General features: G+C 40.9%; 4 protein-coding genes and 1 long non-coding RNA gene across 21 annotated transcripts; 3 read left to right on the top strand and 2 right to left on the bottom strand.

Moving 5' to 3' along the window:
- Positions 1-18,599: 18,599 nt before the first annotated feature.
- Positions 18,600-61,101, top strand: HYCC1 (hyccin PI4KA lipid kinase complex subunit 1). 8 transcript variants are annotated; one of them, XM_084508409.1, is made up of 12 exons: positions 18,600-18,672; positions 37,173-37,252; positions 39,688-39,789; positions 43,563-43,742; positions 45,342-45,422; positions 45,836-45,951; positions 46,280-46,375; positions 48,369-48,485; positions 49,279-49,366; positions 49,831-49,990; positions 55,407-55,621; positions 56,564-56,733. In XM_084508409.1, exons 2-12 carry the CDS (start codon positions 37,202-37,204, stop codon positions 56,576-56,578), a joined length of 1,221 nt encoding a protein of 406 aa, XP_084364535.1. In that variant the 5' UTR covers positions 18,600-18,672; positions 37,173-37,201; the 3' UTR covers positions 56,579-56,733. The 8 variants fall into 8 exon arrangements, with proteins under 8 accessions (XP_084364535.1, XP_084364534.1, XP_084364528.1 ...); XM_084508408.1 differs by having other exon boundaries at positions 55,407-55,701; XM_084508402.1 differs by lacking the exon at positions 55,407-55,621 and having other exon boundaries at positions 56,564-61,101.
- Positions 61,102-68,371: 7,270 nt separating this feature from the next.
- Positions 68,372-70,484, top strand: LOC311432018 (uncharacterized protein). Its single transcript, XM_084510030.1, has 2 exons — positions 68,372-69,702; positions 69,791-70,484. The coding sequence occupies exons 1-2, from the start codon at positions 69,566-69,568 to the stop codon at positions 70,137-70,139; spliced, it is 486 nt and encodes a 161-aa protein (XP_084366156.1). The 5' UTR covers positions 68,372-69,565; the 3' UTR covers positions 70,140-70,484.
- A 3,992-nt stretch (positions 70,485-74,476) lies between these two features.
- LOC311431533 lies at positions 74,477-86,064 on the bottom strand. 10 transcript variants are annotated; one of them, XR_014689515.1, is made up of 6 exons: positions 85,958-86,064; positions 85,052-85,122; positions 82,147-82,182; positions 80,915-81,011; positions 79,395-79,550; positions 74,477-75,319 (listed from the first exon to the last, which is right to left on the bottom strand). It is a non-coding gene; the product is annotated as an uncharacterized lncRNA (long non-coding RNA). The 10 variants fall into 10 exon arrangements; XR_014689523.1 differs by lacking the exon at positions 85,958-86,064 and adding an exon at positions 85,792-85,947; XR_014689514.1 differs by having other exon boundaries at positions 74,477-79,550.
- On the top strand, positions 86,056-90,732 carry TOMM7 (translocase of outer mitochondrial membrane 7). Its single transcript, XM_084509068.1, has 3 exons — positions 86,056-86,211; positions 89,292-89,340; positions 90,511-90,732. The coding sequence occupies exons 1-3, from the start codon at positions 86,109-86,111 to the stop codon at positions 90,524-90,526; spliced, it is 168 nt and encodes a 55-aa protein (XP_084365194.1). The 5' UTR covers positions 86,056-86,108; the 3' UTR covers positions 90,527-90,732.
- A 9,705-nt stretch (positions 90,733-100,437) lies between these two features.
- IL6 (interleukin 6) lies at positions 100,438-105,967 on the bottom strand. Its single transcript, XM_084510546.1, has 4 exons — positions 103,815-105,967; positions 103,601-103,714; positions 103,291-103,437; positions 100,438-100,997 (listed from the first exon to the last, which is right to left on the bottom strand). Exons 1-4 carry the CDS (start codon positions 104,064-104,066, stop codon positions 100,806-100,808), a joined length of 705 nt encoding a protein of 234 aa, XP_084366672.1. The 5' UTR covers positions 104,067-105,967; the 3' UTR covers positions 100,438-100,805.
- Positions 105,968-126,974: the final 21,007 nt, after the last annotated feature.

The following is a 126,974-nucleotide window of genomic DNA, read 5'->3' as shown; positions in this document are numbered from 1 at the left end:
AAAAGACCTCTAAGATCATCTGGTCCAACCATCTCCCTACCACCAATGTCACCCACTCAACCATGTCCCTAAGCACCACGTCCAGCCTTTCCTTGAACACCTCCAGGGACAGTGACGACACCACCTCCCTGGGCAACTCGTCCCAATGTCTTACTACTCTTTCTCAGAAGAAATGTCTCCTAATTTCTAACATAAACCTCCTCTATTTCATTGAAATAAGTGCACTGACACACTTGGCTTTACAAATTTTACTATATGAGGGAAATTCACAGATGAAGGGTGCGTGTGGGAGTGGTGAGGTCCGGCTGCTCCAGCAGTGGTGGTGAGCGGGGAGCAGAGCGTGATATCAAGGCAGCTGCATCACCACGAGCAGCCTGGATGCAGTATTAGAGAGAAAATTCTACATTTAGCTTAAATTTAAATGGTCTTCTGAATAAGTGTCCTAGCTGAGGTAAAATCCTATATTGTTTTTTGATGAAAACCAGCTAGCGTTTATGTGTGGGTATACTTGTGTTTATATACGCACCGCTGTGTGTAAATATGCAAAGTCACAAACGAAGAACATGTCAAGATGAGAAAAAAAAAACATATTAATGTCCTAGATTTCTAAGACACCAGAATCTTGGAGTGATGGCATAAAATCATGTAATCTCAGGGACAGCATCTCTTACTCAGAATTTTGAGATGGGAATTGGAAAAATTAGAAGTCAGCTCCTCATGAAATCTGAGAAATTAAATTCAAATCATTTAAATGAAATGGGCAGTTTGTAACACAAATTGGGAATTTAATACAAGTGAAAGCATCATAATACGTTGTGTCTCATCTAAACACATTGTTATTCTCAAAGCACTCTACAAACATTAACAGTTTAATGATGTCTTATCTTCTGATTCACAAACTGAGGTTAAAATTAAAAATGGAAAGGGATTATACTCTTCTCTAAAGTGCATTTTATTTATGAGTTTGACAGCAAAATAACTGTTCTGGCACAAAGTATCATGTCTATTGCGGTTTTGAAAGTATATCAAATTGTATTTTGAGGGATGAACTAATGCTGCTAACGGGGTTAGTGCGGCACAGCTGAATACTCTGAAATGTTTTTGTGAGCATTGTTTGCTTAATCCAATAATTTCTAATCCACAGCATGGTAGAAGTGTTTCCATTGAGAAGCTGAAGTAATATCTGTGCTATGCTGAAATTTAGAAGATTAGGAGGGCCTGGTTCTGTGGTACGGACTCAAAAGGACACTGAGTATTGGTTGTGTTCAACTCCTTGCTAGACTGAGACACAAACTCAGGATATTTGCAGCAGGATGCTCTTCTGCTGCTTTGACATTGGGGTCAGATTAATTTCCCTTTTGTCATGCTAGCATTAATAATTTCTTATATACTGTTTATAAATGGTGATTGTTCACTTTTTCCTTGTTTTCTTTCCAATTCACAAAGCAAGACTAGAAGTAAAGAAGGCAAAGAAGACTGGAGTAAAAGACTAGAAGTTCTGAATCTGAATGTATGTGATAACACCTTATTTCACCATGATTTGGACTGATGATGGCAGCTACTGCCATGATATAGATAGAGCTGTCATTCTAGCTTTATGTCATGTTATCTTGAGCCTGGGCCTACTCACCCTTCCCCCCATGCTACTCCTCTGTTCAGATGAAGAAATGCTACTTTCACCCTCCCCTTCCTCTACCAGCAGAGCCTCTGCCTCTTGTGGGAAAAGTGGGTATGTTGGGGAAGGTGGGGAAAATTAGGAGAGTTGAGGGTCTTAGGAGGAAAGCGAGGGGGAAGAAGGGAGTTGTGCTGGATATGGAGAATGTCTCATGCCAACTTGCAGTGCAGATTTCACCATGAAATGGTGGATCCCAAGGGAGCTCTCATCCCTCTGAGATCAGGATGCTGGGAGAGAAGCCCCTCCTTCCTGTGCCAGGCCACCTCCCTTCAAAAGCATGGCAATCCTCTCCCAAAGCTTTGATGTTACAGTGATGCCTAGCGGTATTGTGGTTCTATTTTTGGCAGCACTGTAGTGAAAGATTCAAATGCCTTTGGTTGGCTTTTGTGGCAGGTCAAGTGTCTTCTGCTTATGTGACATGAATGACGGATGGACCTGAGGGGTGCTGCTGTGCAAAGAGCCGACAGTCCTAATGAAGCAGTGGAGACAAATAGAAAGCTGTGGCTCTAGGGAATGGCAACAGGCTTTGTTAAGTGTATGTGGGCTGAAGCAGGGCTGGCACTTATGGCAAGAGAGAAAGATCGCCCAGATGATCCTCTAATTATATATTTAACACACACTGCTTTAAAAGCCAGCTCTCTTGAGTTTGTGATCAATTGATATTCTGTTGGTTAGAGAAATACAAGCCAACACATCACATCAGAGAACAAAAAAATAAATGACAAGCACTCCAATCAGATGCTACTGGATGAATGGGAATATGACATCAAAGATGAAAACAGACACTTAACTGGGGATGGTTTTAAACCAGGGATTATCAGCAGGTTTGCCTCTGCAACATACCACGTGTGGGTCTCAGGTATATTTTCTAGCAAAGTGACAAAAAGCTTTCTAATTTTGTAATGTTTCTGATTCTTTTTATGTCAACCCATCCAGATATTTCAAAACAAAGCAAAACAAAACAAAGAGCCAGGTTGTTCTTCATTTACCCCAGACCAGTTCTTTTTTGCAGTACAGCTGCACATGAAAACCTTAACTGTGTTGTGGCAGGGGACCAGGACAAGTCACAGCACTGACACTCACAGGGAGCATAAACTTCAAGGATGAGGTGGGTTTATCACCCCATTAGCTGGGACACCTTACTACACGCATTAAGGAGATCAAATAACATTTACTTCCTTGCTCTCTCCGGAGCAGTGGGACGGCTTACTCTGCTGAAATCAGCATTCTGGTTTTGACTGGTACATTTTTAACTCTCACTGATCTTCCTCAGAGCATGCTCTTACTGGCTGCCAGCAGCCTCTTCTGTGCAAGGACATCTTGTGCCACCTTTTGTGAGTCCTTCTGAGCTGTGCCAGAGCACGGGGGGAATTCTGTCTGAAGGATTTTCTCAGGTCTGAACTATTTCCAGGGTACTCCTTCCTAATCAGTTTATTAGAGGTCCTTCTGCTTTCTTGTCTCAGGGAGTTGTTTTACTGTCTTGAATTAAGGCTTTCTCAGCGCTGGTTTCAATTTTTCCTTTCCCTCCCCCCGTCATGGTTTAGACTCATGCCTTCAGTTTAATGGAGGGCAGACTTGCACTTCTGTGAACTGTGGCTTACAACAGCCCCTGCTATTGCAAATTTTCTCTTCTGGTAGGTGCCTGATGCATCAGAGCTTTAAAGGCAGAGGAAAGAGAGGCTAAAAGGTGTTTGTTCTTTATTTGCTTGTACATGATGTAAGAAAGTTAGTTTATTTGCCTTTTTGCATTAAAGATTACGGTCCTGCTTGGTTATCCTGAGAACGCCAGACCACAAAATAACTCATAAGCAAAGCCTCAGCTGACGAAGTGACTCTTTGCAGACCACGTACCTGCTGAAGTTTTGCTGCGTGTTACCCCAAGCAGGAAATGAAAGTGGCACTCCCACCTCAGGGAGCAGGCAGAGTGGGGCTGCCCTGGGAGACAGGGGGAGCCGAGGTGACCCCAGTGTGGCTGGTCACTGTGCTGGGATGGGATCTGCTCCGTTTCAAACATCTGTGCCTCCAATTTTAGGGTCCCCACTGTAGAGAGCAGTTTGGGTACCCAAAACTCGATGCAGGCAGATGCCCCCTGCCCTCTCTGGGTGAATTTCATGCAATTTAATCGCACTGTCGTTGTAACACAACACATCCAAATCTCAGTGGTGAGGTTTGGGACAGGATGGGAGAATGACCGAGGGCAGTGTTGTCCTGGCAGCCCAGGTTGGTGCATGCCTTGTGGCAGGCGGCAATCCTTCCTCGCTGTCAGCACTTCCATCTTGGCTCGTTGGGGAATGATTTATCACCAGGGCCAGCCAAAGGAGGCCTTTGTGACACAGGCTTGTAAATACTCTGAAAATAATCTCCTTTTGGGAACAGATAAAATAAGCAATACGAGAAGGAACGCAGAGGACTCCAGATCCCTGTCTGGCTGACCCCAGCCGGTGGGTGAGATGAGGTTAATTCTGCCACAGGATGCATTGCACAAAGCCCTTTAGTCGTTAACATCTGCCCTACTCTGAATGCATCTCTTCTTTTTTGTTAATGTTCGGCACTAATTCCAGACCTTCAGTTTAGCTTTTCCACTCTGGAGAACGATAAATATTTAGGCTGCCTACAATACTTTTATCCCAATTCACTTCTCTGCCCTTTCCTCAAGGAAAAAATAATATTTGTATGTGTCTCCAAGCCAGATCAGTAACTTTTCTAGTGTGGGTTGTAAAAACGTGTCAGTAGAGCAGCAGAACATGGCAAGTGTGTGTCAGCACACCAGCATTTGGGTTGGTTTTGCTGTCCTGGTGCCCTGTGAGGCTGTCCCGTGGGAGCTGGCCAGGGGCTGGGACAGCAGATCCTGCACGTCCTGCTGTGCTCTTGGATCCTGCACGTCCTGCTGTGCTCCTGGATCCTGCAGATGCCCAGGACTTCCTTGTCCATGGGTCAGAAGAGCAAGCAGCCCTGCTGAGGGAGATTTTGCAGCAAGGTCATAGTAACTGTAGGATAAAAAAAATGAAGTTCACAGGGGAATGAGGTGTGAAAAAAGAAGTAGCTTTTTTGATTTCCATACTTAAAGTTAGTGGGCACGAACCTGATGAGGACTAAAACCCGCATTCTGTTCAGGGAGTTTTAAATCCTGCAACCTTAAAGTGACAGCATGCTATAGTTAGCACCTGTCTCCCTCCAGCACCTTCTGCCTTTCAGCATGTTCTAGCAACCAGAGCCCCCAGATGCTGTCTTCTCCTCCTCAGATCTAGTCTTCTTCTGGGAGAAACCCAGAAGGAAAAGGATTAGCTGCAGCTCGATATCTCCTGTTGAGATGGCTCTCAGTGTTAGAAGATCCACTCCACAAGTTGGCAGTGTGTGTTCCAGTGGCTGAACTTGTTAAAGCTCACAGTACATTAGCCTCAGAGCTGGAAACAAGATCATGGAGTAGTGGAGCCATTTGTGCAAAGTCCAACTCAATGAGTAACGCCGCCTTCTTGTGTTACAGAGGGTGTCAGTCTCTCCATAACTAAGGTTTCAGCAGCTCAGAGATGTGTTTTCAGCCAAATAATAAATATTATCTACCCTTCCAGTAAAAATCTGTATTCAAACTTCTTGAATGTGAATATTTTCAACATGAATTTGAAAGGTTTAAATTTCTCTTTTTGAAATAGGAACATTCAGGACAATGCAGGGACAATGAAGCCAGGGAGAGATTCCATCTGAATTACTGTCGTCTCTGTGAGCTTTGCCCTCAGCTGAACTGAGGTACAGAAAAGGAGCACAGCTCTAACAGCTGAGCATAGCTGCCATCACACCTACCCAGGAAGGCTCCCAAATATTGGATCTCATCAACAGAAAAAGTTGCTATGAGTAGTTCCAATTCACAGCTTTTTACTGATTTCCCTACAATGAACAAGGGATTTTCCTGAATCTCTTCTACCTGAATAAGCCAATAAATAAATTGCTTCTTCTTTGAATACACACACACACACAAAAGACAGGCTTGCCAACACATGGGAAAAACCCTTACGGAGGCACACTTTTAACATGGTTTTTGTTTTGTTTTGTTTTTGTAGCAGCAACTAGGAAATAGCAGAACTGCCTTCCTGGTCATGCTGGATTCCCTCATCATTCAGAGGAACTCGCAGCCTCTACACCCCACCGGTCCACATGATTGCAGTTCTATATATACATTTTTAAACAAATCACATTTTTCCATTCCAAATGCTGCCTGTAATGGGATGCCTTCAAGAAAACAATGCATGAGTCATCCTCAAGAGACGTGCGGTGGAGGCACCTCCTTTGGAACAAAGTCATGTACATTCATCTGAAATACCCAGTTATAAACATGATGGTGATACTTACATAATTGCACGATGGCCTTAGAAGCAATCTGTTTTTTATTGTTGTTGTTGTTGTTTGATTTTTTATGACAGTAAGCATTACTGTTGGCTTGTTGATGTTAAAAGTTAGAATAACAGCACACGAAGATTAAAATGCCAGCTCAGTTATAGCTTGTTCTGGGTTATGTTAAGAAAAGAAGCATGAGCCAGTGATCATTTAAAACTCGTAAAACTTTTATTCCTTGTTAAACACTTCTTGTTTGAATGCCTGGATGTAAAAGATACTTTCTGAGGGTTGATTCTAGTGGAACTTCAAGGTGGATGGAGAGCTCACTGGGGATTTTGGTGAGCAAGATAGTAGCACGCACAGACTTCTGTGGATTGTTTTTTTTTTTTTTTTTTTTTTTTTTCCTGTGTCCATTTCTGTATTAGGAAAATATTAGTATAGAATAAATTTTCACAAATTTCCATTCATACATGGACTTTGTGCTGGCTGTGGTTCTCAACCCCTTGGCACTGGTTTCTAGTTTTCCCACTCCGAGAGGTAATGCAAGGAGAGAAAGCTTTGAGAAGGGCTAAATATATGTCGGAGCTTGCTTGTTGCAGGTGTGATGGAAGTCCTCAACAAATTATAAATGAGTGGTATGGTTTATTTTGGGAGGAGCAACATCATTTTGCATGGCCTGATGCATGAAATTCAGGGAGTATGGAACCTATACGCCCAGCCAGCAGGCCCGTGGTGTGGCTGCAATGCTCTCCTGTTGCTGCTGTTCCACCCTACCTAGGAGAATTGGTCCTATTGCTCTCTTTGTCACTGGGATAGCATGCATGTGCCATGCATAAACACTAAGCCCAACTTCACCCACTCCCAAGAGAATTCACATGAGCTCTGGTGAGTAATAAAGGCTCAGGAAATCTGGTTAGTTGGCAAGTGAAGAGACTGTACAAAAAAATGAGTCATTCCAGCATCGAGCTGAAGAAAATAAAATAAAATACTTTGCCCCTCTAGCTCCTCTCTCCCCGGTCACACACTGGGCTGATGCTTTGGACGTGTTTTATGGCACAGAGGAGGGAGATCTGTAGGGCCTGGGAGCAGCCTGGACTCCGAATGACTGCTGAAGGAGCAGCAAGACTTGGTGCTAATGAGGCTGTTTGCAGTAATGAGCTTTGAGGAACCATCTTGGAATGATGCTGATGTATTTGTCATGTTCATTTGACTAAATATTTGTTCTGTGGGTAGGAAGAAGCTGGTTTTGAAAGAAACAATGATTAATGATGATTAAGGGAAGCTGCTCTGCAGTTGACTGTAACTGATCCTCTTAGGTTCCAGCACAGTTAGCCATATGTAAAGAGTCTCTGCAGTCAGGACAAACACAGCTTAAAAGTATAAAGCAACAATTTATTGGCTCACACACATGCAAGATAGCTGAGATTTAACAAGCTACCAGAGCTCACATGCTCATGTCCCCTCAAAAGGGGGTCCTTGCAGCAAAGAGTCCTTGCAGCACCAGTCAGGATGGGGTGGGCTGGCCTCTGCTGCTTTCTGGAGCAGATCAGAGTTGTGGGGTTGCTGTCTTTCACCCAGTCTTTCACCGAGTTTTCACCCACCTCTATAATTTTACCTTCCTTATTTTGCCTGGACCTTCTCACGGCACTTGGCCGTGGCCTTGCAATCCTCCCAGAAGTGTGAGCCAAGGTTATGCAGCTGGGCTGCATCAGAGCTAGACCTTGGATCCCTGGCACGCAGACAGTGAAACCCATGGTGGGGTGGCAGGGGAGGTGACAGAGAGAGATAGGGGCACGAGGTAGGGCTTGGGAGAAGCGCTGGGTCTGTCTGGATGCCAGCCCAGGCAGTGTTAACTGAGTGCCTGTTGCTGGGGTGCTGGGAACAGAGCTGCTGCCTTCAGCAGTGTGTGTTGTTGCTGCTTTAGAAAATAATCCAGAATCCAAACAAATTAATAAAAGCCTTTATGAATATGTAAAGGTCAGACAGTGCCTGTTACGCCGTGGTGTCTCACTCTGTTGGCCATGGCAATGCATCGGTGTCTCCCCCAAAACACACACACCACTGCATGGATGTAACAGGGCAGTTTCCACCAGGCACTGAGGGGGCTGTGACACAGCCCCCAACACACTTTTACCCCAAATAAACAACGCTTCTCACTGCCCCCCTCCTGCCTGCAAGCCACAGGATTGTCAGCTCCAAGGCCAGATTCATGCTGTTGTGAACAGCTGCAGATCACTGATGTCAGCGGAGATGTAAGCACTTAGGAAAACCACGAGTCCAGCTCGGGGTGGTATGCTGGATGAATGTCAGTGGAACAACTCACTTAACCTATCTGAAATCCTCCCGAGGCTTTCTTTAGATGGATGGGTTCTTCCCTGCCCTGTGCAGCCCTGGCGTGTCCTGTCAAGCAGCAGTGTTACTGCATTGCCACGCAAGTGATGCTTGCAGCAGGTGAGAGGCTGGCTGCACTAACTCCATCACAGAAATGAGACTGTACAGGGCTTTGTGTCTCAAGGGACCGAGAAACACGATGTCCTGCAATGCAGGAACTGCGAAACCTACTGAGGAGGTGCAGGCCCTACATGGCTAGCGAGACGCACGGTTATGGTGTTCAAAGGGCTGCTCCAAAGAGTCTTAGTCTTGCAAGATGCATCCCCTCTGGCTTGGTCTTGCCAAGTGTCTAAAAACATTAATCCTGCTGGCATAGATCCTGAGCTACAGAGATCTAAGCAAAGCAGAGAGCCAGCCCTGCAGAAGGTCAGGCTCAAAACAGCGACCGATGATTGCAAAGGCTTATTTTTGTTTCTGTTCTCACAAGAAGAAAGGAAACTGAACATGGAAATGGAGAAAGGGGGGGCAAATTTATCTCCTGCAGCTTCTGCACCAGCCTCCAGAACAATGCTGCTGTGCCCGAAGCACAGTGGGGCAGGTGGGGTGAGCTTTGGTGCAGGTGGTTACCTCTGATAGACCGTGTCTGCCCCAGATGAGGATGTCCTGGTCCCATTCACTGCTCAGGGCAGCTGCACGGGGGTTGCACAACAGTTCTCCCTTAAACTGTGTCCGCCCCAGGAGGTTGTGTTGTCAGTGCTGAAATGGTAGGTAAGTAAACAGGATATTTCGTGGTATGCGTGTGTGGGAAAAAAAAAAAAAAAAAGGTGTATTGCTTCTTATAGTTCAGTCAAAACAAATTTTTGTACTGACATTTGTATGAGAAATTCTCATACCATAAGAATATTCAGTCCTAATCTTCATTGAAGTTACACAATGAGGTATTTCCAGATTACCAAGGCAGACTTCTGAGGCTGACACGAGCATAGTAAAGATGAGCAATCAGTGCCTCTGGTGGTCTTTGTGCAGCCACAGTCAGATACAGGCTGATCAGTGATCTGACTGGTGTGAATGACGGTGGTTTGGGATGTTTACAGCAGGTAAATGACAAAAATGAGGAGAAATAATAAAACTCAGCACTGGAATGCAACAAGTCAATGAAGGATATGTGCCTGGGCCAGGGAGAGAAAACAGGATCTGTACAGGCTGAGTTCTGGGTGTCCCATCTTCTCCAGCCTAGCCTGAGGCTGTGGGAAGAGCAGACAAGGCGCAGGCTGTGCAGTTGGTGCCCGCACAAGACCAGCCAGGCTCACAGCAAAAAGATAACAGGCGAAGCCAGCAGACTCAGGGACACGACACACAATCTCCAAGTAGAAACAAACTTCAGTCTGAGACCTTGAATATGAAACGGAGCTGAAACACTCGTAAACCCTTTGAGAAGACACAGGAGGGGGAGATCACCTCTCAGCAGCTCCCTGTGGAGACAAACTGGCAGAGGCAAGGGGAGAGGGGTCATAAAGGAAATTCAAACAAATCCAGTCCTGCTGGATAGGAGGATGGCAAGCCTGACAATTGTACATGCAGACAGTTTCACTGTTTTAGAGATACGCTTTATCTAATGGCTTTCATATGCAAGTGTAAGATAATTGAGTTTAAGCTGGCCATTCATTACTGCTGTCATTGGTTCTGGAGAAAACAGAAATAGTTATGTGTGAAGGACGAGGGCACTCATAACTCATGGTCTGAGAAGTGCAGACAGGGCCCTGGCTGAAGGCAGAAGCATCATATTTCAGCACACACACACACACACACACACAAAGAAAAGGTGATAGCCAGAGGCTTGGGCTGTGGGAAGAAACCTGCTCAGACTGAGGTGAGAGGCATTCTTCAAGCACAGCAGTGCTAAGAAGCTGCTTTCCCACATTTCACAAACACTTTCTGAGTATTTTCTTTCCTTTTGTGTCTTCTTCCTATGCCATATCCATGATTTCCCTAACATTGTGATTTAACTTAATTGTTGGTTAAGTGGAGTTTTTTTAAGAAGTCTTTTGTAAAAACCTTTTGAAGCATTTTTTTTTTTTTTTAATTTTAATTTAATTTTTCCCTTTCTAACAGGGGTACATCACTACCGGGGGAGCAGTTCTCTCCTTTCAGCTGTGTGACCCCCACCTTTCAGCTTGCTCCCGAGCAGCCAAGCACTGACAGCATGTTTCTGGCCTGCCAACCCTAATACCTTGGGCAGTAGACATCTTCTTTTAGCAGCAGCCATCTGCTGCCAAATTGCTTTGCCAATGCTCTTCTGATTTCTAGGCAGCCTGAAATCCAGGACAAGCGTGCTCAGGAAGCTGGGCAGAGGGCATGTCAGGCTTCCTACCTGTTCCTACATGGAGCAGCTGCTCAGCACACGAGTCCCTGAGTGTACCTTTGCCTGTTGCCAAGCTCAAACCCTAGGGCCCTGCCTTCCAAGCCCCACGTTTGGCTTCCCTGGAGGTCTTGTCTTGTCTTGTCTTGTCTTGTCTTGTCTTGTCTTGTCTTGTCTTGTCTTGGAAGGGAAAGGAAGGGAAGGGAAGGGAAGGGAAGGGAAGGGAAGGGAAGGGAAGGGAAGGGAAGGGAAGGGAAGGGAAGGGAAGGGAAGGGAAGGGAAGGGAAGGGAAGGGAAGGGAAGGGAAGGGAAGGGAAGGGAAGGGAAGGGAAGGGAAGGGAAGGGAAGGGAAGGGAAGGGAAGGGAAGGGAAGGGAAGGGAAGGGAAGGGAAGGGAAGGGAAGGGAAGGGAAGGGAAGGGAAGGGGGCAGTAGATGGACTTGATGCCTGCCTTGCCCTGTGCAGGCAGTGGGAACTCCTCAAGTGAAATTGTAGCAAGAATATATACTAGTTTTTTCGTGTAAACATTCAGTATTTTTATTGTGAATAAAATTAAACACCTCAAATGTAAAAGCCTTCAATATATTTTCTTTTCAAGTTATACTGGTTTACATAACCAATTTCTAATATCTCATTTATTTTAACAAACCTTTGTTTTGGACTTACGTATCTTTGGAGTGCAACAGCGAAGTATTCTTCTAAAGTTAGTGATCGTTATATCTTTCAAGAGATGTTTAACAAGTTCATTTCCTTTTCATCTAATCATTTAAAAATATCTGGCCGGGTCATTTTTATTTACACATAGTAGATGAGGTTTGAATCATTTCCTCTCATTCTTTTTTATCGCGCGTCTCTTGAGGGAGTGTAAAATAGAGCAATAACACTGACATGTTGCTTTCTGCCCATTTCACTCCTCCACCAATTTTCAGGACGAGGATTTGCACCGGCCGTGCTGGCGCTGGAAGTGTTAACACCTGGACAGCGAAATCCGTGCTCAACCCCATCCCCTCCAGCAGATGTCATTGCGACAATGGGAAATACCGCTGGGGATGCTTGTGATGAGAGGTCCTGTGCCAAGGGAGGCAAAAAGCTTTCTTGTAGTAGGCTTCCTTTCTGTCAAAATGTGATAGCTCTCTCAGCGTTAGCATTTACAGAGTGCATTTCGTTTCTATGATGCTTTGAAAAGCATGGTGACTATTAAAATGTAGTCACCAGTCGGGTCACTGGGCTGTGGTTCGTGGCAGCAGGGTTTATACGCTGTGAGGGTGGCCACAAACACAGATGTATACGTGCACACGTGCATGTGCAGTTCTGTTTGTTGGCTGCTTGCTTTTTCCCAGCTATAGAGCTTTATTCACTTGGCGTCCCCTGCTCAATGCCATCTCAGGCTTTCTGTCATACTTTATTTATTTATTTGCTTATATTTTTTCCCCCAGTTCCTCCTTGGAAGTGATTTCTCCGAAGGAAAAGCAAAATCCTCCTACTTTGTTTCTATCAACAACGAATCTCCCCCCACCTGCCAGCACCCGGTCACTTTTAAGACTTGGGGCCGTCTGAGTGAGCGATGTGTCTTACGATGGTTATTTAGTGGTGAACAAAGCCACGACCTGACAGCATAACTGACTATAATTTTAATCTGTCACACAGAGGGCAAACCCCCAGAAAAGGCAGGAGACAAGTCAGTCCCTGGCAGTGACACACACAAGGGCTGCCAGGCTGGAACACACAGATCTGCGGCAGAGTTAGAGAAATGGGTTGGAAATATGTTTAGCTATTGTCAAATGCTGATCTGATTTTATCAGGGAATAATACCTAAGATCATGGAGTTCTTGCACAAAACAGAAACCTTTTTTCCCCTTGGATGTCCCAGTGTTTTGATCAGATATGTGATATGTACCTAACGCGTGTGGTCCCTTTTTAATTTCAATCACCAATGTTCTTCACGACAGAAGGATGCTACGGTGAGGTGCTGTCAGGTAACAGAGCACAAGCTGAGCCACGTGAAGCAAGGAGGCTGCTGGGCTGAGATGTGACTTCCTAAAAATCAACAGGGTGCATCTACATCAAATAACAAGTCCATAATTTGAATGTTCTCTTTTCACCAGATAATAGCCCTATGAATAATAAGTTTCTCTTCTTTAAAATGTCAGGCTTTGAGAAAGTAGACAGCAAGAAAGCAGGGCACTAATGGCCCGATTAGCTTGAGAGGCTGCTTCTCCCCTTAGCACAGTGTCTAAGACTGAAGCCTGTCTCTGCAATCAACATTGTAAGATCTAGGGAAAACGGCCAGATGATTAGACCAAATTTGTGACCTCCCACATTAGGGGGAAAGTGAGCCATATTGGCAAGATTTTTTTATTGTTCACATTAAAAAAAAAAAGTTGGCTGGAATTTTGTCCTTGACCAAGTAGAAAGACTCTCTGCTGGCACAAAGACAAAATATTTAGTTAAAACAAAACAGTTGATGCTCTTGACGGAGCAAGAGCAGGCACCTAGTCTGATTGTTTTGACAAAGTGAAACCATATCAAATGAAATATCAAAAAAGGCCCATAAGTGTCTATTAAAATACATGAAGAGAGAGGGATGCAAAGATATAGATGCCAACTATAAAAGCAGAAGGTGAAGTAGGTTATAATCTGTCAGAAAAGGTGACAACATACAACTACTACCTCATGTCTGTTTTGGATTTTGCTTCAAATAGGTAACTTTTTGGTACGCATATGTCCTGTTTAAGAATGCTTACATTCCCGTTAACAGTGTTCTCATTCTTATTCTAAAAGCATTCTATAAAGCTGTAATTTAGTATTTCAAGTTTCACTTAAGTCTTAAAATATTCAGTCTGCAACCCATTACTTTGAGAGAAGAGAATAAGTGCAGCTGATAAAAGCCCGAAAGATCAGAAGATAACTCATGAAGAGGTATCACTCAGTTCTCTGTACCCGCCTTAAATCATGGTCAGTACACCTGAACTCTTCTTACAAACTGACCTGCTGGTAATTCCACGTTTTCTTCCCACGACCTGCTCCAGCTGCAGTGCTATCTGTGTGGTTGGAGCAGGACTTCCTAACGCCCACCTTATGCCTCCCTTGCTGCAGTTAGCCCTGTGATATGTTACCCTGTCTGCTTTAAAATAAGCGTTATGCTCCTGCAGGGCTATGAGCCTTAGTAATACAGCTGGAGCCTTAGTGTTTCTAGGGGGAATAGTTTGAATTGTGGAGTCTTTGGACCAACGCTGGTTTTTGTGTCTTGGAAGAGGTACAGCTGGGGGGCGGATGGCATCCTGGTGGGGGTCGCGTTGGGTCAGATCAAACTGATGTTGCTGTGTGGACCTACTGCTGCTGCTTTTTAGGGCTGCTTCCACTGGTGCTGCGTGGAGCCCACTGCAGTATACGTACTAAGGGCTTACTAACACAGGACATCAAGCCTCTTATCCAGGAAGGCAGAAGGAGCTCACCTCCTGGTTTAGGGGTTAATGGGGTTACATCAGAAGGGAGAGGTTCCATTAACAAAGTGTGTGCCTGGGCTTCCAGCCCTTGAGATTCAAAGGCAGAGCTCACCAGCACGACCCGAGGGTCAGCAATAATGCAACACCAGCCACTAGCGTTGAGCCCAACCCCACCCTCTTCATCAGCAATCGCAGTCTGGCATTGCACGGGGATATTGCATAAAGTCCTGCTGCTTGGCAGCCTTTCTTTTGGTACCTTGCTTAGCAGGGAGGGCTGTGGTGCTGAGGATGTGCAGGAGGCTTTGTGCTCTGGTGGGTGTCTGCCACCTTCTTCCAGCTCCCCAGCACAGCCTCCCCTGCTTGTGGTTCTGTCCTGTTGCTGAGTAGTTGTTTTTATGTCTTGTGAGAGCAACCTCCACGCATTTCTCCTCTTCCCCTCCCTTTTATTGAGTGCTGGTTTCTAGGACTCCAGGCTGTGTGGGCTCTGAGGCAAGGTTTATGTCTGTCCCCTCCAGCAATTAATCCTGGTAATTGCTGCACTACAAACCTACGTGCGTGCTTTTAACCTCTGCTTCATGCTGGTGTTCGTCACAGTGCAATGTGTTCTCAGGGAAGTGTGAGGAAGAAGAAGCAATGGGCTTCCCGGCTCTCCTGCTGTAAGAACAGTTTATTCATTATTTAATTTTATTAAGATTTAGTTCCTGTATTTTTGTTAAACTTTGCTTTACATTAGTGGTACAGTGAGAACATTTTTTTTTTTTCTCTTACTGGATCTGCGTAGTAGCCTCTCCTTAAAATCTAAGCAAAGTCAGGAGCTACATGTATTAAATTTTATTTTCTAGTGTTGTAAATACTGTTCCTTAGTTTTGAGATAATACAAAGAAATGGAGACTGAGTTCTTCAGTGTTTGAGTCAAGCAGACATTAGTGATTTTTCACTTTCCTGAAAGATCTTGTAAAGAGATTTCAGCAACAGCAGTTTTCTGTCAAAATGTGGTTTTGATAAAACTTAACTTTTTGTAGGAACATAGCAGTTTTGTTTGTGTTTTTAAGAAAAAGTTATCCAAATATTTTATTAGTGGTTGAAACTAGAATATTAAGAGGAAAACCATAATTGCAAACTGAACATCTGATGCTGTCAAAATATTTATTTCTGCCAGTTGTTTCCCAAAATAAAAACTGCAGAATTTGTTTTGCAGAAAGTGTTGACTTTTCATTTTCGTTTGGAAGGAAATTTCAGAATATCCGTTTTTTGTTCTTAGGCCAGCATTATTTTCCTTGAAACTGCTTTCAAGGAGGATGTCAGAGCAGTAGCCTCCGGGGACCCTTGCATTTGGTTCGAAGCCCTTACAACTCTGCTGATTAGAAGAACGACTTGGTGCTTGCTCATGGTCCAAATCAGAGGCGCTATCAAAGGCTCTGTGAAGGGCAGAGCGAGTTCTGGGTGTTGTTGGCAATGTTAGCTGAATTTCCAATCAAGACAGGACTGCTCTTAATTCTGAAGTGAGCGTTATTCCAGCCTGCCTGGCACAGAAGGGTTGCTCCATGGAGGTGCTACCAGCCTGCAGCCGCAGTCACGGCTCGCCTGGCCTAGGCTGGGGCTGGGACAGAGGAGTGACACAACGTCTGCCTCCCTGAACAGTGCCTTTCTCGGTGTCTTGCAGGCTGTGGATTTGGTATCGGATCAGATGACTGGAAATAACTGCTATTTTTTCCCGATGTCCAGATGCACTGTTTTTTTAAAAATGGACTGTGCATTGAATTGAGCTTTAAGAATGCGGTCATATGACCGAGATTACAGTTGTTAAGTATTTATTTATCAAGGATTTCTATTTTTGAAGAGGCTAACAACCCCATTATAGTTTGCAATCCAAATATAAGAACTTACAATGAAAAATGCAGATCAAAAATAGTCAAACGGGCAGAAGCTGTTGGTTCCAAATTATTTTCCCGACCAACAAGAATGCTTTGTGAAAACTAAGGGAAACTGCTTCCTGGAAAAACTGTTTCTGAAACAACACTGAACAGCCTTGGCTGCTGGGGAAGTGCAACACAAGTCCTGATTCTTTGTGGCTCTCCTCTTAGAGGGCAACTTGGAATGGACTTCTAATGGGAAAAAAACCTGCCACAAACATAAGATTAAAAGGGAATAAATGAGGTGTACCTCTGTGCATGGAAATATCAATCCTTAGTGAAAGGATGCACTGCAAACAGTTTTGGGCATTTAGGGTATTTAAGACTAATGTCCTAGGAGTGCCTAAAGCACTAAAATAATTTAAGCAAAATGAGAAAGTAATACCAGGTAAATTATTCTCTTTCAATAATGTGACCTGAAGTTGCAGAACTGTCAATGTATCTCATGTGAAGTATTTGTGTGCCTTTTATTTGTACATGAATCATTACTTTTACTAATTGTTAGAGTCATAATGCATCAACAACAGTAACATTAATAACTAATGACAGTATGATCTCACTGCCTCTCTTTGCAACTAGCAGGGTCACCTAACATGTCACAACCCACAACAGCTCTGGGATACAGCATTCACATCAGCACCTGCACTCCTTGCTGATGCTGTATACATGATAGGTCTGAGGATACAGGCTGAAAAATTTGTTTTTAAACTCCTCTTGCACTGCTGCATTTTTACTCCCATGGTTTGTTCTGTATTCCATGCTGCTCCCAGATCTACAGGACTGAGCACAAAACCAGGTCAGGGAACAGAATATGTTTTTTAAATGGTCTTTTTTCATTTGGTTATCTTCAGATTGAATTGGTTTGGCTACTCAGGTAATTGTGTGGTCCCAGAAACCAAAAGGATTTCAGAAGAAGGTACAACCAGCAGGTGGGAAGCGTTCTGATGGGAGCTGCTTATGCCCGCACTGTTGGCAGAAAGTGATGGAAATGCAAAGACTCTCTGTTACTTGGTAATTAGAAGGGGAAAAAAGAGCATTAAGCAATCTGGCTCTGATTCAGATGTATGTTCTTTCTAAGGTGAAAAAAAAAAAAAAAGAAAGAAAATCTTACTCATAAAGTTCTGTTTAGTTGTTCCTAAGACTGTGTCATTTAACTGTCTCTCTTCGTCTTACTGTAGTAAAATAACAGAACACCCTTACACCTTCGTTGGAACTAATACCATCTCTTTTTTCAGGAAAACAGACCCATTTTATCCAGTGTCATAGAAACTGATGCCAGAATGAAGTTAGACCATAAAACAGTGGGAGTAACATAACGAGAAATGACTTAGTAAGAAAGACATTTACATTCTAAAAGCAATTTCCATGTGTTATTTGTGTTATTGAAGATCCTTGAAAATAACCCATACGTTTCGTTGTCACCGAATGCGAATGACACACTGGACACACGTGGAAATGAGTGGTACGATGGTACAGGTCAAGACACAGCTTAAGCAGAAAGACACCGAAGAGTGGATGCAAGAAGGATGGATTTTGAGTGAAGGCATTGAACCTGCCGGCTCCTTGGGCTCCAAGCTCCGTGTAACCAACTGATGTGGGAACGGAGATCCTCTATGGAAAGGGAGCTGTGGGGCAAGGTGTGGGGGAGCTGAGCCCCGGAGCAGCGGGTGCAGGGGAACACCACTTGGCACAGTGGGACACCCCTTGATACAGTGGGACCCCCTTGGCACATTAGGATACCCCTTGGCACATTAGGATACCCCTTGGCACAATGGGACACCTTTTGATACAATGGGACCCCCTTGGCACAATGGGACACCCCTTGGCATAGTGGGACCCCCTTCATACAATAGGACATCCCTTGGCACAATGGGACCCCCTAGATACACTAGGACACCCCTTGGCACTGTGGGACACACTTGGCACAATGGGACACCCCTTGGCACAATAGGACACACAATAGGACACCCCTTGGCACAATGGGACCCCCTTGATACAATGGATGCAGGGACATCCCCAGGCACAGCGGGTGTAGGGGACGCCACTGCGGGCCCTGCCAGCCCCCGGCGCAGATTACTGATTAATTTAATCCGCATTGATCCCGCAGATTACCCTAAGCATGTGCTCCTGAGGATTAAAAGTTAATCCCCGAAGCACGCTTGCAAGGAAAGCGTCGCAAACAAAAAAAATAAATGAAATTAGAACTATCATTAAAACAAAAAGTGGCTAATTATGCTCGCTCCGTTTTATTCCAAGGCAATTCTCCGGAGCAGCCCGAGCAGGACCGAGCCCAAAAGGCAGGGACAGGGCAGTGCTTACAACGGGAGGCGCCACCTCCAGCCCTCAGCCCGCTGCGGGACCCCCTGGGCGCCGCCCGCCCCCCCCGAGGCTCCCTCAGAGCCCCGCGGCGCCGCCCGCCCTGCCCGCGGGACGGCCCCGCCCCCCGGCGGCGAGGAGAGGACCCCATTGGCTAGCGTGACCGCGCTTCGCACGCCCATTGGCCGGCGCCGCCGTCAGGCAGCGGCCGCTCGGGCGGTGCCAGCCCGCCGCCTCCCTCCCGCCGTCGCTCCCCGCGGGCGAGCGCGTCCGTGAGCAGCGGAGGCGCCGCGGGGCGGGCGGGGTGAGTGAGCGAGGGAGCGCGGCGCGAGCCGGGGCGCGCGGCCGCTGAGGGAACTCGGCGGGGCCGCGCGGGACGGCGGCGGCCGTTGGGCGGCCAACGGCTGCGGGGAGCCCCGCACGGCCCGGGGGCAGCCGCTACGTGCCGGTACCCGCCGGGGCGGGCAGGGCAGGGCAGGGCAGGGCAGGGCTGGGCTGGGCAGCGCCCCTCCGGCTCCGGTCCCCCCCGTGCCCAATCCGTCCCCCGAGGGCTGCGGGAGGCGGCGGCGGGCAGACAAAGAGCTGCCCCCCGGGCGGGCAGCGGGAGCGGTGCCGCGGCGTGCCGCCCGTCCCCTCTCCGCCTTTTTTTTTTTATTATTTATTTTTCATTTTTACCGTTTTATTTTATTTATTGGTTTATTTATTTATTTATTTATTTATTTTTTTCCGCGGTGCGGGGCGGGCAGGGGGTTCCGAGAAGTGGCAGCAACAGTTGTAAGCGGCGAGAGTTGGCGGCCGGGCGGCGTGAGGAGGAGGAAGTGCTGCGGGAGGCAGTGCCGGGGGAGCTTTCGCTATCGAGCCCAGTGCGCCCCAAATCGCCCCATCCCGCCCCAAATCGCCTCATCCCGCCCCAAATCGCGGCAGCTCGCCCCGCGCCGTCTCTCCGAGGCAATACCCGTGGCAGAAATAACGCCCGCGGGCTGGTTCCCGTGGTCCCGGGAGCTGCCCGCCTCGTTTCTCTTGCAGCCGGAGCCCAGCTCTGTCAGGACAGTTGGGTATCCTCGAGGAAGAGGTTCGGTACCCGAGGAGTGCGTGTCTAGCAACGCCGCTCGATCTCTGCTGGCTGCTGGTACCGGCTGCCGATACACGCGACGACCGTAGAGGGATCAAATATTAGCTCCTGTTGATCGCCGCTAAGTAGTTGTGTCAGCTGCACGCTCAGGCTTCATGCCTAGTGTTGTTTGATAAGCAACTTGAGCACAAGACACCGCGAAGGAGCAGTTTTAGGTGGCAAAGTGTAGAGCGACGCCGAGGATTGGTTGTCACTGCGTTTAAAAGGCTTTTCTGCAGGTTTTTTTTTTTTTGCCTCTGGATGCTACAAAGCATCTTTTCAGAAGCTTGTGCCTTTCACAGCATGCCTTCCTCTGTGACAGTGCCGTGCTTTTGTTGTCATCTCCACCTTCCAACAAGTTCTTTTTAAGTTGTGGAAAGTCAGTAGCCTTGGAAAACTTGGTGAAATTAACTTCCAGTCTATTTCACTTTCATCAGTGAAATACTTGAGCTAATAGTAACGAACTTTAAAGTTGAGCTGAATCCATCTGGCGTTGTGCTTGGATACGTTTATTTCCTCCAGAGTAAGGAGACAACGTGAAAATACTACTTTTGAAATGCAAAGCTCGGCTTCTTCTTTACTGTGCTAACCTTTGTGTGAGACAGGGTGCTTTTAACAGGCCTTTTAACAGAGGGGTGACAATTTTGAGGAAGTTCGTGTTGCTGCGGATGATTTATTAATTTTAGCATTTCACTTCCTTTCAGTGTTGAGCTGTTTTAGGAGACAAGTTAAGTTTACTCAGAATGCTTCTTACAAGGAAGAAGGCTTTTATGGGCAGAATCATCTCGAGCTTCTGAGATAGTTACAGGAATGGGAGGGTTCCCTTTCACTCGGGAAAGTTCATGGTAGACATGTTCACAGGCATAGCTGGATGGTTAAGTCACTTGGATTCTAATTTGTAAAGACTTGTATTGCAAACAAGAATGTGCGAAAGATATTGCAAGGCTAGGCCCTGTAAGTGGTATGTGTCATCTGTATTTTCCTTAGCACAATGGGGCTGGCCCTACGCTCTGAGCCCACTTACTGATGCAAATGTTATGACTGTATCAAGCCTAGCAGTAAGTCACGGAATTAATCTATTTCTTGGTACGTTATTGCACACAAGGAAACACGTTCATATCAAGAAATGCCTTTTCGTTAAATCCTACCCTAGGGTAGGTAGGTTATCTCTGATCTGTGACTTCTTTTAGCATGTGCAACGTGAAAACCACCTTGTTCGTTCTGGAGATTTATCTTACTATCATTAGTTTTCAAATGTTGCCTACTGTCTGGCTATTTTGATTAGAAAATTAATATGCATTTTATGGCTCAACTTGACACTACTTTGTTTCAGGTTCTGTGGAAGTTTGAGAAATCTGCATGATTTGTAAGAGAAAAGTCACAGTTCCCAGGTTTTCCTTTGGGACTAAGAGCCTGCAGAGTGCTTTCTATGTCTGAGGCTTACAAATGGCATTTGAATGAGTCTTAAATGTTTATAATAATGATAATATTCGAACCCAGTGGGTCTTGTACTCTTACAGAGATCACCTGGCTGCTCTGCAGACATGCAGAGCCTCCATTGGGAGCAGCTTAGACTTAACTCAGTTGGATCACCAGGTTCATTACCAAGCCCTCATTTAGGTAAATGCCCTCTTTGCATAACCTGGCACGCTTCCTGTCTAACAAATGCAAGGTTGGGTGCAAGCTTATGCTTAAGTCTGCCGTTGGATTTGTGCAGGTGCTTTTGTTAGCATAGATGGGGATTATGCACGAGTCGCTGCACTTGTGTGTTACTGAAGATCCTAACAGTTACCAAGCAGTCGATCTGCCAGAGTAATAAGTGTGAAGTTTAACCAGGAGATCTGTCACATTGTGTAGGAAACGGGAAGCCTGATGATATGACCTTCGCTGTCTGTGTATGCTCTGTCTCCTTAGGTTAGGAGAACTAAGAGCCCAAATCTCCTACGCTTAAAAACAACAACAAAAATACGCAATGAACAAACACACACACGAATCCTCCCAAACTGAAGACTGTGCAAATACTGATGCATAATAGCTTGATCACTGGAGTGGCTGTGTGTAACCTCCTAGACTTCTGTGGTGTTATGAAAATACAAAGTGCTTAAAACTTACTGCTCAGCATGCTGGTTTGGTTATGGCAGGATGGATTTGGAAGTTCTTGTACTGGAATCTGATAGTTTGCTGTCTGACAGAACTATGGCTTTTGATTTGCTGATGCTGTTCGGTTTAATCATAGAAGTATTTAAAAAAAAAAACAACAGCTCAACCACACACACACAAAAAAACAACCCCCCAAACCCACTAAGTAAAATTTTAGGCATCATATCTTTTCTTTAAATCTGTATTTTCTTTCTTTTATGACAGAGTGGCCTTTTTGGCCGCTCGCTGCCTTCAGCTGCCAGAATTGAAGTGGGGAGTATTAAATGCACATTTGAGAGTGAAGGATGTGTTGGAATTAAAACATTGTTTTATTATCATCAGTTAATTAGGAACTTAAATTGGATTAATGTATTTGTAATGCTTCTTGAGATAATCTTGGAAGGCAGCAACAAAGTGGTGTCAGGATGAAGACTGGAATCTGTGTCAGGTCAGTGTAGTTGAAGAAAAAAATGTACTCAAGTATGAAAAATGCTTTTTAATTATGCCAGGGCTGCAAAGCGCCTTCCAGGGCACTCAAGCTCTGCACGCCATTAAAATGATTTCTTAGTTCTGCGAGGCTGAGGGTCTTGCTTCTGCATCTTCTCTGACTGTAAGTGGTTAGGGTTCTGTCAAATCGGTGTTGGAACTTTGCTAGCTTGCAAACTTGAATCCTTCTGGTTTATATTAAAAGCCAGCTGAAAGAGCCAAGCGTTTAACATACTGCTCATCTAAACTGATGCAGGATATTAAGTGTTTTAGTCCTCCTGGTGAAACTGCTGTGAAGCCTTTGTCCTAATTAGGATCAGGTTCGAGACCAGCAGAATAAAAATAGAGCGCTGGCTTACTCTCGTCAGGCGCCTTACTTACGGTGACTTCTTTAGCCGCATCCCCGCGTGAACTCGCATGCTTTGGTAGCAACTGGGGAGCTAGTGAATGAACATAATGTGGCTTGCAGCCCCCGTAACGCTGCAGCGCTTGGGACGTGACCCGTCCTTGTCATCCCGCTGGCAGAAATGGGAGAATGGTGCCGCGGTTATTTCAGGCTCGGTTTATAAGGCCTGGTTGTAAATTCCCAATGGTGCACAAATTTAATGTGTGCTCCATAAACAGTTGTTATCGGGAGTGTTATTTATTAGATTTGGAATCAATAAAGCACGTGGAATTTGGACCGTGCTCAGTAATCATCACTCTCGTGTATGGAGAGTGGCATGAAAAATGAGACCGTGCGTGAAAACATTTTTACTCCTTTTTAAACAATCGGCATTGTAGGAGAGTCGGTTGCATATCATCTGATTGCGGAGAGGAAGATTGGAAACGGGCTATCTCTCCAAAACAGATGTATGTTTGCATTCTTCTGTCTCTAGCCCCCAATGATAAGAAATGCTCTGTAGCAAACAAAGCACAACAAAGAGATGTAGGTAAAAGCAGTTCTGGCTGAACGGTTGAACACGCCTACTGCTGGTGCACGAGTCACCGAGTGTTTGCTCTCCATCCTGACTGGAATAAGTGCTCTTACTCTAAATTTAGTGCCAGAAGCTTTCTGTGTTTGGGGTAGCTTAGAGAGCTGTTACAGACAGCTCTCCTAGGTAAGAGTTAAGATACCATTAGCATTTTGTTACTTTTTTTTTTTCTATTTTGAAGCTAACCTTTAATTAAAAATAGCATAGCCTGCTCCGTGCTGGATGCTAATTGCCGCACTTCAGTGCTCTAAGCCTTGCTGTCTCCTCAGGGCTCCTGCTGTTTGCACTGGATAAATATTTATGCTTCAGCAAGGTGCTAACTCCAACCTGAGGAACAGTGCATACAGCCTTAGTATTTTTGTTAATACTAAACACTACTATTACGATGTTTTATTGCAGTCCTTTTTTATTTTCTTTTAGAAATGGGGGGAGGAAGCCCGTTATGCTCTAAATATGGAGCCTTTGCAAAACGAAGTAGATTCTTGTGGGAAGATTTTTGATTGGAGGTAGAGAATTAAGTTGAATGCTCAATAATTAAGCTGTCTAGCAGTCTGAGCATTGTGCACAAGCTAATGTTGGATAATATAAGGTCTTCATGAATGCCTGGTTGATGGACAAGGCTGAACTATATCATTGTGGTTTGTTTTCAAGTACTTGAATCCGTTCTCATTTCTAAATAAAATTGTTTTGTACTTTTCTTTTTAATCCTAATGTATTTGCTGTATCGAAGGAAATGACTCAAGTATCAGTAAAAGTTGTAAGTTGGCCTAATAAATATTAAGAATCTTCATTTAATCGTTTTTATTGCCATCTACCATCTCTTAACGTTAGGATGCTTGGATGTTTTCAAGCAGCCTATCCTGTAAGCATGCTGGATATGCTGTATGGTCTCTGTTTGTCTCTATAGGATCTTCAGGCAAAAAAAAGGAAACTTTTTTCCATGGTAAGATTTTTCCTTAGTGCTTGCTGGCTGAATGAATTTGTCTGGTATTCTTCCAGAGGTGAAGCAGGTTGCAAAATCAGACTGTGGCTTCCAACACCTTGTGTTGGGCTAATGAAGGGAAGCTTGGTACTAAAGCAACAGTTTAACGTGCCTTCCAGTAACTTTACATTTTGGCAGTGAGGTTCTGAATATTCTCCCACAGTTTGCGGTTAGTAGCACATCTGGCTGAGCCAGTTGCTGTCTGCTCAGTTAAGATAATACCTTTCTTATTGCTCTTCTCGAGGTTGTGCTAAAATACTTACAGTTTTCATGTCACATGCTGGGGACATGCTACTGCTTTTACTCAGTTGCAGCTTTTAGGCTTAATAAGCTGTAGTCTTTCCACTTACATCTCTCACACTCCCAATTATATTGACTCTATATATCAGGTCTAGAAAGACTAATAGGCTCTTGCTTTTTTTTTTTTTTTTTTTTTTTCCCCCTTTTTTTTTTTCTCCCCCCTGCTTTGAACTGAATTCCCAGTGCAGCAGCCAGAGGAGCAGGTGATGGGTTTTGACAGGAATTCTGTACATCTGCTCACACAGCTTTGTGAGTGCTTGTACTGTATTTACCAATGCCTCTCTTTCTTGAGAAAATATAATTGACTTTTCATTGTAAATATGAGGAGGGGAAAAAAAAAAAAAAAGTTGTGCCCCTCCCATCCCCATTTTCTCAGCAGCATTTTGCATCATTACTGTAAGTGGCAGGTATTTTCACCACAGCATTGCTATGCTGTCATGAAGCACGGTATTTCAGACAATCAAATTTGGCATGTCACTTGGTGAAACACAACAAAGGAAACATCTGTTCTGCGAAGTACTTAATGATACTGCTTGAAGTGGCTGGATTCTCTTTTCAGTTAGAATTGTTTGAAGTTGGTCAAGATAGCTTGAAGGCTTGAGCTCAAGTTGTGTTGCTTTTTCAGTAATTTCTGCAAATGTAGCAGAACTACTCTTCTAGCACTTGCTAATCTACTCAGCCACTCTAACATGATGCAGTCTCTGCTCCTTTGAATTCCTTTGCTGCCTTAGTAACTTTTTTTTTCATATGTATTTTTAATATGACCCTTTTTGTCTTGCATCAAAGTTTAAGAGTCTCTGAAGCATGTGCATTAGCAGTGGTTCCCGGAAGGTCTTACTAGGATGTAATGGTTATTTGTGCGGTGATATTTCCTGCTAAACTTGTGGTGCTGGCAAGCCGTGGATGTAATGGGAAAACCTGGCACATATTTTTCACCTGAAACTTAGCCTAAACAGAGAAGATCTCTAAACTCTGCAGTTCCCATACATAGTGCATACATTCATTCCTTAAGGAAGTCATGGAAATCTTTGGTTCATTCCCATTTTAGTGGTACTTAAAAAATGTCCTATTCTGGTAAAGGAATGCTTGTTAGTTCATCTGTGTTCCCATGAAACAGTGGCTAACCCACTTAACTCACCCATTTATGACCACTTTTCAGTGCAGAGAAGTGAACGTCCTGTATAAATTTAGTAGCTTTGTAGGATGTGGGTGTTTTTGACATCGAGGGGAGAAACCTCTGCTTGTACAGCAACCAGAGGAGCTGACTGAACAGTGTGAATAGGAAGTTGACTAGGTGATGAAACCACCAGGAACCAAATGATGCCACATTTAACATTTAAGAGGTTCCTCAAATCGAATGTGACTTGTGATTTAGATGATAGGATTATGATCTTTTTGTATCGTGCAATTACACTCTCTCTCCCCTTGAAAAGAATGCCGTACTGTTTGAAAAGTGGCCATTCACTGAGATTTTATTTGGTGTTTCCTCATGTGATAGCTTGCTTTGCTCTTGGTTTGTTACAGCTCCTCTTTACTGTGGCCACAGCAGTTTTCATGAGCGTAACGTGCTTCCTGGAGCTAGGAAGCTGTCCTGCTCTCACTTGGCTCTGGTTCATTTGAGTCCACCGTGTCCCAAATACATGTGCAGTCAATGACCAATTTCCATGTATTGTCATAATTGCATCTGCAATTCAAATGACTTTTCAGTTGCCTCTCGTAAGCAGAATGCACTGAGTCAGGTTCCAGGTTGAACTCCACAGACTTCAGGCTACTGCAGAAAAAAATTTCAACTAGTTTGTTGTTAGGCTACAGAGATGTTGTCAGACTCAAACTCCCGAAAGCTGTGCTCCAAACTAGGGCTCAGAGCTTGTAAACAAATGCTGAAGTACTGATCAGCTGATTACTCTAGAAATATTAAGTGTGGAAGTCTTAAAGAAGAGACTTAAAAACTCAGGCCTGTCTTGAGCAGAAGACATCTCGAGTTTTAATGACCATGCAAATAAAGGAAGCAGGAAAAGAGAAATTGAACCCATGCCCTGTTGTTGTTATTTTTTTTTAAATCTTAAACATACCAAATTCTGAGTAAGACAGAAGTTTGGATCTTGCTGTTACATGAAAAAAAAATCAGGAAAGAAATAGTGTTTTTCTGATGTTTATAAAGCGTGTAAAATACACAAAGCTCTTTTTCGGTGTTGGAAAATGTTGTTCAAATTAACGTGTCCAGTCTTCTGATACAGCAGGCTTGTGTGGGAGAGCTTGGTGGGGAAGAGATGAGGAAGAAAGAGAAAACTGCCATGTGGAGATAAAGGAGCCTTTTCCTGAAGCTATTTAATGTAGCATTATGTACGTTTCTTGATGGATCATTTGAGTTCTGCAACTTAACAGAAAGTTATCTTCAACCACTCCAAGCAAACCAAGTCCTACGATCATTGTCAGTGTTGATGTGCCCCTCCTCTGGAAAATGCAGCTTGCTCTAGCTTCTTCGTGACAAAATAAGCTACTGAACCAGTTATTGGTAGATCACCACAAGTCTCTTTTTGCTATAAAATGTGTGCTGGATCCCAGATAGCAGTGCTCCTGCTTTTCTCTCATGGTCTTTGGGAAAATGGTAGAATGGTACGCTGGAGGTGATATTTGGGATGCATTAAGTTATCAGGAATGCTTATGTTGTTGCAGTGGTAGAGCAGGGTGATGGGAAGTATCATAGCAGTTGCTTGAAATAAATGCTCTGGAGTAAAAATAAGAATCAAACCCTTTCATTGCAGTCACATTTGAGCATGTGTGTTGATGTTAGTGTGCTATTACTGCAGGCCTGCCCTGGGTAAACACACCATAACTGTTCTTAGGGGCAGTAAGGTTTTGAAGGCTGTTTCTGGGTCATCTAAATCACTGACCTATCCCAGAATTCATACTGATAGTATAGGCTGATGCTTGTTTCAAATGCAGCAAGTTAGGCTTTCTCGGCTATGTATGGACCTACTTTGAAAGGATGATTCTTATTTGTGGGTGCTTGGGAACGCTTTCAGGAGTTCAGGCTGCAGGTGGACCTTTCAGCTGGGCATGTATGAGCAGCTGGCAAAGGAGGGTGTGATTTCAGAGCAGACACTTTTCTTTAAATATTTTCATGCTCGTAATATTACTTAAAAAAATAACAGAACTTACAACTTAACTATTTTTTTTTGCTAAATAAAACAATCGCTTCTGAAGCACCTGGAACTTTTGCAACCTAATTCTCAGCCTGTGGAGCTCCCTGCATGTTGCGGAGGCAGAAGGAAGATCTTGTTGAAAAGAAGTCCCAAGAGCTGCTATGAAATTTCTTCATTCATGGGGCTTGTGTACGGTCTTCTACAGTTAGGTTCTGTTGGCTTGTAAGTAGGCATCTCTGCCTTTCAAAATAGATAGGGACCGGATACCTTGAGCGGGGTTGGAAGTAGGCAGAACCTCCTAAAATCTTGCTCTCAGCCAGTGGAGCGAAGAGGCTTTGGCCAAGTGTTGCATTCTTGATGCTGTTACTGAAAAGTAGAAGGTGTAGAGTATTAAAAGTGGGAGGTGAAGAGCCTGCTCCAACTCCTGTCCATTTGTGAGCTGAGTCTTTGGCCTTCTGATAAGAGTCACTGCTAAACTATTTGTCGGATGAACTCTTTTCTGCTTGCTCTAGCCAAAACTACGCTGTTGTGGGAGAGGTGCTGGAGCTGTGCCTTTGGCAGCTGATGCTCGGAGGTGAAGCACAGCCACTGCTCGATTCTCTGCGTGCTTTTTAGGTCATCCTGAAGCTGTTGTGCAGCATCTATTTATGCATGATTTATATTGACAGCTTTTCCGACTGCTGAATTACCTGCCACCTTTCTTTTTGATCAGTTCAGAAGAACCTCTGGGGTGACTTCCTATTTTCACAGAAAGGAAAACTTGTTTTTAAAATGAGCTTGCAACAAGCAGATTTCACAGACAGACAGATTAAAGGAGTAACTACTAGTAAAGGTAAGCTACAGTAGCACTGAAGTTTGAGGATGCAAAGTAGGTAACTAGAGGTCATCGCCACCAAAATAATGCTCTGTGCTCTTGGAAAGACTGTTGGTTGTTGCTTCAAGGCTTGTGTGAGCACTGAAACAAGAGCTGCAACATAATTATTCTCTCTGCATAGTTTATTCTATTTCACCGTCTTAAATTTTGTTTTCTGGGTTTCAGGGAAACTTCCTGACTGCATCGTGATGTAGTATGTGTTGGGCTTAGGGGAATGAGGGTGTAGGAGAACAGTAACTTCACTTTGCTCAGAGCTGTGTAGAGAATGCTTCTTCTAACTTGGTAACTTCTGCAGCTCTGCGTTTCTTTACAGAAGTGGTAAGAGCACCCTGTGGTGTACTTTGGTGTTTCTTACTCCTGACACAAGATACAGGTGCAAGATAAGATAACAATTAAAATCAAATTCTAAAGCTTCCTAGTTCTTTCTTATTAGAGCATAAAGAAGATACCTTGATTTGAATAGTGTGGGGTTTTGGGGCTAATGCAAAGCCTGGAAAACATGGGTGGATTGGGTGACTGTAGTAGTATTAGGATGCTGTTCTCTTCCGTGCATTTCTGTTTGCTAATTCTGGTATGGTTGGTTAGGCTTTTGGCTGTACTACCTTTAACACTGCTTTAATTTAAATTGTCTTTCCTTGTGATATATAGCTATTACTTTGATTTTTGTGTATGTTCAGCTGTTAACTCTGTTAACCCAGAATAACTACAAACTGTTTACAACAAGATTTTTCATCTAGATCTCCTGTTTTCTCCAAGACTAAGCTGTTTGTATCTGTTCTTTCTTAAAGATTTAATAAGATGTAAACAGTAGCGTTTGCATGGACCAAAACAAAAGAGGAAGCAGGTATATTTCAGCTGCTAAGAACAGCTGTTTTGGAAGTAATAACTCTTTATTTTTCCTATAATGGATGTAACTCTCGGTATGTTGCAGATGATAGAAAAGCTAACACTTGCTGTACTGCAAATGAAATAGCTTGAAACAGAGTAGGGCTTGTGCAGGCTGGGGAATGGGATGTGACCAGGGCAAATTGGTTTCCAGTGACAGATTTTGACTGATCCTGTTGTTAGCAATACTGCAGTTGTACTTAGGCTGTGCTCTTGTGCAGAAAGCAGTGAGGAAGAAATAGTGAAGTACGATTTTAAAAAATAACTTCTAAGCTTTTTTTATTTCATTTTTACACCAGTTTGGCACCCAACTATTAGAGTTGCTTTTGTACAGCTTTAACGATATAAACGTGACTTACTACAGCTTGTATAAATTCAGGGGAATAAATCAATAGCGAATCTCACTTCTCTATCTTGGTAAACTGTTTGGCTGGCATGAGTCGTTTGGTTGTGTTTAAAGAGTTATCTTTTGCCTGGTAAAGGGCAAGTAAAAGGTGGATGGTGTACAAAGGTGGTTTATAATTGTTGTTTGCTAATCTGAAGTTGAGCAAATGTAACTGCCAGCAGCCAAAGGTCAGAATTAAAATCTCCTAAAGCATATGCTTATAGGGCCCCTACCCTTCACTCATGATTTGAGAAAGCTTTCTGCAGACATGTTCTGGGTCCTATGTGCCCATACGACTCTTTATCAGCACCGTAAATGGCATTACGAGCTCAGCTGTTGCTTTTTTCCTCTCCACATTTACAGAAGTTGAGGGTTGTGGGAGGGTGAGTTATAGCTTGATATAAAAATTAAATTTGTTGGTTTCTGGGCTGCAAATTGTCAGTATTGTATGGTGCTCTATCCCTAGCACAAGAAACAACTGCATTTAAGGCAGCTTTCTGTTGCTTCTGTGCAGTTTAGTTAATGTACACTTTCTGGCTTCAGCGTTAACTATTTTTTTCATTATCTACTATTGTCAGAACGGAAGTGTCTGTGTCTGAATATTAGCAGTGTGATTTTTAAGAACCTATTTTGAATATTTTTTAGGAGGATTTTTTCCATGTGATGCCCGAAGATATGTAACTTGGTCATATCTCAAATGTAAACCGTTCAAGGAGAGTATATGCACAAGAGGAGGAAATCTTGCTTAAGCCTCTGGCGTGGGCAAGTTCATTGACCTCTGGCTCTCATCTGAAGTGTAACCTGCTAAGGAGGTGCTTAGTGCTGATGGACGGGGGAGAAAAATAGAAGCAAAACTGAAAAACAGCCTTGGTGACGTGAAATTCAAATTGACTGCCGTTTCAGTTCCACAGGTGCAGTAACCTTTGAAAACCACTGGAAACAAGGGTGTTCAAAACTGCTGTCTTGGTATAGCTTTAGCACAGGAGTTGTGAAGGTAAGCTGGCAGAGGTTGGGACCACATGGAGTCAGACCAGAACTTCTGAGATGTTTCTGTCTAACAAGGGCTGTTCATAGATTCTTAGAGAGGAAAACAGGGCATATAGTGACAAGGAAGGCTGGAAGAGTATTCTGGGGGATCATCTTTTGACTTTGGCTTTCTGAACGCAAAGATGTGCGCTTACATGTAATGGCTGTGCACGGGTTTCTTCCATGAATGCATTCAGGCTTCTTGTTCTGTGCAGTTCTGTAGACGTAACCCACTCTGCCGTGGGACTCAATGTATGCCTTCTCTGCATTGTTTTCAGGAACTCCTCCCGCTTGTTCTGAGCCCTAGCACTTGTTAGTTCTCCTGTGAGAAGATGCTGAACAGCTCTCTTGTCATTTTAGGAACTTGTCTGAGCTTGAGTCAGTGATGCTTGGTGCAGCTATAGCTAGCTAGTTGACATTGCCTCCTTTTACACAGAAGGCAGCAATTACAAGAGAGTATTTGACACAGAGTCTTTAAGCATTGCTTGCATTGTGTATTTGAATAGAGCATGTGACTTTCAGGCTTAGCACAATGGGGTTTTTGTTTCTTTCCCTTAGAGTAAATTTGAAAAATGTCAAGAAGTCACACCTGGCCTTTGTGGTTTGTGGAACTTGCCAGAGTGGTTTTTGGAGCCCAGAGCAGCCTTGGTTTGTTTTCTTGACAGACTTTAATTTGCTATCTATTACTGCAACAACAGGTATCTGTTTGAACAGGATAGCTTGACAATATTTGAAATTCCATAATAAGTGAATAAAGCACTGTATCAGTAGAATAAGCTGTGCATTAACATCAGGAAAATACATTCACTGACAATTTAGTCAAGAACACACTTGCCCAAGTTATGTTTCTTCTTCTGAGGCCTACCAATGTTTGCCTTTGTCTCTGAAAAGAGTTGGGAGAGAAGAGGGTTCAGCAGCATGAATTTTAAGCATAGACTGTGGTCCTTAAGTGAACTTGATGTGAGATACAGAGCTGATTTAAAAAGTTCCCAATGCTAATTGTACCACTTCAAAGGGTTTACAAGGAGGGGGGAAAAATAAAGGTTGAGTCCTAATTAGCTGTTCCCTACTTTTGAAAATGGAACTGCCGTAGAATACAAAACCATAAGGACCAGGGACTTGGACTCTTACAGACCTGGTGCATCATAACAGAATGCTCACAAGTTTTCTTTGTTCCTCTTCAGGGAATTAGGAACCAAATTTGGCTGTTGGTTCTTAAAAATCTTGTTCCGCTCTTAGATCTGTTCAGCTGAAGACGAAGAAAAGGTTATTTCTTAGCAAATAGCACAAACTTCCAAACAGATGCTTTTCATATTAAGTAAGGGCACAATATATGCTTTTCCTCTTCTTCCAGCAGTTCCCAGAGGATGGGACTTGAGCAGTTTTTGGCTCCTGGTTTTGTTTTTTCCACTAGCAAATGCCTAGTGCAGTGACTCCAGAAGGTCAGTTCTGCAGAACTCAAGAGTTCATTCTTTGTCCAAGTCCAACCTCCTTGTACTTAATCCAGAGTTCATTCAGATACACACATCCTGTGGATAAATTCTACCAAGGCTGGGTAGCTTTAAAGAATAGGAAAGCCACCTATTGTGAGAATTTTCTTTAAGAACAGCCTGTGCATGTGTTGTCTGTGCCTTGACTCAAGGCCATCGTTTGATACTAGGAGATTAAAAAAGTCTTGAGTGACATGGAAAATGAAAGCCATTGAAGTAGCTGAACCCATTAGTAGGTTTGCCAGAGAATGTAGCTTCATTCGTCTTGGCTTGTTCTCCACCAACTTGGTGTGTAGCAACTTTTTCTCCCTGCCTCTATTAAAAGCTTGGTAAGTTCCTGGTGTGCTTGTGCTGTAATGAAAAAAGGATTGTCTCTGCAGCCACTTTGTAGAAGTCTCTGAAAAAACTCTCTGCTTTTGTCAGGCAAACTTGTTTGGTATTTTATTCCAGATGTACCATTCATTCTGAAGCAAAGCAAAAAATGCCATCTCCGATATATGGAGAGTTTTATTATAGTATTAGAATGGAGCACGATCAATTTACAGCTCTCAGAGTCTGCTTATTACTTGGGAACAGATCCAGAAAAGTCCTACCTCAAGCCGTATCAAAATGGATTGCGGACTGAGTGGAATGTAAGTTAGATTCTTTTCTTGTTGATATTAGGGCTCGAGTTCCTTTGGGTTCTGATGTTAGAGATTAGCAAGGGCTGTATGATTTCATGTATGCTTACTTTAAATAGATGTTCCACTAGGGAAGCTTGTTTGTTGATTATTATGTAGTATGAATCCTATTTCTTGCTGCTAATCCACGTGAGGAAAATACTCCAAAGTGCTTCTAACTTACAGGCTAAAATGCACAGATAAATTTGCTGTGTGCTAGCCGGGCTGCAGTGCCTACGCATGTTTTTGTCATGTGATAAATGTGAAAGAACGTAGTAAGACGTGCAGTGAGAGTTGCCTGAAGTTGCTTTGCCTCACGCATGGTGTAAGCTAAGAATATGTCTAACATTAGTATGACATAGACACGTTATATGTGTCTACCATTAAGTTCAGCAGATGGATGACAGCCTGACTGAAATCCATCACAAATAATTTTGTGGGATCATTTGAATCTTTGCGACTTCTCTCTCCTTCCTGCAACGATCTTCCATCAGGATGTCCAAATGGCTCTGCCTGTAAGGCTTTTGGAGTGAGGAGCATGGGGACATTGAAAGCTGCTGATCAGTTTTAGTCAAAGATTTGTTTTTGTGGGGGTTGTATGGACAAAAGCTATTTTATTGCTATTAATTTTTAAAGAAATTCTCAAAGTCTGTAGATCTGAACTCTTTACAGGGACTTAAAGGAAGAGGCCAAGGAAAAAGCCAGTCTGTTCAAAGGGAATTACAAGCTGATGTTCCTTAAAGCAAGATGTTTGGGGGGGGAAATGCTGTGTAGTGCTTGCTATATTGTTTGAATTTTCATTACAGCTTTGGTATTTGTAAAAATCGTTCTCAATATAATTTTACATTTTTTCTAAGTAGCATGTATTTACTGTATCTACTTTTGTTGCTTTAATTCGTTAGTGACTGGGGCATCTCATGCTTTACTGTGTTGCAGTTGAATCTACTCAACTAGAGCTATATTTAAGGGATACATTTTTCTAAATCTTCTTGGAATTTGATGGACAAAAGGTTAACAGATGCAAGAACTTAGCCCCTATTTTGGTCCACTTTGTGGTGTCTTTTTTTAAAAAAAAAAAACAGTTTTAGGGTTGATTTCTTTTTGTAAACTTCAGGAAAAAAGAAATGCATTGTTAACAGAAATTTTTTAATACTTCTTTTAGAACAGTCTCAGAAGGGTTTGCCAAATCTATGCATACATTGTTGCAGTGCAGCATGATCTATCCAGCAAAAAATGCAGCAATCCTGACCATTAGGTTATCTGCCTGTTATAAGAACCCCTGCCCCCCATGCCTGATGGGTGGAAATGAAGCTTCTTAAATGCAGAGAAAATTATTACAGATGATCTATGTCTTCAAAATCAGGTTTTTTACTTATGACACTTGCATGTGTATTGCTGTGGATGTGTTTAAGTTTAAACCAGGTATTCAGAAGGGCGTATGGTTTTTCTTGTAATGCATGAAGGTAAAATAAGAGCAGTCTGCGTCTCTTGTGGATCACGGCTGCCTTAAATCTCAATGGGATGTTTTCATGACTGAAAAAATCAAAGACCCCATCAGCAAAAATGTTTCCTTTTTCTTTTAATTCAGCTTTTCATTTCAATATTCATACTTTAGCACTGTCTCGTGTGCCAAAAAAAGAATTGTCATCAAATACAGTCGTTAAGTCTTGAAGTATTGTTCTTGGTCCAAAGGATAGTGCCAGCCAAGGATGTTTGTATTGTTTCAGTGGTCAAATAAATCCTGTGTTCTCTGGAAGTCTTTAATCTATTGATCTATCAAGTGTTATTTTCAGAAATAGGTAAAAAAAAAAAATAATAATGCAAGTGTTTGATGAATTTGGTGTCAGCTGTGAACTGAAGTATCCAGGGCTCCTTGATACAGGAGTCAATATGAACAAGCATTTATGCTATTAAGGGGGCTCAGTAAGGGTTGCTGTTGTCAATCCTACTGAAGCATAAGACGTTGCAGAAGCCTTTGTCCACATTCATAGGAATGAAAGTAGGGCTAGCAGATCTTGTGATTTTGTAGAGAATGATGAATTTGTTGCTTTAGTATTTGCAGAAGGATCTGCCTTTGTGTTTGTTAGCACACAGAGTTGTTTGAAAGCCTCCCTTTCACATCAGGGTTTGACACAAAAGCTAATTCATCTAGAGGCTGCTAATCTGTATCTTCATTAATTTACCTTTAGAGATCATCTAAGCTGGTCCTTCTAATGGAAGTGCTGCAACCCTTCACCTGCCAGGAGTGGCATTTTAATGGACCTGCTGCTGCTGCTGCTAGGTTTTTACAGCTACCACTGCTGTTTTCTCCAGAAATTAAATCTAATCCTGTGTGTTTTATACTTCCTTAGCCCTTGTTCCACTTTCATTACTGGAAAGCACTGTCCTTCTACTTTTTGCACAGTCTTCCATACCTTTCTGGACCTGCAAGAGGAGAATTCAGTAGCTGGTTTCCCAAGGATTTTAGTTTTCATCTGATCAGATAATTTATTTAACAGGCTAAATTCTTTCTCAATAATGCTGTGAGTTCTTATTCTTTAATTACGCTAGCCATGTCAGTAATCTAACTGCAATGGACTTTTTTTCAGTAGTCATTTAAAAACAAAACCAAATAAAACCTGACCAATTCCAAAACCAGAAACGAGCCTTTGGTATATTTTCTTCCAGAAAAGTTTTCCCTCTGAGCAAGGGGATACAAGAATTGTGTGTTCTTAGTGTTTTCATGTTTCTGTTTTGACCTTTCTAATGCATGTCCATATAGACCGTAGCTATTTTGTATTTCGCAGTAATTTAAAATGGATCTGGGTTTTCAGTGTGCCTCTTTATTGAATTTCAGATCATTACGAGCTTCTGACTTCAACTCATGATTAGGCTGATCATCTGATCCCCTCCCCTTCCCTGCCCTTTCCTTTTCCTTTGGCATAATCTGGGCTTGTTTTTCACGATTCTTTCTTGAACAAACTGCCAGCCCTCCTGAACTCCTTTGCCTTTGTAACAAGTGGACATGAGAACTTGCCTTAAGTCTTGGGAGAACTTGAAGCCTCTTTTCTCTTAAAAGGAAAATCTCTGCCTGCTTATGCCATTATTTTTTATGAACACGATGCAAGAAGTTGCCAGACAGCCTGTTCAGTTTCGTTACTTTTGCAGTGCAGATCTGTGTAGTTACTGCTGCAAACCATGTACTTACTATACCTTGAAAGATTTCAGTGGCTTTCTCTTTAAGTAAAGCCTCTCTTAAGTAATTTTTTCCCTTGCTTTGGAGGGCTTACAGTGAGCTCTCACCATTATCATGCCTGGTTCTTCTCCTTTTATTTAGGCTTTCTAAAATTCCACTGCAATCTGGATTTCAGAGCAAAAATTTGCATCTGTGTTATATGAGGCAATTCTTCACTTCCCTCTTTTCCCTGTTTGTCATTTCTCAAAGAAGCCCATACTTGGGTAGCAGAACTCTGTGACTATTTTTAAACTAGCGAAGGGAAGCTTGATAACGTGTATCATGACCAAACATTTCAAGTAAGTGTTAATTATTTCATCAGATGAGTATTTGTTGTTGTGTGAAATCCATGACCACAAAGTTGTAAGTTAATGTAGGACAGTTTTCACATGCCTGGGATATACTCCACAGCATGCTCTTAACTTTAGCAGTTTTGTATCTTAGTGGTATGTTGCTCTTAGTTTCAGAATAAGCCATTTCAAAGAACAGCTGTTTTAAAATGTTTCCTAAAAGCTTCAGGGAAATCAGAAGTGAGTTTCCAAGGCCGTTCTGCATCTTTTGTGTTTGTCTCGGTACCACCGATCTTGCTCTGTCTGAGCCTGTGTGGGAAGTTAGGGAGGGGAGTCCATCTCAGGCTACATGCTGAGGCTGCAGACTCATTGTCTTGCAGCTGTGGTGAGGGGGAGGATTGAAAGTTCTCCATCAGTCTTTCAGTGTCCTTTTCCAGGTTAGGAATAGCAGTTGTCAAGGAAAAAACTAAATAGTCGTTTCTCTTCAGTGAGTTGGTACAGTTTTCTCTTGAATTCTGTAAGCTGAAAAATAAATAGAAATGAGAAGGTAATATTTTCTGTTTTCAAAATGCCAGTTCTGCAAATCTTTGACTTACTGAGCTTCCCACGCAATACATATTTGGAATTTATTAAACTGCTGTATGCGAAGGCTCCCATGCTTAATGCTTCCAGCAGCTTGCGCAAGTGAGGTAGAATGAAAGTTCAAAATAATGTCAGCATGTGAAATGTTAATGAGTAAAAGCATGGTAAGATGCTTTAAATATTCCCAGGAACTTAATTTTCATCATCTGTTTAATGCAGCAACTGCATGGTTTTTTACAAACTGTTTGCTTGCTCTTTCAGGCTGAAGGTTTTGGAACGGATGCTGGAAGATGTTAGCTGTGGATACTGGGATTGTGGAGGAGTGGTTATCGGAGTTCAAGGTAATACACTGTAAGATATTTAGCCACTAGTATCTGAACTGCTGCTGGAGCAGTATGCACCAGTGCCTGATTGCTGCAGAAAATAAAGACACCCACTAACCTTGGATTTTGCTGAGGCAATCTGATGTATACAAACGTCTGTTGGAAAGATTTTTTTTTTCCCTTGTCCTTTTTTGGGATGACATACTTCCTGATACAGAGCAGTGAAAATAATTGTGAGCTGTGGAAAAAATTAAGAACTACAAGCTATAAAGTTGTACCCCAAACCAATTTTTTTCCTGTGTGGTTTACCTTTTTATGGACTGTATGGAGTAATTAACACCTATTGTCTCTGGAGTGCCTTCTTTAAGTTTTATCATTACAAATTCAATAGTGTGATAGTTGCTGTTCATTTGTTGAACTTGCTGCACTACTGATACATCCTGTAGTTTTGATCACTGTAATTTTTTCCATTCAAAGAACTCATTTACGATCAGATATCCAGGTCTATTCCGTGCAGGTTGCATTCCTCTGCTGTCACACTGTCAGTATGTTAGATCAGGTCTGGCTCTAAGTGGGGCAAAACCTATGGAAGAGAATATCTCAAAGCAGAGAGCAGGCATCACCTGTCATCTCTGCCTACCTTTGCCATGGGAAAAACACTTGGGTACATGAGTATTTTATTGATTGATTTATTTATTTCATTGTTGATTATTTATAGAGTTTTTGCTCTAGCAACAATAAAGACAACTTTGAAGAAAGGAACTATTGTTTTACTACTTCCTCATGCATAACTTGATTGGGCCACTATCTGGTAACTGCAAATGCAGATAGATAAGCTGGCTCCAAGGAAGCCAGAGCTGCTTTATTTTCTGTTGTTATGAAGCCACAATCTTCTGTTACTTAGGAAGAAACTTGATATCAGCATGTAAATGTTGCTTATGTGGTTTGAAGACATGTTGCAAATTAAAACGCCATCTCTCTTACACCCTTCTGAATTCACTATTTTCTGTCTTGAAATGTGGTAAATTTTTTTGGGGCACAGTCAATGGCCCCAACCTTTAAAAGAGGATGAGCCATACAGCACTGTTTTATTAAGTTGTACTCTCAGCCTTAATGTTAGGACGCTGTCCTGCAAACACCCAAAAAGTTTAACATTGATTGAATACCTTTGAAAACTTCATTGATAAAAATAAAAGCTTAAGATTGTAACCCTAGCATACCTAAACCCTTGTGATCATGGTCAAACTGTGTTCTTGAAACACCTTGACTGGAAGATTCAGTTGCTATGTGTATATCTGTAAGATACTGATACTGAAGACACTAAGTATGTTGTGTAGCTGTAGGGGAAAATGTACCTTTGTTATGGATCCATGTAGATTATAGACCAACCTTATTTCTCTCTTAGTGTTTGTCTCAGGAACTTTTTGGTTGTGTCAAGCTACTGTTGAAATGTATCGTGAGTCCTCAGCATTCTGTTCAATGGTCTTGTTACTGAATAACTGGAAGTTTTTATACACCAGAATTGAAAGTTATGCATAAAAAACCTAAACCCCAGAAATTCTGTTAGTTGTCATTTGTGAAAATTCTGGTAGCCTGCTGGATTTCTTTCCAAACTTTGATACTGGCCTTCTGTTCCATTCTTTGTTTCTCCTGATATTTGTAGTGTTTGGGATGAGACATGCGTTGTGGTCCGGTTGATGCGAGTATGGACAGGGACTTACTTTACCATAGGTTTTATTTTTTCCTGATCTGCTTACATACTCTAGGAATCACTTTTTGTTTTCCTATCTGTGTAATGGAGTACAATCTCCTCTGAAAGACTGCAGTGAAGTTAGAGCTATGAATAGTAAGTTTAAATGTACAGCTTCCAGAGAGTTGTTAAAGAGATTAGACTTTGAATCTCTGCTACCAGAAATCCTGCTTATGTTAAAGAAGAGCTATTCTTGCCAACCTGAATTTGTGTTCTTTCAGGTAGTAATGTATCCTGTAATATTAATTCACTGTCTGTGTACTGTCATTAAGTGTGGGTCTGCAAACTGCAAAGTTTCCCAGTATTTAAATTTCATAGTGGGTATGTGTTGTCACTGACACTAGCAAAAAGAGTGGGAAGTGAATTGTGATTTTTTTTTTCCTGGCTTCATCAGTATATTATGTATTTTCAATGACATTGCACTTCTGAAACTCTCATTTTTTATCTATTTCCATTCCGATGTCATTAGTTTCTCAATGAAACTGTCTGCAAAATGAAAAAACGTGGTGTCTTCTGGCAACTCTGCTGTCATGAAAAAATGATGTTTTCTATTGTTTGGATTTCCTTATGAAACAGAATCTAGTTTACTGTAAACTCTGATGAATAGTAACTTGTAATGGAAAATTGTTGAAATAGCTGTTACATTTTAATGATAAAAATTGCTTTTTTCTAGTAGTTATAATATACTTTTTTTTTTTTGCAGACCCTGCCAGAAGCATCCATATCCAGCTATGCGACAAACTTGAAAGACAAGACTGCTCTGATCTCATCTCTTTACAAAGTAATTCAGGAGCCACAGAGTGAAGTGAGTATATCAGGTCTTGCTCACACGAAGTGTTTCGTAGAATGCCAGCAAAGTAAATATTGCATGCTGGTTAACTATGTTCTAACTATGTGAAATAGTTAATTCTCACTATGTGAACTTCATGAAGAGTCTTCATCAATATGTTTTCCTTTTAATGTTATTGAGACATGTTCTTAGCAATGACATAATACCATGGAAACAATTCCTAAGTTTTGCAAACTACTGATCATAACTAAGCTTGTGGATCATACTCAGGGTGTTCAGGACCTGTGTATAGAACTGAGAAATAAATTTAGGAATTGAAAAGATGTTTGAGACTGACTGAATTATTTTTGCATTTCAAAATAATTTGAGTGTGAATCTATAGCTATCAAGCTATCAGAAGCTTGTCTTTTATAAGCCAAGAGACCAATGTTAGATAGGTTTGCATTCCTTTTATGTAATTGCTTGTGTCTTACAGCTTTTTTGCCATCACTTCGGCAAATGTACGTCCACTGTATAAATACATATATTTACAAGCATTTAAAACAACAATCTGCCAATTCCTAAAAAATTTTGGGGTGGAAAGGGGCAGGTTTGCTCTGTATCTGTGTAAGGAATGGTTCATATACTGTGCCTGCACTTATTTTGCAGTGCCTAAGTGAGATCAAAACATGCTGAGCTGGTGCTAGCTGTGTCCTGGTAATTGTATTGTCTCGCTTCCTACTATCCAACATACCTTTGTGTATTTTAAAACTGCACCGAGTCCTTAATTCCTGTTCTGGAAAGACCCAGCATAATGCACCTCTCCAAAGTTTGAGATGATGCCAATAGTGGGCAGAGGGTAAGAGACTTCCTGGTATAGGTACATTTTTAGAGAGTATGCTGATTGAGAAATCCAGGTTGTACAACAGAGAAAACATCTCACTTGACTTTTCTTTGCTGCTCAGGAGGGCATTCTGAGTCATTCCAAATACTGAGTCAAGCTCGTCTGGTCTTCAAAGTGTGTATTAACATGCAACTTAATCTGATGAGTCTCCCTATTGATACTTTTCACGTGTTCTTTGATTTATTACTACTACTGGCTATCACCAGGTTTGCCATTGTATGCATGCAGCAGGGTCGCCAAGGCTGTGAAAATTCTGCTCAAAAAGATTGTTGGGATAATTCCAGGGGCAAGGTATTGAAGATTTTCCTGGTAGTGAAACTTGAAATGGAAAGCCAGTGCTGACATGTACATGTTCTGACTTGAGAGAACACTCCTAAAATCTTTATTTGTACAATTCTCCAGCTACCCGGCACTTTCTGGAAAGTTAATAATGGCTTTATCAGTAGGGGAAATTGTAATTCAATAAAAGGAGAGTCTTCAGTAGATGTTAAAGTTTAAAGGACTCTTAATTGAGCAGATACTCAAAACTCCGATGGCAATTCTTTTTTCTCTTTCTGAAGAGGTTTATATCTTCACAAATTCTGGATTTTTTTGCCTTGTACCTAAAGCACTATTGCTGCTGATAATAGACATTCAGGTCTTTACATCAGGAAATAGAAAGTGTTTGAAGTGCCCAACGTGTCTGGTTGCAGCACTGAAGAAGGAAGGATAAAATTGCTTGAACATTCTTGTGTTCCAGCATGAAAAAAAATCATTCTAGTTTTCATACCCTTTAGAACTGGTTTAGTATAAAACATTATCTTGAAGCAGCAACAACTCATCAGTGTGTTTTGATACTAGGTTTAAGCATGTGGTGGCATTTTAAGGAGGAAAATCTGTTTTTGTACTGATTACGCATTTAAAAGTGCTGATATAAAGCTGTCTCAACTGAGATAATGATGTGAACATGGATACCTGTCATAGGTATTTTTGTGCCTTCTAAAGTTCAAGCACATCACTCTGAACTGGTATTTCATTAAAAGAAGCATGCAAATTGTGTGAAATATGTAAGCTGAAGATGTAAAACACTTCTGCTGATAAAGTTTTCTAGAAGTATCTTTGATAGTCTGCTTTGAAAACTAACTGGTAGTTTAGCTTGATATGCTTTTTTGTCTTCTCTGTAGGTTTTCAAAATTTTTTGAACGAAATTAATAAATCAAATGCAAAACATTATATGCATGTTACTAGCAATAAAGTACGTATTTATATCCCAGTTCTTAAGGATTTTCATTAAGGTATTGCATAATACTTTGCTTTCTGAACTGAAGTGCAGTGGCAATTCTATTATTACAGTATCTTTTTCTTAGTGCAGTCTCTAAAATACTCTTTGGTTTGGATTCCATCATATTCAGGTTGAAACTTCAGGGGACTTTGAGTCACATGTTTCAATTTATTACGATCTTTGACATTCCTGGCCTTGAAATAAACTTAGAGTCTATTTCTAGGAGTCATGTAGATGAACCATTAAGATGTTAAATCTTGGAGGTAAGGAACCAAGGCAGCAAAACTAATCCTTTAGGTATGTTGCATTTGAATCCTGTCTTAGAGATTTGCAATTGGAGAATGTCACATTTCTTGTAATGCTTTTTTTATATACTAGAGCTGCGGTTGATGAAATGAATTCTAAATAGCAGGAATCTCAGATTTCATTTTGTAAAGTTTTTTAATGCAAATCCACTGACTATCATGATTCTTTTTCTAAGAGTAGTACCTCAGATGACAATGTCCTCCTATTTATTGTTTGCAAATGCATGACTTAGAATATTTAACTAAACATCCTTTTTTGCCCCCTCTCTTCCTGACCCCTTTTTAGCGACGTTTTGAGGAATGTAAGGAAGAAATCCTCTAACAGTTCCAAATTTTTGTCTGCAATTTGCTGTGTTTGCAGTCAAAAAGAATTTCTGAGATCGTGCTTTTCATTTTTTTTTGCTTGTTTGAAGTTTCAGTATCCAGTTCAGCTAGCTTTTAAAAGTGCCTGCAAGTGTAGACAATGTTTACCAGTTGATTTAGGAAATCTCTTACTGTCATGACCAAAGTGTAACGTCCATACAGGGACGCATGGTTCACACTATGTTTTGTTCTCTAGCAGAGGTAGGTCATAGCAGAAGAATGAGCATTACATTTAGAAAAGCAGCATAAGTTGATCACTTAATTACTTCAAATATTTAACTGTTCTTGCTCAGTGTACTACTTCCAGTTCAATCTATTACTTCAATTTCTGGAAGCTTAACCAATTTCTTGTCAGCTTAACCAATCTTGTTTAAAAAAAAAAAAAAAAAGGGAAAAAGAGAAAATTACTCTTGAGGCTTCCTAGTTCTGTTCCAAACCTATACATTGAAGTTTCTGGAAGAGTTTAATGAGAGTGGAAAGATTGAAAGTGCAGTGTACTAGGTTGTTGCAATACTTTATGCATGAACGTCTTGCAGCTTTTCTCACTTGCAGAGTAAAATCTTTCAGCATTTTGTGTGTACACTGTGAGAGCTCTAGAACAGCAAGATGTTTTGTTCAGGTACTCTTCATGTATATCATCTGTATTGAGGTTATGGTATGAGATGCAGTGATAATGAGTACCCTCTGTTTATGCCTGTGAGGCTAGAGGAAGTGGGCTAAAAATGAAAGAAAGGAGCTGTTGGAACTACTACTTCTGAGTGGATGGAAGACTACTTCTATCATCTGAAAGCGTCAGAGACAGAAAGTGTGCAAAATGACTTGGGCACCTCCTGCTCTGGTCACTCACTGATAGCTACAGCCTAACATTTATCACCTTAGAGTTTTGACCAAAGGACTGATCAGTTTCTTTCCACATGAATTTGTGGTTTCTATGATGTTTTACTCATTAACAATTGTAACCTAATTATTACTTCAGCTTCTGGAGCCAGTCTGCCATCAGCTCTTCGAGTTCTATCGCAGCGGTGAAGAACAATTGCTGCGATTCACGCTGCAGTTTCTACCGGAACTGATGTGGTGCTACCTTGCTGTCTCAGCCAGCAGAGATCTGCAGAGCAGTGGATGCATAGAGGCCCTTCTCCTAGGAGTTTACAACTTGGTTTGTATTTGCACATATTTTTTCAGGCCTAAAAATATTAGTGTGCTTTTGAGGGAGGATACTATGGAGTATTTAACGGGGAATAAGAAACAGTTTTGTTTCAGAACTGAAAATAAGTGATTATTTCAAATTTGTCTCTTCAAATTGATGTCCCAGTCTGAAATCACCAACATGAACTTAGATTCTTTTATCTTGGTGAATATTTATTTCTGCTCTTTTTGTGGTTTTTGGAAAGTGTGATGAACTCTAATGGCTGAAGGAGCCAAAGAATTCCTTGTTATTTATTTACTTTGTTTTCATTAATTCTTGGTACAGTGATTAAACTTTATGTTCTGCTTGAGAGCTTTTAGAGGCACTGCTTTTGAAGTGGTTGCACGTATTTTCTGTGGTATTCGAACTGTCTTGAATAGAGATTACAAAAAAGTCACTTTCAACAAATTCTTAGGACTTGATTGTTGAACAGTTTGTTCAGTTCTGAGAACATAAAGGTCATCTTTCATTTCTGTAATAACCTTGACATCTTTTTTTTATATTCTCCATGAAGAGTTATTGTTTGATGTTAAAATAGTCCAATGAAAAACAAATTTATGGGGGAACCTTTAAGAGCACCGTACGTTAGTTGTTAAGGGCAAAATGCATTTGGTCTGTGTTAGAGATTTTCCTGAAGCTCCTCTCTAATTTCTACCTTTGGATATGTGAAATTTGTTTCTATGATTAAAAAAAACAAACAAACAAACAAAAAAAACATGAATTTTATTGTGTGGTTTTGGTCAGATCTGCTTCAGAAGTTATTTCTGAAGGTTTTGACTGAGAGTACTTCGGTGCTCTTCTGTAATATGTGGGCACCTTTTTTTTTGCATTACCTATTAGTCTTATGCTAATTAACAGGAGTGAGAAGTTTGCAACACACCTTCGAAGATACTGCCATAGTGGTATCTTCTCAAAGATCTTTGCATCCATATTTCTGTTTTCCTAGGTGGCATATGTTAACTATCTTTGTAAATAAGTGTCAAGGTTGAGCTTTTGCAAATATTTTGATGTCTGCTACTATGTCAAGCCATATGAGGCTGCAATCCTTTTAGAAGTATGGTGTTTCCAAAATGACTTGTAGAGTCATTATTTGATGGGTAAGTAGTTTTCCAAACATAATTGAGTGTTAACCTTCACAACTAGGAAATAGTGTGTAATTAAACATCCGTCTCCCCCCCCCAAAGCAAACAAATGAAGCAACCAAAAAAACAACCAAACAAACAAAAACAAACAAACAAACCAACAACAAACAAACAAACAAAAAAACAACACCATGCTTTAAACTTACTGAGCTTTCCAGATTAAGTTTTTAAGGTGGCCTATCATAGCACGTGCCCTTTGATAAGTCATTTGAATAGTATTCAGAAGCAAGACAAATGTTCTGTGATAGAAAGTAAATAAAGAGATGACTTCTAGCCTGTAACTTGAATTGTTATAGTATCCACTCTCTGTTCTTACAACCATTCATTTTGTTTTCTTTGTCCACTCACCCCACTTCAGCACTTAACATTTTTGAATGTCTGGTTTCTGTAGTACAGTATAACCACTGGTGTCTTCTGACTTTTTCAGGAGATAGTCGATAAAGAGGGACATAGCAAAGTGCTGAGTTTCACGATTCCGTCTTTATCCAAACCTTCAGTATATCATGAAGTAAGTAACACCTACAACACAAACTTGTCACTGATTGTGAAAAGCAGTATGATTTTTGGTGCCTGTTTAAGAATAAAAATGAAAATGATCTTTAACACTTGACCTAGCATGACGTAGTAACATATTTTTTGGTCTTCTGATTACTACTAACTGGCCTCTGAGACCTTTTCAAGTTTTAGTAGTCATAACTCCATAGTATGCATGCTCCAAATATATTTTTACCTGTTCTGAAATCTTGTACCTTATCTATTTAAAAAATGATTTCTTAAATCTAAGACAGCTAGGCAGACAGATAATCTTAAGCCTGTTGGAATTTATGTACAAATATGGTGATGCTGTCCTGTTGTCTGTTTTTTCTTGCATTGTAGCGAGGCTTCAGGTGGATGTATTTTGAATGATCTTTTTTCTTTTAGCCTTCCAGCATTGGCTCCATGGCTCTTACTGAAGGAGCTTTATCCCAGCATGGTTTATCCAGGGTTGTATACAGTGGACCTCATCCTCAGAGGGAGATGTTAACAGCACAGAACAGGTAAAATTGTATAATAGGATTTTGCTTGAGAATCAGTAATGAATCTTAAGGTTTTTTCATATATTCAGAAGGTATAGAGGTGTGTGCTGTGGTTTTTTTGTGTGTTTGTTTTTTTAAATGTAAATATAGATGCAGAAAGACTAGGAGTTCTTCCACATGAAGAGGAAAAACTTGCAGACCCAAGATAATCATTGGTCAATGATTTTATTGAATTACATTGAGTTTGTTCAAATAACTCTTGCAAATTTCTGTGCAAACCTGTTTGTTTGTTTTTTTTTTTTTTCAAAGTAAAAGTGGTAACATACTCTCTGTTTCCTGTAAACTCCAGGTTTGAAGTGTTAACTTTCCTTCTGCTCTGCTACAATGCTGCCTTAAGCTACATGCCTGCAGTTTCTCTTCAGTCATTGTGTCAAATTTGTTCAAGGTAATTTCTGTAGGCTAATTATACTTGAAATGGCATTGCCAACTTGAAATGCGACAAGTTTGAATTCTAAAAAAATAAAAAAATCTTCAGGCTACCAAAAGTTGCTTGTAAACTTGATTTTTTTTTTTTTTTGTAAGTATTTATTGCTGCATTACTTGTGTTTAAGTTACTCTTATCTAACTATGGGTTGAGATGGGAGAAGCAATGACCTGGTTTACATGCAGTGCTGTAAAATGGAGAAAGAAGTCAAATCAAGGAAATTTTTTTTAATTAAAGTAGTTGTAAGTGTTTTAACTAAGTAAAATCAGAAGGGTCTTCTAAAATCTTGGTAAACTTTGCATTACATGCTTACTAAGTATATTTAGCTGTAGTGCAAACTGAAACTTCTTTGAAGTTATAGTAGATCTTGAAACTAGAAATATGCTTATTCTTACAGATATTGGGGGTATTTCCAAAATCTGTTGTTACTTCAAAAACAAAATAAAACCTCAGCTTTTATTGGTGTCCATTTTTCCTCTTTCTTTATTCAAAGAGGAAGTGCTAGTATTGAACATTTCTCTCTCTAGAATTTCCAAAGTGGACATTGTATTAATGAAATTAGAATACTGATGTTAACCCAGAAAACCCAAGAGAAATGCAGAAATCAACTAAGTCTGTCTTCATAAGAAGATTATCTTACTGAGACATACAGTGAAGCAGTTCTGCTGATTTCATTCTAGCCTTTTTACAGGAAGTAACTCAGGACAGAGTAGGGCTTTTTGAAACTGATCAATACTGGCATTAAAGAAATGGCTGTATTAAGAGGGTCTTTTCTGTATCATTGTCATCGTTAACTGATTACGTTGCTACTGTGAGTTCACTGTTTTCCCCCCTAAGTACTTGACTTATCCCTATGCTGTAGCATCTGATAAATGCATAATTATATATATTACTGGCATAAAAACGACCTGGTTAGATGTTTTTTATGTAATGTTAGATGTTTTTGTTATTTTGTTAGATGTTTTTGTTTATGTTAGATGTTTTTTATGCTTTACTTTAAACTGGATGCTAATTTTTCCCTGCCTCCATCCTCCAGGCTTTAGACAATACTGATACGTTTATTACTTCAGTTAAATGTGATAAATTATCTCTGAGCCAAACCATTGATAGAAGTTATGGAATATCTGGAACTAAAGTGTTGCCCATCTTGTATAATAGTAACCTCTACTGGGGGATAAAGAGGAAGAGAATGGATGGGATTTTTTGGGGTGGGTTATTCAACCTAATTAATTTCAGTAACTAGCTCATGGTCTTAAGTCTGTATTGAAGCTGAAGAATTGAAGGTTTCTAAGAATAAACTTGTGCTATGTCCGTGCTATGAAGAAGAAAATACTGATGAATGTCATTAAAGGTAGTTCGAGAAGTCCAGTAGCAGTCAATAAATTGAATATTTAACCACCCCATATCTTTGTTTTTCAAAATCTTTTGTCTACAGAATCTGATGTGGAATTTGGATCTGATCTGTGACTAATTCAAATGCTGACTTCTACTGGATTTTAGATTGGTTTCATGCGCGTGATGCTTCTGGTCTCTGCTTGAAAAATCTGCGTGTAACTTTGATATTTTATAGAATTACACTTGCTTCTGTCTTTTATAGTTTCTAATAGTTTCTATGATGCTCTATTTCTTTAAATACTGTAAGTTTATTTTTTCTGTTCTGCAGTAAATGCTTTGAATTGAGAATGACTTCTAATGGCTGTTTTTTCCCATGTTCAGCTATGGTATAAATGTAACGTTGTCTGGAGTATCTCTGCTTTGAAGGATTTGAACTCTGCCAGTAGAGGGCATACCCTTCTTCCATAATAAGAAATAGTCCGCTTCAGAACACTGTTGTTGATGAGCGCTTTTCAGGGGTCTTTTGCAGTTAAAAAAATCTACTAAACACTTGACTCGGTAGTGTTCTGTACAAAGGTATTCTACATTATCTACTAATGACAATGCATGATTTCTTTAGAATTTGTGTCTGTGGATATCCTCGCCAACAAGTGAGAAAGTACAAGGGAGTAAACTGCAGGATTCCAGTTTCATCTGAATTCATGGTGCAGATGCTAACAGGGATTTATTATGCCTTGTAAGTGTTCTTGTTTGTTTGCTTTTTTTTTTTTTTAATATGTGTACAAAATAAATAACAGCTTAATTTGTACATTCACTTAGGCAAGCTACCTTTGAAATATTTTATTTTCTAATGGGTAGATGTAACAATGAAGTCTTCAGGAGCAGAACTAGTTCACCAACTAGTTAAATGATAGTACCTGTGTAATAATGGGGAAAGAGGACTGGACTAGCGCTTGGGAGTTATAACTGGTGATGTGAAAAAATGCCCAAAAACCTTTTTCCAAATTTTGTCTGATGTCCAAATTTCTACATGCTTACTTCTGACATCAATCTAGTTAAGCAAAAAAGTCTTCTACCATTCTTTCTCTGAAATGCTGAATGCTGTCCACCTTTTTGATAGTCATGTTGATGCATAAAGCTCTCGTATTAATTGAAATAATCAGAGGCTAGTAACACAGAAGTAATCAAAAAACATGGAGCAATATTAAAACCATCCTGTTTGAATTTCAAAATATTTCATGACTGGCTGATCAATAACTAGTTATGTCACTTCTAAACTGCTCAGGGTGGTTAATGGAAAAAAAAACTAGTGTCTCCATACATAATAATTCAGAACAATTTCTCTAAGTAGCAGACTTACTGGTAATAAACACAATTAATTCCACAGTTAATTAATTCCACAATTAATAAACACAGTTAATTCCTCTGAATTGAACCTTCAAGGAATACTATATTCTTGAAGGTCATGATCAAGAAGGTTCATCCATTGATACAGATGCTTATTATTCTGAATATATTTACCTTTGCAGTTATAATGGAGAATGGGATCTGGCTCGTAAAGCTATGGATGACATTTTGTATAGAGCACAGCTAGAACTGTATCCAGAACCTCTGTTGGTAGGTAACATATTTCAACATTTTTAGAGTAGAATTATTAGCCTAATAAGTCCTTCCAGTGAATGTTATGCCAGGAACCTAAATCTCATGCGGTCTATGTGGCTGCGCTTGGTTATTTTATCATCTTCCCTAGGGAATAAGCTATTTTCAGTAGAACACTTCCAAGTCTTGAAAGCTTAATGATAGTGCAGAAGTACTCTGAGGTTCATGTTAAGTAACAGCCACATCTTTAAATTGGAGACTTTGTTTTAAATAGTGACAAGTGTTAAATATAAAATAATTCTAAGAGGTAATTGCAACCAGCATTCTTTATAACCTGTGCAAAATGCTAGCATACTTATTTGACCTTAAACTGGAATTGTACACAGTGATCTACATGGAGTAATAAGAACCATGTGATAGAAGTCTTCTCTAAAATGTTGATCTTTGTGTTAAGAACTTAACTACATATTTCCTCGCTCTAGGTTGCTAATGCAATAAAAGCTTCACTGCCTCAGGGTGCCATGAAATCTAGTAAAGAAGGCACAAGGTGCATTCAGGTTGAAATTACACCTACTTCATCCAGGATATCAAGAAATGCTGTGACTAGTATGTCTATCCGAGGGCATAGATGGAAAAGGCATGGTAAGAAACACATTTTACAATGAATTCTTAACTTTTTACACCTGTTTAAAGTAGTATTGAGGATTTTGCCTTTGCGAATCTTCGTTATTAATTAAGATGTCTTCAGTGAGCTGACACTATACGTTCGTTCCTTTTAAAATGAGATTCTTCCTAGGAACAAACATAATCACATTTTTAAAGTGGGTCTGGAGCAATGCTAAGATTGGCTGTGTACTACATGAAACATGTCATGGTTGAACTTCGGTGCTGTTCTGCTGCTGCTGCTAAGGAAGTGGCAGTTAGGACATTTTTAAACTGGTAAATGGTCTTATTGTAGTTCAGAAAGTATATTCTCTCTTTCCCCAATCCTATTTTTTCCAAACAAACAACTTTTTTTTTAAGGTCTGCTGTACAAAGTTTTTGATTATTTAAAGAGGCTGTTCTCTTCTGAAGGGTAGTGTGTAACACCTGAAGAAAAGCCACAAAAACTCATCTGTCTTACATTATTCAAATAAAAATGAGATTTAAGGGTAGAGGGATAAATTACTATTTTTTTGGACAAACTAGTATGAGGGCTTCCCCAAAGTGATGCACACTTCTGTGCTGAGAAGTAGAAAAAAATGGTGCTGAGTATACTGCCAAAGGACAAACATTGTATTCCACTTCTTCTACCAGTTTCAGCTGAGAGAAGAGCTGCTGGACCAGTGATCAAACCTTCAGATTGCTTCCTGTGCTGGGCTTGTAATTATGATGAAAAGCTAAGGGAGTGAGTGTAGATAATGCCTTTTTAATAGGTTCAATAAAGATTTTGAAGCAGTATCAGAGTGAATTCTGTATAATATGTACTGTATGAACTTTTGTAGTAGTTAGGCAGTTCAGTTAGAAAAATATTGCAGAGTTCTGTATCATAAAAGAACCTAGGAGTATTTGAGGTAAGTGTTGGAAATTATTTATAAATATACTGGTAGAAGATGACTTTAAAATAGTGACAGCTTTCTGAGCTGTTGGTATTAGTGGTAACAATAGTGTAATCTTTTGGAGGGGAGGAAGGAAGTTAAAATAATTGAAGTTCTTTTCATTTAAAGGAAATAAAAGTATTTCATTTATAAACTGTTTAAAACTGTCAGGTAAAGGTAAGGAATAAAGCATTAGCATCTTTCCCTGGACTACACACATAGCACGCCATTACTGAAATCTGAAGATTGCTAAGGAACATTTTAGCCTTTACTGTTTGTTTTCTTTATTCAGGCTTACCTTTTTTAAGAAGGGAATATTGACCAGGACTCAGAAAACTGATAGCTTAGCTTTTAAACTCATATATGCCCTCTGAAGCTTGGCAGTTTCGCTAGCTATTATTTTTGAGTGGTTCTGATGTTTGTACAAAGTGGATGGGAACACAGATCAGGGATATTGAGTGTTCGCTCATTCAAAGGAATTGAAAGTGTATTAAAATAAACATTCCCTTGCTCCTGTATTTACAGAAACAATGAAATACAAAAACCACTACACAATTTGCTCTGGAACCATCCTGATGTAAATCTATTTTTTTCAGCACCTACAAGAATCTGGAAGCTTTTACAAATACTGCCTTCTTACAGGGGTGATACTTGGGTGAAGTTCAAGAACCTGTGGGTGGGACGAGTGTGCACTGCAGCAGATAACAGATGAAAGAGAAATAACAGTAGGATTCATAGAAATGTAGGGGAAATGCAGTGTTTTGTGGAGTTTTCATATAAAGCAGGACAATTTGAGATAAACAGTGATAATCTAGCTAGTATGACTGAAGCAAGTCAATATTTAGGGATAAGGATTGGAGGATCTAAGTAACAAGCACTTGTCAACATTTTATTTGGGTTATCAGAAAAACTTTAAGTTTGTCTCAGTGGTACAGGATTTGATGAAGAAGAAAATCAGTTATACTGATGGCGGGCAGGGACAAAAACGTGTGTAGCAAATTTGGCAATAGCTATAAATTTGAAAGCTGTGTAAACATTAGACTAGTTTAAAGGCAAAAGATGAATGTACAGTATTTTTGACTTACCAATTATTTTGATTTAAGTGGCATACGTTCCAAGCATGTAGTACTTCAGTTAGCCTAGTCAAAAATTTCATTACAAAATGCTGAAAAATAAATTGCGTATAACTGGAAAAGAAGTCTTTTAAAGTCAGAATAAATATTCTCTGGATTTCAAAACTCCTAATAAAATTCAGTGCTTCCCAACCCTTGATAAGAGAAAGATGTGGAACAGATCCTTAGGGTGGGCATAAAGAATGATGATGCTTATGCTTACAGATGGGTGCTTGAATTAAAATGAGTACTGGAGTTGTTAGTTATAGGATAACAAACCTTGTACCTCTTGACCACTATTCTCTCTTCCACAGTGACAAAGAAAAATATATTCGGGGATTTAATTTTTGTGCTTCAATATGTAATGAATTATACAATGGACGATACAGCTAGATGTAATATGATCTTGCACATTATGTGGACAAGACTTTATAAAGCAAAACATCCTTTGGAGGAGTGAGAGCAGTAATTTTCAATCATTGTCTTTTTGTGTAAAGTAAAATAAATATAAAAAAAAAAAAGCACCTGATCATATTTCCAGTTGAGAAGCACATAGTTTTTTAAAAACTAGAAAAAAAATCAATGTAATACCAAAAATTTAAGGCACTAGTTCTTGCTAGCCTGTGTTAGAACTCTAGATTGAAGTCTGTTTTGCAAACAGGTCAACTTAATGGTTTTTTTGAATCAAGCTGGTATTGCCAATTCGGACTTCTGACAGAGGTACTAAATGTAAAGGTAATTTGCAAAATGGATCTGCCTACTCACAAATTAATAGGATTTATAGACTTCATTGATATTAGCCATCCCTTAACAATGAATTACTTAATCCTATGGAATTGGATTGCCCCTAAATTTGTAAAGCTTGAAAAAGAGGACTTGATCTAGCATTACTTTTTCATGCATTAGTGTGTGTGTTTTAAAAAACAAATCCTGAGTGGCATTTATGTTTCCATTCAAATGTAGAGGAAAAACAGAAAAATCATAGAGTTCATAAGATACACAAACATTTGAATGAGTGGTTGTTTGTGAAAGCTAGGGCAAAAATATTAAGCAAACATCAGCAACACTTTCCTTGGTAATATAAAATATGTCAAACCATAAAAGGGCTGTTGGGGGAAAAAACTTCTGTGCAGGTAAGACAAATACCCTGATGTAACAGACTAAGTAAGAATCACTGAGCAGATGCTAGTAAGATGTATAACAAACAAAGATATTGACTAGACAATAAAGACTAGAATTGACTTTCAGGTAGTGTACAAAGAAACATTGAGTCATTGAATCTCTGCAGAGAGAATTTTCCTACTTTTTTTTTTTTTGGGGGGGGGGGAGAGATCTGGAATGTATGTTAATTTGGAGTTATACGCTTGATAATAATTCAAAATGCTGACATTGTTGTGCAGGAAATGCAGCTTGAGCTTCTGGTGGTTAAAACTGAATTACAATCCAAATGGGCAGTTTGTTTGTGCAATCTGATGGAGGCAATTGTAATAATAAGGTAGACTATGATTGAAATTTTTTAAGTTAGTCCTTAGCAGCTGGTAATCATTAAATGCATTTATCAAGGTTGGTTGTACTAGTCCTAGCATTCAGAAACAACTCCAAATGTATTTTTCTCCAAATGCTACAGCATATTTATATTGCCTTTCAAACTGGCATAATTATTTAATCTGTACAAAATTCAGCCATTTCTTTTTCTCTTTTGCTACATTGCCTTGTGCACTGGGTATTAATATCTCTTTCTCAAAGCATAGACCCACAGAATTGTCCAGCTTGAAGCAGTATTATCTTCAAAACCAAATACTATGAAGCTGAAGGTTTGTTCTAGGTGTTCTTAAAAATTTTAAGATATAAGGATGGGGTGCTACTACAAGGGACCTGGATTGTGGAGCCTTATTCCTTCCAGAGGGCTTGTAGATATTGTGGGAGATAGCGATAATAGAAGTTGATATACCTCACGTCCTCTTTTCATTGATTTCCTCCTGTAGTTTAATGTTAAGCTCAGAAAGGTATATTACCTTTCATTAAAAGTAGTTAATAGAACTTAGAATAATTAAGTTTAATTTTTTATTTGAGTAAAAGTTTTTTTTTCCTAATTTTTATTGTGGTTACACAGCTGTGGGAATCCAGCAATGATGGATAAAGTGCTAATACACAACAGGATATTGCATTTAGAAATGCATGCCGCTAAACAATAATTAAATATCACTATTACCACAAAATCCATGAAATAAATTCTTCCTTGTTCCTCCAGTCTGTGCTGAGCCCAGGACTTCATGTACTCTGAATCTCCTTTCTTTGGAGCTGGGGGCTGCTAATCAGTGCTTTTCTGCCCTTGGTGGAGAAGGGGCTGACAGTGAGCTCTGTTCTGCCCTCTCCTCTGCCTGGTTTCCCAGCTGCCAGTGAAGTCTCTGGCTCGTGTGTGTGGAGATCTGTGGATCCTGGGAAGAGGTGGTGCTGTGAAATAAGGTGTCTGTAGTGGCACTGACTGGGGGGGGGAAGGATGGGGTCTGAAAATTGCTGTAGGAGAGGCACAGCTGCCTCACCCCTGTGCAGTGAGTCCAGTAAGGCCAATGAGAATGTTGGTTTTCTCACTAACTTTCTGCTCATGTGTTTTTAGAAAAAAAGTGCTGTATTTGGTGGTAGGAGAACTGCTGCAGTTCATGGTGCCCAATTGCAGTTCTGGCCTTGTTACTGACGACAGAAGACGTTTGCAAAAAGTGCTCTTAAAGGGAGTAACACAGCATTTAACTCGTGTTTCATGCCTACTATCAGGAAAGTAGTGGCTAGTAGCAGCAATTATTAATGCCATTTCCACTGCATAGTACCACTTGTTGGATGGATACTTTTGTTAATAGTTGACTAGTTAATTAGGAAGAATCATAACAATTAGCTTTTGCTGGTAAAATCAGTGTTAGCTCTTCCACAGGGGGACAGCGATGTCTATCCCTGCCAGAATAACCTTCTGCCTCTGAGACTTATTTCCTTTCTGTGGTGAGTGCAGACAGCACAACAGCACGGATCCAAGCTCTGCAGCGCGCTGTGACTGGAAGTACACTGCCTGCACCAGGAGTCCTCAGTGTGGGGGCCGGGGGAAGATTCCCTCCAGTTAAAATAAAATTTCAGTTTTGGAATACTGCATGTGGGGTTTCCCAGTATGTGGGTGCAGGACAATAGTCAGAAGATTGAAGCCAGAATTTAGAAATAAAATTCCATACTCACTAATATTGCAGATTAACAAGACTTTGACATGTGAACATCTGCTTTAATTCATAATGCTTTAGTCATCTGTTCCTGTTGGTTTTTTGTTTCATGTTTTGTTTCAGACATCTTTTGTGTGTTTTTTTTTTTCTTATCCATCTTTAATTCTAGAACAACCAGAGAATGGTAATGATGCTACTGAATTGGGCAACTTTATCATACCTGAGATTAGTGTCACAAATGTGTCTGGAGAGAGAACCGGGAATGGGGAAAAAAGCAGAACACTAGCAGAGAATGATGTTCAGCATATACAGGGAGTACAGGAAACAGCTACAGATCCTAGAACTGACAGCAAAGGCATGCCAGAAATCAGGAGGCAAAAATCTGTAAGAAAAATGATGGATGATGGAATAAACTCAACTGGCAGAGTGCAGTTTTAGCAGACCACTTGTAGCTGCACTCTAAGGTACCGCTGTTGATTGAAAGGATCACTGCTGCATGTTTGGAGAATTAAAGTATGCAGTTAATATATTTGCATGCGTAATAACACAAATGCATGGATTGCACACAGCTTTGTCTGTGCCACAGACAATGACGACGTACTTACAAGTAGACACATTTAATCTGGAGGCTGTATGCTGTGAGACTCAACACTTCTTTGATTGTATTGAGCATATTTACTGGATTTACAGATCCAGTGATCAATGGTATGAAGAATCAATCAAAATGGATGTGAAAATTATCTCACTGTGTACCTAAGGTATTCCAAATCGGACTTTTCATGGTATACAGGAGATTTCACGTTCCGTTGTGCTTGAGTTTCCAACTTAATACCACCAGACTTACGATGCAGAATGTGACCTTTCAGTCCTAAGGCATTCTTGGGTTGCAAAATGAGCAGGTGCCATATTGGGTTTTCTGGGACATCGATCACAGATCTTTATAATTAATCAGCTTTGCAAAATCATGTATTGGAGCACTTGCTCAAAATGAGATTTATACTTTTTTTTTTTTTTTTTTAGTTTTGTGTGGTATCTTCTAATATGTTTCTAATCTCCTGCATGAATTAACAATAATGCATTTTTTTCAAAATCACTACAAACTGAGGTTGTGGGCATGCTTTTTGATCTAGTTGATGCAGTATTATTTGCTGTAGCTTTATATCCTAATGAATCTTAATTCCAAAATGTAATAGGTAAGTGTTTTGTCTTCTATTCTCTGTTCTTTTGCTTTATGGCTTCATGCTTGTAAATATCAAAGCCTAGTAATAAAAGTCAGTAAAAGTGAGAAAGCCAAATGTTAATTTTTTTTTCCTTCCTACCACGCAGGTAATACTGATCTAGGAATTGAAGAAGAACTGATAGAAGTATCTGAAACTGATGAAGGGTTTTACTCTAGGGCTGCATCTAGCACAAGTCAGTCCGCCTTATCTAACAGTGGCAACACAAGCAGTAAGAACCTTTTAGGGAAGAGCCAACGAAGATCTGGAGGAAGCAAAGCTGGAGGAAAAGAAAAAGAAGGAGAAACCTGCAGAGAACACTTGTCACGAAAACAAACTCAGAGAGCCATGAGTGAGAATCTAGAACTTGTTTCCTTGAAGAGACTGACACTGACAACCAGCCAGTCCCTGCCTAAACCTGGTAGCCATAGTTTGGCCAGAACTACCACTACTGTATTTAGTAAATCATTTGAACAGGTCAGTGGTGTCACAGTTCCAAATAATCGTGGTGGTGTATCTGGTACAGAGGCAAATAGGTTCTCAGCTTGCAGTCTTCAGGAGGAAAAACTGATCTATGGAACAGAAAGAACAGACCTTCCTCTTTTAAGCAAGCAACCTAACCAGCAGCGACCTCCTAGTATTAGTATAACTTTGTCAACTGATTGATATCATGAATTAGCAAGTATGAAAAAAGAAATATGGGGTTGTATGCCAATATTGGTACCGTACAGTAAGCTCCTTAATGTGCTCTACATTACTTTCTTAAACCTCAAGCCCATAAATTCTTATTCAGCTCACATTTGACAGTAATAGTGAATAGACTACAGTTTCAATTATTTTGCATCAGCTCCTAATAGCTTGTTACGTTCCTCTTTTGACTCACTCTATTTATACTCCTGATTGCTTATGGCTTTGTGTGAAGTTTACAGCTTTACCAGATTTACAAACATTGATTGTTCAGCCACTGGCCAAGATATCTGGCTTTTTACAAATGCACACCATGGGAACAAATAGATCCTCTTTCCCAGATTCTGCTTTTCAGTACTTCTTGGCATAGGCAAAACTGCAAGTATTTTTTTTATTTAAGAGAAGCCTTATGGCTTGAGCACAGAGTTTTGGAATGGCACTGTTAGAATATAAACACTCTTATGTGAGTCATGAGAAAGCTGTACTTATATGCAAGGTTAAAACTGGAAGGCATTGGTCAGTGTGTGATGTTATGGATGGTTTTTGTAATGTTTGTCAGTATATACTGCAGCGTTCATACTTCTGTATGCCTATATGTGTCTGAGGTATAGATGCATTTTTGATTATATATGTAGCTTTGAAACTGGGTCAAAAGTCATATGGTAGCAGTACTTGTCTATGGCAGTTCTTACCAACGGCTGTAATAGTCACTTTTCAGGCAACAAGTATGACTGACTCTGTATCCCTTTTGTACTTTTAAAAAGCAAGCACAAAACTACTCACTGAAAAGTTGCCATCATCAGTAGATACTGCTTATGAGGAAGAGATGTGCTTGTGTAAGGGCATTGTAGACAATATGGTATGAACCCTTTGCACTGAATCAAGCAAATCAGGAGTGTAAATGCGTTTCACATGAACTTGTTACTTGAGACTTAGAGAATACTACCAAAGGATGTGTACTTTCAGTAACTTGCAAGCACAAAGGGAAATTATTATGTAAATATAACTAGCAGTGTAATTCCTAGCTTTTTGTATCTATTATTTTTCTAGTTAGAAATTCTAAAAGGACAACATGTTCAAGGTTACTTAACCTTTAACCTTTAGTCAGTTTGGTGACCTTGTTTGATACCAACTTTTGTAAGATTAAGACTTCAATTAAAAAGTTAAAACTACTTATGCAGAAATGTGGAGAAGCAATAGCAGACAAAAGCACTTCAGTGGCAGTGATTATCTGAGAGGCAGCATATTATTGTGTGTGTAGAATCAAGGTGAGGATCTAATGCATAGTCATTCCCAACTGTCCAAGTGTCTGCAGCTAGTGATCCCTTTTTGTTAGGAACATAGAAAGACCTTGTGACAGACCAAACACTAAAATTCTAGGAGACTTTTCTGTCTGCCTGGAGATAAGTTTAGGTATACCTTTTTTGACTTGTACTGAAGCACAAATAACTTTTAAGCAGCTAATGTTATTCAGGTTTATAGCTGGTTAATTAATGAAAAGAGATAAGAGGACATAGTTGATAGGGTTAAGTTGTAGAATTCTACTACTTCGACAGCAGACTAGATGTGTACATTTCTTAATATTCACTAAAGCAGCAGAATAGCTACGTTGGTCTATAGATGTTTGTCTTCAACCGAGAGCCTAAGTTTAAATGAATGTGCCACACTTTCTTGTATTCTTCAGTTTGTTGTGTGACATTGTTTTGTTTTAGTACTGCAGTATTTCACCTTACAGTGAATGTTTTTGTAATTGTACATGAAAATTGACATTCCCATTGTATAAATAAGAAGCTTGTCTTGTTTAGTGTTTAATACTTTGGCCAGTAAAATAAACAACTGGTGTATTTTTTTTTTTTTTTTTGGAAGTTACATCCTTTTGTAAATACTTAGAACACCAGAAAACTTTGCCTTTTTTTTTTTTTTTTACCCCCCCCCCCCCCCAAATACACATTAGATGACAATATATTTGTTTCAGATTGACTAATATATGTGGTTGCTGGAGCATACATGAAAAGCAATGAAAAAGTTTCAGGCAGCTTATTGCAGACATTGCCTAGAAGTACATATACTTAATGTAAAGTTTTTGCTTTCCTTGAAATTTGTATTAGATGTGATGAAGAAATAACCTGCAGAACTTAGGGCTGCCTCCTGATCTGTTCTTGCAGTGTCATATTTAACAATACTGTGGAAACACCTTACAGTAACTAAAATAGAAACAAAAACTGGGATAGATGAATAAAATTGCAATTGACAAATGTTTGTTGTGACAGTATTATTTATGAGTTAGTGCTAAGAAACTAGAACTTGTAAGTACTTCTGTTGGGTTTGTTTTGTTTCATTTAGTTCATGATCTTTTCAGTTATCTCCACAGTTGATATTGTTTCAAGCTGGGTGTTGATGTCAAAGGTGTTTATTACACTTGGAAGATCTGGCTTCTTCAGCTGTAAATCACTGGAATTTTGAGACAACTAAAATGTCATAAAGTGTAGATACATAACATGTTTGCAGTGCTGTTGGCTACAAGTCAAACAGTGTTGAAGTTAGTTTATCCTTTTATTTTATACAGCTAATTATTCTAACTGTGCTCTGGCTTCAATCCAAAATAGAAATTGTCATCGGTACAAATAACATTATGTAAGGCTTTATACTTCCTTTAGAAAATGGTAAAAAGAAAGTTTCTTGGTACCAGACACTACTGCTTCCATACATGTGTAAATGTGTCTGTGTTAGTCTCCAGAGAGACTTGGAGAAGGAGCATGTTTTTGTGAACTGACATCACACTTTGATACCGATCTAGTCTACAGAATTTCTTTACTGATGTAAGTAATAAAACTTTCAGCTGTGTTTCTTTCTTTTCTTCAACAGTGTGGAAAAAATGGGGATGGGGGAGGAAGGGCAGAAATATTTGTTGGCCAAATGTGTGTTCTCCACAAGACATGTTGTGCTGTTCCCAGTGCAGAACTGGAGGGGGTTGGGGCAGGAAGCATAGTTATTTCCCAGTGTTTCTAAAATTTGGAAGGCCTTGGATTTGGAACATCATCTACTTGTTTTTTACTGATGGAAGAATAGTGTATATTAAAGAAGTAGAGGTCTTCTAACAGCACAGGGAAAAATATATGAAGACATTACATATTGTAGTCTACCCGCTAGGAGGTAGTTCTGATGAGTACACTCCAAATGTCACACACAGTTGCAACATTCTGCTGGAAAAAAATGTTATGTAGGAGTGAATCATCTCAAATTATAATGAGAGAAGTTGTTTAATGCTGACATTTATAACTGACCTTACTGTTTGAAATCAAAGGGAACTGTTTGCGACGCTGGCTTTGAAAAGCAACATTTTTGAAACTCTTGACAGCAGAATATAATTGTTTTTGTTGTGAGAATCTGTAGCATTTGTGCAAAAAATGTATGACCTCTAACCACTTGATCTAGAGCTACAATGACTTTTCTGAAAGGGGATGTTGAATTCTCATGAATACCTATCAGATTCATCAGGTACAGAAATACATAACTTTTAGCCACGCTTCTCTCTAAGTAGGTCTCTTCTGATTTCTGTGAGAATTTTAGAGATGTCTAAGTTAATTGTCTAACTTTTGTCACAGTTTGAGGCTTACAGTGCTATATATAGATGTGTAATATATTGAGATTTGTATAATTCTAAGACAGCAAACTAGATGTATACATTTAATACTCAGTAAAGGCAGCATAGTAGCTACATCAGGTGATAGATGTTTGTCTTCAGCTGAGCCTGAATTTAAATGAATTTGCCACGCTTTCTTCTATCCTTCAGTTTGTTGTGTGACACTTCTGTTTTAGTACTGCAGTATTTCACCTTACAGTGAAGTGTTTTCATAATTGTACATGAAAATTGGCATTCCCATTGTATAAACATGAAGCTTGTCTTGTTTAGTGTTTAATACTTTGGCCAGTAAAATAAACTGGTATGGCTTTTTGGAAGTTGCATGCTTTTGTAAATACTTAATACAGCAGAATTTTATTTATTTATTTATTTTTACAGGCTTTGTTGAAATACACATTAGACAATGTATTGGGTTTACGTGGCAAGGGCTTAGTAGCAGGGGGCTGTGGGGGTGGCCTCTGTGAGCAGAGCCCAGCAGCTGCCCCATGTCAGGTCAGGGCCAGCTCCAGCCCCCGCAGGAGCAGGGGGTCTGGGGGGAGCTGCCGCCCGTGGGGGACCGGTGCTGGAGCAGTTTGCTCCTGGGGGATGGACCCCGTGGTACGGAGCCATGTGGGAGCAGTTCTTGAAGAGCTGCTGCCTGTGGGCAGCCCCCACAGACTCGGTTTGGGAAGGATGGCATCCCGTGGGAGGGACACCACGGGGAGCGTGAGATGAAGTGTTAGGGACTGACCGCAGCCCCTGTTCCCCTGTGCTGCCCATGGGGAGGATGTAGAAGAGGGTGGATGGGGGAAGGTGTTCTTAGTTTAGTTTTAGTTTCTCACTGCTCTAGTCAGCTAACAATATGCAATAATCTATAGTAATCTCCCTATGCTGAGTCTGTTGTGCCCGTGATGATAATTGGTGACTGCTCTCCCTGTCCTTATCTCAACCCTCCAGCCCTTTCTCCCCTTTTCTCCCCTTTTCCTTTTGAGGAGGAGGAGGAGCGAGAGAGCGGTTGTGGTGGAGTTCAGCTGCCAGCTGGGTAAAGCCATCACAGACAGCACTATATTTGTTCAGCTTTTTCATTATACACACCTAGAAGTCACAGTAAGATTGACTGTGTTACTTTATATGTGTGGAGTACCTATTTTATATACAGCGAGGCTTCTTGTCAGTCAAGACGCCGTGCCTAACCCACTGGAAAGCACTGAATCTCAGGTGTATATAAGCAGGTAAGTTGTAGACTGGTTGATGGCAGAAGTAGATGACTCCTGTCACTAATGTACTACTACCTGGGCACCTTGAAATCCCAGACAGGAGCACAGCCTGGGAGAAGAACTCACTGAGAGCAGCCCTGCAGAGAAGGACTTGGGGGTTCTGGTGGACGAAAGGCTGGACATGAGCCAGCAGGGTGTGCCTGCAGCCCAGAAGGCCAACTGCGGCCTGGGCTGCATCACCAGAGGAACAGCCAGCAGGGCGAGGGAGGGGATTGTGTCCCTCTGGACCTGTTAGAGTGAGCCCAGAGGAGGGCCACAGAGGGCTGGAGCACCTCTCCTGTGAAGAGAGGTTGAGGGAACTGGGCTTGTTTAGCTTGGAGAAGAGAAGGCTCTGGGGAGGCCTTCCAGTACCTAAAGAGGACTAATAAAAAGGATGGAGAAGGACACTTGGGTAGATAATGACACGACAAAAGGGGAATGGCCTTAAACTAAAATAGGAGAGATCCAGACTAGGCATTAGGAGGAAATTCTTCACTCAGAGGATGGTGAGGCACTCACCAGATCTTAGATTCTTAACATTTTACATGACCAAACTAAGGATTTTAGCTTTGGAGGAGTTCAAGTTAGAGTTGATGCAGTGGCTGCATAAGATTTGCTCTTTCAGTGACAGTAGGTAAAAGGGAACGTTTAGGCTGTTATATGGTTTCAAGTAGGAATACTGATTGATCAGTGGGAGAAAATTGAATTAGAATCTTCTATTCACTAACTGTGGTAGGGAGTACAAAAGAAGGTAATGGCACCCCAAAATATAGCCCTCAGTGGAGGATGAGGATGCCTTAAAGCCTCTTTGTGGGACAGTTTGGAGTGAGAGAGATCTTTGAAACAAGTATTTAGTTACAGAATTGACATTTGTTTCTACAGACTTTGCAACTAGTTGCTTGCCTTTAGTTTGTGACAACTATTTTTCATGTTTTACGTTAACCTAGCTCTGTATTAAAGGGGACTTCAATATTTGTGTTTTCTCACAGCCAGCAGCTGCCAGGTAATAAATATGCCTGCTAATGCAGTGTGACTCTAGAAATCTTTGTGAAACAAGCCTTTACATCTCAGGGTGCTCGCTTCATTAACTTGATTTCGAAAATGAGGGCATGTTTAATTGCCTGTTACTCTAAATTTCCTGGGACAATACTGAAATTTAATGGCGTGGAAAGACTTGTGGAAGTTAGACTGAGTCATGCAGCCCTTCTGACAAGCTACCTCGTTGCTATTGTTGTTAATGCTGACTAATACTGGCAGTCCTCTATCTATGGCTTCTCGGTCTGGGTTATGGTGCTGGATTTTTCTAGTGTGAGAGAGTAGACTTCTGAGGAAGTGAGAAGGAATGCCGGTGCTTACTTCTGCAGTGCACAAGATAAATGAAGGCGCATCTGGTTTTGGCACAAGAAGACCTCGGCATGGCTGGGATTTGCTGATATTTCTGCAATACTACTAGTGAACCAAAACAAAGAACAAAGATTTTTTTTTTTTTTTTTTCCCTTAAAAGATACTTCACTCAGGCTTACAAAGTGAATATCATCTTTTATTCCTATCAAAGTAGGAACAGAACTTTGATTCTTTAAAATCATGCATACACAAACATGTTATGCATGCATGTGTACATATATACACACATGTGTATGGTTTCCTCCAGCTTCCCATCAGAGGCACCATCTAACTGATCCTGCACATTAAAGGAGGGATGTCCTCTCTGACACCTGGAGAGTTCACATCCCACCTCTCGCTTGCTTTTTATCCTAGACAACTGGATACAATACTGCCTTGTTACTGCTTCCTATTGAACAGAGTCTGTGCATCTCCCTTCTTGCTGCACAGAGCCAAAATATACTAAAATAAACTTTCAGATCAAATGTTTTAGCATAGTTCTGAATAATGTCAGCAGCTGTCCTATTTTTACTAAAGTCCTTACTAGCAGGCAGAAGCCTAGGAAGAATAGACCTGATTTAGCAATTCTGCTGGCTGGGAGGTAAAGATCTGCTTGGAATAATGAGGACAAGTACTGGGAGCTACAATTCTACTGAATCTGTTTGGATTACCTGAGTAATTGTGAAATAGCTGCATTTCTAAATGTCTAGAGCAGGGAAGGAGGAAAGAACTGGACCATAGGTCTCTTTACATCGTTCTTGCTTCTGCTGTTCTTTTTTTTTTTTTTCCTTTCAGAATCCCACTTAAAAATACACAATAGTGCTAGCTGCTTTGGGATTAATGGTAGAACAGCAGCAAGGTTGTTAAAGCATCTCTATAACTGAATGATAGCTATTCAGCTCTAGCTGAATCCTCTGACAAATCTGAGCCTTATTTCTTAGCTATTCAAGCTGGAAAGGAACTTCTCAACTGCTTTGCAAACCGCATCACATCCATACTTTTAAATTTCTTCAATTTTCCATGAAATCTTACTTTTTCCTGCTACTAGTGTAGGAAGCCTCACTGCAAAAGCATTGTCCCTGACACGAGCATGAACCTGAACATGTTTCAGGCATTCAAAACTTCCCCAGCTCAATGAATGGCTGAGGAGAGATTTTTCACCACTTCTCCAGGCCTCCCGATGGATTTCAGATGTGTTACGATGCCAGCAGCTGGGTACTGGAGTGCTTGTATGGTGGCAAGTTCCCCATATGGCTGCAGGAGTGGGAGCAGCGTTGAGCCCGAGCAGCATTTCAGCTGCCAGTCTCCTGAGACACTGCAATCTGGACTCTAAATGGACTAGTCCACTGCTTTGGCATTATTCCCCAAAGTCAAATGTGCATAGAGACAACTCGAAGAAGTTACAGGGAAATGGAATTGTCCCTAATACCACACTGTATCATCCATCTTATCCCCAAAGCCTGGCATGCGTGGTACATACAGCAGCATGATACATGCACTGTGTTCTTGGTGAGTGACAGGGTGTTTTTGTGCCTTAGGAGCAGTATTGGATAAAAAGCTCTGTGATGCCTGTGAGCACAAAGAGTTTTGACGCATTCTGGTAATGGTGAGATGAGTAACTTCTTAAATATGCCAACAAAATTAGTTACTAGGTAGATCCAAGGCAGTTGATGCCATAATTTAATTTCAGGCAGAAAAGCAGCGCCTTAGGTGGAAGAATCTATATTCTATTTTGAGGTTTTGAACAGCTTTAATATGCCTTGACATTCAGCACCACATTCATAATCCCTGTAATTACTCCTTCCTACTCTAATAAGAGCCAGCGCGGTACAGCACAAGTGCTGAGGGACGGTTTTGTTCCACGCCTGGGAGCAGGAACACGTTGTATAAAGCACGCTCTGTGCTCAGCTGTGGAAAAAGAGGTGAATGGGAGAGTGAAACGGGAGCCTTCAGAGTAGCACTGTGACAATGCCTGGTGCTCTTCCTCTGTATCTGTCTCTGCAGGCAGTTCTGACGAGTGAAGAAGCTGAGCAAAATGTGAGAGACATAAAGGTGAGAGCTTGCTGGTGAGAGCTTTTGGAGGACAACTCCTCTCCTGTGACTCCCACCCAGCTCCAAGGGCAGGTGATACCCCGCCAGGCAGGGCTCGTGGTGTGTTCGCCCTTCCCTCCACCTGCCTGCAGCCCAGGCCTCGCTGCCTCCTTCCAGGAGAGGACCCTGAGCGCGGGCACGTACCCCAGGAACAGGGGGTAGCTCTGAAACAACCTAACCTGGGAACAAAAGGGCCTTTGTGGGCTGCGCTGGGAGCTGTCTCAGCTCTGTGTATCTAAGCATTGATGGCTTTCTTGTCATACTTTCCTGTTAAGAAGAACAGGACTGGTACCTGTAGACAACATGTCAGGAAACATGTCTGTTTCTGTCAGAGGGTTAAAGAAGAAGAGGAGAGAAAGTGAGTGGGTGTGAAGGATTTTTTGCTTTCCTAAAGGAGGTGGCTACTAGATTGGCTGCTGCAATGCCCCTTAAGCTGTAAGGAATAACAGAATTAAGAGATCTTGGTGAATGTACTAGCCATCAGCTGGATGTCTGAGGGAGTTTTTGGAAGAGGCCCTGCAAAGGCCACAGCCTGGTCAGACAAGAAGCAGAGCCAGTAAAGATGGAGGGCTGGAAGCTGTGAAGACATCTCAGGATTTGCAGATGTCAAGCAAAGAGGTGAACGAGGAGCTTGTGGTTCATGAGGTATGCAGAAACAGCAGGGCTGCTGGGTTGGAAAAGCAGAGCTGTCCTGTGTGGTGGTGGTGTAAGAGACCCATCCACCCAGAGCATGAATGAGACACAGATCTGACTTTACAAAAGATCCCAATTAAAAAAAAAAAAATCCCACTGTCTCACTGGCTTGGTTTGGCCAGCATAGTGTGACTTACTTAGAATTTTTTTATTTTTTATTTTTTTCCAGTCATGCAAGACTAACTGAGAGCACCCATGCAGCAGTTTGTGGAGCTTGGTATTATAGAAATAACTCACTGCAATAGCTGTTGGGCATGGAGCATGGAGAGACCACAGTACTGAGAAAAGGCACAGGGAAGGGTGGTGCAATGGTGGCAAATTAAGAAAAAATAGGAAATGTCTGTATGGCCTTTGGGCAGAAATCTCTTGGTTGGGGTAGTGTTACAGGTCTGCCTGTGGGGACATGCTTATAATCTTGGTGGAGGAATATTACCAGAAACTGCCCTTAGGAGGGACTGAAATTTCTTGATTAGAAGACAAATTATATCAATAATGTAGGTCCTTATCGCTTGTGGAAGCTATAACCAACAGACTTATTAAACAACAAAAAAACAATAGGGCATACTGTTTCAGACTTTGAGTGTTTTTATGAATAGTGTAGGGATTAGATTCCTGAAACTGGGAGAAGTTAATTAACCTCAATTGGGAATGATGCTGGTGAGACCAAACTACTAGCATGTAAACCACTTTGTTCAGCTGGGGTTGTGGCAATGTTTCATTGTACCACTGTACAGACAAGTAGGAGATAGTTACAGATAAGAACCTGTTTTGGTTTTAGATAAAGAAGAAAAAATAGACCTGATTTGAAGGAATTTTTATTTCCAAAGGGTGAATTTCGAGAAATGAAGGTGGCTGGACAAATGAATCTTATTGGTATGAGATAAAGTAAAGCAAAGAAAGAAACAAATAAAAATATTCAAATAAACTTTGGTCAAAGGAGAGAGTATACAGCATTTGCACCTTAGAAAGGGGAGAAATCTTATATGGACAGCTGGCATTGGACATATAGCTAATTCCCTTTAAAAGTTTAGTTGTGCACCTGTAAAGGGCTGAATGGAGGGGAAGCAGAAGGAAGCATACAGGTTAGTATGATCAGAAGAAAGTCCTGGGGATTGACTGAATTACTATAAGACAAAATGGTTCAACATTTGCAAAGGAAATTACTGTACGTGTAAACTTTCCTTTACTATAAAAAGAGAAAGGGAAAACAAAGAACAGAAGGGGAGGAGCAGGGGCTGAGACCACCAAATGTAAGAAAATGTCTTGAAGAAGATTGACATTGTCACCACACGGCCACTCAGTACAGGGACATAGCGATGCATGTTCAAAGGCTAAAGCAAACCCTGCGGTAAGGTTATGTTCCTACAGCTAGTGTCACAACTGCTTCTCTTCATTAACAGCAAAAGGTCAGGCAGCCCCGGGCAGTGCGTGGCCTCAGCTGGGCACCATTCCCTGCTGCAGGGAGCAGAGCCACCTCCAAGGGTTAATCCAGGTGCCATAGTGTGCGGTCTGCTTGTGGGGGACTCCTCTGGGTGAGGAGAACAGCAGCTCGCTTGGTGAATCACGGGGTCAGTGGCTAATCTCCTTTAGGCTTTTAATTATCACAGCAGATTCAATTTCCCTGAGGCTTCAAACAAAGGTAACAGAAGCTGTCTGTTGTGCTGTGCTGTGCAGAAGTGCTTGCATTAATATATATATATATATATTTCTTTATTTCTTTCTTCAGCCTGCCTTCCCCAGGCACACAGTGTGCATCACACACAGGACTTGGGCTCACCTGAAGCTACTGCCCAGGTCTCTCTAGCAGTTGGAGGGAAGATGCTTCATAAAAACCCAATTTGACTATGTTTGTCCAAATTTTTCAATACCTACACACAGTCAGCAAGTTATGAGCTAGCATAGACTCCCATAGCCTTGCTGCTCCCCTCTTTTAACCTCTGCACCTTTCTGACATACAAATCAAACATCAGATAAAACACTGAGCATCTATGAAAGCAGGCTTTCATAAGGAAAACAGAAGAAAGTCAAAACAGAGGTACAAGGTGCTCAGCCAGACGTCTTCCTATGGACTGACATGCAGGTAATGCCCTCAGAACCAGCAGGATGGAAAATACCAACTCTCCAACAGCAAACATGGAGCACTTGTGTCACTTTTCACCTGCCACTCTTCCTCTCAGTAGGGATGTGTGAATTCCCTCAGCTGAACTCATTCCAATTTATAGCTCTTAGGGCAATTCTATTTTTTGGTAGAATGATATAGAAGGTGGTTGACTTACCTGAAAAAACCTACATGGAAGTACATGAAATGAATGTTAGAAGGGAAATGCTGGTTAGCTACTTAGTAAAACTGATAAATTGTACCTTTTTATAAGCTACTACATTGCACTAATGAGACGACAATTTTGCTGTCGTAGCTGGCCAGTGTTAATGACAGCAATTATAACATTTGTGGAGAAGGAAATCTGCAGAAACTGTATTTCGTGTGTAGTACTCAGCTGCCTGTCAAACAAAAGAAAGGCCAGCTAATGGAATGTAACACAGCCTGTCCTCTTCCTGGTGTCTGTCAGTGGTTAATTATCGCGTGCGGATGCATAGCTGTATGTCACACGCTCTTGTGTTACCGGGCTGTGTCATGCTACTGCCTGCAGCACTGCTGGGTCTGGAAGCTGCATGTCCCAGTGCTAGCTGCATCACTGATCCCCTGCTGCTTTCAGCTTTACATAAATGTAATCTTTGTTGCAAGAGCGGGATTAAAATGAGGGCAAGTATCCTACCAGAATCTGACAGGCAGCTCCATCCCTGCTGGCTCCAGGGCCTAACGATTTATACATCTGGCACGAATGTGGTACAGCACGGCAGAGAAGTAGGCCTAATGCTGCTAACAGGCTGGCTGTAATAGGCAGGCACTTCCCTGCATGGGTCAGTGTTATATATGCAGTGGTAATACGTGTCAAGAAGATGGTTGATATTAATAAAGAAGGGGGAGATGTGGGAGTGTGGCCATGGGGGTCAGAAAGCCCCGTGGTTGAAGGTAACATCAGACTCTTAACGACGAGGCCATCAGGAATGTAAAAGAGTTTAGAGGGAACAAAAAAGGGTGATTCAGGAGACTCCATGCACACTGTTGCTTGTTCTAGAGCCGTTAAGGCATGGAAGTTTCTGGGTGTTTGCCACTGCTGTTATTTGCAAAGACCAATTAAAAAGTTGTTTTGAAAACAACTGCTGTGGGGCTGAGGGTGTAAGAGGGGAGCCTGCCCGCAAGATAAAAAAAGGCAACACGATGAAGTTATGTCATCAATAAAGAAGTAGAAAGAAGGAATGAATAGGGACAGGCTAGCGGAACGGAGACCAGGATGGGAACAGGCACACTGATCGCCTCATGAAGATAGGTTTGGCCAAACTCAGCAAACTGCTCAGAGAAGCTCATACAGAAAGTCTCTGGAAATGGGTGCACTGGAGCTGGGAAGAAGCTCGAGCTGAGAGAAGCGGACCCGTGCACACAACTGCCCCTTGCTGGTAAGCAGTTGCGCATTATGGGGAATCATAAGTCGTTAGAAACAAAGACTGTACTGGTAACCTTACAGCTTATTCTCCTTATTAACAGTCAGACAGTTTATGAGCATGAAATATGGGACCAAACTGAGGTCAAGGTGTGGGGCTCTGCAACTAAAAACGACAAGGTTGCAGTGGGATTGCTCGGCACCTGGCGAGCAGTCTCTGAGGCCTTAAAAAGCCGTGTGGGACCACAGTCAGAAACGTGTGGTTTACCAGACAGTGAGGGAGCTGCGGGCTCCTTTACTGATCTGACTGCTACACCATCGGCCCCCCTAACGCTACTGACATCGAAGGCTTTTGCTGTTCCGCCCCCTGCTGACCTGGACGTGCCTTTTGACCCAGGCCCTATCGGCCTTGAAAAGGAGATGGATACGTTTTTCTTCGGTCCGGGAAGATGAGGATACGTTAAGGCCCGAAGACTGAGCTGCTTGACAACTTAAAGCAAGACAGTGTTGAAAAGGAATGAAAAAATGGAGACTGTTATTTGTAGTCAAGAAAAGGAATGGAAAATGGAGACTGTTCATGGACATTGTAAGTCATGGAACTTAAAGGATTGTTTGTTACCTTTTCTGATTGTACATATGTATAGATATATTCGGGTTTAGTATGTAAAAGCAATGTTCTGTACATTTAGAATGTTTGATGTTCGTGTGTGCGTGTTGGTGGAGCGTAGACTCCCTGCACACCCAGCGCTGTTTACTTGCCTTTTATAAATATTTCTTTTATAAATATTACCAAATTCAGATCGAGTTGAGACTTCATTTATAACAGTCAGTTTACATCTTCTGATCTGCTTCAGGTGATTCATTATTGGACATTACACCAAAATGTGACATTTTGTGGTGACAGGAACGGTTATTAGTCTAGTTTATTAGACTGTGCATGCTGTAGTCAGTGTGTTTAATCAGCTTTGTTCCCTACCAACTAGAATAAAAGCTGGCAAGTAAACCGAGGCATTTTGTTGGAAAGGGTAGTAGAGGCTTTACAGCATTTTGTTGCTGGAAGGTGAGAAAATGTCCAGCTGCCTTGAACTGGAGGAGAAAGCCCACCATTTACACATTTATCCACCCGTATCTGGGGAACAGGGAGTTAGCCGGCTGTTTCACCAGCTCACACAAAGGACTCAAAAGCATGGATGGAAAATGAAAGGATAATTAATGGTTTGCCCATCTACAGAGACCACATTCTCCTCATGTAGCCGCAGTCAGAAATGTTTGCTCCAGAAGGACAGCACAGAATTAAGCTGATTTCAAGCTCACTGAACATGCTGCAACATAATGAAATGTGGTTTTCCCCTCTTACCTTAGCTGAATCAGTGCAGCACTGTTCAGAAATAGATTTACTTTCTTCTGTCACTACTTACACTATTTAAGAGGAAGCTCTGGTATTCTTTAACAATGTTTCCACTCACCTGAAATGAAGGCGGATGTTCTGTCTTCCACCAGCAGACTTCTTGGCTTCTGCATTCAGTACGCGTGGCCTTGTGGATGCCCAGGAGAGCAGGCTGTCATCCTTCATCCTGTGTGCGTGCTCATCGCATCTACCGTTGGAAAAGTTTGCCCGTCCTGCTGTGGGTACATTTTCATAAACATGCACCTCTTGCAGGCAGGTTATCACTTAAAAATGATGGCTTACAGATTTGTTTTTCCTAGGCCAGCACTTGTGGAACCAGAGCCTCCAAAGCCTGAGCTCCGTGCCTTCTGCAGCAGCAAGGGGGGTGTGGATCCAATACTTTACTCTGCTTGGTCCTACACTTCTGGAGGTGTGGATCCACTGCTGGAGCATCTCTGGAGCTCTCCTTTCAGTCATAAGGTAGCTGCTTAAAAGGTACATTACTGAGTTACACCCTCTAAGACATAGGAGCACTCTAACTTGGCTGCTGCTGGCCTCCAGGTACATCTCCTTGCTCTGGCCCCCTTAGGAAGCCACAAGCAGAAAAGCAGGTGCCTGCTGGGAGTCATTCTGGGGTGCTCTGCTCCAAAAGGCCGAGCTGAATGTTACTTCTCAGAAGCATTTGCATTTCTGAAAGCACAGAAATCTATCCATGAACTGGTATCTACTAAAACACCAGACGGTTCGGGGCAGCGTGCCCAGAAATGTTGGTATTTGTGCTGAAAACGTACGTATTCGTACATCCCACTACCTGCTTTTGTCTGTGTTTAGTTACAGCATCCAATTGTTTTGTCAGGCTGAAGCAAAAATACCGTGTTGCCTTTTCCATTTTATTTGGGGATCAAAGTGATATTTTGCTAGGCACGTATCTGCATGGAGACGAGCTCTTCCTGGGAGCTGCTCCTGTGTTCACGGTGGCAGCCTCCCTGTAGCTGCTTCTAGACTTACTTGGAAACTGCAGTGACAGACAACAAAAAAATAACGATGATTTTTTTATTTTTTATTTTTTTTGGTGCCAATATCTGTATTTCTGGGTAGGCAGCTGTAATTGCTCTCAGAGTCTTGCTTATAAAAGTCATATTCGAAGCTCTTTGTCAAAGGCACGCTTACCATTTGCAATGCCTGTGAAGGAGGGACGCGGAATATCCCCAGTGAGCAGGGTAAGACCAAAAGCACCACATGGCAGTATTAACGCCACTGAAAGCTTACACAGGAGTCACAGCATTATGGCTTGAGGTCAAAGGAATTTATTTCTTCCTGTTGTATGATGGACTGCACATTGGCAGATAATGTGGAGCCTTTTAGCACTGTTTATCAAACTTTTTGTTTTCCCTCTGAGTTAATAGAGCCTCATTTGCCCTAAGGTGGGTGAGAACAAACTGGCTGTGGTATAAACCTTCCTTGGGAAGAAGGAGCTGATTCCCCTAATTAAAGGTATTGTGTGGTTTCAGTGTCAAGACATCGAGTCAATAATTGCAGTTTCTTCTTACTGGCCTGGCCAGGAAAAAGTGCCTTGCTGCTGAGCAGCGCTGTTTTTCATAATGCTTTGTACTTTGCTTGCTGGACTTAATTGTGACCTTGCGATCCAAGAAACACTTGTCATCTGAACAGGGCTGGCTTGGAGCACGAACTGCTCTTCCACAGAAATGGCAGCATTTTGAAAGGCTTTGTTCCTAACTGGGACTTTTGCAAGAAAAAAATTACATCAGAAACACTTGTGAGTTTCTTTCTCATTGTCCCTGTGTATGTTCCATATAAAATATGTAAAAGGAAAGAAAAATTATTGTAATTAGCAACATTGCAATTAAGCCTGCTTAATTCTGAAACAAGCATGACCTACAAAAAAACAAGGAAAAGCATTGAGATTTCCCTGAAAAATGTTGAAGTACTGGATTTGCCTCATGAAGGGATTGATTTTGAGAAAGGACATTTTTTGATGGAAAGTAGGTTCCTGAAATGTATTTCAATTAATGTCACTTGTATTACTCACTTCTCACTGCCGAACTGAACATCCTGGATTTTAACATACGGCAGCATGCTGTGTATTTAGTTCTTGCATTTAAAGTGACTGCAGCAGTGCTAAATGTGTTTGCTAGAGCAGACCCTAAGCAGAACCCAGATGTAGTTCATCTGATAAATGACTGTCCCAGAGGAGGTGACATTTCTCGTGCCACTTGTCTGTGGTATCTCCTGGCTGATCTTGCCAGCTCCCAAACAAGTTTGTGAGTGTAACTGAATTCTGGTCCTCGTGATCATAGATCTGCCCGTGATGGCTTTTTGTTGCTATCACTGCTTCACAGAATCTTAAAACCAGGACTGTTAGAGGCCCATTAGCTTCCCTCCCCTCAGATTTATCTCTTGTGGCTTGGGTGGCCAAACCCGCAGGAGGCAGAGTGGCGCCTTTCCTCTGTAGCTGGAGTAAAGCCCCAAACCTTTCCTCATCCTCCTGGAGATTTGACAGTTTTAAGCTTCATTTGCAAGTGGAGCCTGGGTCAGCCTCTCCCTGCATCACACCCTTATGCACACAGGTTCATGGGGCTTTTCAGGATGTCAGTGTGGTTGTCAGCCTTTTTTTTTTTTTAAATGTCATCTTGTAAATAGAGTTGTTACGCAACTGGATGAGGGCTTGTTCATGTTTGGGCAGCTGCCCATGCACCTCCTCCCTTCAACCTCTTTTTACTGCCGTGTTGCCTGCTACAGATGCTCCAGTCTTGCAGAACTGAGACTGAGCACATGTGGCGTGGCTGGATTGAGTTCCCAGTGCTTGGCTGCTTTCACAGCTTAATTAAACTTCACCAATTTAATTTTGGGGTTCTGTAATTTAATAGTGTTTGAATTAAGACTCTTCATCCTTGAAGATGACGTCTCCCCCCACCCCCAACTTCTTACTGTTTATCAGCTGGCAGATGTGGTTCCTAGCAAACTAGGCTTTTCCCCCATGATGCTCACCTTATGACTTGAGATAAAGTGTGTGACAAATAGATACCAAGGCAGAAGCTTTGCAAGCCTTCTAACATCAGTTGTAAGAGAACAAATATAGAGTGAAACTCTGTTCTTGATCTCTGTAAGCCTTGAGGTACTCCAGAGAAGACAATTTTGAGATTGGTCTAGAGTTAGAATATTTTTCTCAGGTAGAGAATCCAGTTTGTGATGGGAATTGTAAAGTATTTGCATGTTGTGGTGGTTTAACACCAATGGGCAGCCGAGCACCACCACACTGCTCTCACTCCCCTTCTTCAAAAGGACAGGGGAAGAAAAAACGATGGAAAATAAAAGCTCACAGGTTGAGATAAGGACAGGGAGCTCACTCACCAATTACATCACAGGCAAAACAGACTCAGTGTAAGGGTGATTAATATAATTTATTTCCTATTGATAACAGACTAGAGCAGTGCAAAGTAAAACCAAACTAAAATCACCTTCCTCCCACCCATCCACCCTACTCTACGTCCTCCCCCTGAGTGGCACAGGGGAACAGGGAATGGGGGCTGTGGTCAGTCTCTGACTCTTCGTCTCCAACGCTCCTTTATGGTCACTCACTGCCCCTGCTCCACGTGGGGTCCCTCCCACAGGATGCCGTCCTTCCTGAACTCTTATCATGGGGTAGCTCCTGGACTCCTTGCAGAGGCCACCCCTGCAGCCCCCCACACTACCAAAACCCTGCCACGTAAACCCAGCGCAGGGCTTAGCCCTGGTCTCTGAAAGCCTTCACCTTCCTCAGGCCTCTGGTTAATATTGCCAGGCATCAATCACTAAGTAGTCTCAATTCCTGCTAGCAGCTGCCCTCTTTTTCCTTGACTTGCTGTGAGGCAGGCTGTTATGCAGTGATCATGTTACTGGCCTGGCAAAAATTGCAAGCATAAGACTGTCAATAAAAGCATCCGGAAAGGCCAGCTAATGGCTAGCCCTGGGGACAGCAGAAGCCAACTGGCTGGTGAGCTACCAGAAGCCTTCCTGCTTTCTGCAGAAGCCCAATCTAAATTCCAAATAATAAATAAATAATTGTGTCAGAGCAAACACGTAAGCTCTTTTTGTGAATTTGAACTTAGTTAAGTTCAAATACAGATGGCTCCCGGGTAACATCTAATGTTTAGTCCTCTGATAGGAAGGCTTTTGCAGTACTTACTTACTAGAAGAACGTTGAGGCTTACTGGCATTTCGGTGATCAGTTCAAGAGTAGAAACTACTAAGAAAAACAAACACAAAAAAGTGGTGTGAACAACATTCAGACTCATTTCTGCACATGGATACGTTTCTGGCTTGGAGCCACCTGGGGAAGAAAAGAAATTCCTATACATAGTATCCCAGAAGGTATAACAGGAGTTGCAGCAGACTGTTGGATGCTGAAGGATGTGAAGAATGAGATTTGTGATTAGGAGTTCCAGCTAATTTAAGCAGAGCCCACTTACAGGTAGTAGACTCCACAAAGTTCTCCACAAGGAATAAATGGGTGATTCTCTGCTACCTGTGACAGTGAGTATAAACATAGGCATTTACTGAAAAAGGGAAGGACACTTGAGCGCTCATGTAGAGGAATATAGCAAAAATGTTTGGTCAATCTGCCTACAGCAATCGCCACTGCTCTATGACAGGTATTTGGCATTATCTGCAGCTCCCTCTGTAATCGAGATGGGCCTGCTCAGCAGAACAAACACAAGTGTACATAACAATGACATTTTATGTTTCTGAGGTAGTAATATCTTAACTACTCCTAAATCATGAGCTTTTTGAACACGTTATGTATTACAAATAAAAGGGACAGTTGAGTACAAACAAACAGATATACCACCGAAGACTGCTATAAGAAAAGTTATATGGAAGCTACATGGAAGTGGAGCTGAAAACCTGTGAAGCTTTCAGTAGGAAACACTTGCCATGCCCTCAAAAGCACAAGCATATTTACCCTTAACAACTACTAATGGTTTTAACTGAAATAAGTAATCAGTCACACAGGTAACAACAACAAGGTAAAATTCTCCTTTAGCTCAGTGTATTGAACAGATAGAGGTGGTGCAGTGGAACTATCCTCTCATTTTTCCCCATCTTCAGTGCATTTTCAATGTTAATTTTCATATTCGTCCTATTTCAAATAGTTGCTTCATCAACACTTTTTTATTTGTACATGATTTTTGTGTTTATAGCTTACAAGCTATCTGACAACAAAACTTTAATTTAGGAGTACAGAATGGGTTTATCTCTGGTTGTAATCTGAAGGAAATTTTACCAAGAAGAGTTTCTATTTTTCTTATGGAGCAAAATGTAAACAAAACCAACTACAAGCTAGGAAGATGGACTTAGATTTATCTGGGGACAGACGGATGCTGTCCTTCCCACGAACCCACATCTTTGCTCTCCAACTGCAGAATGTGCTACTTCCTCCATTTTATTGTACTTCTGCACTGAAGATGAAGAGAATATTAGTGCTTTGCAAGAGACTGAGACTGTTAAGCAAAAGAGCTAAAGCCTTTGCATGCTGAAATACAGGGAATCTAAAAGATACTGGAAGACATTGGTCTTAATTCACTGGAATTAAGATTTAATTTTAGACTTAAACTATGGTATATTACATGTATCCTTCCCCGTATCATTACATTTACCCTGGGGGTATGAAACATTTTGTTCTGGAAATTTACAAGCAGCAATTTAAAATTAGGGATGAATTAAAGAATAAAGAAGTCTCACAGTGGGAAACACATGTCTTAAAGCAACAGTTTTAGTCAGCTGAACCATTAGCTTTCTTAGCTTTCTTGCTTTTTCTTGTGCAAGCAGGTACTGATTTGCTGCAAAATTAGTCTGTAAGTAAACACCTTCAACTAGTGGTCATTTTGAGAGGAGAAGTTTTCTTGTCAGACAGCTTGTAAGCCATAAACACAAAAAATCATTTAAAAATAGAAAAGTGTTGATGCATACCTTGTGCAGAAGAGAAAATTAATTTCTTCCCTTTTGAATTGCATCTTCAGGCTTCTGTGAGCTATGGAAAGTTATGAATATTTGGAGATGTCAACTCTTTGTGAGGTACACAAAGTACACAAAGAAATTATCAACCTGAAATTCATTGCCTGAATGTACAGTAATAACTTTTGGGATAATTGCCACATTGTACTTTAAATCACTGCCAGACATTTCTGACTCTTATTTTAACAAGATTTGTCTAGAAATAAACCAAAAATGAGTAACACTGTAATAGGTTATGCAGTTTTTGAGTTCAAACTCTAAGTGCCCACTCATTTACATTCTACCTTATGATTTTGAACGTGGTCCTTTTCATTGGAGTCATAAACCAAGGACTAATTCACACCATCAACACGATGGCCACTGCAAACTAGCAATAAGAAAAAAGGAAAAATGCATTGTGCAATGTGCTCACTCATTCTACACATGGAGTTTTTAATATGCAGCACCAAATGTTCTCTGGTATGTCTTACACAAGTCTTAGGCATGGGAGGCTTCATAACAGTATGCCTCCAGCCTTTTCTAGAAACAGAACAATTTATGCTAAGGCTTACGCATAAATAAATGCAGAGCGTTTTAATACTTTAAAAGCTGTTACAATGGGTAATGACCTCGTAAGACGGCATAAAAAGTAGAATACATATATTTAATCAAATAAAAATAGCAACTATATTTAGCTTTTCAATTTAGTGCCTTAATGAAGGAGAACACTTAATGATGAGTCACAAATCCCATGAATGTTACTGACCACAGGTACAGTAAATAGGATGGTCTCAGTGAGTTAATAGGAAGCCTCATGTTTTGCTCATAATTTGAAACCCTCATAATTAAAGATGAAAGGAATGGAGGAACAATCAGTTAGTATCTTAACCCTTCACCTGTATGCGAATTGACTTTTTAACCATACATTTCCTAGTACTCAGACTGGAATGGCTTTTAAGGTCTACATAGAAAGGCTTTTCATTCCTTGGAGAGAGTACAATCTAACTTAAAAAATGACAAATATGCAAGAACATGCAGAGTACTTGTTTTAATAACATACAATTTTTAGTGCAGATCTTCAGCCAACTGATCTGACCACTACCCAGCCTCTAGAGGAGAAACAGCATTGCCTGTCAGGTTACCTGCCCATTTCATTATTGTAAGCTCCTCAGCAATTTGGGCTGCAAGTAGTCAGTTCCATGTTTGTAGCTGTTAGACATACCGTAGTTTATTTATGCAAAAGATATACTTGAGCACTGGACTAGATCTCAGAAATCTGGATTTTGTTCTTGCCTCTGCAGATCACCTAAATCGATAATTTGCAAAGCTACCTCTCTATTCCTCAGTTTCTTCATCTATAAAGTGGGGATAATGATATTCACTCATTTTTAAAAACCGTTTTAAGATATATGTGATTAATTATTAAGCAGCATGGATTCTCCCCCATGAATAGCACACAGCTGCTAATAAACTGACTCATCCACTTTCATATTATCATCTTTATTTAAACATTCACTATTCTTTCTGCAACACAGCAAAACATTCATTTTGTCAAACAGCAATTGTAAAGAAGCTTTTATCCAGTGGAAGAGTAATTAGAATAGTAGAGAAATTCCATCAGCTTTGAGCTCGAGGGACTATCTGTTATTTTAAGTTCAAGTAATTGAAGTAGCAAGCAGAGTTTCCAATTCAAGCCTGCCCTCCACTGGTGTTAATGAAACACTGCTAATAAATTTTAGATCAATGTTGTCTTGAAGTAACGAAGAAGAGGAACTAAATTGAGAGAGGCTGATACAATGTATTGAGACCTTTAGTCAGCTGTCAGCTTCCCTTTTCTTTTTCATAGTAGCTAAATAATTTGTAAATATATTTTTAAAGTCCCATCTAGGCTCACTGGCTGATTCCCGTCCTTCACATTTTCCACCAACATATCATCCATACCAGAGTTGTCAGAACTAATATTCACATGGGAAGTAACATTCTGCACGTGGTTTTAAAGGGACTATTAGAAAAACTACAGAAAAATATTTTGCTATGGTACAGTTAACAATTCTAATATACTGAGCTTTATGTATCAGTCAAGTACCAGCATCCTAAGAGACCAGGATCACTCTAGTCTAGTACCCTGTCACTAGAAGCTGTCCTTCCTCCCAATGTGTGAAAAGAAAGAAAAACTTCTGGTACTGTGTTTATTTCAGAGAGAACTTTCCATCACAAATCTCACAGGCAATTAACTCATTGCTTAACTCAGGAGGACCATATTTAAAGCACAAAGGTAATCGGAGAAAAACAAACAAACAAACAAAAATTATCTCAGTTATACTTACAGCGATTCATCTAGTATGACTTCAAGGTGATGTTTGTGTCTGGAATACAAAACCTGTACCACTGTGCGTTGGAAGATGAGGTGCCTCTCGTTCATTTATCTTGTCATCTTCACACTTCATTACACTCAACAGCATTTAATCTCTTGTGGTTGCTACCTAAACCCAAAATGGAGCAGTAAAATGCAGTTTCTTCAGATGTACACTTAATGTACGCTTGAAAAAAAAGAATGAAAGTATTATAGAAATGTAATTTTATTTGGGCCTTTCAAATGCTTGAAAGTCAGGGTCAGATTGTGTCAGGTATGTCTAACAGACTTTATAATGCAGAACATAAGGAACTCTCAAGAGTTCCTTGAACGTCCTCTGCATATGATAAAATTCTTACTGAAATGGTTGTCATTCAAAACAAAAACTTTAGGAGTTCATATAACATTTTATAGGAAACAGCGAAAGGCAACAGTGAAAGACAAACTTAGAGACATGTGACTTAGCCTGTCAATACAGACAGAAGGTGCTGGACAATAGTTTAAAATCAGGAAAACCTAAAAACATCTGTCTGGGTTAAATATGGAATATGATTATGCTAAAATAGACAAAGCTTAAAAAAAGTATTAAAGTCAAAAGGGACAGCATCTTAAGAGATTAAGTTTTAATGGTGAAAACTTCATTAAGCATGAGGTACTCTTCACTTAATCCTGACAGCACTAAATATGACCTGAAAAGGAAGAAAAGAACTTTCTAGGATCACCTTTGGTCATGTATGAAAGACCTTAATGATTTTAATGATTTTAATCCTCCCTGTGCTGAAGATCTCAATTTTCAGTGAAATGTGAACTACTGAAACATGAAAAATACAGTCAGACATAAATGTTGACACTTGTTAATATTGGTTCAAATTCAAGTTCTGGAACTTGACATTCCTTCTGGAACATCACCATTCCGGAAGGAAGCTCATGCAGTGTATCCCACTGAAGCTTGGCAAAGAAGGGGTGTGAACTGCTCTTCACATCACAGTTAGGCCATGCTGAATTTGAAATGTGCCAAAAGGTTTTTCTCTAAGTTTCTGAAGTGAATACACCCAGAGTGAACAATCAAGATAGATAAACTGAATGCAGATATTGATTTACTAATCTATTCAACTTTTAGATATAGCGGGAGAGAATTAGTATGTATTTGACACATTTCCTTTGCTGACTGGGTAATCTTATTCAAATGCTAGAAATACACAGATTTTTACCATACCTATTATGCTCTGAACTCTTCTGCAATTGCATCCTCTAATTTGCATTACATGAGTTGTTAGAAACTATTATAATGACAACACTAACACCTAGAATATCTTTGAACTAAGAATTAAAGCTATGCTTATAAAATTCAAATTTATTTATTTGTTTAAATTTTCATTTTAACAAACATTGTTCTTGTTTAGTATCAAAGGAAGAAGGATACATATGGGTATAAACAGTAACTGAAAATATTGCTTTTTTAACAATGACTCAAATTAAATAACAAAAACTCACATTCTATCAGAAAATCCACACAGAACTCTTCCAAATCCATCTGGAATGTTTCAACTCCAAGGTGTTTCTTTTTGCTTTACTATTTGTCTTCTCTTTGCTTATAAAAAGGAGATAATTAGTTGTTGTTGTATACACTGCTTTTGTAGAACTGAAACAAATGAATTCAAAAGCGCCATTTTAAATCAGTGAAGCTAATGCTGTGCATTGATTGGTTATGATTTTCAAATATTTCATTGTCAGAAAAAGTTATTTCAGCAGCATATATGTTCTTTTGTTGATGGATGTTAAGTAAATACAATTAGAACCACTCTGAAGTAAGGAAGTTATATGTGAATTTTAATTAAAATTCAATTTTTCTAATGCTCCAATTTCATGTTCTGGACCAAAGAGAAATATTTCATTTTCATATGCAATGCTGTCAACTGATAGCAAAGACTTACATTCTCAGTCGTTTTAAGGTTTCCTAACCTTAATACAATGTACTCAGATACTAAGACCAGAATTGATATAAAAACAAGTATAATAAGAGCAAAGACTGTTTTGCAAATCCAAATATAATCACTGTTTTCCTCATCATGTCTTTCTGTAAAAATCTGCCTAAAACAAGCATCTTTTAAATCCTGTAAAACCTCTGTGGGCATGTGCTGTTACAATAACATATTCTTCAGCACCAAAAATCTAGTTTTAAATTGTGGACAAGTGAAAAGTATTCATTCCAGTATCTTTAGAAGAAAAATGTTCTAAAATTATTGAAACCTTTACTGCCCAGATGCTTTAAAAAAAAAGAAAAAGCTTAACTAAAAAAACAAACAAAAACAAAAACCAAAAACCAAAACAAACAAAAAACAAAACAAAACAAAACAAAAAACAAGAATGAGTGAACACAGATATTAGTTTTGGCCTCAGAAAATCCTTTAATTCATCAGACTTCTGCATATTACTGCAACTATGCAAGCAGTCAGATGATTGTTTTCATCTCTGGCCAAGCACTACAATCATAAAAACATCCACATAACTCTTACATTTTTAGGGTAACTACTTACAGTAGAAAGTAGCAGTATCTTTATTGTAACCACTGATTGTCATTATTAAATGAAGATGGGGAGAATGGGAAGGTCAGGTTCAAATGAAAGTTGTGTGCAGCACATAATATTTAATTTTTAAGCACAACAGTACTTTTTCTCAAAGAACTCAGAAAGCATTTGATGAGGTTTCGTTGAATGCTCTCTCACCTCAGACTGCTGTTTGTCCTTCACTGGCCTCAGGAGCTGTAATGAAAAATAACATAATTATTGCCTTGCACCCATCTCCATCTTTTTTTTTAACAAATCAATAGTACGTTAATTATATTAAATATATAAAAAAAATACACTTTGCCTTTTGTTTCTACCACTGTAGACTCACCTAGTAAAGTGATCACACTTTACTCATTTTCTGGACACCCATCTGACAATAATTGTTTTTAGAAATATCCAATATTATATAGAGGCTAGAGTACAGCCAGTGTATATGTATTTCACACAGAAATTCATATGAAAGAGACAGTAATCTGGACAGAAAAAATTGATGTGTCACTGCTCTGTAATTCAATGTTTTGAAAACATGCTAACTGCAAAAGCCCAAATGTATTAAACCCCAAGTGATTTTGCTCTTACAACAATCAAGAGAAAAAGAGACGTTTTAGAGTTCTGACATTTCCCAAATGGCATAATCACACAGCCTTAGTATTTTTATTTTTTTATTTTGACTGTAGTGCTTTCCATTTCTATTTGTTTCTGTGAAATGTGGTTTCCACAAACTGACAAGCAGCATTTCCTAGAGCGGTGGTACTGCAGAGTAGCTGGGATTTATTAAACTAACTGAACAGGAATACTAAAATGGAATGGAAGAAAAAGATGATCATTACTAGGACACTATAGAAAGTTTAATCATAATAATTAAGTAAAATATAAAGCCTAGGAATTATATGCTACCCCTTTTCACTGACATCATAAAGATTCAACCTGGATCAGAAATCTGTTAAATATGTCCTGTATTGTTTGTTTATCACAGAATCACAGAATTTTCTAGGTTGGAAGAGACCTCAAGGTCATCGAGTCCAACCTCCAACCTAACGCTAACAGCCCTCCACTAAACCATATCCCTAAGCTCTACATCTAAACGTCTTTTGAAGACTTCCAGGGATGGTGACTCCACCACTTCCCTGGGCAGCCTGTTCCAGTGACGATTTTTATAACGATTTACAGTATGAAATATCTACCATAGTATCTTCAAAATATAAGTTCCTCCTAAACAGAGCCAAACTTTAACTTTGTTTTCCAGCAGGTTAATTTAATCCAGTTTCTTCACAGTAAATGGAAGAGGAAATCTTAGAAGTAAAAGTGGTAATTGCATAAGGGAGGTACACAGGGATTTCCATTGTAGAGTTTACAGTAATTTGTCTCAAGACCTTAACAGGTTACTTCATTTTGTTTCATTCTCCAGCCTTCTGGATTGCACACACTGTTGCATGGATTTGTGCTGTGTTGAGATAAAACTTCAGAGGTCTGGAATTCTTTAGCCTGAAATGTACCCCTTGTACCAGGCAACAAAAATGGCTAAAGCCATCCAAGTGCCATTGTTTCCCTGAACCAGAGACTGAAGCTTAAATGATTCAGACTTGTCCACAAGAATTTCAGTTCTCTCCCTCACCCATTAAAAATGGAAACATGAGGCCAGTTTACAGTGGTATAGAACTTCTTTACCGAAAGGGTTGTTAGGCATTGGAATGGGCTGCCCAGGGAAGTGGTGGAGTCACCATCCCTGGAGGTCTTTAAAAGATGTTTAGATGTAGAGCTTAGGGATATGGTTTAGTGGAGGACTTGTTAGTGTTAGGTCAGAGGATCTTGAGGTCTCTTCCAACCTAGACAGTTCTGTGATTCTGTGATTTCTTTGCTATGAAAACATAGCACGTACAGAATTACTGCTAATCAAATTAAAACAAACGAACAAACCCCATTACGGATTCACATTCTTGTGCCAGTTAAAACCCCTGCAACTTTATTTCATATTTTACAGTTGTTGCTGGTCCCATGAACTACATGACAAAAGAAATTCAAAGGGTTTTTCTGTAATGAAAAGCTTATACAGTATTACTACTAGTAATTACTAGTGACAAAAGTAGTAATACAGTATTACTACTTTTGTCACCCAACACTTATGGCTGTTGTTTCTCTGATTTTCTGGGCACACCATTTCAAGTGCTTTTGTCCTGATTATCAGACAAAAGAAAATAAATAATTCAAGTAAAACCAATACCCTTCACAGAAGTGTTACTACAACCCCAATAACAACCCAAACTCCCTCAGCCTGTCCTCATAGGAGAGGTTCTCCAGCCCTCTGACCATCTTTGTATGAGGATGTTAGATATGTTAAAAGTATTTGTTGGATATGTCGGATATCTTAGAAGTAACTCATTGACAGGGCTGCATGTAGCATTACTTAAAATGAACCCCTTCTGTTCATTCTCTTGGAAGCCCAAAAATCTATCATTACGTGCTTCTGAGCAGGCACAGGTGAATGGAAATGACACCAAAAGGAGAAATTATGTGTTATTCTGTGTGAATAAGTTAATATGCTGAGTCCTCTGTACAGTTTTAGGCACCACAATATAAGAAGGACATAAAACTATTAGAGAGCTTCCAAAGGAGGGCTATAAAGATGGTGAGGGGTCTAGAGGGTGAGACATATGAGCAGCAGCTGAGGTCACTGGGTTTGTTCGGCCCAGAGAAAAGGAGGCTGAGGGGCGGCTTCATGATGGCCTGCAGCCTCAGGGATAAGCTGTTCGGCTGATAAAGAAGCCACTCATCAACTGAGCTTTACCTACTACACATCATTAGATATATCAGCCACATGACTAGCATTACTGGTGTCACCCATCACATGTTTAATGCATATGAAAACATAGCAAATATGCACTGGTTTTCATGAGGACAGGCTGTTTGTACGTTCTACAACTTGACAGACAGTATGTTTTTCACTACATCACCACAATAATCCCGTATATCCCACATTTTGACTATTAGTAGACATTCACAAAAGCAAACTATGGGCCACCGGGATCACTGATGCAGCTTGCAGGTTGCTACCTGTCCGTACCTGGGAAACAAGGAGCGAGCTACAAATTCGTATCTTCGTTGTCCCTGAAGGGCGGAATGTGCATCCATGCACTGAAAGAAGAAGTGTGGAAAAAGCTATTTGCAAATGGTATTTGTTACAGCCCTGGAATTTTTCTTTGCATCTAAAAGCACTCTCCTTTAGTTGTTCCTAAGATGACACGTGGGCCACAGAACTAGAAGTTATTGCCTAGGTAAACTAATACTGTAAACCATGATTATGAACAAAATTGAATGGAATTCTGGTCTAACACAAGCAGCAATTTCTTTGGTGATTTTTTTTCCACCCTAGTTTCTATATGCAATTAAATCCCCTCCAAACTACGGCAGGAGTTTGACACAGTTAGCAGACGATACAGACTGCCAGTGTTAATACTGCTGCCACGTCAGTGATATTAGGAACACGCAGGCCTGGCTGTGGCATTACAGTAAAACACAGTGGATTGCTCAAGCAGGAATGAAAGCAGCACGGCCATGACCGACCTTGCAGGCACCGCCACCATGCAGTGAGATGTCCCACGGGCAGCGGTGTCGAACTGAGAGCACCTTGGGGTTAAGGCAGTGCGACGAAGTCTTGCAGAGACCAGACACGCTCAAAAAGTGCCTTACTGCTTACCCAGGCTCTGAGTGCGTGAGGACAACAAGCCGTAAGCTCTGCACAGGCGTTTTTTTTAAGAATTAGGTCTAAAAGCACACCACTTCTCCCCGATCGCCCTCGCCGACCTTGCAGCCCCCAGGTTTCAGGGACCACGCAGTGCGTCCCCGCAGCGCGGCGGGCAGCCCCCTTCACGTTTCCCTGACCAGACGCCACCTCCCAGCCTCCACGGAGCACAAACCTGAGCGCTGCGGGAATAAAATAAATAGATAAATAAATAAAATAGCGACCTACAGCTTTCCTCACCCCCTTGCCGGCCAGAGGGGCCCCCACAGCAGGCCGGGGCGGGCCGAGCCTCCCCCTTCCCGGCCTCCCCGGCGGCGCCGAGTGACGATCGCGTCCCGGCTCCTCCTCCTCCTCCTCCTCCCTCTCCCCCGCCGCCAGCATGCCGAAGCTGAGCAAGGAGGCCAAGCAGCGGCTGCAGCAGCTCTTCAAGGGCGGCCAGTTCGCCATCCGCTGGGGCTTCATCCCCGTCGTGCTCTACCTAGGTCAGTGGCGGCGGGGGCGCCGGCCTCCCGCGGGTCTCCGCCGCCCGGCGACCCAGCGGGGCCTCCCTTGGGCGGACCCCGCCTGCTTGGGGGGCTCGGGGGGGGACGGGCAGGGGGCTGGGGACCCCCCTGTTTGAGGCTGGGTGGAGGCTGCAGCCGCCCCAAGCCGCTCGGCTCAGCCCCCGTGCGGCTTTGGGGTGTGTTGGTGCGGGGCCCCGCGGTGGTGCCGCCGGTGGGGGTGGCTGAAGGGCACGGGCTGCTTAGAAGCGTGTGTGTGCGGTGGGGCCGGGGCTCCTGCTCGCTGCTCTCTGCCAAAAGGTGCCGGGGAAGCCACCAGGCACGGCTGGAGAGGAGGCTTCGTGCCCTAAATGTGTGGGGCCTTCTGGGGGAGGCGGCCGAAGCAGGCAGACATCTTCACCTTGAGCGCTAACGCGCTTACAGCCGGGCTGTGTTTGCAGGCAGAGCTGAGTGGCTCTTTTAATCGAGGGGAATTAATATAACACGTAAAAATATATAAAATCTAAACCCAATTTAAAGGGCCAAGGCGCTTAATAGATAATCAGTTACACACATGCTCGAACAACCAGAAATAAAAGGGGTTACTTTGAACACAACGAGTAAAACCATTTGGCAGAGTCAGGTTAAAGTTTAATTACGTTTTCGTTCTTAGTTTATTGATTATTTCCAAATTGGTTATTTGGGGGTGAGATTGCAGCAGTGCTTTGCGACCTACTTTTGTTCCTGCTGAGGTTTTCAGTTGGTTTCACTTTTACGACAGTATCTGAGAAAATCACTCTTTGCTCTGAGGAAAGCATATAACTTAAGCACTTTAAATAAAGCCATCTCACTGTGTTTGCAGCTGTACCAATACCAAAGAATGGAAGCTATGGAAGGGACCTTAAAGACCACCTAGTGCTAACCCCCGCCATGGGCAGGGCTGTCAGAGTGCTTGGTATATTTCTTGTTAAGTAACCCTAAGAAACAAAACTGTAGTTGTTTAATTTCTTACCTGCAAGCGATAAGTATGCTGTTCCACATCTATGTTGTCTTCTTACAAGTTTGCCTGCTGTAATTAATAAAAGGACATAAAGTGTAAGCAGGTGCCACCCTTGTCTGCCGCAGACATTTGGGGGTGGCAGCCACTCAGATTCTGTAGAACTGGGGGAACCTCTTTTGTACAGCAATTACATGGGCAAGGGGCTACACCATGCTTGGTATTGACCCACGTATATGAAACGCAGGCTAAACTAAACACAGGCAATGAAGTTTTCAGCAATTTGTTTTAATTTTCTCTGGAAGACCTAGGTCAGGATAGGATGTTCAGAATAAGTACAAGGGAGTCTGAGATGTGCAATTCCAGGTCATTGGTCAGGTTGTATTTTTTTGTTGTTTGTTTGTTTTTAATGTTTGTTTTGAAGTGGCTGCCCCTCTTAGGTGAATTAGACCAGTACAGTTTTGTTGAATTGGCTTGCTTATTTAAAAGTACTAGGGGAAAAAAAAAAATACTAGGGGAAAAAAAAAAAACAACACACACAAAACAAGCAAAAAGAAAAACCAGAAACATTAGCTAAATCTGTTTCACACACATAGTTCAACTGCTAATATGATTTCATGAATTTTAAATCACTTCTGCTGGAAAGTATGGCAGTGAAAGAAAATAGGTCAGAATGTTTAACAGCCTCAAATCAGACAAGGTTATCTTCAAAGGGCTGACCCAGTGTCCATGAAGTTAATGTGAGTTTTTCCATTAACCTTCATGGCCTGTGTTTCAGGAAAGTTGTCACTGATTAGTTATAGTCTGTAAATATGTTTTTTCCATATAACATCAGTTTCTGTACAGTAAACATAGTAAGCATGTTGTTGAACAATGCGTGTCTTTTATGATTCTGTTTCAGGACTTAATTTACAGTCCAGGAGTTAAAGCTATTTAGTAAACTGTACCTTGAATTGCTTCTCTAGCTTTAGTGAATCAGTGTTTGAGTCATTAGCTGGGGACGAACTCTCTGTAATTAACCACCCCCTTTCCCCAAAATGGTTTTAAGTTTAATTGGTTAAAGATTTAGAATTCTCTAATTTTCAACTCAATGATCTATTATTGAAATATTGCTGTAAGTTCAGGTGCCGTCACAGGACATCTCCTCAAGCCCTTATACCAGTTACAGGTGTCACTGTTGATGCTGTCTGACCAGGTTGCTTTCATAATAACACCTAAAATCTGCATGTGGGGGTTGTTACGGTTATGTTCCCACCCAGCCACTTGCTCAGTCTTCCCATGTGGGGTGCAGGAGAGAATCAGAAAGGGAAAAGTGCAAGAACTTGTGGGTTAAGACAAAAGCAAACCAAAGAATCTATTTGCTGCCTCCCTCCAGCAGGCAGGCATCCAGGCATCCTCAGGAAAGCATGGCCCATCACACGTAATGGTTTCTTGGGAAGACAAATGCCATCACTCCGAACATCCCCTCCTTCCTGTTCCTTTCCCCCAGCTGTTATTGCTGAGCCATATGGTGTGGGATGTCCCTCTGGCCAGCCTGGGCCAGCTGTCCTGGCTGTGTCCCATCCCAACTCCTGCTGCACCCCCAGCCTGCTCGCTGGCAAGGCAGTGTGAGAAGTTAAACAGTCCTTGGCTCTGCGTGAGCACTGCTCTGCAGCAACTAAAACGTTGGTGTTATCGCTGCTAAGTTTCATCAAAAATCCAAAGCACAGCATCGTACAAGCCATTATGTAAAAAACCAAAGCGCCTCCATCCCAGTCAAAGCTGTGACAGGGTACGTGTATGCATGCACATGTGCCTTGATGTTTGGGGTAACTCATTTCCACCATCTCACATAGCTAGCTGACCCTGAATTTTAAGTCAGAGAGAGATACAGGTAATAATAATAAAGAAAATACACCCAAGTCTATTTATTTTGACTATTTTGTAACCCTTTGGTTTCTGTTGAGGTGAGTCTATGTCTTCATGAATCACAGCTCCCTATTCTTTTTATTGCAATTTAATGGGCTGTAGTGATTTGATGCTGTTCTAGCTGTGTAAAAATCTGCACATACATATGAGTGTTTATCTAATGTATGTTTCACTTCAGGTTTTAAGAGGGGTGCAGATCCTGGAATGCCCGAGCCGACAATCTGGAGGTATGTATCAGGTCCAAATGTGCATTAATAAAACCACTGTAGATGATCAGGGTTTTAATTGTCATCTCTGCTCATGCTGGACAGCAAGAAAAAAAAGTTGCTTTAATCCATAGTTTTTAATTGTTTTGGGTGATAACAGAGCTGGTCACAGTTCTTATTTGCCTAGAAATCTAAACCAGAACAGACAGCAAACCGAATTCTTAGGAGGGCCTTAGTATTTTGCTCTTAATCTTACACAGTTTTTAATATATGGAACTTCCTGTACCTTTTGAGTGGAAGCTGCCCTTCTGATCTGTTCTAAGGGTAGTTTATGCAAGTTTCTTTCTGCACCTAGGAATAACTACTTAGCTTTCTAACATGAATTTAAAATAAAACCCAGTCTCCTTCCCTCTTTGCAAGTAGGGTGGGAAACTGTGTAAAAGCTGCATTAAATAAAGGGATATATCCTTTAATATTAATCACTGTAATGAATCAAAGTACATATGCTCTCATTGCCTGGTTGTTGTGGGGCTATTTGTTATTGCTGCAACATCCTGGCATTAATAACACTTGAATTCTTGTGATATTTGAATTTTACTGGAGAGTTTCCATGGCTCAAACTACCAAAATTAAGGTTTTGAAGGAAGTGTTACTCTTACTGTTCTTGAAATAGCTTTGTTTGCTGTACAGAACCAGAGATGCTGCTAAAACAAATAATTGATTGGTGTGTATTGTTTGCAAGGTCGTATATTAACCGTAGAAATTCCATTTTCAGGGATGTTACAGTTTCAGTAAAATATCCTATTGTCTTAAGAACTAAGTTGCTGAAGTAATTTTTTTTTTTCTGGCAGTATTTCTGTTTAGTTTCACTAGTATCTTGAGACTTTTTTTTTCTTTTCTTTGGTTTATTGCATATGTCTGCACAACATAAAGTTAGTATAACAAGATATACAGATACCAGAAGCATGTGTTTGGTTTTACTCCAAAGCTTACAGATGCTCATTTTTCTGGGCACATGTTCATGCTCCGTAGGCTTAAATTTTATTTTAAAGGTAGCTTTATTTCACTGTTCTTTATGGGTAGTGTTTATTCTGTACTTTTATAGGGCTGTTTCTTCTGACTTGTGCTTTTGAAAAATCCATTTAAAAACAAACACATACTGTGAATCTGACCTTCATTTCCCCCTTTCAGTCTGCTTTGGGGATGAAAGATGTGGCTGTCCTGCTCTAGAACCAGACGATGGACAGAGAAAGGGTCTGAAGATGTGTATGTTCCAGAGGATGAGGCGGACACTTACACCAGCTGGCTCAGTCAGCTTGCAAAAGACATAGGTTGTACATACAACAAAATGGAGTTTATATGGACCTAACTTATTTGCATCACAGTGTAATTAAATAAATACATTTGAATGCATATGTGTTGTTTTCAAGTCTTTACATTACATATAATATAGTATTTTTTTATTATAGGAACGATAACCAGATTTTTTTTTTCTAAATTTGGTGACATTCAACACCCACAGATCATTGTAACAAGGTTAAATTTCGTGTAACTCCCTTTTCATGATAACCAGAAAACTGAGCTGATGTTTTAAACGTTTTCATATTCTTCAAAGATTTCTGCCTGAATGTTGGTAAGCCTCTGCAGCTGGTTGCTCTGTGCGGGCCTGGTTTTTGTTTTCTTTTTCTTTTGGATTTGTTTGGCTCTGGATATCTTAAGGATTGAGAGATGTATATGTTTTTCTGACTTTACCTTTAAATACTATTTAATTTTTCCGTAATTTAGGGGTAGGGTTGGGAGTACGTGACAAAATTGCTGTGTATGTGTGTATGTTTGTGTACAGTAGAAGTTACTGATGTACAGCTGAAGGAAGAAGACTCTTATATTATGGTGTGTTTTTCTTTTGTTCCAAAGTCTTGTTCTTTGGAATACGGTGGTTTTGTCTTCACTTGGCATTCTCCATTTCAGTAATGAAACCAGAGCACAAAAAGCTGAACTGGTTAGGTTACTGTACTCTCCCATCTAGAAGTATACAGGCTAGTTTGTATTTGTTCAGTGATACTTTACAAAACAAACAAAAAGTTTCTTTGCAATGTTGCAACGAAGGCATTCCAGATTGATTTTTTTAACCCTGTAGATTTTCAGGCAGTTTTTACATTTAATTTAACTAAGGAATAGGAGATAGCAGAGGAGAAAATGAGCAATCAGAATTCGTAGTGAAATGTTACTGTGCAAAGTATATTCAGTGTATCAAAGGTAGCAGTGCAAAGTAACACGGATTTCTCAAAGTCAACCTTTGTGTTTCACAATACCCAAAATGCAACTGTGGACCAAAACACCTGCAAAAGTGTATTTCATATACTCTGTTGTGTGTCAGATTTGGGGATGTGGTTTGTGGGTCTTAACCACTGCATGGTCGCTCTGGCAGCTTTCCAGGAACAATAGTATTTGGCAAGAAGTTCCAAATGGGGAAGTGTTCTTGTCTCTTTTGTTAAAAGTGTATAAATAAGCATGGATATGTCAAGCACAGGCCGGATTCTGTGACCTCATTATCGTCAAAATTTCCCTTGTAAGTAATTAGTTCAGTTTTTTTTTAGACTTGGAATTATTAGATAAGTATTGCTTAGGCAGTGCTTATTCTGAGAATTTTGCTTTAAACACATTGGATAACAAATTTTTAGTGAATCATTGCTATAGATAAATGACTGCAATTGTTTTTCTTTTAAAATAAATCAAATGTGGTTCACGAAAGTCATTAACATGCAACCTGTGGCCTTTGAAGTTCAGGAATAAATTGTCCTTCCTAGTATGTTCAAGTCAAGTTAAATTGAATGCTGATATATATTACAAATCTGTTCGATTAATGCAGTCAGTGTTTCTCTCTCTAAATAAAAAGTAATTGAAACTCCTTACAAACTCATTTTTACCTTGAAAAGAGTTGAATAGCCATTAACCAGAAGTCTTGGTAACTAATTATAACGTAACAAAAACAGGATCAGAGAAGTCTTTTTCTCTTAAGACTTAAAAATGAAGGGAGTCTTTGTTAGCAATACCTTGAATTTATTTGATAGTTGCTGTCATTTTCAAAAAATTCAGACATGTTTGTAGGAACAGATCCCTGTTCTTTGAAGTTGTATTTTGAACAGATTACTATAAAGAATCTTAATTCTCTTAAAATAACTTCAGCAAATACACCAGTTTTGTCAAGAGTGTTTGTGTGTTGCTAGGAGGAAGAGGGCAGGCCTCTGGATTAACGTGGAAGGACTCAAATACATTTCCTGTTTGTCAGACTCCCCAAAAGCGTTTGTTTTACCATGGGATGGGAGACACTTAGAAACAAACAGGGGCTTTCCCACTCAGCAGACTTCTGTCACGTGGATCAGTGGCTTCTGTAGCCAAGTATGGCTTCTTTTCAGAAATGGGATTTGTGATGCAGTCCTTTGAGACCAGGCATGAACTCTGATGTTTGAATGAAGTCAGAACATGTAGTTTACTGAAAATCAGGCCGTGACTTCCACAGCTTAATTCAAGTTTATGCTTTGGCCATGCTCTGAGAGGTGTGAAATAAAATCATTCGTGCTTACCTGTGTGCTGTGCAGAACGTACCCGCTCTGAGGTATCTTTATCGGATCTTACCCGGACGTAGGAATGGCACGGCCGCATGCCTTGTGCCTGCCAAGTGGACGTGGAGCATGCCTGTGGTTGCCATAGTCTTAGTGTAGTGCCCCACGTGGGAAGCTGTTGCTGGGGTGTGTTGTGCAAATAATTGTGCAAGAGGCTAAGGGCAGTGTTTCTACCTGGACTGGTCTTAGGAAGATCAAAGGTTGACATAGATTGTAGCTTGCTATGCTGTTTATCAAACCTTTGGGATTTTTTTTTTTTTTTTTTTTGGCCAAATCTCAAGGATTTTAGTGTGAGAAGAATGCCCTGTTGTCCATCTCAAGTGACCTGCAGTACCATGAGCAAGGTACTTTGACACGAGGAAGTCAACATTTCTGCATGTCGGAAGGTCCTGCTCCACCTCCTTGGCCTCCTCCTGCAAGAGCGGCACCAGCCAATGGCCTGATGGGTGTCTGAGGAGAGTATCTGTGAAGAAGGAATTGTCTTTAAGCCAGGACTGAAGAAATGGGCAGGCTCCGTCTCTGAAGAACTGTCCTAGGGCATGGCCATTACAAGTGTAAAGGGGGATAAAGATAATAGATTTTTTTTTTTTTTTTTAAAAAAAAGGAGAAAGTTAAAGTCTGGAAAAATTAAGATGAGATCGATCAGAAGAGGGTAAAGGAGTATGAAATGCAGACAAGGTTTTTAGAAGTGAAAATCATGTAAGCTGTGAGAAAAATACAGGTGTGTACATAGCCAAGGACCAGAGCCCTGTCATGCTTGGTGTGTAATGCTGGGGGAGTCTTGTGAGTTTGGTGGGTTTCTCCTGGGATCTCCTGACAGCATGGTGTGAAAAGACTTTCTGTGCCTTGTAGTGTAGCCACTGAACAGGGGAGAATAAACAAAATGGTTTACAGATCTGTTCGTAGTAAGTTAATCTACAAAGGAACCTACCTTTTTGCCCCAAAAGCTTTTCAAGGACTGGTCAGTTGAGGTAACAACGAAGCTGATATGAAATTTGGAACACGTATTTTGTTCTCCAAGTTGCTGGTGTAGACACAGCCAGCGTAATGTCATTTTTTTGTATCGCATCGCAGTTAAAAAGCAAGAGGATACATGCTTAGTTTCCTTAAGTCATCAGCAAAAGTCAAAGTAACTTAAACCTATAGTTTTCAAACTTGTAAACACTGCAAACCAAAGCAATTATCATGATTTTGTAACAACAGGCCCACACGATGGCAATGTGTAAAACCATTGCTGCTTTTCTGTGTACAGCTGTCTCACAAAATGGCTGTAGATGACAAAGTGCTTCTTAAGTTTTGTTTTTATTGCATCATGTTGTAAATACAACAGGATTCTAACATGCTTTTAACAGGGAAAAAAAATGCTAAAACAAGCTATATACCCTGGATATTTTTGGAAATATCTCTTTATATACTTGGAATTTAAATTATGATGGTACTTATGATGAATTTTGGAAATAAAAGCTCATTACATCTGTTCTCACCACAGGAGTAAACCACATCCTGGTTTAATGTCATATGACTAATTTACTTTTTAAAACTGATTAGTTAATTGCAATTTCTAAATATTTTTCCATGATGGTGTGCAACGCAGTAACTGTTTGTGGGTTACATTCATTGTTTCTTAGTTATGCTTCTATTAATTCAGGATTAGAGAATGGGTAAGGCAGAGGAGATGCACGTCCGCCAAGTGGAAAAGAGAATTTACTCTTATATTTTCTTGTGATTAAGAAATCAAATTTCTATCAACAATAACTTAAGAAGTTCAAGCAACTGCAAAGCAATGAGCAGTTAGTAGCTTGGGAAGTGAGATAAACCTGGATTTCCAGTTATGTCCTAATGGTGTTTCTCAGGATCTTTTTTACTCTTACAGAAAGCCCCCAAATGGTGTAACACTGCAACTGGAAAACAGGCCTTTTCCAGCAAGACTGGAAGATTGCCCATATATCTGCCTTCATCCCAAATGGTTTCCCTTCTAACAAATTCCATTTTCTCTTATAGCCCAGTCCCAGGTCACTGAGCCGTATGATTAGTAAGGATTATAGGTCTTGGAATTTGAGGAACATCTTTGAACTTCGTTGTATTTGTTAATATTGCTAATGTGGGATCTACAGGTGTAGTCAAGATGTGGTCCCTTTTCATCTCTACCCAAATTATTAGCAGAAGTGGAAGAAGAGAGAGGAAGACTATTGCTATGTACTAGCGATAACACAGTAGGCAGTTTTTCTCTTTTAAGGTGAAGATTGGACTTTGAACTTTCCGTAGGTGATTTTACATCTGTGTGTGTGTGTGCCACAGTAGGGATTCTCTCAGGTAGTAAAACTCTTAATATAATTTGTGAATATATCATTTTCCTTCTTTATATGTTGCAGAATGTAGAATTGTATCTATTTATATATAAATTCAAAGAGATGAACAGCTAGTCACTAATACATTTGCTCTTATTGAAACTAGTCAAAATTTAGCTGAAACAATAAAATATTGCCCATATTGTGTTAGGGAAGCACTGTCTGGTAGAAATAAATATGGTAGGGCAAATCAAATCTCAGTTTTCTGAATTTGAAGATTAATGTTTTATTTATTTATTTTGCATATAGATTTTCTCTTGAAAGACTGATTCTTCTTAGATTCTGGTAATTCAGTAGGAATTCAGACTGCAAAATTTCTGTACTGTGTTATCTTATGACCCCCAAAGTCTGCCTTGAAAGTATGCTGAGATTAGGGTAAATATGTTAAAATTACAGAATTGAGTTAATTTAGTTAAGAGCTTGGCGATGAAATAGTCTTTCAGTGTTGGAGCCTGCAGAGACTGCATTTTCTGGGGGTGAGAGGGTTGGTTTTATTTTTCATCATTTCAGGAAGAAAGTATTTCATTGAGAGATCTGAAATTGTTATCTAACCATTCAATTCAATAAGTAAGAGTTTAAAGAAACTTTATCACCAAATACCATAAGGTTTATACTAATACGTATATTTATCAGCACTTCTAGAACTTCAGGGTCTGACTGTGATGTATACTATTGTATATTTATCTTCTCATTATTTTATTGTTTAAATTAAATTACTAGTTACAAGTAACAGTGGGAGACTCTGGGTGAAGTTTCAAAAGCTAGTTAAGTCTATCTGATTGCTCATTACTGCTGAAAAGTGATACTGCTCCATTTAATCTGCTAGTGGTGGATACTCCTCCACCTCTAACCTTAGCATTCGCGGTAACCTCACTAACCACCAGCCATTAATAAAGTCAGTGAAGGTGCTAGAAATGGAGACAGTTTTTTTTTAAAGAATCTGTTCTTTCGGCCAAAATTTAGAGTTTACATCGGTGCATTGGCTTACTTGGCAGGCAATGGTACTGCTGTGTATCTTCACTGACTGCAATTAACAACTTTTTTAATATAGTCACCATTCAAATATTTCAGGATTTTGAAAACCAGACAGTTATGACACTATTGAAATGAATGTAATGCAGCAAATGAAATGATTGCAAAGTTCAAACATCCTACTGTGCTTCTGGAATAAATTTTGTAGATTTAGCAGAAGTTCTGTAGTCTGCTCCATTTATTTTCTTTGTGCTTTGAGATGTTTTCGTAAAGAAATTAGTATCTTGTGTACATGAAAACCTATTTCTCAGACCTTTACAGAAGATTTGAAGGCAAGCTCTGAAGTGAGGATTTTACCTTAGTAAATTGTCTTGAATGGAGTTCACGTGTTCACAGAAGTGGATCGTGCCTGAAATGTTTTTTGTTTTGTTTTGTTTTGTTTGTTTATTTCACATCAGGCTTCTATTAAGAAAAAATACATTTAAAAAGTTAGGAAAATGAGACCATCATTGTCAAAAAACTAAGTAATTCTGCATTACAGATTACTTACCTTAGTATTAGGTCTTTTCAAATGATATTTTTTCTCTCTTATCTAGCATTTTAGTGTCATGACTACAGCACCAAGACAAATGTTATTACTTATCTTCCTCTGATACTGTCTGTTAATACCACAGGCTTTTTCTTGCATACTACGGAGTGCATGCATTCCTTTTAATGTAACTTTCTCTACCCTCTTCCTGCATTAGGAAAGCTAATTTGGGATAAAGGGAGTTTGTAATCTGTTGAGTATATTCCAAAATTTCTGGGTGATGTTAGTGAATAGAGCTGCAAGACAAACATGGAGGCAGACTAGCTGGCTTCACAGTCTGGGGAGAACCTAGTCCTGTACATCATCAGCCGTAAGGCTTGTTCGCTAGGTAGTTTCCCAGTTCTTACCATTAACTACTACCAGGTCTTTTTTTGCCTTGCTCAGTATTGGTGAATTAGCCCTCAGTTATGAGGTGCTGTCTTTTAAGAGCCACTTTCAGTAACTTGCCATCAGTGCTAGTGAAATGGGGAGGTCCCAGTTGGCCGGAGGTTAGAGAATGAGACTCCAGTCTGCAGTAAGGGCAGGAAAGAGGATCCTGGAAACTACAGGCCTGTCAGTCCGACGTTATTACCAGGGAAGGTCATGGTGCAGATCATCTTGAGTGCCATCACACGGGTCATGTAGGACAACTGAGGAGTGACGGAGGGAACTGGGGTGGTTTAGTTTGGATAAGAGGAGGCTGAGGGGAGACTTCATCACTCTGCAACAGAAAGGTTGAAGCAAGGAGGGTATTCTCTTTTCTCAGGTGACAAGTGATAAGACACAAGAAATGGTCTCAAGTTGCACCAGGAGAGGTTTAGTTTGGATGTTAGGAATAATTTCTTCACAGAAAGGGTAGCAGAGCATTGTAGCGGGCTGCCCGGAAAAGTGGTGGAGTCCCTGGAGACTCCAGGGATGTTTAATAGATGTGTGGATGTGACACGAAGGGACATGTATTAGTGGTAGGACTTGGTAGGCCAGGTTCATGGTTGGACTTGATGATCTTGAAGGTCTTTTCCAACCTAGAAGATTCTATGATTTCATTGTTGCTAAAAGTAGCACAGTTATTTTTGGGGGATCAATTTGTAAAAATGTAGACTGATCATTTCTACTCTTTTCCGTTTTTATATGTGTTTGTGCTGAGCTACCAACTAGTAAATGCTTGTGTGTATTTGTTGCTTATTGTAAAATACTTCCTATAGAGTGAATTGGAGAAAAAAAAAAGAAAAAGGAAGATAAGTTAGAGAGGCTTCTTAACATGCTCAACAGCGTTTAGTTCTCTGAATTCCATGTGAATACTCCACTACGAGTGTTTGTGTGTCACAGGCACCAGTGTGTGTAGGTTCCAGAAAATGGTACTTATCCTGGGGACAGAGTGCCTGAAGTTGACACAGCAACAGGCAAACAATGGCCAGCAAGGCAGCTGCTGCGTGGAGGTACCCTGAGAACTGCAGGTGGCTGTGGAGGAGCTGCAGGTAAAATGGTGGCACCTCAGTGACAGCACCAGCAGCATCTCCTAGCAAACAGTGATCTTTGCTCACATTGTACATCCTGAAATGTAGTAATGTTTGCATCTTTGCTATGGTGACGGATGACATGGGGTGGCCGCCAGCTGAAGGGTGCAGGTAGGAAGTGCAGATGCTCGTCAGTCTGTTGCACGAGATTTCAGTACCCTGCAGTTGGGCTGTCTCCTGGAATTCCAGAAGGAAATCCTTTCAAAGAGTGAGTTTGTTTAGTTAAGGTTTTCATAGTAACTAATAACAATCTTATAATGATTCTTAACCATCACCCAGTACTAGGAGAGAGGTGAGCCCAGATTTTCTCTTCCTTCCTTAGTTTTTTTTTTTTTTAATTTTTTATTTTTTTATTTCCCCTCTGCTCTCACATAGTAATACAGTCCTTGAAGAGTTCAACTTGGGACCCCCGTTGAGGTCTCCTGTGGATCACATACAGTATGATCTGTGCTGTACATGTGAATGGAGAATGTGTATTTTTCATTGCTGCTATCTCAAGAGGGAGAAGAATGAAGATTCTTGGTGGTAAACCCTTCATACATGACCTCACTCAGAGAACTTCCTTTTTTTTAAGGACACTTACTGAATTCTTACTGAAGACGTTTCAGAGTTTCATCTAGACCAACAGATGCAAATTACATTCTTTCCTTCTCAAAGCCACATGCATGCAAGACAGCAGCCCAGCGGCTTTAAGACTGGTTGTTGCATTTTACCTAAATCACTTCGCTCTTTTCTGAGTAAACTTTGTGGCTCTCCCCTAGCTGTCATGGTAAGCACCAGAATGCTCTCTAACCAAGCATTCACTAAGAAAATCTCTGCAAAGGTAGGCTTTGAAAAGAGCTTTGACTGTGTGCCAGGACAGCTAAAGTACTGTCTTCTATGTTGCGAGGAAACCCCACTCGCCACAGACATCTTGAAGATGACCACTTTGAGGTCTCTTCATTCTTTCCTGAGGTGTTGCACAATTTGAGCCATATGTTTTTACCATATTGGGCAAAGCAATTGTACTTCACTTTGTGTTGAGCCTCTGAGATGCATGCTGTGAGCTGACTGCTCACTGTTTTGGCATCCCCAGTGGTGGAATGCGTGTGCAGAGGATCAGATCCCTCAGAGGAAGAGGAGAATTTACTGACATCCTTATCCACATTCCAGGGCATGCCTTTCATCTCCTCATCTGCACCATTGTGCTGCTCAAGAGAGAGGGTCATTAATGTTCTTCCATTCACACTGTAAGGACAAAGTTCAAGGGACTCCATCCTTTATGTGTGCTATGAGCTAAATTCCTATGTGTTTGAGTATATGAGGTATGTCCACAGCCACAATGAAAGAGATGAAACAGGTAAGGAATATTTCAGTGGTTTGGTACTCAGTCTAAGGATCCTTTTTTCTCTGCAGTGCTCAACATTTTGCATTCATGTTACGGTGACCTCTCCATGCTAGTGGAATATAAATGACAAAAGACAAATGGATTGGATCATCAGGAGTCACTGACGTCTTAGCAATAATATGTTGATTTCTCTCACCTGGCGAAAGATCCTAAGATATTTTTTTTTCTACATCTTCAGGGGAGGGGAGAAATGTTTCGTCAAACTTGGAAAATTCCCTTGAATGACAGCAGTAAGTCTAATCAGAGGATAATCAGGTTATATCAAACCTGTTAATTCAGTATCTGACCACTTTATTTGTTTCAAATAGATTGCTGACTTGTAAGCATCTATTTACAAATTTATAGTGTTCCCTATTAAATTTATGGGACTCATTATCCATTTGTTTCTTGAGCAATAATGCTTTATCATATTCAGTACTGAAGTACATACAGTACATACTGATGTAAATACAGTACATACAGTGAAGTACATACAGTACATCTATTTATATACCATTTTAAGAATTTTATGTAGATTATGCTGTATATGTATGTATAGATGTATTATGTAGCTATCTGCTCTAATTATACTGATAAAAATTTAAATTATTGAAAATAGTTATTTTGATAATTACCGGCATTAAAATATAGATATATTAGAGTCCCTCCATCTTAATTAAAATTCAAACAGGTTGTACAGTTTTTTTTTCAATCAGTTTTTATTTGTTTACAAAATATAAATAGTCATAAATGCAATCTCAAATATTTTAAAAGCATAAGTTATACAACAATCTAGCTTCTGAAAAATTCTTTTGGTATCAAATACATATTAAATAAGTTGATATTCTGAATAATAACATTAGAAATGAAATAAAATAGGTCCTTTCTTTAAATTACTTCTAAATATTGAAAATATAAATAGAAATCATTAGAAATGAATAAATATTTTAAATACAATAAATAGGTTCCTAGAAGGAAATGAGGATATATAAAAATGAAAACCATTGTTACTATTTCTGGTTCTTAAAACAGAACAACACTGTCATCTGCCACATGACAGATTTGTAACAAAGGATCATGCCCGAATTAAAACATTCAGACACTGACACTCCTGGTGTTTTTCAAATAGCGAACAGCCCTCACGGTTTTCTCCATAAATGAAGTAAAGTCTCGGAGGATGAGGTGTGTGGTGATTTTCTCTATCCAGGTCTTATCCGATTTCAGCTTTGTGAGGAGGGATTTCTGGGTAGCTGAATCTGGGATGACCACTTCATCAGGATTTATCACCTGTGAAAAACAGAATATTGAAGTGCCCTTGTTAAAATGGTTTAAACAATCTTGACAGTGATTGGTTTATACATAAGAATATGTTTCAACCAGCTGTGTATTCACCCATTCTGCACAGCATTCTGCACGGCAGACCCCCCCGCAACCTGTGTATATCTACAGCTCCACTTCTGGTGTGGGATTTGAGGTATGTTTGTATCTGCTGCTATGTCTCCAGAAGAATCAAAAGCTCTTGTCTAATCTATAGCGTTTGTTCTGGTTTGCATGTTCCAGTCAAATGCGCTGCACTGGACAGATCAAACACTTTTGCCTGGTGTCCACCTACCATATGGTTAGCTGGGAAGATGCTGAACATGATATGTCCTAATCCATACTGGCTGCTGCATCCTGAATCATAAGTTAATTAGATGACATTCAAGTGCTCTCGCATTTGGTAGTAGATTAACGGTTTTCAAAAGACACCAAACTTGTCTAGCTGCTTAATTCCTACTTTCCAGGCATTGAGATACATGGAAGATTAACCATTACCACTTTCTTTGGTGTGTGGCATCCTAAGAACAAGATGAGTAAGAGAAGTTTCATATCTAATTCTAGCAGTCAGCTCTGGGAACTGGATACCCAAATGGTTTCGAAGAGCTTGTCCCATGGTGTGGCTGGATGACTTTTTTAAATGGGACTTGCCCAAATCATGGAGCAGTTTCAGTTCAGTTTCTAGAAGTCTAATTATAAAGTGTCTTATTCATCCTGTTCTTAAGATCTGTCCTACTCTTTAACAAGTGACAAAAGCACATGCACCTCCTTCTGGAACTTTTTTTTTTTGGTCAAATTAAAGTAATGAACATTTGAACATTTACTTGTGTCTAGACTACTTGGAGGTGGATTCTGATCATGTTTAGTTACAGGTATGTCAGACACCTTTTTGCATGCTTTTTTTTTTTTTTTTTTTTTTTTTAAATTTGGATATCCAGACAGGTATCTTGCTAATGGATCAACTTGACCACAAATGACAGATTCTTTCCACCTGCCCTCCTTGCCTTAAACAGCAGAGAGACTTCCCATAAAGAAAAGTTTCCACCCTGGAGATCAAGGCTCCTGATTTTCTCAGAATCTCCATAGTTCCTTCAAATGAAGGGTTTGATTTGACCATTGAGTTTAATTGCACCTGTCCTAATTACCTCTACCTTTATAATTTTCAGAAAAGGCTAGTCTCACCGAGCTATAAAACAAACTTTCTGCAAACTAATGAGTTTGAGGTCAGTACTCAGCTGCTGTCTTATGACAGGACTATTATTCTTAGCAAGTACAGTGTGAAAAAAGCAGTTCAGCTTCCTTTCACTTAAAGAATGATGAACATAAATAAATATGTTAAGAAAGGTATTAGTATCAAACAATGGCCTTTTCAACACTGAAAAGCACCTTGAAGGAAATAATGCCCTGAGACTTCCGCAGTTCTTAATTCTGGAATCCTTACTCACCTGGGTGGTTCTTACTCATGCAAAGTTTCACTGATGACAAAGAAAGTATTCATCTTAAGGATTATTAACATGAGTAAGAACTGCAGGAATGAAATGAATTTTAAAGTGTGATCTTTCAAAGCACTCCAAAACACACAAAACAGCTGTCAGAAATGAATAGCCTTTAGTTTACTAAATCAAAAGAGAATCAGATGTCTATAAAGAATATACATATATTTTTCCCCATGATGGTTGCAAGCAAAACCAAGCTTTTCAATAGGCAGTGCCTTTAATTTAGTTGCGTCATTAACTTATGTTCTGAATTTAGCTGTTTTCTTTGATTGTAAATTAGTGATATTTGAATACACCACACAGCTCACTAGAAAAGTTTGTTTTGGAGAGTTTTAAAGATTCATAATATTGTAAAACTGTATTTACTATTATTCATGTGGGTTTTAAGATAAGTTATCGTATTTCTTGGAGTTTTGCAACATTAGGAGGTTAGGACTGAACTGCAGTTAGGAAAGAATTGCCTGAGAAGTCTCAGCCAGGCAGCATTAGCATATTTGTTCTTAAACAGAAAGCTGCATTTAATTGTCAGTTTGGAAATCAAAAATGAAAACAGTAAGTGGGAAGAAGAGTAGTTTCTTTAACAAAACAAACAAAACCTTTAAATTAGTCATAAGGTTAAATATCTGAGCATAAGGAACTGCTGTCACCTGTTCATCCTGAGAGAAGTAAGAGTGGGAAATGTTTGGCTTCACAAGCTCCCTATTCCTCCGACTACACATCAGTTCTAAGTCACAAAAGTTGTCTGAGTAAATTTAAAAACAACTCACCATCTGCCTTATCGTTGTTGCCAGATGCTTTGTGCTATAGCACAGCGACTCAACTTTTTGCTTTTCACTAGTAAAAGTTTCTTGTACGTATTCAAGGTAGGTCTGAAAGGTGAAAAGCCCGCTGGAGAGTTTCTTCAAGCATTTCTCCTGGAAAGAGAAAGGTGAGAAGGTCAGCTCTAACTCGGATGTGGCTTCGGCGGAGCGTGGTCTGTAGGGGCAGGTGGGCAGGAGGGAGGGGGGCACAAGCTGCTTTTGGGGCAGGCCCCAAACTGCTGCCGGGGTTCGGGCGAGGAGGGGAGCGGTTCCTTGCCTCGTCGAAGCCAGCCAGGAGACAGCCGTCTTCCTCCGTCACCTTGGGGAGGTTGAGGTTGTTCTGGACCAGCATCTCCATGCTGTTCTCGCAGACGGTGAACTTCTCGCACATCTGAGGGGAGAGACACCCACACCTCGCGTCGCACCTCGGCGGCGGGCAGCAGCCCCCCGACCCCAGGAGGACGACCACCCCCTCGCGGCCCCGTACCCACCTCCTCCTGCAGTCGGGCCGCCCGGGCGTGCAGCAGCCAGGCCAGGGCCTCGCAGTCGGGCAGCGCCGCCCGCCTCGCCCCGGCCTCCTCCGGCTCGGCCTCCCCGGAGGAGTCGGGGCCGGCGGCCAGGGGCAGCGGCGCGGCGGCGGCGGGCGGAGGCAGCAGCGGCAGCAGCAGCAGAAGGGCGGCGGCGGAGCGGAGGGAGGGCGGCCCCCAGCTCCTCGCCGCCTGGCAGCCGTCGGGAGAGCTCATGGTGAGGCTCTTCTTCTTCGGCTCCGTCCCGTCTTCGGAGGAGGAGGAGAGGCCGGCGGGTTGAGTGAGCTCCGGGCATCCCTGAACGTGTATTTATCGAGGGGGCTTCGAGATTATTCACGGACTGGGAAAATCCGGGCTGAGAACACGGGGGTGTGCGCTCGCCCCGTCTGAGCGCGGCGGGATTGTGAAACGGGGCCGTGGGGGGCGAGCCGAGAGGAGCCGGGCAGAAACATGAAGTCATTTTCCCAACCGGTAACTCCTTGAGGGCCGGGCTCCCGCTGCAGCAGCCGCGGCCGCCGGCTCACCTGGCCCCGCCGGGCCGGGTCAGGGGCTGCAGCCGGGGCCGGAGCCCCCCGGAGCCCCTCGGGGCCGGGCACCCTCCCGCGGGGTCCCCGCGTCCCCCTCGCTGTCAGCCTGCACAGAGGCACGGACGCCCGTCGGGTGTCCAGCATCAGAGCCACAGCCTTCGAGTGGTTTGTGATTTACATCTGCGCTTCCCATGCTCTTACTGTGTACAAATACGGGACTAAACGCGCTCGTTTAGGTGCACGCGTCCAAGCTGTACGTGGTCACAGGCACAGGGTGATGCGCGTCCCATGCACAGCGGGTGGAGGGCCAGCTCCTGCAGCCAGCACAGGGCAAGGACCGCAGGAAATGCCACGCAGTTACCTGTTATCTGCAGCCTTATCCTTCCACCTGCCTGGGGGGGGGGGGGGGCGGTGGGAATTTTAACATTTCGCAGGGAGATCCTTCACCCAGGGCATGTGAGTCTGTCCGGCTCCATCGCGTGGGGCACGGGCTGAGACCGACTGCTCCAGGCTAACTGCTGGGATGTCTCGAACTGATTTTGGCAAAACGGGCTTGTTTTTGTGAAATCTGTACCTTTATCTCGGGTGGACGGAAGCAGAGAAAGACCCAGTTCTGGTTCTGGAGTGTGGAAGATGTAACATGGGGCATAGGAGAAAGGATGACACAGTGTGACTGCACTTGGGTGTCCTCATGTGGACTCTCCTTTTTAACAAAGGCAGACACTGTCAGAACACACACACACACACACACACATATATATTATTTTTTTTCAGAAGAACCTGGATAGACAACCTCAGGAAAGAAGCAGAATACTTTTTTTTTTTTTTTTTTGGAGTGGAAAGGCAGCTGTAGTGATTTTGCCCAGGGGGAGATGACAGCACTGAGATGCAAGTATAACAGAGTGATCCTCAGTAGCAGCAATCAGAACCATGCGTGGTGCTCAGCAGAGAGAAGCCATAGCAATAAGAGGATAATATTAGAATAACAGAAATAATAACAGAATAAAAGGATAAAACATAAAACTAACACTCTGAGTGACTCATATCAAGGATTTGTTTGCAAGGTGCCAAAGGCCAGAAACAAGCAGACCAGATCAGCTCAGTACTGCAGACAAGCCTGGTGTTTTCCTTCTGGTTCATCAGGGGCAGATACAGCAGGGATGGACACTCGTTTCCATTTGTGATAGCACATCGATGCACATCCAGGAGAAATATTTCCTTCCAATTCCAGACAGCTCATGACCTGTTCCCTGCAGACAGATCAGCTTTCCTTTTGTTGCCCTTTACCTAGCTGAACTGAAAACACCGCCTATTCCTAAAATCACCTGAACTTGATGAAATGCTACATTTACTTAATAATATATTTTCAGCAGACTTTCTGAAAGTTAGTCTTGTTTGTAATTTTTAATTTTGTGATTTTATTTGATGTTGTCCTTTTTTCCTTGTATCACGTCCATTCCTTAGCAGTGTCCAAAAGACCTTTTTGTGCTGATCACTGTTATATGGGTTTACTCTTGACAATGCATCTAGTTATATCTTCAGAGTGAAATACAAAAAAAATCCAATTGTTGTTTCTCATCTTAAAGTTTCTAAGTTTTCTGTCTTGCTTCTTACTGATTTTTGTTATGTTTTGTTTTGTTTTGTTTAGTCTTTGTATTTGAGTGTCAGTGTGACTTTTCAGAAGTACAGAGTATCCTTACATGCTCCCATGGAAGTTGCTAATTAATGCCTTATAAACTCAGTGCTTGACAATCCAGCACAAAGCACAGCATTCAAGAGGAGGAACTCAAATTTACACAATGCCATTAAAATGCTTCTGCTACTAGATGCTGTAGCAGAAAACAGATGGCTGTATCCTGACGTGCAAAACCTTCTTAGTGGGTACCCTCAAAACTATTAACAAAACCTCAAAAATAGTGGGTACCCTCAAAACTATTAACAAGGGATCTTGAGTTCCTATAGCTCTTTAAGAGATGGGTTTTCTGTTGTCCATCAAGACACGAACACTTCACCCATTTTTTGGCTTATTTCTTGTTAAGTATTTTTGTACTGAGTATTTGCTGAAGTTAAAGGGTCAGTAAGTGCTTCCATGTCTCTTCTCCACAGTTTCTGTGATACATTAGTAATATCATCTTCAAGAGCCTACATCAAAAATCCCAGGCTTCAGAAGAGAGGTGTGTTTTTTTTTTTCTCCACGTATTTTCAAATAAAAAGTCACTACCGGCTTCACCAAGAGGTTGAATAGGAGAAAATGAAACCAAACTGCCCCGTGCTCTACTTGAAATGAACAGGTTGAGCAGGACATTGATATCCTGCATTCATGTTTCTCATAACTAAACATTGCTTTGAGAATCTACACATGACACCAAAGAGCACTGGCACACAGGAACAACCTTTGCTTTTGCTGCATCGAAATTTTCTTTGGTTCTTTGCCAGCAGGGAACCACAGAGATGTTGGGGATTTTTTTGTGAAAAGCTCTGGGGATTGCTCATTTTCTTTCCCTAAAGGCAGGCTTGCATCATTTTTAAACAAGACTAGGATATGTAGTAATAGACTCAAATTTTCTCCTTGAGCATATCATATGCAAATACCATGAATTTCCATGCCTTAGGCTAAATTAGAGGTTTAGAGGAAAAATTCTTAGCTTTAATTTATGTTCTAATTTTCAACTTTATCTGCTTAGTCTTGAGAAGAGAAATCGTGCCATGGTCTTCTCTAGTCAACCTTCAAGCTGGCTAGTATGTGGTCCCAAGTTAAAGAGGCCCTGGAGGTAACTGTTCTTGGGGAATATCCAAATATCACAGGTCACCCTAAATAGACATGTCCCTGCCAAATCATAATGATTGCAGACAGATACCCATATGTACACCTTTATGATTCAAAGTGGTTTTAAACAGCCATTTTAACTCTGGAATGGGATTAAGGTAGCACTTGTCGGTCACCCTAGACTTGCCCCAGTAGTACTTTTCTGCTGTGGCTGCACTGATAAATGGCATCAGTAAGTGATTTCATAAGCCTTTCTCATGGGAGGAAGGTAGCTCGCACTTTGCCTCCATCATGGTGCTGCACACCTTTTCATATGGCTGCATGAGGCACCAGAGCAGAGAACTGGTCGAGTTACAAATTCTCCCATATTTTGTCTTTCACAAGCTCAGCACCTGCATACTAACTGTATTTGGCTTCTTCGTGACCATTGCCCACTCTTGTGTATACACGGTTTTGACAAAGATCCCTTTTTTATTATGAGTTTTGTGTTTTGCATTATTATTGATGGACTGTGCTCCTATAGAAAGTCTCTGTCCGCTTTTGAAAGTAAATTGACTGTAAATTCTGCTTGTGTTTAAACAACTTCTTGTTTCCATTTGAGCTCTATTCTAAGTATGAAAGATGAAAATTCAAAGACATTCTATGACTAAAGAGAAGAGGAAGGTTTTTCAGTCATCAGGGAAGATGATGAAGCTGAAAAAAGAAAACAGTGAGCAGTTAGAGTATATCAGAGGTACTGAATGGTGTAACTATTTGTTATTTTTACTGTTTATCATTTTTTAACATAGTATGTTAGAAGTAGATTGTGTTTTACAAAACATTCAAAAGGTAAGTTCTTCCGCACAGCTTGCTCAATGCGAAAGGAGAACAAAGGGGTGTCAATGTTTAGCTATGAAACATTCACACTTCTGAGAGCATGCCAAGTCTAGTTCAGTTCTGTAAGCATAGGATCTCTTTCAATCTTACATAAAAATTTGATATGTTGTTAATGAGACCCTTGTAGATCTAAGTATTTACCTACATTCAAGTCTACTTTTTTGTGACCATGATCTCTTTATCAGGCTGTTCTCTCACTCAGTCTGACCTCTAGCCATGCATCTTCATTCTGTTTTACTTCATGACTGTTTTTCTGCAATGTTGTAAGTTACCCAACCCAAGTCGTATAGTCATCCTCTTGTGTTTTTCTCCTGGATAGCAGAAGGTTCTTTTTCAACTGACAGCTGAAGTTGAACAGTGGTTATTTTTATAATTGTATGCAAAATTATTCAAGAGATACTACTTCTTAGGCTTGAGAGAGCTTTACTTCTACATCAGAGTTTAGAATATGGAGAGGTGTCTAAAGTGGAAGTAGGTGTCATTTTTATATCCAATCTGAGCGTAATGAGTCATACAGACTGTCCACCTAGAGGGCTATCTTTTACTTATGCTACAAGGTGGTAGTAATGCTTTACTGGACCACTGATAAATGTATCATAACTCCATTGCCAGAATCAGGTGCAAGAATTTAGTGCATCTCTCTTTGGGAGATAACATTCAATAGTAAGTTATATGTGTTGGAATTTTTTCGTAGGAGATGAATAACTAGAAAAACAAGACACACTATGCACCTGCTACAACAGATGTGCAATTATACAAAGGTTTTTGGAGCTCAAGGATCCTGTAGTGATATAGGGGAACTACTGAGGAGTTTGCCACTATGGTCATACCTTTGGCCTTACAGTCCTGTCAAAAAATCTTAACATCACTGCTCAGAAACTGCCTTAAGTAACTTCCTCCTTGCTGTGAAGGTTCAAATGGTCTAGGTCCAACTAGATCTTTCCACCAGGTGGCCAATTAGAGGGCTAGGTGGTTTTAGTTTAGATGGCTCAATGGGGATATGGGAGATGCTGAATCACATCTCTTTCCTATCCAAAGGGATTGGGAACCCAGATTTGCTACTTTACAGGAAAGTTCTCCAACTCCTAAAAGTAATCATGGCCATCAGGTATTTTACATTCTGTCCTCTTAAAGTGAACTATTTTTCATCAGATAGAAGAGGTCAGGAATCAATGTGCTGTCTTGGTGGGCTGGCCTGTATTTCAGGTGATGTTTGCCACAGTATATAACACAAGAAATGTAGCCCTTGGGCAGAAATAGAAAGCGATTCCCAAGAAATCTTGTGACCTCAGAGCTGTTGAGTAAGCCTGGGCAGGACTGAGGACCCACAGTATTGTCTCTGCTTCCTCCATAGGTTGTGTTTTGGGAGGAAGAGCTGGTCTGCATACCCAAACCCAGGATAAGTTCAGTGTTGGCTGCCTGGGAGAGAGATCTGTTTTCCTGAGGGAGAAAAGCTCCTTTCCCTGTTGTTTCTTTTGTGCTGGTGCAAGAGCTCCTCATGTTTTTTTGACTGTCTCTCACTTAGCTCTTTGCAGGGGAACACCATGGCTCTGTCTGCCCCAGTCAGGTGCTGCTTGAAGTAAAGTCCCCTGGTATCACTCGTCCTGAATGTAGCGATTCCCCTGCTGGTTTTAAAAATACATGTGAAACCAAAAGGAAAAAAAAAAGAGAAAAAAAAAAAAAAGAACACTAAAAAAAACAGAAGCAGTCTAGATGAACCAAAGGAGTCTGAAAAACCCTAACTGTCCCCTATGCCTGAAATGGTGTATGACAGTGGCAATTTTGGTGTGAAGAGGGAATGCGTTGGGTATCTCCCTTGTTGCCTTTGTACCTTAGCTCTGCAGCATCACGTCACTCCTGTGGCTCTCATCTTCATTGTTATTTATAAAGGCTCAGGTCTTGGGATTTCTATGGTCTACATTTTTCTCATGCATCTTGCCTGGACTTGTCAGGATGAAGTGCTTAGACTTTTGAAACATGTCTGAAAATGAAGTGCATTCTCTTTATTCCCCATAAATACAACAAACATTAGCAAACATGAACAGAGATCAAGGACTTAGTTCAGAATTACAGGTGCTTTTAAAAAAAATGGTAAAATAAACTTATGTGTTTCATTTCATGGTATATTAATTATGTGTTTGTAACAGTCTAAGCAAAATTTCTGGTGCAGTGTTCCATATTTTACAAATATAAAATTGCTACCTTTTAAAAATTAATTTTCAGCTAATTTTCTTTTAAAGGAATTTTAAATAGTCATATAGAATATATTCCTTGGTGAGTGTTGCACTTTTCAGCTATGTGCTATCTATGTTTCCCAGTCAGCCCAGGTGCCACATACCTGTCTAGTGAAATCTGCTGCTTTCTGCCTGACACTTCTTATGTGGTTCCATAGCTGTTGTGGGTTAATATCAGCATGGGAAAGCCATTACTCAAAGGAATGGCACTGCCAGGCCACAGTCTTGACTTCTGCCACAAGTCACTTTTTCTCACCACCTCCCATGTGTGTTGGTATTGACATTTGAGCAGCTGGGGGGAGGATCTGATTGGAAACCAACCTGGCAAAGGAATGTAATAAAAACAGGTTTCAGTGGGATCTATTCTACGATCTGACTCTCTGCATGGCTGCCCAAACATTTGTGTCAGTGTGATGATGCCTGATTCCAAGGACTGCATAAATAATTAAATAAAAATAAAAACTGCAAATAAAAAAACCTGTCATTATGACAAACATGAAGAACATTTTACCTCATCCCAAAATAGCATTCAGTTCTCACTTCTCCAAAGTAGCACATACTCTTGAAACCAGATTAAAAAAATAGAAGGTTTTAAGAAATTTAAGTGTTCATCACTTTTCATAACAAAAAAATCTTGTAGCTAAATTCAATCTGAATTCATGAGGACTTCTGACTCCTCGCGCTTTCATCTTTCACATTATATTTTGGACATGTTTGTTATTCCCTAAATGGTCTTTTTAGCCAGCCCTACCCACTGCTCACAGAAAGCCACTGCACATGTTTTATGCTGTTGTAACTCCTGTGGTTTTGAAAGGACTCCTCTTGCCTGATGCCCATGAAAGAGAAAAGAAAGTCAAGCTGAAGATTTTTGGAGTCTTAGACAACTGTTAGTATGTATTTTGCCATCTGAATAGGTAAGTCCACACCGGCCATTTTTTTATACTAAGCAATTTGAATAGGTTGCAAGATCCTTTGGACTACAAACTTCATGAGATCCTAACCTCTAGAAGTCATAGCTTTTGAAAAGGGGTTTGGTGTGTGGGCTAGCTACAACCTTCACTGCTCTTTGGTCTACCAAAATCCTCTGCAGGACCAAAAGTCTGCCAAGAGTCAGCAAAGCAAAGATTTTCTGGCTTCTTACAATGATAAGAAATGTAGAAGGAGGAGAGTACTTTAACTTCCCTAGAATTCATTTTTGTTTCATATTTCATAGTTTTCTTATGATGTATGTATAGAGCAAATTTTGTGTATTGTTTTAGAGAAGCAGCCACAGGGGGTAAGGAAAATAACTGCCCATCAAAAGTGAAAAATCAATGTCACACAGAAGGAAAGTTGCTTTTTAAATTTTCTCAGTGTATGGTAAAATTACTGTAAAAGGGTGGATTTTGTTTACACTGAACTTAACGTCAACATTCCTATTGATTTCATTATGAACCTGGCACTGTCTCGTATCTAAAAGGAAAGACAGATGAATGGAAAATGCGGAAAATGAATTCTACCATCCCTCCTACCTTCTGTACAATTTGTTCACTCTCACCTTAGCCTTAGTCCCTCTCATCATGATTTGAGAAAACGTTTCTTAAAGTAGTACCATTAGATCAAAAGCTAGTAAGGTAAGAAACATATATAACTTGTTGAGCTTTTGCAAGGAAGAAAACCAGTCAGATGGTATAAGAAAGGGATAATTTACTGGTCCCATACATTAGATGACATCTGCTTAAAATCCCTTGTTTGCCATTGACAATCCCTTGTTTGCCATTGACACTCAGTTCATTGCCAGGGGACGAAGTCACTCTGCCTGTTGTGCCAGTTCTTCCTTTGAATTAGCCCCTTAAGCACTAATAATCTTGATAAGCCTGGGGTAACAAGAAGAGAATAACTGTGAAAGGTCACAAACTATACAATGGGAACATGTCTCTAAATCCTTCTAAACTGCCATTCTCAAGTAAGGAAGAAAAAGGTCACACGAAAAGAATCCTTACATTACACTACAGTAAATCAAGGCTACTGCACAGCCTTGAAGAGAAAATGAAATACCAGTGAAAATTTTGCCTTACCCTTATTTTCTTCCTTTTTTGGGATCTGGAATGACTTTATTAAATCTGAAGTAGTAATTTACGCAAAATAGAAAATATTACTTTTTCACTGTAAATGCTCTAAAAAAATCAGGAATGGCTCCTGGTGTTTCTAGATTGCAGGACATCTGTGATAGCTGACTGGCTTTCTCAGTTTGCTCAGAAATTGAATTGTAAATGATAGTCTAGAATGTTTCCTGCTAAAATTGGGCACATCTAAAGAGATGTCAGATTAGAATTTTACTGTATATCACCTGACATGTAAATGATCATTACAGGGAACCATCAGCTCTTGGTGTCCCTTGCCCTGGAGCTTGGTAGCAGTGTTGATGATGTTACACCTCAAACAGAAGTGCCCTGGGGCCAGGGACTGCCATCATCAGGGCCCAGTCACCACGATATACTTCCACAAAGTAGATAACTAACAAGCCACAATGACTGTCTTTCTGAACCACAGCTTCATTGTCTTGAATATTGTCCTCAGTGGCATAGATCTCTTCTTCCTGATGCAGAAAAGAAGACTAAATTCTTCAGCTCTACTATCTGTATCTGTATCATAGACACTAAATATATTATATTACAGTATAATTTCAGCTGTACCATACATCAGCTATACTGGCAGTGACAAAAGCACTCCGTGGGAGGAGGGGGGAAACTGGAGCTGGTTGGCCATCTTGGGGCATTCCCACCGCTCTGTGGTTCAAGCTCCATCCAGATAATCCACAGCAAAGCTGCCAAAAACTCAACATGTTGTTTTACAGACCCAGAGCAAAGAGGAATCTGTTCCTGTCTCTGCTGTGGTGCTGACAGTAACTATAATCACACTCTGTTTTCTAGTGGAGAAACTCTTGCATAGGTGAGGCATCTCTAACAGAAGTTTTAGTCTTGGCTCTGAAAGGAGCCACACAAGGGTCTTGGGCACTTCACATGGTCTGGAGTTATTCTTAAATATTCACCAAAGGGTCACTTTTTGAGTGCTGTCTTGAGATGTACTTCTCTTCACGTTTCCGTTTCTCCAGCTTCTTGCACAGTATTGTCTTAGATGTGGAAGATCTTCAAATAGTAGGTGCCTGCACCGTGTTTCTGAGTAGTCTTGTTGTCACTGGTGGTAACGCTATGCCTACACAGCAGTGAAGCATGCGAAGACATCCACAGGACCAGGGTTCCGCTATATAAAGCTATTTTTAAGGTATGGTGTCTGAAACCTTTACTTTCAATGCACATTTCTCAGCATATGCTGAGCTGGCAGACGTAGGTGTCTCTTTTTCAGGCAGAATTTTATGCAACATAGGAGGAATATGTTAAATGTTTCCTGGAAATAAATGGAATCTTTCCAAGAGCCTGAGCACCAGAAGAAAAAGACATGTGATACGCTGACATAAAAGATCATGCTTAGGCAAAGAAAACAGTTGGTTTTAGGTAAGTAATGTAGTATTATCCTATTACAAATAACCAGTCACATTCTCATGGTTTGTGTCATTTCTCTCTGCTGATTTCTAACTTTCCAGTCTTGTGTATTTTATTCATTACAGTTAGTTTACAGTGCTGAAAAAAATCTCTTTTTTCTTTAACAACTCATACCATGTAGGTAACATTTCTCCTAATTAACAGTAGTGCCCACACAATTTGACTTTTCAGCTTGGTGGTCTTATCATTGGGCTGCAACAGAAGGTTAGGATTATTGTTGTTGGCAGTTTTCTCGTGTCTTTTTTTTTTTTTTTAATTATTGTTTAGTAAGCGATTGAGCAGATGAAAGAATTAGGTTTGCTTCAAATTGCTGGGGTAAAATTTCAGAATTTCCGCTTGACGTGATAGGGTATTTATCATATGTTTTGAGCAGATGTTCAGGGATTATATTTATAATAATGTTTGAACTTACAGAATGAAACTGATTCAATATGGAGTATCAAGTTAAAAATGGCTTTAGAATCTATTTCTATGCATAGATGCTCAAAGATTATAGGAGAACAGATTTTGTCATACCAGCACCTCTTGTACCAAGGGATTTTTGCCACTGAGTTCAAGAAGATTGGGAAGAGGCCAGCAAAGTCCATCTTGTTGATTTTCCCCACATTGCGAAACTGTTTTAGCTACGGGTGCTCTAATAGCAGTGCTTGTAACTCTTTTGCTGGGAATGCTGATTGGAAAAGATAATACAGCTGGCATAAACATAAATCTCTCAACAAAGAGATTTGGAAGGGAATAGAAATCTTGCCTATTGGTAGCTAACTCCTCATCCATGATTCCATCTCTGCTCCTCACTGTTTTCCCAGCCAGTAATTCCAGAACTGAGCTATGCCCAACAAAACCAGACAAGCTTAAAGTGCTGGTTTGGGGGAGCTGGTGCCCCTGTGCACGCTGAGAGCTGGACTAAGGGTGTGTGGGCAACTTCTGCCAATGCTACTGTGGTGTGGGGCAGAGCTATAGCCTCCAGCACAGAGAGAAAGTAGTTCATCTGCTGACAGCCCCACAGCCACCTCTTTCTGTGCTAGGGAGTCCCAGCTCCACTGGTAGCATCCAAACAGCACTCTTCTCAGTTTCTCATCCAGCATGCAAATGTTGGACAGGGCGTGGGTAATTCTAGGTGCTCGGATGTGATTTGCAAAGAGGATGTCAATGGAAGTTAGCTGTGAGCATACTGCTGGCTACTGCTCAGGTAGACTCTTTTTGCACACTTTTAGGATGATTATGCATGCAGGACATTTTGGATCACAGATTTGTCATAATTTTTCTACTTTGAATTCAAGATACAGAGAATTTGGCATTTATTTTTATTTTTCTAGAAAACTCCTGGATTATTGTGCAGCAAAGTGTGCCTATGAATTTTGAAGGGATTGGTATGTGGTAGCATAGCCCTGTTAACAAGTATTCTTCGTTTACTTCCTGGGTGTGGACAGAGCTGGTTAAAAGGGAGAGCACTGCTGAACGTTACCAAGTTCATGGAGAGGAATGAACTTATGAGCTGGGTGCTGTGATGGCAGCAAAAGCATTGGATGGAAATAACTGTGGAAGAGAAGAATCCTTGTATATAAGTGGATATGCTGCTGATGTGATCTCAGCATGGTCTGGTGAGGTATATCCAACAGAAAAGAACAAAGCATAATGCCCTTATTCCCAGATGTTTGTGAGATTTCATTTAAATTTCATTCATGCCTAAGCAGAGATAGTCTGGTGCCCATCAGGGTGCCCAGAGCTGCCTGAAGTGGTCAGAGGGATGGAGAGCTTTGTGCTGGAGAGGAGCTGGGAAATGGATGCTGCGTTTAGGCTGGCAAAACAAAGCCAAGAGGGGACAAAGACTGCTGCCTATCTGCCTATCAGCAGTGCAAATATCTGAGGGGATAGCAATGAACGCATGGGAATAAACTAGCTGTGAACAGAAATGTGACTTCCAAACAAGAAAGTGCTTCCTAACCACGAGACAAATTTCCTAACCAGAAAAAAGCTTTATGCAGTGAGGTAGGTCAGATGCTGGAAGAGGTGCCCAGATTGCCATCAAATCTCCAGCACTGGAGAAGCACAAAACTTGACTGGATGAGACTCTGAGCAACTTGGCCCAGGTTTGAACTGGCTGGTTAAGCAGAGGGTGGCCCAGATGACCTCCAGAGGTGCATTCCACCCCAAAGATCCCATGTCCCATTAAAATGAGGACATTCCCAGACACTCTTCACAGCATGTTAGTGACAGGACGAATCAAAGAAAGGAAAACCTCTCAAAACTCAAACTGCTGTTAAGGCAGACCTTTCTGACACGTTTATTGTGCATGGTGGTGGTACGCAGGAAAGAGATCTGGGGACAAGGCTGTTTTTACCAGGTTTTGTGCCTTACAGGGAAGACACACAAGGACAAGGCAGAAAATGTTTAGCCATCTCTTTTTATATTTGGGCCTCAGTTTAGTAGCAGAAATGATGCTTTCCCTGCATTTTTTGAAAGAGGAACCTAGAAAATTACTTATTGATTGTCTTTATCACTTTGTTTCCTCAATTTATTTTTCACAAGATTCAGTATTTTTTGCAGGAGAGCTGAGAATGACCAAAGTAAGGAACAAAAGGAAGTGCTGAGGGTTGGAAAAAATCTATCATTTTTCAATGGAGAAGACTACAGATGAGGTAGAATGGGGATATAGAAAAGATAGGAAAAGGTAGGGAGGAAGGAAAAATTCAAAAGAGTATTCAAGAGGAGATGAAGAAAAAGGAAGCAGGGGAAGTAGAGTTTTGCTAGAAAGATTCACAAATTCTATTTATTCTGCAGTTTCAGTGTCAAAGTCTCTTAGCAATTTAAAAGGCGAAATGAAATGGGGAAGCATAGTGGACATGACTTTCACTTTTGAGTCATGGAATGACAGAGCTTGCAAAAGATGGGGCACTTGCCTGGGCAGAGTCAGCAAGAACAGTTTGTAACTCCTCACCCAGCGAGACTGCTGTTCAGCTGGGATGACCATCTCTCTGGGGGAGAGACACTTGAACCTTCAGCTCCATTAATTCCTGAGAGTAGCAGGAAAGATCCCTTAATCATTTGCAACTCAGTTTTCTGTCAGTGTTGTTCCACTGAAATAAAGACAGCCAGTTTGACTCCTCTCAGGGACCTCAAGCACATCTACCACACTGAGATGATTACTGCAGGTGGTAACTGTGTTCCCGATGTGCATTCACTGTTGGGAGATGCCAAAATTGCTTCAAGAAAAGAAGAGATTTGCCACATGCTCAGGGTTGTGTTTCCTACACACATACTTTGGTAAGAACTGTGCCTTAGTGGCTGGTGTGCATGGCCCTGTTTTCCTTGGGAAACTAATTTCTAGGTGTACTTGCTTTCACAAGTGCTTTGGGTTGGTACCAGATGATAGTTTGGCCACAGATTGAAAGGATCTGATGGCTGTGGTTTTGTTGTTATTGCCCAGTTGCACCCCAAAGGAAGCAGTGAAATAAATGATCCCCCATGAGATGGTGCCAAAGTGTGGGATCAGAGCTTAAGGCTCATTGTAAAATTTTGAGATGGATTCAGGAACAAACCGAGCTCCAACAGCATGATCCAGCATGATGCATGATCTGAATTGTGTTTGGCAGTGAGGGCAAGATATTTAGAAATTACACGTTTATGTCTATGCATGAAATTATGTATGAGAACGTGTATAGCGAGATGGCTTATTAACATGAAAATGGGCTTCAGTGCCTGCGAATGATTTTAGCCATGTGTAACTCACTGGCAAAGATCACAAAATCATTATTATAAATAATAATAATTATTTATTATTATCAATAAGTATTATTCCAATCTAATTATTATTAGGTTGGAAAAGACCTCCAAGATCATCTGGTCCAACCAGCCCCCTACCACCAATGTCACCCACTGAACCATGTCCCTAAGCACCATGTCGAGCCTTTCCTTGAACACCCCGAGGGAAGGTGACTCCACCACCTCCCTGGGCAATCAGTTCCAGTGCCTGACTACTCTTTCTGGGAAGAATTGTCTCCTAATTTCCAACCTGAACCTCCCCTGGTGTAACTTGAGGCCATTCTCCCTCTAGTCCTATCACAAGTGTGAGAAGAGGCTGACTCCCAGTTCCCCACACCTTCCTTTCAGGCAGTTGTACAGAGCAATAAGGTCTCCCCTGAGCCTTCTCTTCTCCAGACTAAACAACCCCAGTTCCCTCAGCTGCTCCTCACAGAACTTGTGTTCCAGGCCCTTCACCAGCTCTGTAGCCCTTCTCTTTACATGTTCCAGGGCCTTGATGTCCTTCTTGTAGTGAGGTGCCCAAAGATGTAGCATTAGATGTTTGGAAAAGGTCCTGGCAACTAAATTAGAGCAAACAAATCCTGGCCAAACTGTATATGAAATGGGAAAGCCTGGACAAGTGACTGAGCCAGTCTTCAGCACTGAGAGATAACCTGGCTTGTTTGGCTCATACTTGAGGAGAAAAGTCTCATAGTCTAAACCCATCTGTAGAAGGCACAGTCCACATCTGCAGCCCAGCACTGGGACATGCCCTTCTCATGTGACCCAGCAGAGATCAAGTCAACTCACGTAACATGCCAGATCCATCTTTTTTGTTGTCTCATGCTTTCATTGGAGAAGTCAAAGTTGCCATCAATGCTGTTGGAGAAACACCAGCAGTCCATGATAGGATGGTCCTTTCTTCCTACTTTAACCAGTTTTCAGAAGGACTGGCAGTGATGATGGGCACAGGATGGTCTCCGTGCACAAGAAGGCAGGGGATGATGTGGCGCTGGAAACACTGGGAGCACCTGGCTGCACGGAGTCTTTCCAAGGAGAGTGTGGTCTGAGGTGACACACAGTGAACAAGGTCTTTACCTGAACATGCTGGTAAGGGGGAGTGTGGTGGCCAGTCTAGGAGGCACTGCGAGGTGTGGAAGTTCAAATAGGTGCTGCAGCCTCTGGGACAGATTTTGCTGGGCTGTTTTCTGGATAATAGGTGTTATAACAGATGTACCAGTAGCTTCAGTGTAATTACCTGTGTTGTAAGCATAGACTCCTTAAGCTCAAGGTCAGGGAAACTTGTGCTTCAGTTAGCCTATGTTTACGACAATGGCTAAATGCACATAAAAGTTAAACTGTGTAACTAAGAACCATTGTAATTGAATCCATCAAATGTTTACTTGATCCTGCTTAGTCCAGTTACCATTTCATTTGCTACTACATGCTCTCCAGACTAAGCTAGAATTATGGCCCTGTAATTTAGGGACCAGCTTTTACACCTGAATGCCTAAAAATATTGAAATTGTGATTATAAACCAAATTTATATGGATTGACTTTGCACCTCCACTACAGACAATGAAGAAACAGAAAATAAAGAACATGAGAAAAAAACTATTAGGAGAGATGTTTGCCTTCCAGCTGGTCTACATTCTTGTAAAAGCAATAATTTGCGTCAAAGTAATCTAAACAGAGCAATCAGCAAAGGAAATTAAAACTGTCATTCTCTGACATAGAATACCACTTGATGAGAATGCAGAACATCTGTAAGCTAAATCATCCACCTAATATTTCATTTTCATGCTGTCCTTTTTACAGACCTCACAATAGTGTTACTAGCCTATGGCTCTCCTCTGGCAATTAAATGGTTAGCACTGGTAAATTGTGTTCTGTGGTAATTGTGTATATTTATATGTAAAAAAATATATATTTTTTCATATTCTCTTGAAAAACAAACAGGATAAGCTGTAACTGGTAACTGCTTCCAGAATGTGAATTACTTTTAAAGTCTTCTGAGAAAAGAAAACAAAGCTTCAGGCCTCAGTCCTAGAAAAGCAAAAAGAACCCAAAGAAATAAACTCATTTGCATTTTACATGAGTATTTTTAGACAACATGTTTTGCTTATCATTCTTACCATTTTATTTAAAAATGTAAGGTTATACATATGTTAAAAAGGAAATTAAAAAAAAATCCTCCAAACAATTCAATCAACACATGTACTCATTTTGGCCTGGCTGCTTACATAGTTCTAGAAAAGAATAACTTGGCATGTGAAGAAGTTAAAATATTCCCATTTTAATACTCTTTATCCATCCATTTTAGCTTTGATTTCAGGCAAGTTTACATGAACTGTTTCCTAGACTCTCTTAGAGTTGCTAAAATGTTTTCTTCCACCTCTCGCTCTGCAAAAACAACCAACTTCATGCTCGGACTTGAATGGATCTTACCTTGACTAACATTTTCATCACATTCTCCGACTTAACAGAGAAGCTGAAGTGCAAGTTAGTCAAGGAAATGTTCTCTTTACTACTGTTCCAAAATGTAAAGAAAAATACCCTCCCCACTCCTTGTGACAAAATGGCAGTGGAAGTGTAGGCTGCTGGACCAGCCAGGGTGCTGCCAAAAGGGATACTCAAAGATGGGAAGAATGAGAAGATCCTCACATCTCTTCTCCCCACTCTATTTGGGCTTCCTCAGACAAACCTTGCCAACTTTATGCCCTGCTTGTTGGTCCCTGAAAAAAAATAACTCGGACAGATAAGCCCATTTTGTTCTCTGCTGTGGGTGGGTTTTTAGTATGAATCCTATCAGGAGGATACAATGCCAGTATCGTCAGGTGTACAGACCTTTCAGTGATAAGAAATTCCAGAGAGCAAGAGGCTAAATGCATATTAAATATATTTTTTTTCTTTCTATACTTGATTTGCTGAGTTTGAGCCTCTGGGGAATATTTATCTGTTTTTCTAAGTCTATCATCACAAGGGATAAAAATTTCATTATTATTATTACAATTATTACCATTATTACTGTTAACATCAAAAGTGCACCTGAAACACTCTGAGGATATTATGGCTCTAATAGTGGCATTAATAACACTTAATAAAGTACTGGGAGGTCATGAGGTTCTGAAGTGGGTGAGACTGAAAAGAAATGCTTGCCCTCAGCTTGCTTGTAGTCATTCATCCTGAAGATAAATTGCCTAAGCAGGAAAATAGAGATTTGCTAAATTATTTCAGTATAAAATGTGTGGGGAAAATTACTGGCACAGTATAGTTAAATACCCTATCAAGCAAGCATAAGGACTTCAAGCCACCCTTCAACTCCATAAACATCTTGGCCAGTGTTAGTCCAGTATATCCGGGTTTTTGGTCCATAACATTTTAAATGTTTATTTTCTCTTTCTGCTATTCGTGGTGCTAATATACAGTAAGGATTAATGAGAATTATGTAATCTTCAAGAATTGAAAACACCTCAAGAAAAGTATAATTCTGTTTCTTGGCTGCATTCAGCCTTCTATTGTGTGAGGGAGCCTAGGATCCTCCATTTTGGTAACATTACTGCTGTGTTCAGGTATTAGCAAATGAGAAGGAAGAGATGTTCAGAGGCGTAAATAACAGTGATAGGTCCATTTCCCATGCACGTTAAAACTGCTTTTACCTTTTCCTTTAAATAACAAGCAGTTTAAATGAAATCAAACTCCAAAACCAAATTTTTCCTATTTCAGATTTTAGAAATCTTATAGAGATGTCTCGTGCTTTAGTTTTCCTAAGTAAAATTCTTTTAATAATTGTATATATTACAGGAGAAACACAATTTTTAGTTGCCTTTCTACAATTTATAATGTTTTCTAAACTGTCGCTAATATCTTTACATTAAGCACAAGTCTTAATAAGTTCAGCTCCCTGTCACTCTCTTAGAGCCCTGCAGCCTCTGAGAGGGTTTGTCAGTCTTTTATTCCATCCTGGCACATTGTTCAGAGTGCCACAAGCAGAAAGTGCTCTTGACTGAGACACAGAATGATTCCCATTCCAATGATACTGGTCACCAGAAGCTCAAAGGTGAAAGCAGATGCAACTAAATCCAATGTTAACATTCCTAGAGTATGGTATTCTCACATGTTTATCGTAGCCCTCAGGTAACCTGCACTATCTGAATGCCAATAATTATAATTAAGTCATGAAATAGTTATTAAAAAATGTAGAACTACCATGCAAGACAGGGTGGAGAGGCAAACTTTTTAGTACGTGTATGACCTGAACTGCTTTTCAGGGGCTCTTGCAGCTTTATTATTATTATTATTATTATTATTATTATTATTATTATTATTATTATTATTATTACTTTTTCCCCAGGTAGGTTGTACTTAAGTAATTAAAAATCTAGTGGTTACCCAGAAGATTGCCAAAGGAGACTCCAAGCAGAATACATTCTCCAGAGCAGTAGTGTGTACATGTACTCTTCATAGCTAAGCTTGGACATCCTCCGGAAAATCAAAGTGATGCACATGAAGATTTTTAGGCAGAGAGGCTTTTCTGACATTCACATAAGAGTAGAGGAAATGTTTCACCTTCAATGTCATATTCTTCACTCCCTTAACACAGCTGCTGACATGCTCCTTTCAGCAGTGTGCTTCTTCTAACAGTTCTTAATTATGCTAGGGGAGGGAGGGGGACAGTTGGTGCTGTTCATGAACAGCCACTTGCATCAGTGAGCCTGTGGTGATATACTGCCTTGAGTAACAAAGAGGAACTACACAGGGGTATGAATTTCCAAATTTTTAAACTACCTAGCTAAACAAAAGTCTCTGTAGAGTTGATCAATTAATGTATTCTTGGTATTTCCTTGCAGTTTATTGATGTTTTGGGGAGCAGTGTTGAATCTTTGACCAAAACAAAGGAATGACACTGTGTCTGAGTGAGTAAACTGGTAAATAGTCTTGTAAGCCTTTTCTCAGATTGAACTTTGATGTGCATTTAACAGAAGTCCCCCCAACAAATGCGGTGAGACACAGATTTCATCCACAACAGTTTCCAGATCTGGTTTGTGCTTGTGCTGCTGATGGAGAGGAGGCAAAAGAGGGAAACAAGATGAAGAGGGTTGGGGTTAAACAGTGCAGGGTTGGAGAGACTGTTATTTATTAAATTTTTATTTATTTATTTATTTATTTTTGTGTAGACCTTCCTTAACACCTGAAGCTACAGCCTCTGTTTTAGCTAGTGCTGGAGGGAGGGCTACTTTTCAGAGGGGACTCTGAAGAGAAGATATGGACAGTTTTGAGCCAGCTATCCCCAGCAGACTCACCAGTCAGGTCATGGTGGTCCTTGGGTGACCTCTGGCAGCCTGGCTTAGAAACTGGACAGAGACCAGGTCCTGAGCCTGGAGCCTGACATCTGCAAGGATGCAGTCACGCCTGCGGATTGCATAGCTGAATTTAACTCACTCCTATAATTCCAGTGGTAAGGACTGGTGAGAAGTCTCTGCTTCTGATGCTTCCCACAGACTTTTTCTTGGCTGATCCTCTGGCAGTGGCCCAAAACCAACAGTGTATTCTAACACGTCGGCAGGGTTTGTCAGCAGAAATTTAGGGAAAAAAAAATAACCATCAGTGTTGCTCATTTTAATCTTTCAGAAGATTTCAGAGTGCTGAGCAATGAGACTTAAAGTGTTAGACGAGGAGCAATAAGGAAAGAGTGATTATTAACCACGTCTGATGAGAATAACATTGCAGATCCTGTCCCAAGTTGCGTGGATTTGTAGTAAGCCCCTGGCCTCATGGTTTTGCATATCGTACTATTTCAAAATTCATGAGACCATTATTTTTCTTTCACTAAGCCCTATTTTTCATGGTGTCTACCACACAAACCACCCAGAAACAGCTCATAATTTACCAAGTCTCTGTGTTGACTAGGTCATGTAACCACACCTGCCTTCACTGCTACCCTCTGTCACTTTTCCTATCTCTGCATTTGGCTTCTGCCTTTTTGCTGTATCTCAGATCATAAAATCTGTGGGGGAAAGTCAACTTCCATGTGAGTTATACACTGTTATTTGCCATGAGATTTACTTCTGGATGGGGTCTGCACACTATCCTTTGATATCAGGGGAAAGAAAAGCACTATATAGGCCTATCTGAAAGGTTTAGGGACAATTAACACTTCCTAAAAGGTGAGCAGGACAGCCTGAAAATCTTAAAATCTCCTTTATTTGCTCAGGCAGCACTACAAACTGTTCAGAGTGACAGGACTATGGGCAGTAAGGACCTGGAAAGCAAAGAAGTCTCCCGTGTGTGGAGCCTGTACTGAGACCTTTATGCAATAAAGCAGGAGACTAAGCAAAAAAGACCTAGCAGTAGTGCTGTAAGGATGTATAATTCATATTCTGAGTTAAAACTGTGTAAGCAACCTCAAGTAACCTGGTTAAGAGCCATTAACAAAGATGCTTTGAGAGGTATCATATGTGGGTCTACAGTGTTGCCTAAGTAAACCAGACAGGAGAGAGCAATTGGACTTGGTCCTACCCTCTCAATGTCTTTCTTGGGGATGAGACTTATTCCTGTCTTCTTTTGACCCCATGAGATGAAAGATCAAGTTTTGTGCCCATCTTGGAGACATAATTCCTTGCTCCAGTGTCCTTGTGGTGGTTCTCAGAAAAGCCAATGTGTGATTTACTAGAAGGTGTACTATCTTTTCAGAGGGGTCTTCCCCTAAAAACACCAGAGGGTAGGGCTGTGATGAGACAAGGCTTTCTTCCTCACATTTATTTTTCCTGTGGAAAAACAGAGGATCCAGGTCTGTGTCATTCTGGATTTATACCAGTGTGTATGCCCGAGGGCTCCTCTGTTGTTGACCATCCTGTTTTGCTGGGACCACACCACAGGAGATGCGGTAGAAGATCAGCTCCAAAAACCACCTAATGAAAAGGAAAATAATGTCATCCAGTACTTTTATTTGTACCGTGCAGTCTGAATCCATGCTGACTACACAACACAGCATGAGCTCTCTCTTTACCTGTGTAAACTCACTGCCTTGTTCCAAGGTGCACACATTATTAAATGAAGACCAAAGGGTTGGGTGAAGGGTGAGGGCAGCAGCCCAAGTTCCAATTTTCCCTGACTCACTGCTGCATCCTGGCCACGTTCTCATGTGGCTTCTAAGCAAGTAACTTTTTCTGCTGACTCACAGTCTTACAAAGTGTTTTTACCTCATGACTGATCCTTTATTTATTTATTTATTTATTTATTAATCCAGAAACAAAAAACGGCAAACTCATGTCTGATTTCTGCTCTCTTCTGCCCTGGGGAAAGTTGCTGGGTCATAGAAAATGTGAATTCTGCTCTGCTTTATATCACTTCCTGCTTTTTCTTATTTTCCTTTCATACGAGTGTTATCTCTGGGATATGGGAACCTCCACAGCTGCCCTGGGGAACCTCCAGCTGTCTCACTTACTCTCTGTCCTGTTAACCACCCGTTACCCTGCTAGAGGACAGCTGTCAGGGCCTTTCGGGGATTTCATTCAGCACAAACTGCTGCAGTAAAAAGGCGCTTGTAATATTCCTGCTGCCTTTGCTGCTCTTACTGTAAGTTGCAACAGCTTGCACAGCCTGTTTCCACACACGGTCACATGGTAAATCCCTGTTGACATCAGTGGATAAGCTTTCCAGAGCCTGCAGCCTGGCTCCAGCAGAGCCAGTGCAGGAACCCAGGACCTGAGCTGGGTTTTCTTGACCCAGTGTTAGGGAACTCCTGGGATGTGTGACATCTCTGGGGCAACCCCACTTCATCTGCAGAATGAAGCCTCTGAGCTTTGCAGTTTGCTGCAGAGGCACCGTGCAAGAGGGATGTATTTTCGGCTGAATCAAGCAGTATGCACTGAGGCAGATTGGCATCGTAAACAAACCTTGAGGCTCAAATCCCACATATAACAATCCAAGTGCCCACGTTGGGCAGTGATTTATTTTTCTATTTATCTTGTGTTTCAAAGAGAAAAGATGTTTTTACATCTGAAATTTTGTGGAAAGCCTCTCTATCTAAACCCATGAGGTTTCTCACAGTAAAATAGTGTAACTAATGCCATGGCACATCAGCTACCTGACGGTGCCAGAGCTTGGCCAAGTGTTTAAGTCTAGAAGTCTGTGTACGTGGAAGGTGTTGTCACTGTCTACACTGGAGGGGTAAGGAAAAGTTATTTTCAGTGTTAGGCTTGTGGCTACATCTTGATTAAAATTAAAAAAAAAAAAAAAAGCAAAACAATACAAGTACAAACCACACTGCTATTGAAAAACAGGAGTTCATATACATGCTGAGGAGCCATCAAAGTTTAGCTGCACTTGAAACACAATCCCTGATTTCCTCTGTACAAAGCCTGGTATCACAACTGCCTTTTGTCATCTTTACTTCAGCCCCCTCCTCCCTGCTCTCTGCCCAGCTGGCCAGTCCTGACACAGCCCACAGCTGTCATAACACTTATGCACATAGAATATTTAGAAGGATGGGTGTCTTGATGTGAGCCAAGCCTACTGTATGTGAGGTTGAGAGTAAAGCTGACTGGTCAGGAAGGTGGGGGGAATGTGAATGGAATTTGGCAATTATTGTTGTGTAATTTCCAAATACCCTAAACACGGACAGAAGAAGAAAATGAGTTGGTTTTTGGATTTTTTTTTTTTAATTTTTTTTTCAGTTTAGACCACACTTGCCAAACATTGGACGTCAGAAGCAATAACTTCAAAGCAGTGCATTAAGGTAAGATGTCACTGGAAGAGGCGTGCAGGATGAGCAGAAGTTCTCTGGGCAGTGTAGCATTGCACTAAGATGTGTGTCCACTGCAAGTGCTCCTTGTGGAGCCCTGCACAAAGCACTGCTGTTTTCGCATCCTGTTGTGTTTCAGAAAGCCTCTCTCAGTCTCCTTGAAAGAGACTGAAGTGGTTTCACTCTCATTGCTTTGCAGATGCCAATGGTTTGCTTGGTTTCAATGGAAAAAGGGAAAAGCAAGCACCATCCATTGACCAGAAATCAAATGTACCTGCTAAGAGAGAAAAGAAGAAGCTGCAAGTCTTTCTTGCTGAAATAAGTTGACCTTATTTCCTGGGAAGCCTGTGAGGAGAAAAAAAGGAATGTTAACCCCCTTATCTCTCTTCCCAATTTCCTAAGCCCTATTATCTGATTTGCACAGTCTCAAGATGACTCACTCATCTGAAGCTTTGTGTTCGGCACCTCTTGAGAGCCATGGTTGGTCAGTATAGCATAAGTGTGCTAAAGGAGAAATGCAAGAGGAAATGGTTGTGATTTCTCTAGAGCGAGAGCTGGAGCTGTTGTTCAAAGCGTTCCAAGATTGTGCAGGGTCCTCTCCTGCTTCCTTTTTCTATGAAAGAAACTGTGATGAGCTGCACTGCATCCTGAGCATGAAGAAGTGGTGATCCCTGGCTGACTCAGTGGCTG

Source organism: Aythya ferina (assembly GCF_964211825.1).
Source record: "Aythya ferina genome assembly, chromosome: 2".
NCBI classification, from domain to species: Eukaryota; Metazoa; Chordata; class Aves; order Anseriformes; family Anatidae; genus Aythya; species Aythya ferina.
The sequence above is the reverse complement of the archived record's forward strand: the minus strand, read 5'-3'. Positions and strand labels throughout refer to the sequence as shown.

Bases quoted from the DNA above. Each gene is read 5' to 3' on its own strand.
- IL6 (XM_084510546.1), bottom strand. From the start codon at position 104,066: ATGAGCTCTCCCGACGGCTGCCAGGCGGCGAGGAGCTGGGGGCCGCCC. The intron at 103,715-103,814 runs GTGGGTACGGGG...CTCTCCCCTCAG, and splicing joins CGGCCCGACTGCAGGAGGAG to ATGTGCGAGAAGTTCACCGT. The intron at 100,998-103,290 runs GTGAGTTGTTTT...TGTTTTTCACAG, and splicing joins CAACAACGATAAGGCAGATG to GTGATAAATCCTGATGAAGT.
- HYCC1 (XM_084508402.1), top strand. From the start codon at position 37,202: ATGTTAGCTGTGGATACTGGGATTGTGGAGGAGTGGTTATCGGAGTTC. The intron at 39,790-43,562 runs GTGAGTATATCA...TTATTACTTCAG, and splicing joins TTCAGGAGCCACAGAGTGAA to CTTCTGGAGCCAGTCTGCCA. The intron at 49,367-49,830 runs GTAGGTAACATA...TCCTCGCTCTAG, and splicing joins TGTATCCAGAACCTCTGTTG to GTTGCTAATGCAATAAAAGC.
- TOMM7 (XM_084509068.1), top strand. From the start codon at position 86,109: ATGCCGAAGCTGAGCAAGGAGGCCAAGCAGCGGCTGCAGCAGCTCTTC. The intron at 86,212-89,291 runs GTCAGTGGCGGC...GTTTCACTTCAG, and splicing joins CCCCGTCGTGCTCTACCTAG to GTTTTAAGAGGGGTGCAGAT.
- LOC311432018 (XM_084510030.1), top strand. From the start codon at position 69,566: ATGAAGATAGGTTTGGCCAAACTCAGCAAACTGCTCAGAGAAGCTCAT. The intron at 69,703-69,790 runs GTAAGCAGTTGC...CCTTATTAACAG, and splicing joins CACACAACTGCCCCTTGCTG to TCAGACAGTTTATGAGCATG.